The 123052-nt window shown below is 38.4% G+C and overlaps 3 protein-coding genes across 3 annotated transcripts; 2 read left to right on the top strand and 1 right to left on the bottom strand.

The window, feature by feature from the left end:
* Nucleotides 1–7393: 7393 nt before the first annotated feature.
* Nucleotides 7394–41190, top strand: LOC145773697 (G-protein coupled receptor 84-like). Its single transcript, XM_082584835.1, has 8 exons — nt 7394–7497; nt 13178–13378; nt 18575–18697; nt 28688–28886; nt 29556–29687; nt 33230–33327; nt 39534–39719; nt 40285–41190. Exons 1-8 carry the CDS (start codon nt 7448–7450, stop codon nt 40451–40453), a joined length of 1158 nt encoding a protein of 385 aa, XP_082440961.1. The 5' UTR covers nt 7394–7447; the 3' UTR covers nt 40454–41190.
* Nucleotides 41191–56440: 15250 nt separating this feature from the next.
* LOC145771141 (small ribosomal subunit protein uS4) lies at nt 56441–90577 on the top strand. The gene is made up of 6 exons (XM_082582882.1): nt 56441–56475; nt 57442–57571; nt 74815–74908; nt 75406–75592; nt 90169–90272; nt 90464–90577. Exons 2-6 carry the CDS (start codon nt 57446–57448, stop codon nt 90538–90540), a joined length of 588 nt encoding a protein of 195 aa, XP_082439008.1. The 5' UTR covers nt 56441–56475; nt 57442–57445; the 3' UTR covers nt 90541–90577.
* A 4430-nt stretch (nt 90578–95007) lies between these two features.
* On the bottom strand, nt 95008–118064 carry LOC145784424 (vacuolar protein sorting-associated protein 4B-like). The gene is made up of 13 exons (XM_082596242.1): nt 117927–118064; nt 106829–106940; nt 106569–106722; nt 103580–103638; nt 103081–103200; nt 102731–102768; nt 98467–98585; nt 97996–98144; nt 97343–97424; nt 97019–97150; nt 96687–96774; nt 96247–96387; nt 95008–95912 (listed from the first exon to the last, which is right to left on the bottom strand). Exons 1-13 carry the CDS (start codon nt 117948–117950, stop codon nt 95811–95813), a joined length of 1320 nt encoding a protein of 439 aa, XP_082452368.1. The 5' UTR covers nt 117951–118064; the 3' UTR covers nt 95008–95810.
* Nucleotides 118065–123052: the final 4988 nt, after the last annotated feature.

Below are 123052 nucleotides of genomic sequence, written 5' to 3'. Positions count from 1 at the left end.
AGAGGGGCACTAAAAAAAGTGATACTTTTTAGAATAGAGCTACTTCCCATCCTTGGAGAAAACTGCTTGAATTTAATATGTCGTGCAATAAGCAACGTAGCCTATCTGCATCCAAAAGGCAAAGTGACATTGGCCACGGGACAATTTTTGTCAGATAGGTAATGAAGGAGAACAAGCGTTTTCTCTTTTACTGTTTAGAACGTGTTATTCACATTTGTTTGTTGATTGTCCCCTTCAAAATATTGTACATTTGTGAAACTCCAAAATAAGCAAAGTTTTATCTTAAACTTTTGTCATAATTTAGAGCTGAAACTACGCTCTAAATGCACCAAATCAAATGAATTTTTTCAAAAATTTTTAGAGGGATATCTCCCAGACACCCGGCTATTGTACAGTATTTGCTTTCGGCGAACATGCGGCCGGGATTCGCTCGTCCGCAGCACCTCTGCTATTTCTAGAACTCACCAGCCGCCACTGGACGTTACTAAATGATATTTTACTCTTAACTATTTTCATTCGGATGGAAATAGATATCTGGAACTGGAAAAGCATCTACAATCTAGGCTACATCTTCTCGACATCGACTGACGAACGCTCAAGGTCATCAGATAAGCAGAGATCGGTTATATTTGTTGCTAACCCATGCATACTTACGCATACACCGACTTTTTTTCTTTGCGTTCTCGCAGACTTCATGGAAATGACTTGGGTAGTGTGTATACAGCAAAACGATAGTTTAAGCTATCGCAAAGGCTGAACAGAAACATTGTTTGTTGTTAAACGTGAATTTGAAAATGAGGTGGCTGTGTTGATTAAGTTTCGCATCTCAGTTAAACTAACTTGTGCAACAATCATGCGGTGACTGCAACAGCGAATAGACTACGCCAGCTTGAAAGGTCTGAACCTTAAATAAGTTTTTGTAAGATATTGGAAATTTGCATTTAAGTGAGTAGCCTAAGTGCAGATTCTATCTAACTTACTTCTAAGATTTAACATAAGCCTAACTTAGTAGTGACTGAAATGTTTCTACAAAATTTAGCTTACGGTTTTAAATGTTTGTGCTGAACTTAGCATAGCCTAGTAGTTATTTTAAAACATCCTGAAAAAATGATTAAGAATGCGATAGCTTACGAATTTCTTTTCTGTAAAAAAAAGCAAAATAACTTTCGTTGATTCTTTTCGTATGTTCATTGTTTATTCTTGAATGCTCGTGTTGTTGATTTTTCTTTTTTATATTGGTTGTAAGGTTCAGTCGTCCCCGCATGGTTTCATCAACTGGCACACCTCCAGTTACTTTAGGTATGTGGAGCCAACTGGTTCTTCCAACTAATTCATCTACTTTAAACTGTTAGGTTTGGTGGCCGTGCTTAATTTACTTTCGTGTACGTAACCTTTAAATTTGCATCGCATGCACGTTTTAAACTTTTGTAGTTTTGCCACCTTTTCCTTTTGTTGGTTTTGTTCCCGTTCACTATTTGTAACTTTATCATTGCTGTTGTTTTCCGACAAAGAAAAATAAATTGAATTGAATTGATTCAATGTAAAGCTTTTCACACAATTGAAAAGTCAGCACGTGTAGACCTATATAGATCTACGTCGTTCTACGTTGGACATGAAACAAAGTGATTTTTAAGCTTAGGCCTATTTAGTACGCAGCCTATCATACTGGATTACTGGTGTCGTATTTGTGATGTAAAGTTTTCGTTAGGCTTGGCCTATGTCCGTTCGAACTTGTGTGCTTGAGTAAAAGAGTCTGGCCTTGGTTTCAAAAATGTCTTTGTTGCTGTCTAATAAAAATTCAGATTGCCTGATCTTTTCCTTCATAGAATAGAATCTTTACCTATGTGCTTTAGCTTTTATGCTTTAGATTAGGATACCCACTTTTAGGCTACAAGTTTGTTAATTAAGGTAGGCTATTTTATCTTCAAGAAAGCAATTGCTATAAACTTACGTCTAAAAGTGTCAATGATTGGCAATGCAAAGCCTGTCTATTTTTTTTAACTCTTGAACGTGATGTCAATTTAAGAATCCAGACGAGTTTCAAATGAGTGCACAAACCTTGGCGTTTAAAAGTGTAGTTAGGCTATCAATGGAAAGTACTGTAACAGCTTTTGTTTCCTGCCAATGTGGCGCTAAACGGCAGGTTAGCCTACATCACCAACGATTGTATCATCTTCTGTCTAAGTAAAAAGGTTGGGTGGCTTTAAGGATGAGATCCAAGAACTGGTTGCTGTTCACTCAGGGCATACTTGGACGTGCTTGGACAACTAGAATTTTGTAGTCTTTCGAAATTAGATTAGAATTATTATAGTTAGAGTAATTTAAGCTTATACAAATTAGACTAGGATTAGCATTAGAACTACCGCACCCAAGTTTTCACAAATTAGAGTAGAATTTAAACTAGATTAGAATTAGTTGAACGCAGTTGTCACATACCTTTTTTTGGTTGGATGAAAACGCCAATGTGGCAACTCGGGATCAAAGTGTCATTCCGCCATCACAGTGCCAAAACCACTTACGTCATAACTCATAATATACATTGTAACGTCAGTGAATTGATAAATTAATCGAATTTTTCATGACTTTTCTGCTCAAGGGATGGAATGACACTTTGATCTTGATCGTTTTATTGCGTTTTTTTTGCATAACGTTGATACGAGCGCAGTATCCTTCGATTTGCCAAAAAATACTGTTTGATTTTTCTCATCCTGTCTTTTTTGCTTAAAAAACAAGAATTTTTACTCGAAAAAAATGGGAAATTGAAAAACCAGAAAATCACAATTCACAGGAATTGCCGAAACCGAGATCTCGGTTTTCAAACTCTAGTCGTACTACTGTCCCGGTTCTAGACGTGTCATGTTAATTCGTAAAACGCAATAGATCCACGATATCTGATTGGTTTGCTCAAATAGAGCACTTTAAAGTTAGCATGTCCATTCTGCCCCGATTTTCCCAAACTAAAAAAAAAGTAAAAAAGCAAAAGAAAAAAGCAAGAATTAGCTTTTTAATAGTAATAAAAGGTTTCTACAGACTCTTAACCTCAGTTCTGGCTTCTTGGTGTTTTGGGAATTGCTAATCATAAATAATTGTAGGATCCATGTAGAGCAGGGGTGACGAACCTTTTGGCGGTCGCGGGCCACTTTGTCAATTACACATGAGATATCGGGCCACACAACGTTTTAATCGTAACCAACTATGAAATGTTTTAGAAGCGACTTAACATATTATTCATGAAAAGTCGTCCTCGTTGTGTGAGCGTCTGGGGCCGAGGGTCTATCCTTTTACCACCCCACAGGGCCGGATTAAGGGTTTATGGGGCCCTGGGCTGAGCTAAAAGTGGGGACCCTTATCAAGTGACATTTTTCGCTAAAAAAGTAATCGATCAATGACGCTAAAAGCATTTCTCAGCAGCTGGGGGCTCCGCCTCCAAACCCCGAGTTGTGTGTATTGTGTAGTTGGTACTGTGCTTTTGCTGCGATTGGAATCGAAAAAAAGCGATTAAACAGGAACATCATTTTTAGAACAACAAAATGACATAATTCGTTTAGGCTAATGCTGACTTTATTAGAGGGGCGCAGACTCACAAACTTACCCGAGCGACGCCACTATTCTCTTGGTACGCCACTGTTCTCTAGTTGTCTTTTTGAAAGCAAAACCAATCATTTTAGAGCAGATCAACAAACGTATCCGTTTGTGAGATAGGTTACCACTGTTCAAAGTGAACTCGGTCCTTTCTCAACAATTTTTAGTGGCAACACTTTCAATACAAATTGCTTATAAGCGATTATTGATATGCTGTACGATAACATGTTCATTTTGTGCAATAGGTACTTTAGGCTACTGTTCAAAACAATTTTGCCCCAAGAAAATTGTGAAGAAAAACCTGATTAATTTTCAACAGTATTTCTTCGGAAAAGATTCGTTTTCTGGTTGAAAAGCCAATATAGCAATGACAATAAACTTTTAGTGCTTGGTGTGAATGGTGTCGAATACTTAAACACAAAACTGTTGAGATACAGAGCGATCAAAGCACGGGATCAAAGTATGCTTAATCGTTTCACAAGAAAACTAAACGTTTGTTTTTGGCCGCAACTTTATGTATAAACTGTGAATTGTTTGTCAGCTTCACACGATAAAAACAGAATCATATTCATAGGAGTAGGCTATAGGCCATTAATTAAAAATGAAATTGCAAACTAGTACGCGGTACCGGTAGTCATTTTGTTTGCTGCCCTAGAAAATTGTTCATATCAACCCAAAATTGACGCTTTTTTTCTTTTCTCGTGACAAACTCGCTCATCAATATTCTTCAAGATTCAATGAATCCAAAATATCGTGTTCAGTGCTTAGAAGCGTAAGATTTGAAACTCGCTCTTGCCTCGAAGAATTTCGAACTTCGTTTTTGATTCTCTTCAATTTTGAAAAAGATCTTTCTCCACTGCAGTTGGAGACCATTATACACAAATATATTCGCAGAGCAACGAAGACATTGCTGCAGGCGAAGGGAGGCTAGGTCTATCATTGGCTACTGGCACATCTGATAAAGCCTACCCCGCTGCCGAGTGGCGTAGCCAGGAATTTAGAAAGGTTTTTTTTGACAGCGTGTTTGCCTAAGAGGACAACCAGCGGCGGGGGGTCTGGGGGGCCTCCCCAGAAAATTTTGAAAAGTTACTTTGAATTTGGTGCATTCTGAGAGCATTTTCAACAAAAATGAGGGTATGAATATTCCTGTAAAATGGTGCTGTCCGGTGGCATAGAAAAAGGATAAGATCATGTTTTCTTTGGCATTTTTTGGAAATAAAGCTAAGTCTTTATGTTTTCTTGTTGCTAATTCCTGGCCGAGATATTTGAATGTGTGGTATTGGCAAAACTCGTTCTTTTAATGCAGTTTCGTTTAAAATTAGGCAAACTTTGTTTTAGAGACATAAAAAGACCAGCATCATTTTCAATATCGTGACGTCACACGCTTGCCAAAGGGGGGATTGAAACCCCCAAAAACCCTCCTTGGCTACGCCACTGCAGCTGCCTAGCCTACCAACTGACGCGACGGCGAAATGAAAAACAGCGCAAGCCGTGTTTTCATAATTGAAATTTTTTTTCAAAAAAAAATCTGTACCATTTCTGGATAAGAAAGTAGCAAATAAATATGCTTTTTGTTATAAAAAAAAAATTGAATAACTGGAGCGGGGCAGGGGTGCTGCAGCACCGCAGCACCTATGGCCGAGCCCCTGTTTGTTGTTTGAGATACGAATTAAAGCAGAATTCTCCAGCTGTGCAACTAAAAAAGTTAATAGATTTTTTCTTTGAGGTGGGGGCCCCCAAAAGCGGGGGCCCTGGGCTTCAGCCCAGTCCGCCCCCCCCCCCCCCTTAATCCGGCACTGCCACCCCAGATTCACGATGTTCCCGGACTACACTGGAAGGCTACTAGAGAGCACCCAGTCTTTGGTTTCATCATCCATGACACGCAGACCTTCCACTCCGTTAGGTGGCTTAAAGATGGAGCAGTCATTGATGATGTGGTCTGCGGTCTGTTCCTCGGCACCACATTCACAGGAGGAGGAAGAGGCCATTCCCCATTGGTGCATGGTTGAGCGGAAAAGCCTGACGCCCGTACGAAGACGGTTGAGGCGCACCCATGCCTGTCTTGGTAGTGCTAGACCGATGGGGCGTGTTTCGGCGTCGGGGATGAAAGAATAGAGTCTGGTGGCGGTTGACTTCCATTCAGAACTCCATTTATGGTCCGCCCAAGCAGCCGCAGAGATGTCTTGTACATCAGCTTCGCAGAAGTTGAGCGGCTGGCACGAATGGGTGTCTTGATTTCAGTCGACGGGGGGTGCTCGTTTGGAAGAGCAGAGATCTTGTGGTGGAGAAGTTAGTTAGGCTCCAGTGCCCGTCGACCGAGGGCTTCTTCGCGACGAAGCTCAGCGGGTTGGATGCCAGCGAGATGGAGAGATTGTCCAATGGTGTGGGACGCAGGCATCCGGTCACTGTTTATGGCTTTAGCAGAGTACTGTGCACCTGTTTGGTGCCGCAGTGCTCACTGCTGCTATAATATCGACACTGCCATGAAAAGTAACAAACGGCAAATGAAAGTAATAAAACCCACACAGTTGAAATTATCTTACGCAGAATCAAAACATACAACAGTAAAAATAAAAACAAATCAACTTGAGCAAAAAGGATAGAGCAACGGTACTTGCACTGAAAACAGTTTAATTTTCTAAGTTTAATTTTCCAGTTTAAGCGTTTGCTTTCATATGAGTATGATTTCTTCTTTTTTTGGCTCTATCCTTTTTGCTCAAGTTGACGAAATGTTTCGACCAATATGCTCCGAAACAACAAATCAGTTAATGAAATTTATTTTTCAAACAACAAACAAAACCCATGCGAATCATACAGCTGAAGCTATCTAATGCAGCATTGAAGCATAAAATATTAAAAAATAACATTAAAGCATTGAATTTTTTTGCTTAGTGGGATTTTTAGAAAGTAGGCTATTTTGCTTGATTAAGCAACAAGCGTTCAATATTAGGTCGAACAAACGTTGTGGCAACTCTCAACTGAACACTAAGATTTTCATCTGTCAGCCTCGACCTGTAGCAAAGGAAATGTGCACCAGTGAAGGCATAAAACAGCTTTGAGATGCATTTTGTCTTTAATGCATGAGGAGCGATTGTCAGCTGTTTTGCGGGCCGCACAAAATTTTTTGACGGGCCGCAGGTTCGTCACCTCTGATGTAGAGGGATTCAACCAAACGTATAATAATCAATAAAAAATCAACCAGGTTTGGTAACTACAAAAATTTATTGGTAGAGCTTTCGCCGCCGTAAAGGCGGCTTCATCAGTACTCTTAATCCAATTTGAATAAGAGTGCTGATGAAGCCGCCTTGACGGCGGCGAAAGCTCTACCAATAAATTTTTGTAGTTACCAAACCTGGTTGATTTTTTATTGTTTAGCTTTTTAAGTTCGGTTTATAAAACAAGCTCTACTGTCTTTTATTCATTTCATCGGTAGGTTGAATACTTTACCGATTATGTCGTTAACTGGTATTTGAGATAGGCCCAGCCATCGTATCACGCACTTTCCACCAGCCTTACGCATTCCAAACCAGCAGCTAAACATGCAACACAGTAATAAGGTAGGCCTATAGGTCTTACTGTTGTGTTGCATGAATCATACGTTTGTTGCGGCATTCTTTTGATTACTTGACCACATAACAGTGGAAAATCTATTAACTAACCTTATTTATTACCACGCAGTTATATAGAAGAAAGCACAGAATCACCGAATCTAACTTAAGGCTTCTTTATTGGCTCGTTGCTATAAGAGTTGTTTAAGAAATCTCGTTGAATATTTTTTACAATGCTGTAGTATTTGCCTGAAGGTAAGCAAGGTAAAGGTCTCGACTCGATTCTCTGAGACGTAACACCACAAGTCCACAAGACGATGTTACCAAACACAACCGTCAACCACACCGAAACCATTGCTACATTTCGGTGAGCTGATCGTCTTTTTGAATGTTGTTGTTATCTCTTCTCCTGTTGCTTTTGTGCTTTCACTTAATGTTAACTTACACGAAGAGACAATTTGTTTAATCTGAAATAGTGATAAAATAAAACAGTTTGCAGCTTATGGTTGGCATTTTCCGCACTTTGGCTTCACTAAACCGTATTTGTGGAATCGGAAGTGTCCTCCTTTTGTGCTTTCAATCCATATAAAACAAAAACTTTGAAAGATAGCAAACTGGCCAGAAGTCTTCAATCCAAATATTCAAGAAGGTCGTTAAGAAAATCATTAGTCTAAATGTAAATGGGCCCCAAAAGCTACTGCAAAAAACTAGTAACTAAATGTTGAGTCACACAACAAAACAGCAGTTGAGAACTACCTGTCTACAGACAAATAAATAAATGACAAAGGCGAGATCTCCTACTGCAAATAGAGCAGTGTTTCTCAACCTTTTTTGCCCCAACGCCCCTTCATCAACTGGAAAAATGTTACCGCCCCCCAACAAAAACGATTAATTGCGAAAAGTAAATATAAAAGAATAAATAGTATTAATACTACACAAGTGCTCAATGCCATGCAAAAAGCCAAGCAGAGCGAAATGCATCAAATACAGGCTAGTTACCAGTCTCTAAAACCAAACCCTTACAACCTGTTTTGCCTTAAAAGGGGGATCATCAGAAGGTCCTTATTCAAATAAAATTCTATTTCTATTAGAATAAGGACCTTTTGCTGATCCCCCTTTTAGGGTGAAACAGGCTGTAAGGACTAAGGGTTTTAGAGACTAGTAACTATATTTGATAAAAAGCAAATATATATTTGCGAGCATGAAAACAGTATAGGCCTGCTGGTAGTCAGTGTGAACCTTGGACTTGGTGAGAAAGTGCCAGTTTCTTCACATCTGGTGTAAAGTCAGTGAGAAACATTCGAAGATCACCTCTTATGGATATGTCAAGTGGGTTTCGCAGTTTGGTATGTAGCATAGTAGCAGAACAACACAGCTGAATCTCTTTTCTACCAGGTTTGAGGTAGGAAATGCTATCACGAAGATAGAAGCTCTTTGATGAAATCGTTATGCTTGGCGGTAGATGGGTTCGACCAGAATGCCACCTAACAATCAAACCCCCCCCCCCCCCCCCTTAAGCCGACGTAATCATACCGCCCCCCTACAAAGTCAAAACGCCCCCTGGGGGGCGGTACCGCCACCGTTGAGAACCACTGAAATAGAGAATACCGTACTTAATGTGTGATCATAATTTGAAGTAGCAATTCAAAAAAAGCTTCTCTACGCTTTTATCGTTTTTTTTTTGGACCAATGCTTGGTGAAGTCGGTTTTTATTAAGAACGTCCATAAATTTGCTTCTGTTCGCCCCACTCGTTACCGACAGCGAGGAGTTATTTTACTGAATTTGACGTATTCTGATTATGTTTTGCGAATAATGAAACGCTGTTTATTACAAATTCATCAACAAACATCAGATATCTGGAAGCTATTGCGTATTCATCGGTTTATAGCGCACAGATGGTGTTCAAACTCGCATTATAACTTTGGTGATATGTTGCCATCCATAGCCGTAGGAGAATAAAGCTTTTTTCGGGGGGGGTAAACAAATTTGCCCAAATTTTGTCTTTGCAAATATATTTTTAAAAATGCAACATTACTCACAATCTCTGAGGGGTGTATACTATAGTCTAATACAGGGGTCGGGAGCCTTTTTAGGTAAGAGAGCCATGAAAGCCACGTTTTTGGAAATGTATTTCCGTGAGAGCCATATAATGCTTTAACACTTAATACAACTAACATGTAGTGGCAGATCATGAGTTGTAACACTGGGGCCATATGTTTGTTGAAGATGAGAAAAACAGCGAAAGTCTTGGGAACCCCTAATAAATTTTGAGAAATGCATTTAAATTAGTGCATTCTAAGCGTATTTTCATCTTTAAACTGTAATGAAAAGTTGAAATAAAACTTTCTGTGAGTCAAATGCCGTCACGAAGAGAGATTATATTTTCAAATTAAATTAAATTCGAAGATTTTTATATTTCACACGAGCCATGGGTTTCCGACTCCTGGTTTAATAACTCCACAGTCATCAACTTGGCAGTGTACGAAGTTGAAAATACAAGCAACAGAACGTTCAAATTGGGTTAACAAGGTTAACTTAACTTTAATCTGCATTCATAGATATGTCTGTGTTCCAATTACCGTAAATAAACCAACAAACAATGTCTTAATATCACGGTAAGATTGATTTGCCCAAATAACTGGATAGTTTTGCCCAAATTAGGGACGTTTTTTTTCAGTAGGGAGGCGACCGTTTCCAACTTCATTTTACTTTAACTTAACGCTTTTCATTCTTCATGCTATACATTAAGTAGGCAACACAGTCGACAGGAGTCGAAGCATCGCTTTTTACGACAACTCAGTTTGCACGTTCTGTGTTGAATTGCAATCGTGGTCAAGTTACTGCGTCTTTGAATATACTACCACAGCCAGGGCCGGATTAACCATTAGGCTAATAAGGCTATAGCCTTAGGCCCTGGAAAAATTCAGCCCTCAATTTTTGTAAGGCTGATAGTGATACAGATAGATCCGATAACACTAGCAGTACAGCTTTTGCTTGAAACGAATGACTGAGTTGAGTCAATACATATGAAAAGCCCATTCCCAAAACCACGTAGGGGCCATTTTTACCGAAATTGAGTTTAGAGCAGAGGTCGGCAACCTGCGGCTCCGGAGCCACATGCGGCTCTTTCAGCCCTCTGCTCTGGCTCCCGTGATTACACTGCGAGCTTGGGCAATACAAAAAAAATTTTGTTGTAAATTAATAACTGCTCTAGGCTATAGTTTAAACTAGTTTTGTTGAAAATTATGACTTACAAATCCGTTTAATATGTTTTTTTTCACCAAGATTTAATGCTTTTATCTTGCTAAGGAAAAAAACCATTTAGGACTGTTAGGAATAATGGTGGCTCCTCAAGGCTTACAATGCATGTATTGTATGGGGACAGATTCTGATTTTCCCGGATGTTAGGGCATCTAATTTCCGAAGCTTGAGAGCTGACCTTGAAGATCTTGCTCGCCAGAAGGCCACGCTTCGTCACAACCACAAATGGAGTGACCTTGAAAAGCTTCAAAAACCAGACAAGCTCGTGTTCGATACGTGGAATACCATACCTGACTCTTACATGAACATGAAAAAATATGCATTTGGAGTTCTGTCGATATTTGGATCAAAATATTTATCCGAACAAAGTTTTTCGGTCATGAATTACTTAAAAAATGAACAACGCTCACGCCTAACAGATGAGAGCTTGCAGTCCCAGATGAAACTCAAAGTGTCATCTTATCAAGCTAATGTAGATGTGCTGTGCAGTGACATTCAGGAGCAAATATCGCATTAGCTGGGTGAAATAAATGATTATTTGAAAATGTATGTTTTTACCCAATACTGTGCCCGTAGGTAGCCTACTAAAAAGTGTTGTGTTTAATAGTCAGGCTTTGTTTGTTGAAATTCTGGAATATTCGCATGTACAAAGCAAAAATTGAAAGAAATTCTACATGAAGTGTAGGCTATAATTACCTTTGGTTTTAGTGGCCAACTCGACAGTTACATGTTATGGCTCCGAATATGTCTTAATTTGAATAAACTTGGGAACATTGGCTCTTTTAATGCTAAAGGTTGCCGACCTCTGGTTTAGAGCTTTTCAACTTTTAGGGCTTTTCAACCTGGGGGTCGCGAGCCGTTTTTCGGAGGTTCGCGAGGCGCTTGAAATTCCAGTGTATTGTTTTCAATTCTTTTTTCTAGAAAAGATTAAAAACTGTTTTTTTTTCGCAATCGCCCATTCCTCTACTTGAGGTTATTATATCGTGCTTTCAGACGTTGCAAAGGCATTAACTGTAGGAAAGCATTCGATATTTTTCACCAAGTTCTTGTACATTGTTTTGCGCAGACTAAAGTTAACCAGTAACAACGCTATGGTAAAAAAGCAAAATTATGTAGAATCCTATGCAAAATATAGATTTCTTAGTATCGTTTTCAATGGTAGGCCTATTGAAAAAAATTAGTGTCGGCTATTTTGTTTGAAAGTTCTTTCAGCAACAGGTGCACGCATTGACAAACGTAATAGTTAAAAATATGCAGTACCAAACCATCTCACTGAAATTAATTTAAATAAATCCATAAAAGGTTGCAATAAATTCAACCAGTAAAAGTGAGAAAACGTAGATTATTCCCATTATTTTTTCTCCTATTATCTAGCTAAGCTTGATAGAAAATGGAAATAACAATCGGAGGAAATGTATAATAAAAGCCGTAATAACATCGCAAAAAAACGTTTTTTGTTTCGGAAGTTCACGTTGGAACAGCAATACTAAACATAACTGAATGTCGGCATGAATCAAATTTGGTTAAATTTTGCATTAAATTTGCTTTTGTTGAATACTTTTACGGGGGGGGGGGGGGGGGGGGGTGAGACTACATTGATTGCTCTGAGGAGGTCGCGGTGGAAAAAAGGTTGAAAACCCTTGGTTTAGAGTGTCGTTAGGTAAAGTATTACCATAGGTACCTACTATCCATTTCTTTCTTTCCAAAATCTTTTACATCTGCTTCAAATTTGACAATAAACATTTTTCTGTTATGTAAGTTATATGTTATTTTGCAGTAAATAATTTCAATTTTTTATGTAGCCTATATATTTTTATTACTTTTTGTAGCTTGGTTTGCAAAAATAGGCCCTTCTCTAGTAAACAGCCTTAGGCCTACAGTACCCTTAATCCGGCCCTGACCACAGCTATAACTTGGGATATCATAAAGGTTAAAACAACAAGTTCGTTTTGAACAAGAAAGACTTCGCAAGAGTAATGTTTGCCTTTTTCTTTTTTAATTAATTTTCGACAACACAAAAATTTACTTTCAAAAGCGACTGTGGAGTAACGCGTTTTGTCATCTCCCTCTCGTAAAAAAGCAAGCCTGAACAGAACTGGAAAATCTGAACAAAACTATTTAAGCAGGGTTTCTATTAAATCGGAAGCCCATACAAAACCACTGAAAAGGTCGCCTAATGTCAAATCGGCAATTTACTCCGTCAACTGAAAACGTATGCAACAGAACTTCTGATTACCGAAACTGCTTAAAGCATGAACCAATCAGAAGCTGCGTTGGCTGTGACGTTATTATGTAAATGGGTGTTGGAGGTAGAACAAAAATAAATAAATAAACAGTTCTGATAGAAAGTAAATTAAGTGAGCGTTCCTCCGTAGCCAGCGTGTTCTAGAAGGTTAGGGTTGGGGAATAAGTTTCGCTGACATGGGTTCGATTACCACCCCTATCATAACTGTGTTTTCTTCTGTAATTACCAAACTATGTTCAAAGCACTGATCAACTCTATGGCTGAGTAGCCTGAGTGCTAGAAAGGTCACAATTGGACGGTAGCCACTTAAACGCAGTGTCTAATTGGTTCATGCCTTGCAAGCTCTTACAAAACTTCATCTGTTCAACAAGTAGCTAACCCGGTTGTCCAACCACCCATCAGTTTTTTGTTTGTTTGTATTGTTGTTGTTTTATTGCCACAACAACATGTTGTTTGCTGTTAACACTGATCTTATGCTTCATGATATTGACATGTTGTTGAGATAATATAATGATGGAATACTTAACACTATCTGCGCAGATATCTTGGTATCAGCATCGGTGTCGTCGACATCATCCTTGGAACATTAGGAAATCTTCTCACTATAGTAGCAGTGTTGAGGAACAAGGTCATGTGCAAACAACCCTTCAACATGTTCATTGTTAATCTCAGCATTATTGATCTACTTACGTCATTGCTTATGATGCCGTTCAACGTCACAGGTTACGTCATGATGAAATGGTGAGTGATCCAAAACAAATGACATCAGGTCTAATTTTTATTTTAAGCGGAAGCCCACTGAAAATAAAACAGAAACAATTTAGATTTTCTAAATAAAATAACGCTTTAATTCTGTTTTATTTTGTGTTGTCCGACCTTCTTTTATTTTACTCTAGGAGAAGTTTAAATCCATCCCCAGAGCAAACCAGCGGATAACACAGGCTCTGAGTTTTGTCCGTGCTCGCAAGAGGACACGCGTCACTTCGTTCCTTGAGCAATGAGGCTCACAAAAATATTTCTACTTTTCAAATGATACCTTAGCATTACGACCGTAGTAGAGGTTTGCGAAAGGCAAAGTTTGGTTTCTGAGACAAATAGACTCGCGCTTGTGGTGGGTGAAAGATAATGCGGTTATTGATTCTGTACTGCACAGCATACCTTTCAGTAACATGTTTGCATGAAGAACTGGCCACTATTATTCACGTAACACAAAGTGAGATCATAAATTTTCCAGGAAAACATTGACTGAGCGCTATTTTGTAAACATCGATTTTATCTTCAGCGGAGACAAGTAATTTCCTGTCACCAGCGAATTTATTTCACAGTCTTCGCTTTCACAAAGGCAGCAATTTTCTATATAACTTTTATGGCTATAAAACCTTCAACTCACAAGTTTTCGATAAATGAGACTGCTTGATTAATTATATTAAAACTTAAAACCGCTCAGCTGCATCCTTAATGATTGTAGGGTATAACTTCACAGTGGTGTACGTCAAGAGGGAAGGGAACAAAGAATATACCGTTTGTTATGGCCTGTTTCAAAAATGTGTCGTAGGAGAGCAAAACATTTTTTTGTGGAGGGGGAGGCGAACAAAATTTTGCCCAATTTTTTTCTTTGCAAACATAGCCTACAATTATGTTATATTATGTTATTAAGCTATGTTGTATACAACCTACAATTATTTTACATTCATTGGAAAATATCAATGTATTTCATAAATTATAACAATTATGTAAAGTTTGTAAACTGGTGAGATGTCGAAACATCATGGTAAGATTGATTTGCCCCAATAACTGGACATTTTTGCCTAAACTTGCGACGTTTTTTTTCAGCAGGGGAGCAACCGCCTCCCTAACCCTATCTCCTACCGGTATTGTGCATCATCATCACGCTATTGTGCTTTGCCACAACTTATATGATCACTTAATTTATGCATAATTTAACTAGCTATAACTCTTCTAAAAAATTTAAAACTGTGTATTTTGCATTCAGTTGTATAAAATTTACAATTGGTGAAAGAATTTTACCATAGATTCGTATACTTAAGGCAGGGGTTCTTAACCTTTTTTGTCTCGTTTACCCCTTGCCGAATGAAAAAAGTAAAATTTACCCCCACCGTTTTGGTGACCCCTTGTGATGTCATCGTGTTCAGTCAACCATGCGAAGAAATGCAAAACATCTTTTTTGTCTGGATTTACCTTGGCAAATATCAAAAACAAGCTGTTAATTTGCCGAAGACACGACTGTTCTTGAAGGGGTCCTGTGAAAAATAATGTCTGCTCAAACGTCCTAAATAACTATGATAACAGCACACAAGAATGTTTAAGTTTTTTTCTTTTATTAATGACTGAAACGCAATTTCAACAGTCAATCAGTGAGACTTTTTTGCTTGCTTTCCACGAACAATTTTGGAGATTCTTGGAACAGTCTTTAAAAGAGCTCCTCGCATGTCGTGTTTGGGAACTAAACGAGATCGATGTTTTGTTTTAATAGTCAACAATGAAGAGAACCCTACTTCACACAGATAAATAGTTGGAAAAGGTGTAATAATTTCAAATGCACGCTTAGTCAGCGTAGGAAACTCTTCGACTAATCCACACCAAACTTGGAAAAGTAAAAAGTCACCATTGCATGATAAAAATTTGGAACAAAGAGTTGTTGAACATTGAAGATCAATCAATTCATCTTTGCAAAGATCATCGTCAGCAATACTTTCTAACTTGGCTTCGAAGGGATGAGTTATTCAAAGAGCAGTAGGCTACTGTTAAAACTTTCACCTTCGACGTAACCGCCAAAGTTATTTTTTAAGGCGGCAAGGTGCTGGTATATTTCGATTTTGCGGTCAGAAATCTAGTTGCGACTTCTACTGACTTTCCAAACATCAAATGTCGGAAAATTTGTGTAAACTTCTTTTTGAACTCTTTTACTCCACAGATCTAATTTTGTCTGAAAGCCCTGAATTTTATCATGTAGGCCTTCATCTATAATGGTAACACTTTTTCCTTGCATTTGCATATTGAACTGGTACAGTAAAAATGTAGCACATATACGCTGCTGCAATGAAACTGGTAATCTACTTGCGTGGAGATAAAAGAAAAAGACGAGAACTTACATTAAGCATAAATTTGAATCAAAATCGAGTGCAACACTACCAGTTTTTTACTAACTGAAAAAATGAAGTTTGCTTTAATTTATGATTCAGTAAATTTATCCCCTCGGTAGGTGAAATTTACCCCCAGGGGGTAAATTTGCCCCGGTTAAGAACCCCTGACTTAAGGTATTGATTGAAAAATTTTCATGATGAAAAAAGCAATTGAAGGAACTGTGGAATTGGAAGGCTAGCATTACGCTTTATAACAAAAATGCAAAACAAGGAAACGCAGCTTGCTGGTACTGAAATTTGTGTTAGTGGTTGAAGGCAATTTTGACTTTAGCCTATCCTTTGCAGAAGATTTGAAGATACTTTCATTTCCACATTTCATTTTTTTTTTTTTTTCTGAACAGGATTTGAGCATTTATCATATAACTTATTTTTCCTTCTTTAATAGATTTTTAGATTCCTCAGGAACCTTTAGATTACATATTTTTTAAATGTTTGTTTGAAATAAGGTGTTTCACGGTCGTGCGTGCATTGTAGGCTACCAAGTACCCATGCAATGTAGCCTGTTATTGATTACTGTGAAACTTCAGCAGCCTGTTTCGTTTTTCTGCTCCGGGGCAAAGGTGCTGCACTATTTTTGTTCAAACAAATTATATCCGTCAGTCAACGTTAAAACTTCGTGATTAGTTCAGGAACACAAGAAGTGAGTGCATTTTAGAAAGTGTAATCGATAGTCAAAATACAACGTCATGTTTCATCACATTAGGCAATACTGTGAGAAATTGAGCTTTAAACTCGTTTAGAAGTTCGACATAATTTTTAAGAAATTATTCTTGTATCAAATTTCCAATGAGAAATAATAACTTACTTGTCAAGCATAAAAAGCCGCTGTTGCTGTAAAAATATATTTATTGATAAAATATGCTGAACTTATTGTTTACTTTCAGATAGCTTTTTAAGTATTGAATTTCCACAGACGCATAAAGCTGTGCATTTTTCTGTGGCTCAGTTGGCTTCTTCAAACATGGCTAATCACTTTAATTAAACGAATTAAAAGGCTTGCAAGTAAAGGAAAAAAAAAGGTTATCCGTGATAAGCTGCAATTTGGTGATGAAAATCGATAGATGAAGAGCTAGATTCAATCATACGAGACCAGAAACTTTTTCTGGCCAACTAGCCAAAACCGTCTGCTTTTAAATAGAATCAACGTCTGCACACAATTTTACTAGTTAGGTGATCGTATAGGCTGTATACGTAAAAGATTACTTTGATAGGCCCATTCTGTCAGAATCCCTTAATCATGATAATGGGCTACTACTGGCGTATCCTGGTTGGTTGAGCAAAAGAAGCAATAAAACTCGTGGGGGATTAGAGCATGCCGAAGGCACGTGTTTTCTAGGGGGGTCCGGGGACATGCCCCACCGGGAAAAATTTGCAAAGTTACACTCAAATAATGGATTATAATGCTTTCTGGAAACACTATTAGGGTAATATTTGTATGAAATTTATTATCAGATAAACAGCTATTAACTTATTAAAGGTAGCTCTTACACATGAATGGGCAAAAAATACTGCTACAATTAGAGAACACCAAAAACTCACCAAAACAAAGAAAATATTAGACAAAAAACCCAAATGGATATATTTACCTGTTTCTATTAAAAATAATAAAATGTAATATATTTTATGACTTATAGCGGATTTTAATAAATTGTAGCAAAAATAATTCTGAAAATAGCTCGAAAAATAGCAAGTAAGTTTATAAAAGAATTGTAGCAGAAGAGTTTTAATCCGCCACATTACGAGTATTAAACAAGCATAGAGCATGTATTGAACAATGGTGAATATGGTTTCATCTGGTAAGGTTGCGATATTTGAGAAATATTGATTATTATGCATTTTGAAGAGTTAATTTAAAAAAAGCCTATTTCGAGAAATTTGGCCAATCTGGCAACTCTGCGATCGAGGAAGCAATTTAAAATTTGCTTCCACAGATGAGTTAAGAGAAACGTAAATCGTGCAAACTTTGCGCTGCTTTTTTTCTTTCTCTCTCACTTGTTTCTTCTGATAGCAAAAACGAGAGCAAGGGAAGCGATACGAATCTTTGCTTCCGTAAGCTTCCAACTTTAAAAAAATTAACACCGAGCTGAAATCATACGGGGACATGAGTTAGAAACTGTTCTAATTTGTATTCAGGTAAAGAAATTACGAAATCATTTTACTGAAATATATCATCTTCTCTTTTTTCAAGTTTGACAGGGGAAGCAATGCTTTCCTTGAGGATACGCCACTGGCCTACCAGTTTTTTTAGCCAGCGTATGCCACTAAGACAAGAAGTATTTTGAGAGGATCGGCAGTACAGCTACATTGCTAGGCCTACAACAATGAATTATTAAATGTAGGCTATGTTGGAAGGAAAGAGGTGCAGAGGAAGAAGGAGACGAACAAGCATTGGAAAAGAAAAAAGTGTAGCAGAATAACTTGACATGTGGAAACAAATGACAGCCAACTTTCGACCCGGAGACGAGCATGAGGGCCACAATACGTAAAGCAGGTATAAGAAATAAAACGCTCAAGAAAGTTGCTTTACAGGCAGATACCTGGAACGGTGCTAAGCAAATAGGTCTACAATCATGAAGTTTGTAACCACGACTAGCCTATATGTACCGCTCCAAATTGACAAATTTTCTGCACCAATGCAGAAACTAGTAAGCGGCGACACAAAACTAACAGTTTACGTCAATGGATCGCCTAATAACTAACGTTTACTAAACGATATCTTAAATGCTTGAAACATATCGACTACAGAGCAACGATATTGTGCGTTGTGTTGCAGGCCATACTCAGCTGAAACGTGCATACTTCAAGGGTATTTTTACTTCTCTTGCGGGTATTCCTCCATGGTTTGTCTGATCACCATCACGATCAATAGGCTTCTTGGCACTGTGGCCCCGACAAGGTTGGTACTGTTTTTCTAAAAACTTGTCACTCACCGTAGACTGAGATGCGAATTGCCTTGTTATCACTGAGTAATTTTTGTTGTGACTTATATTATGATTTTATTTTGATTAAACATTGTTGGACCAATACTTCCATGTTGCCGATTCAATTAGCATTCTTATGTAAAGATAGAATGCATTTATAGACTTTTAAATTAGAGACAAAAGACTAAAAACAGTTTTTTTTCGCCAGGCCCCACATTCCAATACTGTGGCCACAACTCTTTTTCACCAATTCATTCTGTTGTCTCTTATTCACACAACTCCTGCTATACCCATAGGCTAGACTGCAGGGGTGGGCAAACTTTTTATCTCGAGGGCCGCATTCAGAATCTGAATTTGTTCGAGGGCCGCAGTATGTATTAAGATTATAATCCCAAAACATAAAGTCCAAAATAGTCAAACCACAAGCTTTTATTTGTTTTTATAGTGACGAAAAAAACGGAGATTTTATATACAGTACACGTGTTGCATAAAAGATATAAAAAATGTTTGTCTCAATTATTTATTTGAATACAACCCGCATCAAGATAACACTTTGCCAGACACACTTTGAGCGATTTAAACAAAACACATCTGTGAGCGAATTAACATAATCAGAAAAACTGTCGCAATTGTCGCTTTTCTCTCTACCAACACCAAGAGTCTTGGCCTTGATCCAAGACTAAAACGAAAAAGGAAGTTTCATGATGCGACAGGCCGAAGTCAGAAATTTCGATTGTGACGTAATCGGCTGTTTAGCAATGGCTGCTTTGACACTAATAATAAACATGCATTCATGCAAGATCACAATGTGGCTGGGGAAACAAACTACTACAATGCGACAAAAAGACTACAATTTATCTCTATCAAGATGAAATAAGTATATGAAGAAAAGGTTTAGTTAAGTCTTTGTAGTAATTAAAAGTTTCAAGCGATTTTAGAATTATTTTTTCTATATAGTTGCTTCAGGCTTTCGCGGGCCGCACAAAAAGTTGTTTCGGGCCGCATGCGGCCCGCGGGCCGTAGTTTGCCCACCTCTGGGCTAGATGTTACTTTCTCTGTGGTCTTTAGCTATGCTGTAGCCTAAGCCAGATTACTGGTTAGACTCTTCATCGTTTTTCGTGAACTTTTCCAGTGTTGATCATTTTTTCAATCTAACCCAGCTCATCGCTTGTCCAAGAAACCTTCCGTTTCCAAAAGTCCAGAATATATCCGCAGGATCAATTTACTGCAACTCCTCTGGAGCAACCAGTCGCTTGTCATTTTTCTTTCCACGACTCTTCAAGCATTCTCAGATAACACCGCATCTCGAATGAGTCCACTTTGTCCTGTCAATCTTCAGCATAGTGAAAGACTTGCAGCCATATAGGGTACGGCAGTAAGTAATATAATCATGAAGAGCAGTCTAGTCTTGAATGACAGCACTATCTCTCTTCTTCGAATCTCTACTGTGCTTGAACCTTTGTTGGTGATAGTAGACAGTAGACACTAAGCACAATATATCTCCCGCCTTCTTGATTTCTTGTTTTTCTGCAACAAACATGTTGCAACCAACATTGGTCTTGTCTACAACTAAAATCTTTGATTTATTCACATTTAAACAAAGCCTATACGTAATCCTAAAGTTGTTTACTGTTTTTTTCACGGTTCTGTACGTAACAATCCTTGTTATCCTTCACAGCTCTCACGATGGGCTCAGACAAATTCACCAGATAGCCTACGGTTACAATAACATAACATTCTTACCTTACTTTTTATTACTTACCTCACTTTCGCATTCTTCGCTTACGCATTTTTACCTCACTTTTTAGATTACACATGTTGAACCAGTCTGTGTTTTGGATAGCCTATTAGCCTAGTCAGTGGTGCCGAAGTTACTTGAGGATTGGGGAGGATAAATCTACATTTTATCAAGTTTTTGACAATTTTAAACATTGGGAGGATGCATATTTTTATACACAATTTTAGTGGTACCGGTATTAAGTTTATTAAACAATCACTGGACCTCGGTAAATTAGCTGCTAACAGCATAATATACAGATAAGAAATCATAGAGATAAAACTGCTACCAGTGCTCTTGTGAATAACTGTTGCAAGATTAAGAAACAAGCAAAGAAAAATTGGTACCTCCAGCGGGATTCGAACTTATGACTTTCCAATGAATACTTAGTTTTTCCAAAAAAACAAAACAGAAGTTATAGTTTTCTTCTTGTCATCTCCTTCGCTAGAATCCCCACGGCCACACTTAGTGCACTATAGGACAAAGTCACTAGTCAGGTCAGGTGACTGAAAACAATCGAAGCTACAGAAGAACATCTGCAAATTTATGACAAAACTAATAACTTTCAAACACATTACAAGAACTTGTTACAACCGAATATATTGTGCGGTAGTGCGCATTGAAAACTCATTAGCAATGTCATTTATGCTGATGTAATTAAGAATATTTTGGTGAATGTTGCAACAATGCTAGTAGTCCAGGAGTTATACGAGTTTATTACATTTTCATTAGGAAATTTAAGGAAGAACTTTTTAAATGTATTTTTGGGCGTAGAATCCAAAAATCGAGTGCTTACACGCCGAAAACTGAACAGTTTTGAGATATTAGCAATTTTTAATGTTTGTGGGCTACTTCCGTTTTTTTTAGTTTCTAATTTTTTCCTTTACCAATGTCATAGAATTAAGACAGCTTCTTAGTTCAAAAAGTAAAATTGGTCAAATTCTGCCAAGACAAAAGGTTATCTGTCATGGTTTTTGAGTAACTGTAACAGTTTTTGTGTTTTTCAAATATGAAACTGTAAAAAAAATACAATCTGAAATACAAGATTTAGTTAGATAATATTAAAATTATCGTTCTGACTTTCACTGTCATCTGAATCGTCAGATAAATTCGAATCCACGTAGTCACTGTCATTGTTATGTTGGTCTATTTCCAGAGAATCTGGCAGCTGAAAGCCTTCAAACCCATTTGGCACTATCTTGCCGCTATTATCCTCTTTCCACCCATGGTCTAAGGGTGACTCTGTCACAGGCTTGAATTCATTTGCAAGTTTCCACATCCTTGCAATAAAATTTGCTCAGAGCTAACATTGATGGAACTGCCTAAATCTGCCAGTGCTTGAAGGAATTGAGGGTACTTTAATGCAATTAAGAGTGGTCTAGTTTTCCCTTTGCCAAAGAAACAGGAATTGTAATCACACTCTGTGATGGCATGGTCCTGGCAAAGCTGTACAGAATAAGCCATTAATTTCACCGAGCTCCTCCATCATGCTTCTGATGTTAACAATACGCCGAGTATTGTTGTAAGCATGACTCATTTATAATAAAACCTCTGTTTGCAGGTCCACATCGCTGCATTAATGCAAGAGAATGATCATTACATCTGTGTCATTACAACACACATTCACCCTCAGAGGATTGTTACTACTTTTGTAGAGCTGAAAGATGTGATGCACCATCCTTGTGTCCGCTTCACTGTGTTCGCAGTCATATAAATAGCAGTCCTGTCTTATTACAAGATTGTTACTTTGCACACTAAATTCATAGCACTTTTTTCCCTTTGCCACAATTACTTTCTTGTTCCCGATTACTTCAGCATAGGCATTTGACTGCCACTCGTAAAACAAGAAAGCAAGGAAAGAATCTTTGAACTGTGATGAGGATAGGCACTTTGAAAAGCCTTTAGGTCTTTTTTGGCTAGGACCAGTAATGCTGATGACAGTGTCGGTGTCCCCCCGAATTTCATGAGCCAAATTTTTGGTTGTGTTCTAAATATAATCGTCACATACAAAGTGCACTTCTTCGCTAGTAGCTTTATAAATCATAGTTAAGAGAGCTTTGGCAATTCCACCATAAGTAGAAGGAAGGTTCGTAATCATTCTGATCAAGAACATGCCATCAAAAATAGTCACATCGCTTCCCGTATTCAACGGTTCATTAGCTGCCGTCGCAAGTGACTCAAGATGATTAGCCAATTTGGACTTGTTGGTTGTGGTCATACTTCCATCTACATTGCATAGACTAAGGGGAACTAGGCTACTGACAGTGGGTGAGACAAGACTTTTCTTAAGTCAAGCTTTTTTTGGCAGGACAAGTAAAGAAGTCTGCCAAACATGTCTTTGGAACATTTCAGCTCTACCACTTTCTTATCTTTTGTGGTGATGAAAACCTTTGCTGCATTGCTAGCGAAATTTCTAACTTTCCTTCTCTTGATGGGCTTTTCAGTTCGCGCTGGATCTTCTTTATTTCATCAAGGAACTCTTGTTGCCATTCAAAACCTTTGCTAATTGTGTTTAAGAGATCATTTCTGATCTCATCTGGAGCTGGCTTTCTACACGATAGCTTGATCAAGTGATTGCTTTGTTCAACATGTTGAAATGGATTCATGGTCGAATCGATAGTTTCACCAATCTTCATGAAATCAGCATGGTCTATTTTTATTCTGTAGGGTTTTGATTCCTGGTAAACAGTTTCATAATGTTTCATACCAGCCTTCTCCATCGCATAATTTATCACTTGACTCCTTACATACCCTGTGACATTCCATCTTCGTTGGGCAGGAAAACTCTGCGTGAACGCACTTATGCCAATCATCCTGGATGCAGCATCCACATTCACAGTCATCTCCACTGCTTGATCAACAGGTAATCTGGAGAAGGAATGTCCAGACAACCTCACAGAGATGGCTCCTTTCTCCAGCTGATCACGTATGCCAGGGTGTGTGTAGTCCATGTTCAACAGTTTCAGAAAGTACAGTAGCATATGTCTGGAATAGTTGGGCTTGTTGCAGGCAAAAAACACAGGGATTATTGTTTTCAGAGCATGAGTAATGAGCTCAATATCATTCGTCTTTACAGCTCTATTCATAAGTAAAAATCGCTGTACAAGATTGATGTAAGTTGTAAAGAAACCAGAACTGGGCTGTACCGCCATGGTTCCTGTTCCGTGTGTCGTTACAGAACTTCTCATAATCATTCATAAGACCTTTAAAGGCATCTGATTTCTCTACATCTTCAATATGTATACTGTTTCGAAGCATTGCTGTGATGATAGCATGTCTATTAACATTGTCCTTCATCTGCTCTAAGAACGACTCCACTTGTTTTTTCCTGAACGCAGTGGAAAGTAAAACATGCAATCGCTTACACCTGTTGTAATGCTTTCCTGATTAGCAGCCGCTAATTGACCCAGGAGCTAGTACTTCCGATTGAGTATGGATGTATGGACCTCCAGAATCCTCTACCATACATATATTTGTAGAACTGCACAAGGTCTTCAGATGAAAATCTTTGCTGATGAAAATCTCACATGTGATAACGGAAACTACGAGATTTCAACAAGTAACCTAAATAGGCTACAGCATAAAAAGCCTTAGGTGATGTCACTGGCTACAGACAAACATTAATTTGCAGGCTAACCAGTCTTGTGACGTTTCAAGTGCAAAAGCTATCTGTCTTGCTTTCAGAACTGCTTTATAAACTCCACAGCTTTCAATATCATTTTACCACGCACACAAAGCAACGTGGTTTTCAGCACTGTTGCCAGATGTTTTAAAATTTCCAGCCCAAATTTATAGGAAAACTAGCCTAAAATTAGCCCAATCGTTACACGTAATGAAACAAGTACAAACATAACCCAACTTATTGTGCAAAGTGAAGTCATCAAAACTGAAAATTGTAAAGTAACAATAATATTTATTCTATTAAAGTAGGTTCGAATTGAAACGAAACAACCAGACCACAACCCATCACAGTTAAAATTTTGCCGCGACCAAGAAACAAAACTACCCGAATTCCGAGGGAAAACAGTGGAACTAGCGACTTTGGTTTTGAGCCATGTATTCAAATTCAGCCGCTATCCAACGACCGCGAAGTCCTCCTGAGCTCCCAAGCAATAACGTCATTCTCTTGCTAGCCCAAAAAATGCAAATATCTCAAAAATGTCCAGTTTTCGGCTTGTAAGCACTCGATTTTTGGATTCTACGTCCAAAAATACATCTAAAAGAGTCATCGTTGAAATTCCTAATGAAAATGTAATTAAAGCCATGTAACTCCTGCTCTACTAGCATTCAATCTTTTTTGTCCTAAAATATTTCTCAGCCAGGTTTTCAATCTACGAAGATTAGAAAACGACCTCTCAGGCTTTCACAAGCAGCAGAGCTTACCGGGCAAACTAAGAGGATCTTTATCAGCTGGAGTATTTGAGAATAGAGAGGTTTTTCCAACTCGGACAATGCCTGGTAAGCTCTTTCAGCATCGTACAGAGATTTTGCTCCTGTTGCCTTTCTGTCTGAATCAATTTGATAACTCATCGATTGTTATTCAGCTCTGGATAATTCCAACAAAAAAAAAACTTTTTTCCGAGTGCCGAAGATATTTTAACGGTTTCTGGGCGACTTTTGGCCACTGAATCCAAAAATAACATCGGTTTCTTTAAATTGGCTTTAATTTTTGAGATATTTTATGGTTTTGCTTTGAAAAGTTGGTCATTCCATATCAAAACAGCTAATATGAAGATATCTTGTATATGGTACCTCTCAGATTTTGCTGAAAAGTTATCATACTATGCCTTAGGCTACCTAACGAAAGAATATCAAGTTTTAGATCAATATCTTAAACGGCTTTTCCATGGCGGCCATTTGAATTTCGGGCGCTACCCTCGTTTTTGACTTGGGGGGGGGGGGGTAGCGAATAGCAATTTCAGCCATTTTCTGAGCCCCATATCTTTTATTGTAATTGTGGTAGAAGACTAAAAATTGCTGTGCTAGTTCATTATAAACTATACTACACAATTCAATAGTAAAAAACAACATCTCGTGATGCATAAGTGTTAGGTGGGTCATCAAAATCCTGTTTTTGTTGGCCCGTATAAATGTTTTTTTTTTCAGTTTTCAAATGCTTCTACCAGGAACCAATCAAAATATTTTTCTAAAACCTACGGACTCAGTGCTCGAAAATACAAACTTAACCAAAAAGATTACGAAAATGTTCTGACACTGCTTTCACAGTTTCTTAGTCAATAGAATAGATGATAGATAAGCTGATTTGAGCTATGTATTTTACATAATGCAGAATTATAGTGCAAACTGAAAACAATTTAGTTTTTGAACACGACTTGATCATTTTCCTACAATTTTATCTCCACACCATAGCTCATTGATTGCAGGTGAGTTCTTTTTCATGGGTGAGTTCAGTTCAGTTTATTGTTTTGCTGGCGATAAACAAACAAAAAGTACATACAAATTGACTGTCTATATCAGCACAACAGGATGGCAACGAAAGACCTGTAAGGTCATCTGAGATAAAGAGGTGAAAGCACCATTTTGAAAATAAATTAATGGTCAACAGTGTCAGCATTCCAATGTTTATGATCACTAAGCATAGTACCTACTTACTTTCACTGTATTAATGATAAGTCATTGTTGAATTTTCTTTGACCTACATTAAGGACTTGAGGTTATTTGCTAAAAATTACCAAAATGTTACATTTTAAAGACATAAAATTTATAGTGAAGGAGTTTGATCAACAAAGATTTTATTTCATGAAATGAAAGAATAAACGTGTGTGTTTGTATGGTATAAATTTCAGCATGACCATAAAATGCCCACGCGGTCATTTGGGGCTCTAAACATAGGAGTAAAAATGGGCAATTTCTGCCTGATAGGGTTTTCAGACCCCATAAAATTTCTCTGTTAATGGCACCACAACTTTCAAATTCAAGTTGGCAGAAGAAAGTTTCCAAATATTACAAATAATTAGGTTTTAGAGAGATATTTTGGTTGGTTTGGGCGGTAGAAGCATTTAAAAACTGAAAAAAACACTTATACGGACCAACAAAAACAGGATTTTGATGACCCACCTAACACCTATGCATCACGAAATGTTGTTTTTTATTATTGAATTGTGTAGTATAGTTTATAATAAACTAGCACAGCAATTTTTAGTCTTCTACCACAATCACAATAAAAGTTATGAGGCTCTGAAAATGGCTGAAATTGCTATTCGCTCCCCCCCCCCAAGTCAAAAACGAGGGTAGCGCCCGAAATTCAAATGGCCCCTTAAAAAAGCCGTTTAAGATATTGATCTAAAACTTAGGATTCTTTCGTTTGGCAGCTTAAGGCATAGTATGACAACTTTTTAGCAAAATCTGAGAGGTACCATATTATATTTGCTGTTTTGATATGGAATGACCACTTGTTTGGAACAAAACCATGAAATATCTCAAAAATTAGAGCCAATTCGTAAAAACCAAGGTCATTTTTGGATTCAGCGGCATTAAAATACCCCAAAACCGTTAAAACTTTCTTGGCACCAAAATGTGTGTTGACCAGTGTAATTTTTTACTATTTCAGGAACTAAGCCGGCCTTGAAAATTCGTGCAAGTTCTTTCTACTTTGCCGAATCGGAATTCAGGCTACTTTTAAACCGTTCGGTTGGTTCAAAGATAACTCTGTCCATGAACTGATTGTAAAGTATTTTATAATGCAGTTGAGTGTCTGCAGTAGCTGCCATCGAGCCTCCACCCAATCTTTCAGGGACTCTTCTTTGCGGGGTGCTTGCAAAGGCGTGATAAAATTAGGCGCAAATTTTTTCGGAAGTGAAACTGCATTTTTGTAATTGTTCTCAAACTCCGAATCACGATATTTCTTCAGAGTGATTTTCAAGGTCTGAAACAGCTCTTGAGTTAGGTTTTATGGATGCCCCCTTGCCCTCAATTTTTCTGTGGATGGGGGGCAGAGAGGACAATGGTGCCCTTTTAAGGTTATGTAAGCTACTGCATATTTTGCAATATAACAATTTCTGCTACCGGTAGGCTATTCGCTTTTAGCTTAATTATAATCTTTTCTTTTTGCCTTTAAGAATATTTACGACACAAAATTCTGCATCACAGTAGGTTACATCATTATGACATAGTTTGATGCCCTTCCATGCCATTATTTTTGTTTTTGTTTGTTTGTTTATCTTTATCCTGCATTGCGGGAAAGCGGACTTGAGCGCTATGCATCGGTGTACGCTTTCCGACGTACACCTGACCCACGCTGCAGCCGACGGCAATGTCTGTTTCCGGTTGTCTACTTTACTTATGACTTAAATTTGGTACTACCCATTACTCGAAATCGATCACTGGGTAGAGGCAATTATCGTAAAGTTTCTTGCCTAGAGAAACAACAGCAAGTGCGGGTGGCTGGAGTCGAACATGCAGGCTTTCAACTGTGAGCCCAACTCTTTGTATAGCCTACCGGACACTTGTATCATCACTCTATAATGAGCTGATAGATGAGCATTATAGCTATATCTTATCTTAAAACTTAAAAAAAGGCCTTTCAGCAATAAAAGTGCCCTTTTTTCATAATCTTGCCCCCCAGTCAAAAGTCCATCCGGCGCCCCTGACCAGAAGCAACAATTTCTGACAATAACATGATAGTTGACCACCATTGACTGTATCGGTGTCACCCTCCACGTTGCACAACCATCTCGTTGGGCACAATGGCCGTAGTTTGCTTCAATGAAGATCATTCACTGTCTAGCGTCAAATCCAAGACAGTTTAGAACTGTGATCAAATTTCAATAAAAGAAAGACAACAGAAATTTAAGATGCTTGCAAACAACTAAACCTAAGTACAACTTCATAGCAAATATTTTTTTCTAAATTATTGGGGAGGATGCTGCCAAAATATTGGGGGGATATATCCCCCACTACTTCGGCACCACTGAGCCTAATTGTGGCGCTATAATGGCTAATAATGGGTGTTACATTCATTTGCAGCATAGGCTAACTTGAGCAGGTCGATGTAAATTATGCCTAATTCAGTTAGGCTATGCAATGATAAAGTGCAATGTCAATTCCCATAAAATATTAAACTGATGCATAGGAAGTTACAATAAAGTTATTTAGACTAGTAAAAATTGATTTGTTACACAGTTTGTTCATTATATCTTATATGCTTAGCTTACTATGGTCGCCACAGGTATCGTTCAATCTCTCCGAAAATGCTGACCGCAGCGATATTTTTGTGTTGGGTCATTGCTCCCTTGTTTCTTCTGCCATTTCTCGTGGAATCTTTGCGCTTAAACACCACAGGCAAAGCCGCCATTACTGGGTGGAGAGCTGATCAGCTTCTTTGTACGTTTGTATACCTCAGTGACGGTTGGATGAAATACATGAAAGTGAGTTTCTGGATCGTCAGGTTTATCACTTTAACCGCTACTGTGTCTTCATAGGTTAATACTCTTGAATCCGTTTGGCTGTGGCTAGATTTCAAAGTTTATACAGTAGTTCTTTCTCAGTTCAATTCAAAATGTTTTGTAAGTGGGAAAAAAAATTATTTAAGAATAAAAAGTAGGCTGCGCGAAAAAAAATTTCATGGAGATTCTATCATATGCTTGCAACCTTAGTAAGCTTTCTCACAGACACGAATGTATGTCGAAAAAGTATGCAAAACTATTTAAGTTTTGTGGATGTAATTAAAAGGAAATTGAGAAAAACGATGCACAATAAAAAAAATATTGCTAAGAAACGTCGCATTGTGTATGTTTCATGGAATATATATCAAGCCTATGAAAGCTTGTCGCCACTTTCAACATAGCCCTTGTTTAGAGCACACGTTTACCCTTTTGAGGTTGTTATTTTTGTATTCTCTGATCGGGGGCACAGCCGACTATTGACCATATATCAGAGAATTCTTCATAATGTAAACTATTTTAGTTAGAGTAGTGTAGCCAGATAAATATTTTTACAAAAGCGAGAATATTTTTCTTGTGGGAAATAGTTTTTATGGTTGACACAAGTGTAGGCTACCAATGAAAGTTGTCTTTGCAAAATTGTTTCGATTTCAGTTCATTAGATTCATCTTCCAATTGTTTCCGATCTTAATCATGGTGATCAGTTATTGCACGATCTTTGCTTGTGTGCGAAGGAGCAACACCAGGAGAAAGGCGAATGCAATAAGTGGATACTACCAGTATCCGGTAAGCAACAGTAGGGTCGTACTTCAATAATAGGCCTACAGCTGATAGTATTTAATTATTTTGTCTAGTAGAATTTTTTGTTGAAATGACTTACTTATTTTTTGCATGAAGATAATTATAGCCTATGACGAGACATGTTGGGTTGTTGGCCTACCTTTTGGGGTGACCTATGCTATAGCACAGTGGTTCTTAACCTTTTTTTCCCCAGCGCCCCTTTTCAGAGATTTCCATAGTCTGGCGCCCACCATAATATAAGGGCTGTAGCCTACTAATGACATTTTCTTCCAAGACTATAAGGCTAACCTACAGCCAGTAGTAATTAGTTATTAGTTAGTAAGAAAAAACCAGTTTAAGCCGATGTTAGTTTTAATACTAAAAAATCAGCACAGATGCGCCTTAAGGCTCTTAACTTAAAAGTCTTAAGGCACATCTCTGCTGATTTTTTAGTAGTTAGTAAGAGTTACACTAATAACCATTATTGACTGACTCAGGCCCGCAACCAGCAAATATTTTCGGGGGGGGCATTTAATTTTTATCAAAGAACAAACATTAAAATGATGCATTGTGACATTTTTATGTTAATGTCCACGCCCATTGATAGGGTGTGTGGCACTACCATGCTACGGTTCAGTGGTCATAACTTATGTCAATCACGTTTTTGTTTAGTACAGCATTAAAGGAAATTAGCCTTTGTAACCTTTTCTCATTTAGCTATGACTACCCAAGGAAGAAAATTACGATATCACAGTAATGTGTTCAGTCGGTTACAAATAAAATACAACATCTGTAGGCTACGAACTGCATTGGCACGACTGGAGTCATAAATTAATCAATAACATATATTTACATCAACATAAACAAACAGATACATATGAATAAACTCAACAGTAATTACAAATTACAATCCTGAAACATTTTGTTGGCTCAACAAGTTTTTATGTTTGTAGGCCCAAAGAAGTTGACTTTGCAAATGCAAAATGACATTTTAATTTAGAGCATAATGTCTAACTTTCTACTTGATTTGGCAAGTTCGTTTAACACCAATTCCGCGCTTGGAATTTGAGTACGATGGATTTGCATGAGAGCTAGTCCAGAAAGTCTGTCCTGCCCCATTATGCTTCTAAGGTAACTTTTCAAGCGTCGTAAACAGCTAAATGTTCTTTCTGCAGAAGCAATTGTGACTGGAAGTGTAGCCAAAATTATCAAGAGTTTGTAAATGTTTGGATAAAACTCTTTTTGGGATTCTATTGCTGACACCGCATCAATCGCACTTGCTGTCCTTTCACTTTCAAGAATTCATTTAAAATCAGATTTACAAATGCCTAAGCCCAACTGAGTAGCTTATTCACCACGCTATCGCAGCTGCTTTTGATCTCGAATTATTTAGTTGTTTTTAAACGCTTTTTATGGTGATGATGGATGCTGACATTATGTATACGCTAACGAAACAGATAATGAGGATGCCAGCCTAATTTATCGAACAAAATTGTTAGCATAGCTTCCAACCAGCGTAGCCTACTTTCGGTTTCGATAGTCTACACTCTACAGTGCGTGCACGGACATTTTGCTGAAAGGACATTTTGCCGAAAGACATTTTGCCGAAAGGACATTTTGCCGAAACTCATTTTGCCGACAGGACTAATTACCGAATTCTATAATTTCGCCAATTTGTCTAATCGGCATTTAGTCCTTTCGGCAATTAGTCTTTCGGCAAAATGAGTTTCGAAAAAATGTCTATTCGGCAAAATGTCTTTCGGCAAAATGTCCTTTCGGCAAAATGTTTTTTCGACAAAATGTCCGGGTACACTACAGTATGGCTGAACGTGTACGACGTATAGTAGGGCCTACATTTCATACTGCATAAAACGCTTAAAAAAATTTCAAAAAACTTCGGGGGGGGCAAATGCCCCCAATGCCCCCCCCTGGTTGCGGGCTTGGACTGACTATTATTATGACCAGTCCTTATGGTTTGCTTGCACTGCCTGCCCGCTGTCCCTGCCAAAAGCTGACCACAAAATTCCATTTACTTACTACAAGGAAAGGGAAACAATGCCCATTATCAACAACAAAGGCCATGCACAACACCATCCGACGTCCACGCTTGTCGGATGGTGTTGTGCATTGTGCTGTATAGGCCAACATAGAATGCTCTGAGAGAGAATCACTACTTCCCTTGTTAAACACAATCTCTATACTGTATATAGCTCCTCATCCTCGGTGGATTCTCGTACCCCCAGCAGAACTACTAAAGCAAATTTGCAGTGAGGAAAATATCGTTACACCTTCTGAATGTAGCGCCCCCTATAACGCCCCCTGAATATTTCCGCCCCTCTAAAAGTTAACAGCGCCCACTAGGGGGCGGTAGCGCCCAGGTTAAGAACCACTGCTATAGCAGAAGCATTGTAATCACTATTCATAGTCTACAAAAGTCTAGTGGCACAAAAGTAGCCTAATCCAAAATCACTCAAAATATATAGGCTACAAAGACAATAGTTTTCAAACTGGCCACTATTCAAGACTAAGTCATAGCCTACTGACGATTTTGACTGTTATCAAGCGTGCCAACAGTTAATCAGCTTCCAGTAATATTTGCAGCTTGCACATTGGTATGGCCTGTGTAGATAAGTCACCACTCACCAAGGATAGGCTACAATGCTTCGAAACTATTGAGCAACAAAATTTTATTTCGCCGCAATGATTTCATTTCGAAGTAGTTAGCTCAGTGGGTACGCGCCTGGCTCAAGATCACACGGCGCTGGTTCGACTCTCAATTCAATTTATTTTTCTTTGTCAGAATACAAAAGAAATGATATTGTAAAAAAGAAATAGCCTACAGTAACAAAACCAGCAAAAGAAAAAGGTGACAAAACCATAATGGTTTAAGACGTGTATGAAAGGATCTAATATTGCAGTATCATCATCATCATCATCAGCCGGTCATGCCACTGCTGGCAGATAGCCTCCACATACGTTTCCACACCATTCTGTCTTTTGCTGTTCTCAATATTGCAGTATATGCATCGATAAATATACTTAAGCACGGCCACCAAACCTGATACTTTAAAACAAGTAGATGAATTAGTTAAGAATCAGTCGCCTCCTCGTTCTTGAAATAACTGGAACGCCAATTCTTAAAGCAATGAGAACACGACTGAACCCAACAACATCACAAAAACAAACTAATACACACACACACATTATCTCGGGGTGTGCGTTTGAGCAGCGCATTTCAGGACTCTCTCCATGCAGCGGCACCTAATGAATGAAATAATTCCCCAGCAACAAGACTTCAACAATCGGAAAACTTCACTCTGCCAATCTCGGTAACCGGCCCTGTGTCAAGAGTATGGGAAACTACCAGGTATAACCTATCAAGGCTTTGTCAGTCCGAGGATAAAGATTCAAAACCAACCAAACCAAGTACGGTAGAATAATTTCTCGGGAAAGAATTTCGTACAAACTTTGTTTTATCCAAACAAACTTCCTTTCGAACACTTTTAGATGTTAGTTTGTATTTGCTACTAACGTTTTTTCTTTTAAAGAAACGAATTGAAGCGGCAAGGTTAAATAAACGATTGGATAATCTTGAAACACCCGAAACAGAAAATGAAGAAACAAAATTCAAAACTACTGGCTTGAAGTAAGTCAGACGATCCTCAACAAGTTAAAATTAGCTGTTTGCATTTGTTTTCTAGCCACTCAGTTTAATAACAGTTTCAGTCCACAAATTTGTTTAGGTTTTTTTGTTTGTTTGTTTGTTTATCTTTATCCTGCATTGCGGGAAAGCGGACTTGAGCGCTATGCATCGGTGTACGCCTTCCGACATACACCTGACCCACGCTGCAGCCGACGGCAATGTCTGTTTTCCGGTTGTCTACTTTACTTATGACTTAAATTTGGTAGCCTACTACCCATTACTCGAAATCGATCACTAGGTAGAGGCAATTATCGTTAAGTTTCTTGCCCAGAGAAACAACAGCAAGTGCGGGTGGTTGGAGTCGAACATGCAGGCTCTCGACTGCGAGCCCAACGCGCTAACCACTCGGCCACGGCTGCCGAGTGGTTAGCGCGTTTATTGGAATCTGTTTATTAGCAGCTCTTTGCATTCCAATGTCAAAACAAGGTGATTTTTTTTGTGTTAACATTAGACTTTTTAGCAAAGTGCAAAAGATTCAATTCTAGTCGATGCTGCAACAAATTTGTTGTTTAAAATGGAAATCTTTTCAAGAATTTGGTTTTGCATCAGGCTAACCCCTGAGCTTTGTTGAAAAGTTGTTTAGATTGTAACCACTATACTTGAGACATTTCAAGTTGAGGAAGGGACTTACCGTAATGACATTGATTCCATCTTTAACTATGTGAGACAATCGTGGGCTAGCCCACTGGCTAAAATTTTTTGCCTGTAGTGTTGGGCTTGGCTTGTATATTTTAGTCGTTTCATCCAATTTATACAACTTGGGTCCGAACAAAGTTGATATGAATTGTGATGAGATGAGGTATATAGCCTCTAACCGATACCGACCGCCGATTGTGCACTATTTCTGTTGATAGATGTGTTCTTTCTTTTTGATAACCGCTATGTATATGAGCTGCTATCCAACCTGTCTTCTTCCTAACTTTCGACTCAAGTTCCACATGTGTTGAGTGAAGATTGATGGTATATTGTTAACAAGAGACGGGTTCAATTGTGATGTGGAATAGTCACTTCACACTCTTAATTACGTCCGTCCGTTAGATTCACACATCGTAAAAGGAAGACGAAGCACGTTTGGAAAACACAAGTTAGAAAATTAGAAAAAGAATGACGAGAGATTGTCGCTCAAGCGTGACAGTGCATCGCAATGATGACGTCACGATTGCGCGACAATCCATGTCACAATACGGAGACAGATAACTTGGCCATAATTTCGTGAACATAGCAGCCTCCAAGATGAATATTACAATATCCATCTTCCAGAAGATTATTTTTGCCTAAACGAAATTACTCATCATTGGCCATACCTAACACGCATTAAACATAATAGCAATACCGCATAAAATTGTCGTATAAATAACATACATACGACATAGTCATGTAGATGAACCTGTAGTCCCGCACTGCTGTCTGAAGGTATTTAAAACGGACCATGCTCACACGACATTACAGTACTAACACACCATACACCTAAAGTTATACAAAACAAAGTTGTCATAAGAAGATACTAAATTAAATGTGAAAGAAGGAATAAGATGCTCAGCTTAGTCACAGGTATCACAAGCAAATTTGCTGTAAGCGATATTGGCGTAACTCAAAGTGACAATATGTACTTGATAAATACATACGGTTCCAGCCAGACTGTATCTATTTAATTTGTAAACAGCCAACATAAGCATCATACATCACACAAGTCATAAACAATTAAACATTAATAAAAAAGTGAACACATTTTCTATGAGTGACGTCCCTTAACGTCCATCTGGGGGGCCCGAACCAACTGGAGCGAGCACAGCAGTGCGTGCCCGCGCGCCCTCTACCGGAGCAACGCAAGAAATATCACGAAGCACGGTTTCAACGTGCGACTTCTTTGTGTTAGTGTCCCATGTTACCACAGCCACCCTCACCCTTCTCACAAACTCTTTACCCTTTCGATGCTGCGGTAAAATTTCAACCACTCTGCCGACTCGGTAGTCCCCTCGTTTGGATCGGTCGTTCATATCCCATACGAGGACCAAGTCTCCGGGTTCTAAATTGCGACAGATGTCTCTCCATTTTCTTCGACCCCGCAACTTAGGTAGGTAGAAATCTGTCCAGTGACCCCAAAACTTATCAGCGAGTGACATGCTACGCCGCGAATCTGCCAGCGTGGCCTCTTTTAACTCCTGCCTTAATTCATCCGCAATGCAGTCGCGCGTCAAATTTTTACGTTTTAACCAGTTCACGTTCTCAAGATTATCGCGAACCTGCACTTTCCTGACTGTGACACGACTGTCCGAACAGAGAGGAGACCGCCCTCCACCGGCTAGCCATCCCAACGGTGTATTGATCGCGTGCGGCTCATACAACGTTTTACCAACTCGCTCTTCAAGCACAGTTAACAAGAATGGACAGTCATCGCCTATCAAAATGTCCACAGTCTGACGATTTTCTAATTCAAACACACTAATGTCATCAAAATGTCTGTAGCCACTCAATTCTTGCTTATGGGGCAAGGTTTCAATGTCATCGCTCCATGGCGTCGAACAAACAACATTATCTATATTAAAACTCTCACCAGTCGACAACGATTTTACCACAAATTTGACCAAACCAGCATCAACTTTCGTCTCACCGTTTAATGTTTTCATGGTAAAGGAAATGTTTTCATAGGGCTGTAACCCCAACTCTGCACACAAAGATTTTGATACCAGCGTTATCTGGGATCCATAATCAAGCTGACAGTACACCAACTTTTCTAACCCAGTTGCCGGGTTTATGACCTTCACAGCAACTGTTCGGTTTAAAACTTTACAAGGTGTCACTTTCACATTTCTCAAAGAGACTGATTTTTCTCTACCTTGAACTCCAGTTTTATTAACCGCAGACTTGTCAACTTTGTCCACAGCGGACTCGCGTACCTTCTTTGGAACTGGTTTGTTTGCTGGCCTATCATTAACGACCCATTCATGCAACATAGCGAAATGCTTCGGTGTTTTATAGTTAGCATCCTGACACTGATCACAGTTCATGGCACAGCGACAATCTCTAGCCCGATGCTTTCCTCCACAATTATAACAGAGCCAATGTTTGTAGAAAAACTCTTCACGCTTTGCCACAGTCATACCCTGCAAACGATGACATACCTCCAAACCATGATCCACATTCACACCAAACGAAAGGCAACACTCACACAACGAGACACTCGTTTTTGACGTTGCGGAATTTATATTACCATAGCCGTCAACCTTGGCCGCCGTATGTTTCACTTGCAATGCACCCGCGTCCCTTTTACTCTCCGACTTACCAAAAGAATGGTTATTGCTCGACTTATGGTCCTCACTCATTAACCAAACGCCAAAGTCGGTTGATTTCGCATTTTCTTCCGCAATAACAAACTGCAACAAACTATCAAAGGAAGGGTCCGCCGTACAACCAAATTTATCACCTAAGAAATCAATGAAGCGTTGACGCGCATAAACGGGCAAACGTTTAGCTAGATCACAGACAAATTTCCCTTCAAGGTAGTCCAACCGCTTGTATGCTGCCGCATATATTTGGCAATCTAGTAATTCTGCCCGAAACTTGCGCCAACCAGTAATGTCAGCCCCCGACACACGCGGCCCAAATCGGATACTTTTAACACAAGCCTCAGAATTAAAACCGCCGCGAACAGAAAATCTTAAAGACAAACGCTCCAATGCCATATTAGCACGCATTGCTTCGTTGTAACCTGGGGTGCTACTGATCACCAAGCTTATGTCTTGAGCAGCAGTTTTAATACATGCTGCTCTAATCAAGCTCAGTCTCATATCCTCATATGGGCATTTTTCTAACAAAGCATTTATCTCGTTTTTAAAAACAATAAAGGGCATAGAAAACCCGTCATATTTTATGAGCGAGGCCATGTCAAGATAGTCCTTCCTTGACGCCTTTTCGCACGCTCCGTCGTAGGCTAGGGGCGGTTGCTGTTCTCTCCTTGCCATCACGTCACTTTCATGCAGGGGTAAGCCATAATACCCATCATGGACTGCACTACCCTTAGGGATATACCTAGTAGTATCAGTAAATCCTGGCGGAGGTCTAATAGGTCTCTCATAAACAGGTACATTTAAGCTAGGGGCCATTAACTTGTCTGCTTTGTTAGCAGCCTCCATATGGGCACAGAATTTAGACAACACTGAGTGAGGGGCTTTTTTTGGTTTCTCGCTTTCCTTGAGATGGGGACCATCTTTCACCTGGGCGCTCGTCTTGGAATCCCGCGTGCGATAACTCCTCAAGCTATGTGTCTTCTCTGTATAGCATTCCGACATGGCCATCTGCTTCTGCAAGCTTGCACGTACTTGTAACTCCCTAAGCTCTCTGGCCAGCTTACGCTCTTCTCGGGCTTCCTGTTCCCGGGCCTCCTTAAGCTCTCTGGCCAGCTTACGCTCTTCTCGGGCTTCCTGTTCTCGGGCCTCCTTCAATTTCCTTGTCTCTCGCGCCTCATCTAAGCGGTTCTCAATTTGAATCTGTTCTAATTGAGTTTCCAGATCAATCTGAGCTAAAATATGCGCAGACCTTCTGCTTTTCCCTGCAGATGAGGGAGGGACCCCAATGGTTATGTTTGGCAGGGAAGCTGAATTTACTGGGGGCGAGTCTGTTAGCTCCTCCCATCGTTCTTTACATCTCCTCACCAACATTTCAAACTCGGGGGCGACTCGAGGTTCGGAGTCCTTTTTCTGCGTAATGGCACAAAAGTCTCTAACCCTCCAATCTAGAGCCTTGACATGCTGTGATTCAAATTCTATCACTTCGTCTCTGCTTCTTAGTTCCCCAAGCTGTCTCGTGGCCGCACTGATGTCACTAAGTAGCTGACGCCTTCGTTGACGGGCTTCCCTGTCATTCTGTAGCCCTAACACTTCCTGGTGAACCTCCTCTCTACCGACCTCTGAGGGCAGTTGTGACTGTACTACTGGTCCACTCACCGGAAGCCGCGCTACGGTGGCCCCACTCTCCGCGACAGATCCACCTCGCCCCACCAAAGAGCGGCGGACCGGCTCCTGTACACTCCCCAGCCCGCCCGAGACCCACAGACAGTCCTCAAGGGAAGCGGCACTCATAGTTATTTCAGTAACTTATTAAATGGAATATGTATGGTAATCAACAAATTAACTTTTACTACTAAATTGCAGTAGGCTACACAAATTTGCTATAAAAGCTCGATAACCTACACATTCAAATAAGTAACACACTGACCAGAGGCAGGAAATAGTCCTCGCACCACTGCCCTTACAAGAAGCGTCGCACTCTTTGTCCACGTGATCCAGTTTCAAAATGGCGTCGCGCGCTTCGTCTTGTGGTCGGTGGAATAACACAGTTTCTTGCTCTCCTCGGACAGTTCGATCGTCGACGGATTGTTGGTCTGGTGACCGTTCCCCAGCCGCTTCAGGCAGTATAAAGTAACCGTGCTTATACTGCCCCACAGTAGAATTAGTGACTTCTCTAGCTGGAGATCTGGTTTCGCTTTTTCGATTGCTGTTCTTTGGCCGCTTCGGTTGGCCAGCAATATGCGTTTTACAGCACCAGCAAAAAACAATTCTTGTAGCTTCACGATTGAAGTGACCAGAGCCACACAATTGAAGATGTTCTTTCTTTTTGATAACCGCTATGTATATGAGCTGCTATCCAACCTGTCTTCTTCCTAACTTTCGACTCAAGTTCCACATGTGTTGAGTGAAGATTGATGGTATATTGTTAACAAGAGACGGGTTCAATTGTGATGTGGAATAGTCACTTCACACTCTTAATTACGTCCGTCCGTTAGATTCACACATCGTAAAAGGAAGACGAAGCACGTTTGGAAAACACAAGTTAGAAAATTAGAAAAAGAATGACGAGAGATTGTCGCTCAAGCGTGACAGTGCATCGCAATGATGACGTCACGATTGCGCGACAATCCATGTCACAATACGGAGACAGATAACTTGGCCATAATTTCGTGAACAAGATGTGTCATCAGACATGGAGAAATCTCAGGTAAGTAAGAATATGAAACCCAAATAAGAATATGAAACGCCGCTTGCCAGATGCTTGCTTGACCGAAGTCTATTGATTATTGGTAGCTATTTTATAAAACAACATTAAACATGTATTTTCCGTTCATTCAAGATAACTATTACTGTTTGATTTAGCTATTATCGCAATCCACATCCTTCTACCGTGCAGCAACGCGGTGTTGGTGTCACTAGATGCAGGTCATCCAGTCATCAATTACGAAGAGGAAAAGAAGTCCACCTATTGTATGTTAGTGTCATCGTGTGTGTGACGTTGACATTTCTCTTTCTTCCGAGTTTCGTGATCAACATCATCCCAGGAAAGTAAGTGATATTCATGGTAGGTCTCGGATCGACCTCATGTAGACTACATTTTGACGTCAATTTACTTTAAAGTCAATCGATCTTATAAGCTAGATCCTGATTGAAACGCTTCCTGTTTTCCATGATTAGCTTGGGCTGATATTTACAAACCTAATGAAAATTACACTTGATAAAAGCATTTCAGCATTTGTTTTCTTTCACAACCTCTTGTCAATACTACTTGCCTTCTAGGTTTTGCCTCTTTTCCTTATTATTAGCGTATTGGTTATAGGGGTAGCCTACAGTAGTGTTAAGTTAGATTTATATTATTAAATTATGGCTTTCTGTGCCAAAAACAAAACATTTACAGTAAAAAGATGAACATTTCTTTTCAAACTAATGTAAAGTCTTAGACACTTTGCTGATGAAACAAAATGAATTCTTCTAATTGACTATTGCATTGAAAGAGAGCAGCATGAATGACGCTTTGCTGGAAAACTTTCAATTTTTCTCAGTTTTTAAACCCCTAAAATACCAAACGTCACACTCGCTAAAACCACTAAGAAATTAAAGTTTGTTTTTGCAGTGAAACCTTTGATTCTCGGATTCACATGGCTGCCTCCAATGTCACTTGGTTAAACAGCTGCGTCAACCCCATCATATACTTTGCGCTTTACCAAGGAATGAAGAAAGAATACAAGTCCAATTTAAAAGATTTTTGGTTTTGGATGAAAAAATGGTTCCCTAAAAGTTGAACAAATAACTGAGTGCCGGTAGTGAATGTGATGATAACACCTTTAGTTATGTCAATATCACCACTTTTAGTTGTCTTATTACTAGGGCGATTTTTTGTTACTAAAGTTACTTTTTTTTGGTTGTACCAATTAACAAAAGAAATGTAGAACCAAAATTTCATGGTTGTGGGGTCAATATTTAAGAAGTTATAAAGTTACCAAAAGTCACTTTTGTGTTTTTAGGTTACTTTTCATTTGTTAGGTCACTTTATTTTGCATACTTTTTTGCCTAATTCCCTTATTTATTTATCTTTCATTGCTACTGTAGAGATGAATTTACATTCTATGTAGGCCTAATGCCAAGACTTTTAATATATCTTCTACTATGGTACGGATTTTAGGTTTGCATGAGCCCATGCTTGTTCGTATCGCGTGTATTCCCGAAAACTCGTAAAGTAATTTTTTCGATGAAACAAATTGTGTTAACTATATTTAACCACTTGTTTTCCCGGCAACAGCTTAAGTGTTTGATTGACAGAAACTCTGTCAGAGAATGTAAAACATTAGGCTACATATCATGTGTAATTCAAATGTGCAACTATAATTTGAGCACAAATTGAAGCTAATTTAAATGCTTTTTATGTTGAATTGCTGCTTTTTCTTTCGCTTTCTTGTTTTCGTTGAAAAAAGTTACTTTTTGGTTACTTTTTTCCAAAAATAAACTAACTTTTTTGAATTTTTTAGGTTACAAAAAAATCGCCCTACTTATTACTATCAAGAGTTTAGAAACGACCCGTTAATCCAGTGGTCAGTAGCGTACCTAGGGTATTGCAGGCATGGCTCGAGCCATGTGCGCCACATTGATAGGGGCGCAAAAATCGGTTTGTAAAAATTGAAATTTGTGACTTACATTATCCTCAAAATCTAATTTGCGCCCAATACAATAATCCCTGACAAAGATCAAAAAGAGGTCTCTCTTTTACAGTAGCCATTGTTAAACAATGGAATTGTGACGTTGCAAAAGCAACATTGTAACTCTCCTGGCTCATTTTGGATTCAGTCAGCAACAATTGGAAGTTAAGTAAAATCGCTAAGCAGCGATTACTGTAGTTGAAGCTTAGAAGTAGCACCAGAACTTACTTTTTCATTTTTATAAGAATTTATAAATCTAATCTGTTGTGTGGTTGAGATTGGGAATGATTCGCTATCAGTTTCTTCAATTTGTAATTAGCAAACAACCCAACGGTCACAAAACCCACCGACACGCCAACAATAATGTCGGCGACAAACTAAATTAATTAATACGAGTTTTTGAAAAAATCTGCTGGACTTGGGTCGTTTTATTTTTATCCACAGTTATCCTACAAAAATAACTGTATCTAAACGACCAAGTTAACACTGATCTAAGTGAAGCAAAAAATTACACGTACGCAGAAGACGTAGGTCTCCTGCCTGTTGAAGAAATCAAGAGATGCATGTTATTGTTAGAAGCTATAGACCGGTTTCGAAGTGAAGCGGAAAAGTGTTTCAGCGATATGTGTTTGCTAGATAAAGTATTCGGCTTTTTAAATCCCCACTCCTTGTTGCGAACTGACAGTATCGAAATAGATACGGACAAGTTTGAGAAAATGTATACTGATGACGTAAATTTTACCGAGTTAAGACTAAAAATCTCTAGGTATAATCAACCAGAATCCAGTGGTTTTATATTTAAAAATGACGTTTCAGCGATGGACGTGCTGCAGTGGTTAAGCAAACATCGTTTATGTAAATCAAAACCATATTTATTTATGAGTCTCAAGCTTTACCTCACTGTTGCCGTTTCTATCGCAAGCGGTGAAAGAAGTTTTTCAAAAGTTAAGTTGATAAAATCTTACTTGAGATCGACTATGGTAGAAAGCAGGCTATCTGAGCTAGCATTAGACTGCTGTCCATTGAAAGTGATTGAGTCGCGACATTATCTTTTGACGATAGGCCAATAATTTCTAAATTTGCTTCATTGAAAGCTAAGCGTATTGCGTTTTGAACTTTTAATAAAATTAAACAAACACAACTTTAATTCTTCTGTTGTGTGGAATTTTAATCAGCTTTTACAACGGTGTTATGGGGAAGGGGCGGCCACAGGCGGCATTTCGAGCAACAATCCAAGGGCGATATATTGCGTTGCTACGTCACTGCCTATTCGTAAAAGACTATGAAAACATTTTGTCCAGTAGGGCCTATATATTATAATTAACCTATTTTCGATTATATCCAATAATTCACTTTGTGGTAGGCTATAGCACAGCACAGCGTCAGATGGAAAAGAAAGGGGAAAACGCGTTAGCTAGTTTTTATGTGGAAAATAACTTGGAAAGAAAGCACAAAGCGCAGCATTCTAGCAAATTGATTAGCTCTGCAGAGAGAACCAAACCTGCACGACGAAACAATCTCACGTGACTGCCTTTGAACATAATAAAACGGCAATAACACATTTAGTTTCTTCGTGATTTGTTCATAAAAGACTTGTATGCAATATTCAACTTGAATTGCTAAAAAGGGCGCACATTTAAACTTTGCCATGGGCGCCATTTTGCATAGGTACGCCACTGCCAGTGGTTCCCAACCTTTTTTATCGGTGAACCCTTTTAGTCGATATTCAAATTTAAATCCCCCCCTTATAAATTTAGTTTGTTAAAAATTCGTTTATATTAATATTGTAATCTAAGTCTTGGAAGATAAACTAAATTTTCACTGGTAATAAGCTTTTTAGCCTGTAATATTCCTTTTCATATTAAAATAATTTAATAAATGAAGAACGTTGCTGAAAAGTATTTTATTCAAAGAATACATTCAAAATATAAGAGTCAATGCACTTAACAGTCTGTGTGAAGCTTGTGATGTTTTGTTTCGACAACTGATGAATGCTGGAAGAGTAGCCTATTGGAAAGAGCACAACGAATAGCATTCTCCACTTCTAATCTGTTTTCTTTTCATTTGCAAAAGTTGAAAAACTTGATTCGTATAGATAAGTGGAAGCAAATGGAAGGATATTTTTTTGCCACTTTGGAATAGAAATTACACATTAATGGCCAAAATCCAGTGATTGATAAATCCGTTTTGAGTTCTAAAAATTCATCCTGCCATTCATCGGGAAGTTTTTTCAACAATGTGATTGAATTTCGTATTAAATCAAGATTATCGTCATGAATGTCAGGAAAATATTGAATGAATTCCAGTTCTAATGCTGTGAGATGTTGCAAAATCAATTCTTTTTCCAACTCTGGAAGAACTTGTTCTTTGCCGCCAACAAACAGCACCGATGATAATTCTTTAAACACAGTAACATGTTCAATAATTGTTCATTCTAACTTTTTTTCTTTCAATTTTCAAGCTTGCTGGTGAAAGTTTCCAAAGCATCTTTAAATAATGCTGAGCGGTACTGACATCTGCTCTTGGAAGGGCCACCCAAGCCAGGGTGGTCGAAAGGTAGAGGCCAAACAAAACGTAGTCTCCCCGCGACCAGGACAGATTGATTGAATGTTTATTCTCGGACTAGGAAAGCCTCGGACTGGAGAGCAATCCTTAACGTGCGTTGCTGAAGCGCACACCCCGAGAGTCGAACCAGCGCCGCTTGATCTTGAGCGCAAACCAACTGAGCAACTGAGCCTTCTAGTACCTTAAGACAATCTTCTAATGACAGTGACATAAATCAATCACTCTCTTCTAACCGGCCTTGAGCCTGAAGAAAACAGTAGCCTACAGTTTGAAAATTCCCATGGTATCAATATGTCAATGACTCATGGATACAGATAACCCATGTTGATGCGCAATCTGCTTTAAACGGAAATGGTGATTGAATATATACCGTATATTGGTGATTTTCCCTTGCATTTTCAGATTTAGTTTATTCAATGGACTAAACATATCAACCAAATAAGCAAGGAATCTAATCCATCTGTCATCATTCAGCAATAAAACAAATTCCAATTTTATTTAAAGGTCAAAATATAATTAAAGCTTGTCTCTAACCTCAAACACTCGCTTTGTTACGTTTTCTCATGAAAGCCATTGAGTATTTGAATGAAAAAGAAGTAGGCCTACGTGATGGTCTGCACTCTGCATCCATGTCAGCAGGGGTGCATTCCTAAATTTTTTTATGGGGGGGCTCTAACATTTAGCTGTGTTGTTATAGACAAAATATGTATAAGTAATCAGTGTAGGTTAGCCAACAATGTTCACCTTTTTTAAAAGGAAACACTGTTCAGCAGGGCCTCTGAGAGAAATTTTCACTAGGGGTACGAAGAGTCATTCCGGGCCCCCCTCTCACTCCGGGCCCCCTTTGTCTTGGGCAAAAAGTGTGATGTTTGCTTAGACGTATTGCACATTTGCACACCACACAACATTTTACTGCAGAATTGGACATCTGTGCGCAATAATAGTATCAGGTTGCAATAAAACTATTATTTTGTGTTGTCCAATCATGTGATCTGACCCTCGCCAATTAGTGTATCCTGCATTGAATTCGTGTGTCAGTTGTAGATGGTGCTGTACTGCTGTTGAGAGGTGTCGCTTATTGTACATTTTTAATGTAAAATTTGTAAATTCATTTTTTTATTTCTCTTAGATGTAGCTTATACAGTAGAATTCGCTTATAACGGCACCTCTAGGGGATTGCAAAAACTGACGTTATAGCCGAATTGACGTTATAGACGAACTACCGCAAACTATTCCAAAACTGTCTTTTGATTGAAGAAAGAGGTGTATAATCCAGTCAGGTTTACTGTGTACCACCAAACTGACAAAAGTCACGCAGAAAATACAATAAACAAAGAAACTGTTTAAAAAAAATAACCTACAGCGAAAGGTACAGGAAATTTGTGCAATATGGCTCGTTACATAGTTTATAATAGTTTGGTCAAAATGATCATGGAACTCATCCACAACAGGAGTTTTACCCTTACCACCGGAAGCGGAAAGCCAAGTAGACTGCGGCGACTCAAAAACGGTGTCCCACAGGGATCAGTCTTGGCTCCCCTCCTTTTCAATGTCTATATGCATGACCTACCATCAACAACATCTGACAAATATGCATATGCTGATGACTTGGCCATCTTGCACTCTGCGAAAGACTGGCAATCATTAGAAATGACGTTGAGCCAAGACATGACGACCATATCTGGATACCTTCACCAATGGAAACTGAAGCTCAGCGAAAGTAAAACTGTGACGGCAGTCTTCCATCTCAACAACAGGGAGGCAAAACGTGACCTGAAAGTGACCGTTAACGGCAAAATTTTGCCGCCCTGCCCAGAACCTACATACCTTGGGGTTACACTTGACAGGTCACTCACATACCGTCACCATTTACAGTCACTACACAAACAGCTGACATCTCGCGTCGCCCTGCTGAGACGTTTGGCAGGCACAACTTGGGGTGCAGGTGCTGACACCTTGCGCACTGCAACCCTGGCGTTGGTCCACTCCACTGCTGAATACTGCGCCCCTGCCTGGTGCCGCAGTGCCCACACCCGTCTCATCGACAGCTCAATCAACGACGCATTGCGAACTGTAACTGGATGCCTGCGCCCAACTCCAACAGAGTATTTACCAATCCTCGCAGGCATCCAACCTGCTGAGCTTCGCCGAAAGGGAGCCCTTATACACCTGGCTCGCCGGGCGGGAGATCCTAACCACTTGCTTCATGCAAAACTCAACATCCCACCTCAGGAATCTCCCCGGCAATTAAAGTCAAGACACCCCTTTGTGCCAGCTGCTGTTGAATTACTACATCCATTCAGCGATCATGCCATCAGCGCAGCACACTTCATGGAAGACAATTGGAATGCAGCGTGGTGTGCCACCGACACGAAACTACATCGTTTTATACCTCACCCGGTGGCGCGCCCCCCTGGTATGGACCTGCCTCGGCCGACTTGGGTCAAGCTCAACAGAATCCGAACCGGAGTCGGTCGATTCCATTCCAACATGCACAAGTGGGGTTTGGCTCCCTCACCGGCCTGCGAATGCGGCGCGGAGGAACAAACTGCTGACCATGTCGTTCTCGAATGTCCGATCTATAAGGCACCAAATGGAACGCATGGTATAGCAACGCTGGACGAAGCTACACTCACCTGGCTCTCCATCACCTGCCCTGAAATTTGATTTGATCTGGTCTCAAACGAAAGAAGAAGAAGAAGAAAAAGAAGACATAGTTTATACAGTTACTGAACGTACAACTGTTGCTTTGAGTTTAAAGGTCAGCTGCTGTAGAGCTGCTTTTTACACGTGATAGTTTTTCACGCGGGAAAAAAGTTAATTCAGTTAATTAAAGTCCTTGCTGCGAACGACGTAGCAAAATAAAGGGAAGACATTTTGCAAGCAGCACTGCAGCAGCGCTAACTGGATTAAAAGACTGACCGTTCGTGGTGAAGGTGATGGCTTGAAGTGACGTTATAAACAAACAAAAGACGTCTGGGGACCAATAAAGGATGCTGTTATATGCGAATTGACGTTATAGGCGATGCTGTTGTAGCCGAACTACAATGTACGTAAAAGATAGGAATTCTGCCGGGACCGAGCGAAATGTGACGTAATAGGCGAATTGACGTTATAAACGAAGCCGCTATAGGCGAATTCTACTGTAATTATTTCTGAAGAGGACACTGTGTGATGTCGAAAACGTTGGATTTAGTAGTTTTTTCATGTTTTTTTTGTGTGTTTAATGTTAAATCCGTTAACGTTATACTGAGTGTTAGGCCTTATATGTTTCTGGTACAAGCCAAGCTCTCTACCAAGGCTCAAACATAAAATCTTTTTAAAACATAATTATCTGACCAATCCTAACCTTTCTTCATTAACTTTTGCATTCACCACAGGCCCAGCACTAGCAGAGGTGAACGAGAGAAGTCACTTTTTTGACTCTGGCTCCGGTCCTGCTCAGAAAGTATTCTCTGGCTCCTGCTCTAACTCCGAAATTCATTTTGAAGTGAAATAAACGTGAAACTACCTTTGTCAAATAGTTTTTAAAAAACAAAAAAACATCCGAGCTTTTTGCCTGGGTTTTTCTCAAACCTGCTTTTGCTACACTATGCCCCTCCCCTCCAGGACAGGAGAATAACTAACTTTTATGATTTAATTTAGGGTGCTTTTAACAGAACATTTTTGCACGTCAAGCGTTAAATTACCACTTTGGGCACCTAATTTGCTCGCAAAGCACTCGATTACCTTTCTGGGCCCATTTGCTAGATTACGGGCCCTCCAGGACTAAAGAATAACAATTTTTATGCTTGAAATCAGTCGTTTAGGATGGCTTTAACCAAACATTTTTGCGCGTAAACTATAAAACCACAATTTCGGGCCCCCCAACAAACACAGGCTTGGGCCCTCAAGGGTACGCCGTACCCTCCGTACCCCCCTCTCATAGGCCCTGCTGTTCAGTATGTTTTTACTTCTAAACATCATGTCGAAAAACAACCCATGCTAAAACATAGCTTGAAGTACAGAAAAAGGTAGAAGCAACAAAACGTGAAAACGTGGTTGAATCCGATATAAAATTATAAAGTGAATAAAAAAATAACAGTTAACCTCTCAAGTACATGTAGCTCCACACAGAGTGAAATTTACATGCCTTTTGACTCTAATGTGTGGAGCTAAATGTACCACCTAAAAAGCTAAATTTCACTCTGTGTGGAGCTTCATGTACTTGAGAGGTTAACTGTTATTTTTTTATTCACTTGTTGATTCATTCATATCAGTTTGTATCCTCTGTGGATCCTTCTCTGGTATCATGGGCCAATCCTATAGATGTTTGCTGGTACACCCCTTCATTTTCTTTGAATAAAATTATAAGTTTGAAATTTGGCTTGGTTGCTACCCTGCAATCTCTTTTGCTTTTTTTTACTGCGTAGGCCTACACTTGAAACTCGATTTGCATGAGCTAATTTCAATCTCTTAACTCAATTGTAAACTTATTTGTATGAGCCAATCCTAAGCACACTTGCAAAACATTGACTGCAATAGGAAAGTAAGGAAATGCAATTCTTGAAATGAGCGCTTGTGGTTGCAGATTTGCTATATAAGAACCAATAAGCTGCCAATGTGACAGTTACACTAAAATCTCATTTAGTTATTAACTAACAGTTTAAAAAACTCCAATTACAGCAAAAACATATTCCAAGTTGGTGCAAACGAGATTACACAAAACAAATAGCCTGTCTGCCAGGTCTTTGGTTTTATGTGCTAAGTTAAAAGCACCACGACAGTCGTTGATTTTAGCCAGAAAACAGTTTTTGCAGAAATCTGAGTTCATTCAATGTGGGCAGCTTAGAATGCTTAACTTGAATATCCACAGCCGACCGATGAGTCTGCAACCACTTCTGAGTTGCCTCAGTGCCATTCCATAAATGAGGAGGTGGTCCATTGATACTGATGAACAACAATGCTGAAACAAGTGATATGGTCAGCCGTGATCGTAGCGGTGGGATGACCAAGTTCATTTGTGAAAATCCACGTTCGGCTTCAGCAGAACTTATAGCAATCATGTTTAGTACTACGTTCTTGAGCAACTTCATCGTATCTGGTATATGACAAGGATTGTCAACATACAATCGAAAATCGGAAATAGGAGTGATGACATGAAATCTCTCCTCTATTTTTCGTAATCTCTGCTCCCCTTCTTGCCATATGGAACTTCGACTGCAGCAGGCCATAACTCTGGTACAATAATTTTCAAGCTCTTCACAGAATTTTCATTGTTGGTGTCCACCATCCTGCTTCCAATGTTGTCAACCAAAGCTGGAATAAACCGATTACGATCAAAAGAAAGGTATAGTCTCTACGTCGAGCTTTGAACTGGTCCAATGTTGTGCCTTTAAAGGAGTAGTTTTTTGTACTTCCGGGACTCAAGTTAACAACTTCATCAAACGAATACTTTCCTTCTTGAATAGCTTTTTTTTATTTGAAGTAGAGAATTAACAGTCCATTTGACATGACGATTAGCTACTACGAAGTTGATATTCCCAGTCTGGAGAGTTTCTGACAAAAGTGATAATTGGCGATTGCTATCAACTTATGTTCGTGTTTTTTTGCAGTTCTGTTGTGAGAAAGCTGTTAAAGTGTTACTTGTTCAGTCGAGAAGTTGTTGTTCAGCCAGAAAAGCTGAAAAATGGAAGCTTGAACGAGCCCCACCTGAGCCCCCCCTACATCAAGCCTTTTCGTATTTCGGGGGGCTGAGCCCCCCCTAGCCCCCCCCCCCCAGGAATGCAACCCTGCATGTCAGTGAACAGTTGCTTAAATAATCGGGATTTAATCTAATAATAATTTCCTCTTTAACGCTCTAGTCTAGGCCAACTTACTAGGCTTAAATAGGTTTACAATCCTTAAACCAAATTCCCCCCTGAAAATTGCAAAATTCCCCCTAGTGGGGAATTCCCCCACGGTTGGAAACCACTGCGTTAATCAAGAGTTTAGTTTGCCCCGATAGCTCAGTTGGTTAGGCCGTGACTTCTGGATCGAAAAAGCATCAAGATCAAGCGGCGTTGGTTCGACTCTCGGGATGTCCGCTTGAGCAACGCACGCTAAGGACCGCTCTTCATTCAGCGGTATCTAATGGATGGAATAATTCCCCGGCAACGATCGGAAACTTCACTCTATCAATCTGGGTGACCGGGCCGCGAAATTTTTTTCCCACGAATTTTTTGTTACTTTGCATAGAGTTTGTATTTATACCGTGTGAATGCAAACATTTTTGTTGGCTTGTTTGGTTCAGTTATTTCGTCTGCTTCCTTATATTCGTGAGGACATCGGTTCGACGCCCATCGAAGTCAATTGTTTTTCTTTACATTAATTTTTGCAGTACACAAAAGCTTTTCAAATAAAGTAAGGTTAAGGTTAATGGGTTAGGGTTAGGGTTAATTCTTAATCAATTTGGAAAATCTTACTTTTAGACTAGATGATCAGAATCAATTTCTTTTCTCAACTTTTTTAAACATGACTAGACTAGGTGTGTCTCCAGGCTACGTTTTTTTTCAAGTTCAATCTTTAGATTTGGACCTGGAGGGCGAAAATCGGCTGCTGTGAGGGTGAAAATCTGTAAAAAGCGCGCTGCGCGGTAACCAGTAATGGCTACACGTACATAAGCCTACCATACTTTCATCGCCTAAAAAGAGGACACGTTTCGCCAGCGAGTAAAATACAACTAGAATAAGTTTCTCAGCAGCCGATTTGTAGCAAGAATTGAAGCGATAGACACATGTTTCGCCCATGAGGCTAGGCTCATCAGTATCGCACCGTATTCTTGCCACAAGGGTAATCGACCGAACGCCCCTTCTTCATATAGGACAAGCAGAATGTTACGTATGAAGAATTTTTTTTACATCCTTTTGGATAATTATAGAGTAGACGTATGCAGCAAAAGTTACAGCAAAAAAACAGATAAATTTGTTTGTTTCTCGAAAGCCGATTTGTTAGATTTGTGTGACAAAATAAAAATGTGATGTGATAATTGATTGATTGATTGATTGAATTTTTATCCTCGGACTGGAAAAGCTTCTTGCAGAGCTTAATCCTGGCAGTTTCGCATACTTGCAGAGGCTTTAAATCACTGACGCAGGCCCGGTCACCGAGATTGACAGAGTGAAGTTTCCGATTGTTGAAGTCTTGTTGCCGGGGAACTATTCCATCCATTAGATGCCGCTGAATGTGACAAATCAAGCAGTATCTGCAGGTAGCCAATAGCCATGCCTTAACTTTTTTTGGAAAAAAAGGATCAGCTTTAACGAAATCATAAAATTACTTGCACGAAATATAATTGAAGTTTTATAAAGCTGTTAATGAGATGCTAAGGACAGACTCAACTAAAAGGCTGTTTCTTTCCTTGTACCATTGTGGCTGCATCATAGATTAAAGTCATTCTACATTTGCACTCACATAAGTTGTAAGTATCCATGCCATACCATATCCATTTCCAGGCCACTCACATAAGTTGTAAGTATCCATTTTATTTTAAAATAGGCTATATGTGATGCATTGTGCACTTTAGATTATTTTTCGATTTGCTTTTCTTGACAAATTAGTCAAACTATTAAGTTGGTAATCAGCAAAGTTCACAAGGGCTGAATCAATACAAAATAGATCTGGGTAAAATAATAATTTATTGTAAAAGTGTGAGAACCTTAAAATGTAAATATATCAAACTCTTTTGCAAGTTTTTGTGTTTTTTAATGTTTTATTTCTTTGTGATTTACTCCATTTTTTAATTTTTTTTTTTAATTTGTCAAATTTTTCATTTTCATAAATTGGTTGGTCAGATCTCCTCAAATGAGAAAATTTCCTCACAAGTGGATTCGCAGTTCCGCTTGCACTCATCGCTGACTATTCTTCTTCATCGTGTGTCACCCGGCCGTAGCCCAGAGCATCACGCAGGCTCTTGCTCTATCGTTGAACTCGGCCAAATCCTGTGCAGAGCACCTTGCTTTTAGGTCAGGGCATTCGAGTAGATGTTGCATCGTTTGCTCCTGTTCGCATTTGCAACTTGTGCTCCCCATGGAATACCCCCAGTGTCTCGTCAAGGTTTTACACCTGCCAATACCAGTTCTTAAGCGGTTGAGGCATCGCCAATACTTCCACGGTTCACGTTTTCCTGGAGGAAGGCTCTCCATGGGTGTGAGCTCCATATTGGCCAATGTCGGTCCGGCTGCCAGTCCCTCCTACCATAGTTGAACCCGCACATTGGCGGCGACATCGTCTTGACCTAATGGGACAACTGAAGCAAGGAAACTTTTTCTTGACTTCAGACGCCTGTGTGCTGGAGTTTGGCCATACAGTGGGTGTCTCAAATCTATGTCCTGACAAAATCTTTCCTTTCGGCTGGTCACGCTTCTTCTGATGTTGGGGGTAGCAATTCCAGACAGAATGTGCAGCGACGCTGACTATTATTTGGCTTTTAAGACAATCGCAAAGCAATGTAGTAGGCTATGTTTCAATGAACGTCTAAGATTGTTTAGAACAGCAGATCAAATAGTACGTCAATGTTTTTTGAAAATTTATAAATCAGAATGTTGCATTGCTACAGAAATGGTTGGAAATTGCGAAAAAGTCACATAACAGTAAAATCCTGTTGAAAATATGAGCAAGAAAACTGAAAATGTAAAAAAAGAGGACATTTGAGCATTTTTGGGTGTCCTCGGAGGACAATTTATTTTTCTTCAAAAAAGAGAACAAATCCTCTTAAAAGAAGACATATGGTAGTCTTACACTTACAGAAATATGCAAATGAGACAAAAAGTTCATTGGAAAAAAATTTCGCGACCGGGCCTGCGTCAGTGATTCAAAGCCTCTACAACAGTGGTTCCCAACCTTTTTGTTGTCACGGACTCTTTTAGACAAATTATTAAATTCTGTGGACCCCTACCTAAATTTTGCATGAAACTCAATTAACATACTATTGACTATTGTAATAATTATGCTACTCAATTACTGTACTGTGTCATATTGCATTGCCGCTATGACTCCTGCATCAAATATCAGATGAGCCTAAACAGTTGCTCAAATAAGAAAATGAATGAATTGTTCAAGAAATGTCAGCAGTCTTTGAACATTAAGGTGACCCAAACTATAGGTACTATGCCGTAAGCAAATTTATTGAGAGAAATGAAAGTAAAAAGATCGCTTTTCGTTTTTTTTCTTCTAAATTCATCAAAGTAATCACGGACTCCCACATGCTTTGTCAAGGTCACGGACCCCAGGTTGGGAACCACTGCTCTACAAGTAGCCTATGCCAAACTGCCAGGATTAGGCTCTGTAAGAAGCTTTCCCAGTCCGAGGATAAAGATTCAATCAATCAAAGTCGGTACTCATTTTGCTTGGTTTTGAATCTTTATCCTCAGACTAACAAAGCATTTGAAGGTTATTCCTGACAGTTTCGCATAGCCTACTTGTAGAGCAGTGGTTTTCAACCACGGTTCCGCGGAACCCAAAGGTTCCGCCAGTAAGTCTAGGCGTTCCGAAAGTTTACATTCCATTCCGAGAGTCTATTTTATTATTATATGCATATTGTTTAAATATAATCATCAAGCACAAGAGGCGAGCACAATTGCTGTCTGTGGAAGATGAACTTCGTGTCTGTCAAACACACAACCCAATATTAAACACTTGTGCAAGAAACACCAGGTTCAAGTTTCTCATTGAATTTTTTATCAGCAAACAAATATAATTTTTTACAGTTTGTGTTTTTATTGTAAATAAATAAATCTGAACATGGGTATTTTAATTTAATTTTATTAATCAAATGATGTTTTTTGCATAAGGCAATTAAATTATTGAACAGGGATTTCTCGAGCTTTTGGAATGTTTCATTGGGTTCCGTTCCACCAAAAAGGTTGAAAACCACTGTTGTAGAGGCTTTGAAGCACTGACGCATGGCCTGTTACCACGATTGGCAGAGGGAAGTTTCCGATAGTTGTTTAAAGTGTTCTTGTCTGAATTATTCCACCAACTAGGCGCCGATGAATGGAGGGCAGTCTTGAAATGCGTTGCTTAAGCGCACACCCTGACTGCCGAAACAGCGCCGCTTGATTTTTACTTAACAAAAGTTTCCTAACTTTCTTAACCAAACGTGTCATACAGTCTTTATCATTCGAAATTAATTGTTTAGCAGAAAGTGCAGACTTGTTAAGGTGTTTTTGCGTAGGCCTATACTGGCAGTGGAGAGGTCGTAGCCTACACGCAGTGCGGCGTTGCTTCCTATTCTATATTGTGGACATAGGCTATTTAAGGGAGGCAGAGTTGGAGGCTACACTTAGTTCTTTTGTTGTAATAATTGAAATAGTCAAGGAACATAAGCGTAACCAAGGTGGAAAGAGGCCATGTCCCCAAAATATTAACTGTCAATAATTGTAGCCTATTTCTAGCAGTTTATGAGCAGACCGTCGGTCATTATGCCGATCTTTATTAAGCCTGTTCCCAGTGTTACCGGTAACCTACATTGCAGACCACCTATGATCTTTCTATGGTTTTACTGTTCGTGTTCGTGTGCTCAACTATATGATTTCGCCATTGAAAAGCACTGTGTCGTGTTTGCAGTCAATTTTACCTAGGTCGAGATTTGCACTCCGCGATTTCGAGTTTTAAACGTTTAGGAGTTTATTATATTAGTTTTGCACTGGGTTTTCTATGAAGGCAACACCTAAATAAGCAAAATTGAATATTTTTTTCTACAGAAACTTAAGAATGGTTGGGAACCCGGAAAAGTTGCTGGTTACCACATGTGCTTGAATTCCATTAAGAATTAATTTATGGTTCAACCAATTAGCCGCGGAGATGTTCTAGAGCAGTGTACTGTTTGTAAATGAGACGAATCAAAGGCTATAGTAAAAAAGGCACCACTCCGCAATCGCCGGCGTGTGTTTCAGTGTCTTGCCAAAAACACAGCCACATGCTCTTGAACGGTGTCGAACTGGCAGCCTTTCGATCGTGGAACAGTAGCTTTCACCACTCTTCTATGTAGCCAGCAACATCTTCAGCTTATTTAAAGATAGCATTACTGGATGAGTCAAGTAATGAGTATAATATTTCTTATATTTGTAATTTAGTTATTTTTGAGTCGTTATTTCTACTGAGATAATTGGTTTAGATTTATCGGTTTTAGTTGGTCTACTTTTTCAGTATCCTGGCTTACATCTGATGAATAAGTAGTTGACAATAGATCATTTTAGAAATTGAAATAATTCATACAGTTGTTGCAAATTTTAGCGGAGGATTGTCTAGAAATCGTTTGTTAATTTTTGAGCTACTTGATTAAAAATGCCTTTTTGTTTGAAAATGTCCATAGAATTTGGCAACACTTTTGCATAACAGATCCGGTAGCCACTTTAACAAGTCGAAATTCTGCCACTACACTTGACTAGAATGAAACCGCCAACCAATCATAAGCTACGGTTTAAGTGACGTAAAAAATGGCGAAAAGAAGATTATAGAAAGCAAATTAAGTGATGGATTTTTTGTCAGTTGGTTGGCTTAGGGATTAGGGTTAGGGCTAGAAAGTAGTCATTTCATTGACGCCGGTTCGATTCCTACCACTGCTATTGCTCTTTTTCTTCTGCAATTACCAAATAAAGTTCAAAACAAGCATTAACTCTCTAGATGAGTGCTAGAAGGGTCACAATTGGACGGTAGCCTCTTATAATATGTTCTGATTGGTTGGCGGTTGCATTGTAGTCATTTGCAGTGGCAGAATTTCGACTTGTTAAAGTGGCTACCAACAGATCCTGCTCTGAAAACCAAGATGGCGTCAGTTGCGCTTCCCGACACGTTCTTGGTTTTCTTATTTAAAAAACGTGATAATTTTCATGCATCGTGTGTTGATAAATGCAGTAATCTGGCTTGTGTGGTCTTATAGATTTGTGTGGTCTTGTAGGTCTTATAGCGGTCTTATAGACTTCGCAGCAAGCGGATTTAAAGACTCCGGCTCCAACTCTAACTTTTCAGCCAGGAAAGTGAAGGCTCTTTCGCTATTAAAAACGCTTGGCCTTACAGTTCCAGCTCCCCAGCCCTCTTGCAACGCAGCTTTTTATGTTAATGAAATTCGAAAAAAAATACATGTGACTTGTACCGCTTTGCCAATAACCAAGTACTCCTCACCTAATTTAGTGATTTCTAAAGTAAATACCTAGCACTTAACCACATTAATTTTGAAGTACAAATGCCCAATTATAATAGTTGAACTTATATGAATAGTTATATAAGACCGGGCCAATTTTCTTTTAAATTAAATAGGCTACCTATTTTGGTTGCAAGCACGATATAACGTCCGCGTTTTGTCGCTTCTACTTTTTCTAATTCTTTGATATGTTGACATGTATTGTTTTATTGTGATGGTCAGCAGCAAAAACAACTGAACTGAACACCAAAAATACACATGAATTTTTTCAATCTAAAACAGTCCTGTAACCTCGTCCCTTTAAGTGTTTGTGCTTTTGGTCTCGGGTCAATAATTTATTTAAAATGGGTTTTTATGGTATCGTGGAAGTTGATTTCTTTTTTGATTGTGTAAGCGTGGTTTAAGGGTGAGTGGTTTGTTCAGAAGTTAAAATTTTCAATTTTATCATTTTAACTGCACGCACATTAATTTAGTTCTTGTACTTTCGTTGAAAATTTTGGGTGAAGGTATCACACGTTTTTGTTTTAAAATCCTATAGGCAAACTAAGTGCTACATAATGATTCAGCTTTTAACAGAGACAATGTAGTTGTATAGGCTAGTAATGCACATTTCCTCGATGTCATTAGGTTGCGTGCATAACTCAGTGGTTGTGTATGTCTGAATTTTGGTAACAATAGCTATTTCTTGTAAAAAAAGTTTTAGAATAATGTCTGCTTAAGGATGCAACCTAATTCGTACCCTGAACAATTCGTACCGTCAGTTCGTACCCTGAAAAGATCGAGAGAAAAAAGCCGAAATCGCTGATTGCAGTTTCCGCAAACATTTTAAAATTTTGTGCAAACAAACAAAATTTCTTAGAATCGTTACCAGAAATTTTAAAATGTTTGCGAAAACTTCGGTCAACCTTAACCCTTCTAAAATGTTTGCGGAAACTCTGATCAACCCTAACCTTTTAAAATGTTTGCGGAAACTGCAATCAGCGACTTCGGCAAACTCTTACGATCATTATTACCGAAAATTTTAAAATGTTTGCGGAAACTGTGGGAAAACAGAAACTGCGATCAGCAATGTTCTATTTTTTCTCTCCATCTTCTTAGTGTGTTTGTTTGCGGATATCGATACTCCAATACCCTAACCTTGCGGAAACTTCGATCAGCAACTTTGGCTTCTTTAATTTTTGCTCTCGATCTTTTCAAATTACGAACTAATAGTACGAATTGTTCATGGTACAAATTAGGTTGCACCCTCTGCTTAAGATTATAAAGACTAGGATCTTGTGCAATGCTGTGGAAAGTCTAAGCTTACAAGACCTTCAAACTATTAAATGCAGTAAAAACAAAATGTTGAATATTTGTATTTAACATTTTTTAGCAAAATGCCGCACGCCAGAAGTTTGGTTTGTAGCAAAACGTACATCACTCCTCGTAGACCATTTGAAAAAGCTCGATTAGACCAAGAGTTAAAGTTGATTGGTGAATATGGTTTACGTAACAAGCGTGAGGTAAGTTAAACTTGTTCAATGTATGCTACCTGCTGAATACCTAGCCAATAAGTCAGATTTGCTAAGTTACTATAGATGCTATCAATTCCTCTCGTATGCCGTAAAGTGGGGTGAGATTGTCCTTAGGCGTAAGATTGGTCCAGTTTTTTAAAACGTAAATAACTTAAAGGTTAATGAAGATTTCTAATTAACTTTTAGGTTTGAGTTTATGTCACTGCTAACCTGTTTACATGATACCTTCAAAAACAAATTTGTGCAATGTTGCTAAGAAAAATCATAAAAAAAGGCAGTGGCTATTTGACCGGCGCCGGTCTTTAAATTTGAAACACTATTTGACCGATCATGACGTAGGCATTTTTTTCTTTTTCTCTTTCAAAGCAAAAGACGAGAAGAGTGCCTATATAAGTTCTAAATACAACATCTATTTTTAACTGATTCGGTGGCGCGTAGGATACGTATCGGGCTGGTGCTCCAAAGGGAATGAGTTCAATACTACGCGGAAGCGTTTTTTTTTTTTTAATTTTTAACTAAATTTTGACCCGAAGTGACTCAATCGTTGGGCGTTTGCATTTTTGTGGTCATTATGTTGGTCATTTTTGTACTGACGAGCCCAGCCTCATGGGCGAAACATCGTGTCTATTGCTGTCAATTCTTGCTACAAATCGGCTGCCGAGAAACATACTGGGTCATTCCATGTCAACTCAACAGGGTGTGCAAGCTCGACCCTCTTAGATTTTCTTGAAATTCACACTTAAGTTTCATATTGATGTATAATGAACACAAAAAAAAAATTTCAGCTCATTATCTCAAGACGTTTAGAAATTACAGCCTTTCAAAGTCACCAAGGTCCCTCAAAATGCATTCGCATGTAAATTTTCCTCCATGTTTGGGTCTTCACAAGTTTTCATGTAAAGCATTTACAAATCTGAAATTTGGTATTCTGATTAAGAAGCAGCCCTAGTTTTCATATCTACCATCGAAATTGCTAATTTCAAATTAGTTTTAGATATAGAACCTTTCAAAAATTGAAATTTTTTACATTTGAAAAAATTACATCAATTTTTGATGTCCGCTATCTCCCAAACCAATAGTCCCAGAACTACCATTTTGCATATTATTATTCTATACTAGTTGGTAATTAACCCCCATGAGACTTACACTAAAAAAATGTGAAATTATTGAAGTTTGGAGGGTGCAAAGATGAAGCGCAAGCAAAAAAGCGCAAAATGCGCCATCTTGTGGTTAATATTTGACCCTGTGGACAGTCATTCAGGAAGTTGAAACTTTCAGAAAAAAATCTCCTTTGCCTAAGCTATAAACAGTTCAAGTTTCAAATATGTAACCCAACTCCTTCAATAGTAAATGCAGCTGTGAAATCATGAGTTTGACCATCACATGCAAAAGTCTTGGGGGTGTGAGGTAGTTACAGCTTACTTGGCAAACATGAAAATGTTTTGAATTTTGCTGAGGACACCCTTTTAAATTGTGAAGTTGTCAGAAAAAATAACTCCTTCAAAACATTTTTGAATTTGAAATTGATTTAGGGGTGGCCCTCTCCCCCTGAAGTTCTGCGCCCTCCCCCAAAATACCAAATCTTCATATATCAAAAACTGCTGGAGCTAGAGATACAGTTTTTGTGTCAAAAGATGCAGAAAACATGATTTCCTATCTGCTTTCTGAACAGTGATTGTGTCTATCTTGAGTAGAAAAGCAGTTATTTCAAAAAAAACTTGTTTTGGGTATTCTAGCACAAAACAGCTCTGAACAAGTATTGTGGTCCAAGCTATTCAATACACAAAGTTCATAAACTAACTTGTATATAACTGGTTAGTTTCAAGATAAACATGAAACTAAACAAACAAGCAAGCAAACAAAGAAAAAAAAGTCAAATGAATCAGTAATAGGTCACAACTCGCAGCTATAACTAAGTCAAAACAGGAGAGTTGTATTGTTTCATGTTTTTGTGAATCTCTGCTATTTACTGTTGACTTTTTAAGATCATAGCATGCATAACCATCACAACGGGTAGATGGCTTTTCCGTGTTTCAACATAATTATCTTTAAATGCCTTGCTCAATAGCACATTGAGCTGGTAACAGTAAAATAAAGCAGCACTAACACAACAAAGCAAGTATGGTACTGTAGTTAGCAAAGCACATTCAACAGTATGAGGCAAAGAATATTGCACAGCAAAATATTATAACTCCATAAGTGTACAGGATATATTTGTCACAGGACATCCCCGGCCAGGAATAAAAAAAACAAATTAACACTGAGATTTGCAAGTCAGAACATCTTACATAAGATTTAAACACTGGAAGTAAAGTAACGGACACAAAAGATTGTGGCAAGTCATTACAATTCATTTGCAGTGTGATGGCAAAATAATCATAATTCGATCATAGTCCATTGTGTTTAATCTGTACTGTCTGCCACCATGCCCTTGCAACTGTAGAGGACTTATTATACACAAAATATCCAGGAATGGAACCCAGTACTCATTCGTGAGTTGTGAGAGCATCTTCTGATGTGATGCTGCTACTACCTATTGCTGATTCATTTGTTTTTTTTTCTTTGTTTGCTTGCTTGTTTGTTTAGTTTCATTTTTACCTTGAAACTAACCAGCTATACAAGTTAGTTTATGAACTTTGTGCATTGAATAACTCGGACCAAAATACTTCTTCAGCGCTGCTTTGTGCTGGAATACCCGGAACAGGTTTTTTGAAATAACTGCTTTTCTACTCAAGATAGACACAATCACTGTTCAGAAAGCAGATAGGAAATCATGTTTTCTGCATCCTTTGACACAAAAACTGTATCTCTAGCTCCAGCAGTTTTTGAGATATGAAGATTTGGTATTTTGGGGGAGGGCGCAGAACTTCAGGGGGAGAGGGCCACCCCTAAATCAATTTCAAATTCAAAAATGTTTTGAAGGAGTTATTTTTTCTGACAACTTCACAATTTAAAAGGGTGTCCTCAGCAAAATTCAAAACATTTTTATGTTTGCCAAGTAAGCTGTAACTACCTCACACCCCCAAGACTTTTGCATGTGATGGTCAAACTCATGATTTCACAGCTGCATTTACTATTGAAGGAGTTGGGTTACATATTTGAAACTTGAACTGTTTATAGCTTAGGCAAAGGAGATTTTTTTCTGAAAGTTTCAACTTCCTGAATGACTGTCCACAGGGTCAAATATTAACCACAAGATGGCGCATTTTGCGCTTTTTTGCTCGCGCTTTATCTTTGCACCCTCCAAACTTCAATAATTTCACATTTTTTTAGTGTAAGTCTCATGGGGGTTAATTACCAACTAGTATAGAATAATAATATGCAAAATGGTAGTTCTGGGACTATTGGTTTGGGAGATAGCGGACATCAAAAATTGATGTAATTTTTTCAAATGTAAAAAATTTCAATTTTTGAAAGGTTCTATATCTAAAACTAATTTGAAATTAGCAATTTCGATGGTAGATATGAAAACTAGGGCTGCTTCTTAATCAGAATACCAAATTTCAGATTTGTAAATGCTTTACATGAAAACTTGTGAAGACCCAAACATGGAGGAAAATTTACATGCGAACGCATTTTGAGGGACCTTGGTGACTTTGAAGGGCTGTAATTTCTAAACGTCTTGAGATAATGAGCTGAAATTTTTTTTGTGTTCATTATACATCAATATGAAACTTAAGTGTGAATTTCAAGAAAATCTAAGAGGGTCGAGCTTGCACTTTTCCAAAAACCTGTTGAGTTGACATGGAATGACCCTACTGTAAGCTTGTTATACTTTACATTATTTCAATATGATCAAATTGTTTAGCTCAGTTCAGAGCAAGCTGCACTTTTAAAATCAAATCAATGCAACAACACACTTGCGAAGACATTAGGAATAACCAGTACTTCTAGGTCCTGTGGAAATCCAATTTATCATAATTCCTTTGAAACAGACCTGTTAATCAGTATTTGTTGTGGCTTGATCTTTCTTGCATGGCTCATGTAAAACAACTTTGTAGTAACATTACTCAAACGGTTAATGGGAAAGTTTACCTCATCATCATACAGATTTAGTTCGTCTTTCACCATTCTCAGTGCAACAATTGTGATTCCTTTAAGAGAACTTCTATGTGAATCAATCAAATGTTTAGTACAGTAATGGAGAAACCTCTTTCAGGACTGGCATTACCATGACTTAATGTTAGAAAACATTTTGCCAGACTAACTAGTTGCAGATATTTATTTATCCCAGCATCATCAAACAGGCCTCCAAGTTTTGTCTAATAATAGTCAATTCTCTTGTAGGAAGACACTTTTGGGGTGTTACTGTTAAACCATATTTGATTAGTGCTTGAGTCCAGTAAGAACATTGGGAATTGGTGTATTTGTTACTTTCGAGATCAGTCTTTTTGTAAAACTCATCTAGAATATCCTTGGATTGATACCACAACAACTGCAGTCTTGCCTTATCATAAAGCTCTTCTTTTGAAACAGATAAATCAATTGCAAAAGCATTTGCACGGCACTTTTTAATGCAATTGGAGACTGTCCAAGTTGGGTTGACGATAGAAGTTGTAGCTCCAACATCATTTCTTTTTTTCTGGGTGCAAAAATTGTGCCTGCTTAATAACAGATGAATGTAATGGCAAATGATGTAAAAGGTAACTTGTAGTAACCACAAAAAAGTTTAGACAATCAGATTTAAATTTCTTGTCAGCTTCAGTAAGGACTGCAATATGTTTTGCTCGTGTTCCGGACGTGCAATATGTTTTGCTCACTGACAAAAAGTTTTGCTCGTGTTCCAGCATCAATCAAGTTCAACGGCTTCTGAAGTTCTTAGTTTGTGACATCAAGCAAAAGATTTTCTGACTCTGTGGATGACATGTTGTTTTTTTTGATTAATTTACTAAGCAAAGCCGTGATCAGATAGCACATTGCTGAGTAAAAAATGTGAATCAGTGGCTCTTAACATTGGAATAGGACTAAAAACCGTTCAAAGTCACCAGAAGCAAATGAAATATAAGCTTCAATCACAAGATCCTTTAATGCTTCTGAAATCCTTTTGTATGTCTGAGAGGATGCAATGTTTGACTTGACATTTTTTTGCTTAGGCAAAACCTGCAAGAAGTAATGTCACAATGCCCATTGAAGATTTCAGGACATGTCCGCTTGAATTTCGCCTGAGTAACACATTGCTTGCAAATGGCCTCAATAGTTTCCTTGCCTAGCCCTACGCTTTTTCCCAAAACATTGCTGTCAAATTATCTTTTCACCATTCTCCCACAATAGCTGCAATGTCTTGAAATCTTGTCAGTGTCTACTTGTCTGTGTCTAATGACGTTTAAAAGTGCAATGAAAGTATCTAGCTACGCTCCTTTTCTAATTCCAGCTCCACAGGCAACACTGGACTTGATTACGCAACCACATGTTATCCAAAATCAATGCATTCAACACAATCGTTACACAAATAATTATGCTGTTATCATGGTTGGAACTGTTACACATTAGACTATATATATCAAGTTTTTGACTTTTACATGCTCCGTTCTCCATTACAACTAAATTTTATGATTGCGCAGGGTTCGATCTTAGCACTGGTCCTCTGGCCAATGTCTAGTGCAAGTTCCCCGCGGACCAGTATGTACGAATCGTTTTGCACTGGTCCGACTGTCCAGTGCGAAAATACCATCGTATTATGTCGTTTGATTGTTTAGAGTGCATGGTTCTCGTTTGCGCTTCTCTTTAAACAACAAAACACGTGATCCGTGTGTGTTAAACTGTAAGAAAAAGGCAATCGCAACATCACATGTTAAATCGTAAGAAAAAAGCAATCGTAACGTCACGTGACGGTGTTAAATCATAAGAAAAAGGGTAATCGCAACAACACTTGAGCTCTGGTAGCCTAGTACAGTACTCTTAAGAGATTTGATGCATAAAAATGTTAAGATTGTGCTAGAGAGCATGTGAGTGATGACTGATGAGGCATCAAATTAACTTAATACAAGGCCAGACAAACACACATCGGATTCCGATTATGACCCCGTCATCAGATTCCGATTATGACCCATCATCGGATTCAGAAATTGAAGAAGAGCCCCAAGTAGATTGAAGACTCAACGTAGATTGAATGTCTTGCCTAGATAAACTGTTGTTACTGTTATTGCCATTGTATATTTCCATGTTATTGCCACCATTCATTATTGTCGTTCAAAGGTGGTTTTCCCTGGGTTGGCCTCGTGCTTCCTACGACAATCTTGTTTTTATCAGTAAACGGGGACGGACCAGTGCGATCTCGTGCGGACCAGTGCAAATGGTTAGCCACTGGTCCGGTTGGCCAGTGCGAAAAAAAGTTAAGGTCGAACCCTGATTGCGTCTTAATTTTGTGCTATTTTATGATTTTTTCCAAATCAAGCAAAATTTTATGATTTTATGCCGAGTGGGACCCCTGTATCTGTCTAGAATCTGCAGAGAAAAGGAAAATGAGTAAGATGGTGCACAATTACCAGTAGTACAAAATAATTATAATGTACCACCAAATGGCAATTTCATTGATAAATTTTGATAAGGTACTGGTATATATACAAAACTGTTGTGATTTTTCAAGTCAAATATTTCGTTTCAAACAAAACTTACATCTACCAAGCTCAGTGAAATTATGGTGCAATAGTTGTTTTGTTCAATACAAAAAAAAAAATTTGTAACTTTTTGTCAACATCCTGAAAAATTTGTCCGAAGCGGGAAGAGAGAAAAAAAAAATTTTAAACTTAAATTTCTCACTCAAATCTTTGTTTTATTGCAAATTTAACTTCAAATATGAATTCCTTGGGTCCAAAAATGGTAAAATACTTACTTTCATTGTAAAAATCCTTCAAGATGAAAAGTTATTGTCAAAAAACTAACATGCAAAATGAAAAAATCAGTGCGTTTGCCTCCTAAAATCCTACTAGTGGCCAAAAATTCAAAGTGCTCTATCTCGGCCATCACTCAAGATATTTAGAAAAGATGTTTTGCTTTCTGCGTAATTGTACATTCTCTATCACACAAACAAAAATCAGCAAAACCCATTAGTAGTAGACCTCCCCAATCCCCGGACTTTCTTCTGTTTTCTTCTATATTGTGACTCTTCTGCATGGGTTTTCAATGCTGATTTCAAAAATATGCATAAAAATTTTTTTTCGATTAGCTTCTTGGAAGTTATTCGCTGTTGCTTAGCAACAACTTTTCATAAAAACTACAAAATTCTCCTTTAAAACCCCTTTACTTTTAGCCTAGTAGGCTGATATCTAGATTATCTGAAATCACTTCTTTAGCTGAAAAATTAAAAAAAATATTATTAAAATTGGACAATCAGTACCAGGGTTATGACCGTTTAAATACCCAGATTACGCAGTCACGCATGAGTGATTTTTGTTAATTTATTGCCAAATGATACTAGAAAAAGGGGGTAAGGAGTTCAAAAAATATATTAAAAAGTGTCTCAGAACAACAGAAAAAAAGTTATTAACCCTTTGAGTGCCCTTGACGTTTCTCGTACGTCATAAGAATGCATTATTTGTATGCCAAGGACGTATGTGATACGTCAAGATATGTAGTTAGTTGTATGCCAGGCTTTTTGTTTTTTTAAGATGGTTGGACGTTTCTGGTACGTCCAAAGCAAATTCGAAATACATTCTGAAGACAAATATGCACTGACAAGATACTTGATGAGGTTGAATTTTGCCTCCCAAGTGTATAACCATTAGTCATAGCAGTGCCACTCTTAGGGGGGTACCTCTAAATACCCATTGTCGGGTATTGTCAGGCATTGTCGGGCGTTGTCAGGCATTGTCGGGCATTGTCGGCTATTGGGGGGGTTGTGAAGCATTTCTAGGGGTTGTCGAGCATTTTCAGGGGTTGTCAGGCATTGTAGAGTACCGGTAGCTACTTTCAGGCATTGTCGATCATTATCAGTGGTTGACGGGTTTGTTAGGCATTATAGAACATTTTCAGGCATTGTCGAACATTTTCAGGGGTTGTCGAGCATTTTCAGGGGTTGTCAGGCATTGTAGAGTAGCTACTTTCAGGCATAGTCTAGGATTTCTAGGCATTGTCGATCATTATCAGTGGTTGACGGGTTTGTTAGGCATTATAGAACATTTTCAGGCATTGTCGAACATTTTCAGGGGTTTTCGAGCATTTTCAGGGGTTGTCAGGCATTGTAGAGTAGCTACTTTCAGGCATTGTCGGGAATTTCCAGGCATTGTCTAGGATTTCCAGGCATTGTCGATCAATATCAGTGGTTGACAGGTTTGTTAGTCATTATAGAACATATTCAGGCATTGTCGAACATTTTCAGGGGATGTCGAGCATTTTCAGGGGTTGTCAGGCATTGTCAGTTGTCAGGCCTAATCCTAGACAACGCCTGAAGATGTCCCACAATGCCTGCCAGAAAGAATCTAAAGTACTTTACAACGCCTGAGAACCCCTGACACCTGAAAATGCTCGACAACCCCTGAATATGTTCGACAATGCTTGAAAATTTCCGACAATGCCTAACAAGCCTGTCAACCATTGATAATGATTGACAATGCCTGGAAATCCTAGACAATGCCTGGAAATTCTAGACAATGCCTGAAAGTAGCTACTCTACAATGCCTGACAACCCCTGAAAATGCTCGAAAACCCCTGAAAATATTTGACAATGCCTGAAAATGTTCTATAATGACTAACAAACCCGCCAACCACTGATAATGATCGACAATGCCTGGAAATCCTAGACAATGCCTGGAAATTCCCAACAATGCCTGAAAGAAGCTACTCTACAATGCCTGACCACCCCTGAAAATGTTCCACAACCCCTGCATATGTTCGACAATGCCTGAAAATGTTCTATAATGCGTAACAAACCCGTCAACCACTGATAATGATCGACAATGCCTGGAAATCCTAGACAATGCCTGGAAATTCCCAACAATGCCTGAAAGAAGCTACTCTACAATGCCTGACCACCCCTGAAAATGTTCCACAACCCCTGCATATGTTCGACAATGCCTGAAAATGTTCTATAATGCGTAACAAACCCGTCAACCACTGATAATGATCGACAATGCCTGGAAATCATACACAATGCCTGAAAGTAGCTACTCTACAATGCCTGACAACCCCTGAAAATGCTCGACAACCCCTGAAAATGTTCGACAATGCCTGAATATGTTCTATAATGACTAACAAACCTGTCAACCACTGATAATGATCAACAATGCCTGGAAATTCCCAACAATGCCTGAAAGTAGGTACTCTACAATACCTGACAACCCCTGAAAATGCTCGACAACCCCTAGAAATGCTCCACAACTCCCCAAAAAGCCGACAATGCCCGACAACGCCCGACAATGCCTGACAATGGGTATTTAGAGGTACCGCTCTTGGGGCATTTTGGCCCCTGTGCAGAATATGCTTTGTGGGCCCCAATGACAATGATCCAATTCAGTAGCGTAGATAGGTATTTTGAAAGGGGAGGGGGGGTTTGACGGCCGGCGGGCAAAGCTTGACAGCTTGTTCGCTGAAGGCGCCACCCAGGGGTGGGGGGTCTGGGCCCCCCCCATCAATGATCATTTTTATGACGTCATAGAAACCATCGATGACGCAAAACGTAACCTTGACAGTTCCAAATCTATTTTGACAAAACAACCTAAATCAGCCTTTCAAAAACGCGCCGAAATTCGTTTTTCATAAAAAGTGTCAATTTTGGCAAAATACCCTTGGCACAGAGGTAAACCCAATTGAAATAAGCTGTGGCAGTCAAAGGGTTAAAAAATTGATACAAACAGTCATGCATGAATAATTTTGTCGCAGTCGCTTCATTCCTACAATGAGATGTATTCCTTAGGCACCACAAACGTTAAATGCCTGGAGTCATACAGTATAATGTGGAACCGATCATCTCAATATAGCTAACATCTGGGTATCCATTGCACTTGATGTTAGAACACGCGCTTCATTGCTCGGACTTTTGAAACTCACACTTTCGTGCAAGAAGCCTGGAAAAAAAATCACTTCAAAAATATAACCTAAATCAATACTATTTGGACATGCATTTTAATCTTTTTTACTTCAAGTTCAAAGATAAAAATGCGTTTATAATGTCATCTGCATTCTTAAGCGTGAATTTCGTCACGTGTCCACCAGTTATTCCCCAATTTACATGGCAACGCTTGCTCCATGTCAACATTTTCAATGTTATGTCTGGGGTATTTCCATAGTCGGCTGCTTTGAGGTTGCACTCTATGCAAATGTTCAACTTCTACCACCATATTTCTTTTGTTGGAATGTACATACCCAATAAACCATAGGTCCGTCTGCCATTTCCCACACTGTAACGCATATGCTGTTTGCCTCCAAATTGTTTTCTTTGCAAATATCCGGAACAGGGTGAACTCCAGTTTCGGTATAATGCATCGCATAAAGGACATCTTGATCACTCGGCAAGTCCATGATTGTTACAGTACTGGAGACTAATGGATCAGTATCACTCAACAAAATGCACAGATTTTCGACACCTTCCTCATGGGAAATATTGTTCAGTTTGAATAATCCGGGCATTCGAATTACATCCACTTTGTGTGCATGACGGTAATATGCCAATTCTGCTCTCACAATTTTTTCCTGCTTGTCATATTTTGATGCCAGGATCGATCCAAGTTCTGTTGTGGATGTGCAATAGGGTGGTCCTTAAAAATTTTTTTTTTGAAAATTGAATGGGCTACCCCTGATTATTGTTACATATGATGAAAAAACACCTACAAAAAAATTTCATCAGAATCGGAAAAAATTTAGAACATGCTACCGCACATTAAAAATCTGGAAAATTCAAGAAATTTTGCAATTTTCATGATTTTTTTAGAAAATATTTTAATGCCGCTAATGGATAATATATGCTCAAACACAACTTTATATGACAGATGAAAGGTCTTAAACACTATTTAAACCTATTTGGGATCACTGGGTAATGATATGAGCTTGCTGGCGGACTTTGAAAATCGTGAAAAATTCAAGGAATTTAGCGATTTTTAAGAATTTTTAGAAGTTTTTTTAATGGCACAAGCTAACAGCAATAGGCTCAAATGCAAATTTATGTGATATGAATTTTATTATTTCTCCAGGAAAAGGTGTACTTTAAGCATTAGCATTGTATTGAATTCTTCAAATTTATGACTTCAAAGACAGTTGGTCGTCATCAAGATGAGATATGGCTTGTAGGCAACTACAAACGTTGTCTCACTGGAGCGAAGCTGCTATCAAAAAAAGAAGTTCTGCTAGTTTATTTCTACTTGCATTGTGTGGAAAAAAAGAAGGTTAGAGAGAGTTCCTCTGCACTATCTGACATGATATTAGATTTCTGGATAAGAGCGAAAATTCCTTGCAAATTGAAAAAAAAATTGATTGTTACTATTGAAAAACTTGTGAACAACTGGCAGAAACTGAAGAAAAATAAAGAAAACAAAGCAAAACGTTCAAATACCGCAAAAAACAAGAAAACTAAATTTTCTGAAGACTTAGACAGATTGTTTGATATAGAACATCCAAATGCCTTGGAATTAATGCAAATTCAAGAAGACTGTGAGTTTTTAATTACTCAAAGAGAGAAAGGGCGAAGAGATACCATGGCTGAAAAAGATATGACTTTGGCCCGTAAAGAAGATCGAGTAAGCGCAGAGACGCAGAATCAAATAGGACATTTAGAGAATCAGAGACGAGTGGGTGAGGCTTATCAGTGAGTATCATCACGGCTTCTAGTGAATATGTACCTGAAAATGATACAACTTTTACTCTTAATTCACTGAAATTGGATCATCTGTCCTCACCAAAACAAAAAAGAGCACGAATGTCTTTTGTAACCCCGACAATGGTTGCTACTTTAGATCGCACAAAAGTGAGTGACCGCTCTGCTACATATGTCTTTGCTGAAACAGCAAAGAGCCTTGGATATGAAATAGACAACTTCACCATCAACAAGTCTTCAATACGGCGAGACAGAATACAATGCAGGGAGAGTATGGCAAGTAGCATAAAAAAAAAAGTTTTCTCATGTGCCATTGACAATCCATTGGGATGGAAAACTTCTGTGCAATATCACAGGTAAAGATACTGTGGACAGACTGCCAGCATTTGTTCAGTATTTAATCCCGTTACAACAATTGGCAGTCTGTCCACAGTGTTTTTACCTGTGATATTGCATAGAAGTTTTCCATCCCAATGGATTGTCAATGGCACATGAGGAGAAAACTTTTCATACTCTCCCTCCATTGTATTCTGTCTTGCCGTATTGAAGACTTGTTGATGGTGAAGTTGTCTATTTCATATCCAAGGCTCTTTGCTGTTTCAGCAAGGAAATATGTAGCAGAGATCACACATTTTTGTGCGATCTAAAGTAGCAGCCATTGTCGGGGTTACAGGAGACATTCGTCCTCTCTTTTGTTTTGGTGAGGACAGATGATCCAATTTCAGTGAATTAGGAGTAAAAGTTGTATCATTTTCAGGTACATATTCACTAGAAGCCGTGATGATACTCACTGATAAGCCTCACCCGCTCGTCTCTGATTCTCTAAATGTCCTATTTGATTCTGCGTCTCTGCGCTTACTCGATCTTCTTTACGGGCCAAAGTCATATCTTTTTCAGCCATGGTATCTCTTCGCCCTTTCTCTCTTTGAGTAATTAAAAACTCACAGTCTTCTTGAATTTGCATTAATTCCAAGGCATTTGGATGTGCTATATCAAACAATCTGTCTAAGTCTTCAGAAAATTTAGTTTCCTTGTTTTTTGCAGTATTTGAACGTTTTGCTTTGTTTTCTTTATTTTTCAGTTTCTGCCAGTTGTTCACAAGTTTTTCAATAGTAACAATCAATTTTTTTTTCAATTTGCAAGGAATTTTCGCTCTTTTCCAGAAATCTAATACCATGTCAGATAGTGCAGAGGAACTCTCTCTAACCTTCTTTTTTTTTCAACACAATGCAAGTAGAAATAAACTTGCAGAACTGCTCTTTTTGATGGCAGCTTCGCTCCAGTGAGACAACGTTTGTAGTTGCCTACAAGCCATATCTCATCTTGATGACGACCAACTGTCTTTGAAGTCATAAATTTGAAGAATTCAATACAATGCTAATGCTTAAAGTACACCTTTTCCTGGAGAAGTAATAAAATTTATATCACATAAATTTGCATTTGAGCCTATTGCTGTTAGCTTGTGCCATTAAAAAAAATTCATAAAAATCGCCAAATTCCTTGAATTTTCCACGATTTTTAAAGACCGCCAGCAAGCTTATATCATTACCCAGTGATCTCAAAATAGGTTTAAATAGTGTTTAAGACCTTTCATCTGTCATATAAAGTTGTGTTTGAGCATTTATTATCCATTAGCGGCATTAAAATATTTTCTAAAAAAATCATGAAAATTGCAAAATTTCTTGAATTTTCCAGATTTTTAATGTGCGGTAGCACGTTCTAAATTTTTTCCGATTTGGATGAAATTTTTTTGTAGGTGTTTTTTCATCATATGTAAAAATAATCAGGGGTAGCCCGTTCAATTTTCAAAAAAAAAATTTTTAATAACCACCCTAATGTGCAAGGACCATTCCATGTTTGGTACAATTCTAATAATTTCATTGCATAACCCTTTTCTTGTCGTTTCATTAATTTTGCCTTAATTTTTTCGCGGGATACATCCTTTTGTTCATGCGTCCAATTAGTTTCTCTTCAAGATTTTCATGACTTGTTTTGATATATTGTCGACTCTTCCTTGATTGCTTTGGTATAAGGTCATGTCGGTGCGTATGCCTCTTGCAGTGAACTTATTATTGCGATATTTTGCTACCACTGACAGTGGCTTAACTTGCCCAGGTCACGCTCACAATCGAGGTTGTTAATTGGTAAGTTTTGAAGATCCTGAACTGAAAGTTTGTCCAATATTGTGGCATGACATTTTTGGTTTTCTTGAGCAAAACCATATTCTCGACCACATTGTAACTGTATGGCTGCTGCAGAATCATAGCACATATTCTGTAAGATTTTAGATTTCAAGACTGTATCTGGTTGGTCTATATATTGGTACATGTTTATAGCGCACAACAAAATTACCCAAAGTATCCATTTTGCCATTCTTAAGATCTTTAAATATAGGGTCATCAATAATAATTAACGTTACAAGAGATGCAATTCAAAAACTGGCAAAGGAGGCAAACGTGGCCTATGGAACCATGTTCACAGTTCTCAAGAAGGATTTGAAGATGATCTCATGCAAACACATGAAGAAACAGTTGCTAAATGCCAATACCATTGAGAAACGCCTCTCAAGAGTCAGATTTCTGCTCTCACACATTGAAGGAGAAGGCATGCTGCCAAACCTTGTGTTCAGCGATGAGAAGAAATTTGATGTCCAGCATCATTTTAACAGTCAGAATGATCGTGTTTGGTCAAGAGATGGTGACTTGGAACCCCGAGTAGTCATTCGAAGACAAGGGGTGGCATCAGTGATGGTGTGGGCGCAGTCAACGAATCAGGAAGAAGTCCATTGATTTTTGTGGGTCAAGGAGTGAAATTGAACTAAGAAAACTACCGAAATGACATTCTTGAGGGTTCATTGTTGCCTTGGGCAAAGAAACACTTCAAAAAACATAATTGGTCATTCCAATAAGATTCTGCTCCTTCACATGGAGCTAAGAGAATGCAAAACTGGCTATGTGCCGTTCTTCATTTCCAAAGAAGAATGGCCCCCTTTATCCCCTAGACTTTGGCATCTGGTCTTACCTTGAGAGCAAGGTTTCGACAAAACACCACCACAGTTTGGAAGCACTGAAGGCTAATCTGAAAAAAGAATGGGCCAAAATACCTCAAAGAGTTATTTGTGTCTTAACAGTATGGCTTTTGCAAAGCAAATGATATGGTCGATGATCAGATGACAATGCAATTGCAACATGCTCTTCTACCTGCAAGTTCTTTCTTGCTGCATCAGTCATTAGACTATCTGTTTTGTCCCATAATTACTTGGCTGTGACAACAGAAGATGTAGTCAGTGAGGCTACTGTAGCCAATCTCTCGTAGGTTTCAACTATTAACTCGTAATATTCTTCCTGTCTTTATACAAGAAAATTGTTCAAATTTTTACTATTCTAAAGTTCACAAAACGAAAGGTCAAGCCTCTGCTCTTGGGGTCAACTGAGGTCAAAATAAAATTAAGGATGTGCGGAAAAATAAAGCGGGTCAAATGGAACGTACCTAGCATACATGCATGTAGAGGACCTACACTCTTTATTATGAATTCATCAAAACATGCCGAAAACCGAATATTTACATTTTTCTCACAAATATGGTCAAAATTTTAAAAATTGTTGTCTACTGATAAAAAATAAATATTTTTCAAATATTTTTGCATATTGTTAATAGTTATCACAAATACTTTCCAAAAAATGTGGACAGAGCAAAATCTGAGAAGGTCACACTTTATCCCCTACCTCTAGTCTAATCAACAGTTATGCAGTTTGTTTTGAGAATTTCATTTCCTTTGTTTATAATAATAAGCCTAATGGCTATTCTTTTACCATGAGTCGTAAATGTAGCATTTTGGTCAATTTCACGATACTTAATGCAGTCAACTGTTTCGGCAACTCCGATCAGCGTTTTTGACACTTCTGTGTTTTTTCTCTTTCTCTTTTCAAATGGAAAATTTTAAGATGTTTGCGGCAACTCAGTGACTTTGGCTCTGTTGTGTTTTTTACATATTGCATTATATATTGCCATGTTTTTTACATATTGCATTTTATCTTTAGATGAAATAGGTTGCACCGTTACGGCCTGTATTTACTTATGAGCAGGATATATATTACCACTAAACTTACTTTTTTTTCTGACATAGTTTGTAAGCTCGTGTGTTGTCTGTATAATTGAGATTTCAAAGGGTATCAGTTTGACACAGTTTGGGAGTGGTTTTCTTTTCAAGGTTGATTCAACTTAAAAGTGACTATTGATGTTACCGTACTGCTTTTTATTGCTCATTTTTAATTTAGGCACTATGTGGTATGAGCATTGAGCATGCACAATTGCACACATTCATTGGTATTTGACAGTTGAACATTTTTAACAATAGAATAGAGTTAGTCTTGAAGTTCAATTGTTACTACTTTATGTCAACTTCTGATAAATGTACGGTACATAGTTTTTTATTTTGTGTCACATTGCAAATTTGGTTGCTGCCAAAAATCAAAACAAACTTGGTTTAATGCAATATGTAAGTCCTAAAAATTTACACTGTGTGGCTTTGGAATTTAGGAAGTGACTATATCTCTGGTGTTGTCCATATAACTGTTCCATGCAAATGTTTTTAAAGCAAGAACAAGTTAACGAGAAATATTAATATTGATAAACTAAACACCCAAACTTTTCATTATGCAATAGGAAATGATTTGCTATTTTTTACTGTGACCAGGGCTGCAATTTTTTCTTATCCAGCGACCAAAACTTTTGCATTTGTTTGTCGAATAGTAATATGACATCACAAGAGTCAGATAAGTGTTTGGCCGCGAATTACCGGACAAGTTGTGTGGGTGTACGTCAGAGTCACTTAAGTTTTTAATTGCACACTGGTTGAGTGATTGCAAAGGAGTGTCAAGTACTTAGTAATGTACTTTGCGTGAAGGGTTGTTTTTAGGCCTTGCCTTGAAGTAGTACCTGGCGCAAGAAAATTTACGTAAGTTGACACGCTTATAATTGCATCACCTGATGCTCCCCCCCCCCAAATGTTCCTCGACTTGACATCTTCTCTCAGCTTTTTTTCCCCCGTAAGACATGCCGCTTGTCGAATAGTGACGGCGTGTGTAGAACGGCATTGCCACCGAAAAAGGCAAAAATCGCAGCCCTGACTGTAACATTAAGAGTTTTGCAGTGATTTGAAATTTAGTGATCGCACTTTGGCAATTGGCAATCACTTCAAAGTGATATGTAAATTTACTTTAGCTTGGGGTGCAAAATTGAAATAACATCAATCTCCAGATAACACTTTGGCAAGGCCTGTGTGTATATGACCAAAGTATTATAGCCTAGTACCTTGATAAAACAGTCATCTTTTTAAAACATTTGTGGAATAAGTGCTTCAATCTACATTTTGGGCTCCTTATTATTGACCATTTTCTATATTATATATATGGCAAGTGTTTTAAAGAGAACGTGAGAAGGTAATGATTTCTGTGAGAAGCTTTATTTATTAAGTGTTTTATGCTAGGTATGGAGAGTAAAATATACTCTAGCCAAAATTCGAAAAGCTGCCAGAGAATTGCTTACCCTAGATGAAAAAGACACAAAACGTCTTTTTGAAGGTAAGTGTGATCTGTTTCGTGTGAACAGTGTTTAGTTGACCGGATGAGGAAAAAGCTTATTCGTGATGCACTGAAACCAACATTTTGGCCAGATGTTCTGGTTAGAGCATTGCAACTCTGGCTGAAGCTTCTGCCTTAGGCAATGCAGGTAAAATCCTGCTGTAATAATTTTGGCTGTTGTGAGTTGTGACATTTCGGTATTGTAACATTGTTTCAAGTGTCGCTATAGGCTAGTTCTACTGTATCTATGGTTTATACTGTATATATTGTTAATGTTTCAAGTTTTTAAATGCAGCAAAACACCGAAGTGGTTTTGAGGAAAATAGCACTACTTTTCAAAAACTACTGATTTATTTTTTTTAAATATTTATAAAATTAAAAAATATGGCAACACTGAAGTCGGACCTGGTCAGCTATAAATCGAGGCGTTGGAGTAATGTATTTTTCGCTTAACTTTATAGCCTGGTGGAATTGCAATGCACATTACACTTTTGCAGGTAATGCCTTGCTGAGACGGTTGGTCAGGATTGGTGTGTTAGATGAATCTAAGATGAAACTCGATTACGTGCTTGGATTAAAAATTGAAGATTTCTTGGAACGTCGTTTGCAGACTCAAGTCTTCAAGCTTGGTCTTGCCAAGTCAATCCACCATGCCCGTGTACTCATCCGACAACGACATATCAGGTGGATAGAGTTTTTCTAGCCATATTTTTACTCAGATTACACTGAAAGACCACTAAGCTTAAAACTGCTGTTGCAAATAATTAATTGGTCGGTGCAGATCCCAATTGCAAACGTCACCTGGAATCCAAACGAATGCCAGCCTATATGTATTAAAATTAGTCGTTTTTGCAAAGACGTATCATTTTCTTACACTGGTCAACAGAATTTCACTTTATTATTTAAACGAGAACGTGAGTTATATTTTTCTGATACTGAATCTGCCTTTATTTTTTCTAATCGTAAAATTGAACAAATCAGACAAACTCTATTGTAACTTGAACATCTTTCCCACAATCAAATTGTGGAAAGACATGTCAAACTTTTAACTGGCCCATCCAGTTCAGTGGCAACACATCAGGTTTCGTTCTCCCATCCCTCCTTCATGTCTTTGATAGAAACTTTGTGTTGCTGCTTTGTTTGACCTTTTTACTTTGGAGAATTGCTTTCGACTTGTTGTCATTACTTGATTAGAAGAATCAACTACCAGGCAGCTAAGAGGTTGACAACTTGCCTTACTCCTCCAGCATAAGTAGTATCAAGATATAGCAGTTTGATCTTTTGGGCTGAGTGTTACGGCTGTTAGAAGGGCCCATTCCCAAAAAATTTGAGAAATGATTTCCAGTTCCATTTGGCACGTTTCAAGAACACCTTTTTCCATATAAAAAAAGTGTTCTTCAGCCCACCCTACTTCTTGTTCAAACAACATCTGTACATTAGGGTGTCCCACTTTTAGGCGACTTTTCAGGAAAATTAGGTTCGGGTCAAATTCTGACTGGATTTTCATCACTGATTTCAAAAATGACGTTATTTTTTCATTATGACGTCATCTTGATGCGCCAGCTAGCGGATTTTTGCTATTTGGCGTTATCACGAATATGGCAAGAGCTAGAGAGCTGGAACTTGTGCCAAAATGACCGGAAGGGACGATTTCCTATTTATTGTCAATACAATATGAAACGCTAACTGCAACAGAAAAGGAGTTATTTTGAAAAAACATGTTTTTGCTCATTTTTGGACAAAAAAAAAGAGAAACACGGCAATTTTGCTACAGTGACGCTTTATTTCGATTGTTAAGTTGCTGTGCTGCGCCACATTGTTTAACAAATAAGTGCAGTGGTAGTAGTCTAGCATAGTGTATTTACAGTTGAAGCCCTTAGTGTAAAAAGGTGATACGTCAAAAAAGTTGTTTTCGAGAAAAAGCCTTTTGAAGTTTCATAACTTTGCAAAGTTACCCTGTTCACGCATCTGCCCAATTCCTTATATTTTTCTAATCTTTTGATAGCTGGTGATGATTAGAACTATCTTTCACATCGATATGACATCTTGGTTAAATTACTGTTTGTTTATTTGAACATAAATTGACATATCACCTTTATCCACAGTGTTTCACAAACTTTGAAAAAAGTGTTGTTTATTGAAAAACGTGATTTGTTTAAAAAACACTGCGTGATACAGCAAAAGCAATCGAAGTAATATAACAGAAACTGCTTAGCAATCTTCACGATCCTCATGGCTGTCACGCTCCACCAAGCGTTCGTAGAACCAGCGGTGTTGTTCTGAGATATAAGGCATTTGTTTTTGTATATCTGCTAATTTTTTCGCAGCAATCCGATATGAGAAATCTTGTTTCTTTTTAAGAGCTGCCATGTCAATGGTGTCCAAGAGATTCTGGCTTTTTCGTTTGTGTTGGATATTTACCGTTTTCCAAGTGGTTTCGTTGAAGCTGTATTTCTAATTAATCTTGCCAAATTCTAAAATGCGCAAAGCGCAAACCTTCTGAATAGAGAAATCCTCCTTCTCCTCATTTTTCTTTCGCCGCACCAACCCAAGGCGTGAAGGAAGATCTTTGAAGCGGTAGAAGTTGTTTGACATAATCATAAACAATGTACTTGTTTCTGTGCTTCGTGTCACGAATAATTTCCTTGTACTGGGATGGTAAATAAACAGTCTGGTGTCGTCGAAGTTGCTTCTCTATCGATCCAAAATCTCAATCGCAGTCCATGTATGTATGTCCCACAACAGGGAATTTGTGATAAATCTCCTTGAATCTTCCAGAAAGGAGCAATTTTTGCCAGAAAGTGATGGTAAAAAACTTTTATTCTGCCCTCCACACGAATCAGACCACGCTAAAAGTTTATCACGTCTAATATCAGCTTCTAAAAAGAAGGCATGCAACGATGACAATCTTTCATCAGGCCTCCGTACACCTTCATTCTCCACCCAGGAAAACATGAAACCATTTTCCTCCACATCACCATCATCTTTCATTTGAACCATATGTATTCCCAGGTTATAAAATCAGACTTGTCGCAAATAAAAGGCAATGGACGTAGATAACTTGGGCAAAGACATGGTTTGCTGCAGGTCAAAACACATAAAAGTCGTTCCTTTTCTGCTCCTAGCTTCTTCCCGGTCAGCTTTCATTTCAATGCCTGCTTGTTTCACATCTTCGAGATGGCTCGTTATGTTATCAATCATGTCACAGACACTACATGTGTCAGACTTTGGTGAACCAAAACCCAAGTTGAAGTCCTCGAAGAACACCTTGTTATAATACTCTTGCTTTACAAACATCGGATCTTTTTCTTTTTGCGGCAAGCTATTGACGTATTCTCGGTACATTTTAGCAAAGCTAAGCGTTGGTGACAAGTATTCACGATACGGGTTGTGGCTACGGCTGTAGTGTGATTGTACCCTAGGAAATTGTATGAGTTTTAATGTTCTCTTTTAGTGAATCATCAATTTTGTTTGGTCTGTTAGCGTGCTTTCCTCTTCCATCGTCCTTTGGTGTAACATTGCCTTCCTTCACCTGAGCATTGATGAGATCAATTCGTTTTCTTTTTGCTTGAAAAATATTCATAAGGGCACTTTTACAGATATAAACTTCCTCAGCTATGACAGTAGTTTCTTCACACCTTGCTGTGGAAACTTTCACCCTGTACCTGAAAGACATGGCATGATGTTTCTCAGCACTTTTTCTTTTTTGAACTAGAGTAAATCCTTCGATACCACCGAATAGAATTTGTTGCTGTTGATCATAAGTTTTGGAGTAAAAATCTGTGAACAGGCGCTGCCGCACATCCATGCTTATTTTTGATGAGCATTGCATTGTCTTCTGCAATTTTCGGCGCATAACTGGCCATCACAAACTGCCTTTCCTTCTCCAGTAACACGCTTCTGCTTTCTTATGTTTCTTGGCCATGCCCATGCTGATTGGTTACTCTTTCGCTTTCTTGATTTTTTCTTCATTGTGACATCACTGCTTTCATGCATTTCACCATAACCAATACCTAAATAATTCAAAAGATCCACTTATTGAAAATAGAAGAGAAATAAATCAGAAACATGAATACCATACATACCATTACTTTCTATGCCTGATTCAGCCGTTTTAATTGAGCAGAACTAACTTGAGACGAATCTTCTGTATCACCAACCTCTGGAAGTAATAACCTTTTAAATGAAACTAAAAACACCATTTAAAAAGGTGATAAAAGGAAGACTCTTACCAACTTCCTGATTAATTTCCGTAAGCTCATCAGAATCACTATCTTCTCTGTTCGCGTTTTCATCTAACTGATATGATGGGTCTGCAATATCATCATCACACACAGAATCATCATCACTCTCTGCGAGAGCATTGCCTATCTGTTCAAGCTTACAATCAAGCTCTGGAAGTTTCAGCCTGGTTTCATGCTGACACGTGTTTAGCCTGCTTGACATGCTAGATCAGACAGTGGAAAACTGGACATGCATCACTGATTATCTCAACTGCGTTTCCATTCGTGTGACCACAAAAGTTCTCGATTTCCATGCATTTTAAAATGAGCGGCAATTTGATTGAACAGCAAATTAAAAAAATGAACAGTTTTAAAATGAACAGCAAATTTGATTGATTGGAAATCCTTAAGGAGTTATGTCAAACCAAATGAAGCATGGTTGTTTATCCGTTTAGCATGCAAAAAGGTGGTATGTCAGGACATATCGCCTTTTTGCTTGCCAACTTAAAAAAATGTTGTGACAAATCTCCTTTTGACTGCTCCTACTTTCTTTTATCGCCGTAGTTAACATATCATCTTTTTCCACAAAAAGGATGACCTAATGGAAGTGCCAAAAATTGAGAAATCTCAATTTTCCAAAAAAGTGACATATCACCTTTTTACACTAAGGGCTTCAGTTGATTCGGCCCTATATACCTCAGCATTGCTTTTTACATGCCTGTTGCAACTACTAATACTAGCTAACTTTAAACCCTTGGTCATTTAGTTCAAAGATCCATCAAACAAAACCACAATTCAACAACACAACACAGTTCAATGGGATTATGTATCACACCATACTGTGTAAAGCAGCACAAATGCGCAAGTCTGTTTTGGCCAAATCATCCTGGTCATCTCGAATCAAGCCGTTCACAACGCCTTAATGAAGCGCTTGTTGTTGATCATACGCCAGAACACTGATGGAGATGAAAAACATGCAATGCATGGAGCCATCTTACTTTCTTCGGAGAAAAAAAATCACGTAAGTTGCCACGCTTCAAAAGCGTCTGCTCGATATCAACGTTTCTTGGAAAACTTTTCTGTCTTGCCGCACCAGCAGCAAAAGGCGGAGCATCAGCGTGGGAACTTGAAGCAATGTTTTTAGGGCTTAACCTTAACATCTATTCCCCTCCCAATGGAATAACAGGCCTCCGTACACTAGATGACTTGACGAAAAGTTGGCTCCAAGTCCTTCCATTCGGCTGACCACAAACTTTCTGCTTCATACGAACGACGACGAGGGCTTAACCATTGGGGTGGATTCTTAACGAAATGTTTCAGAACAGCGTTGAATACTGGTTCATCAACAGATTTATATGCAAGTAATAAATCTCTTGTAAACAATACAATTAAGGGACCTTCAGCAGCGGAAGGTTTAAGATGGATGACTAAAAATGCTGGCAAATAAACACAAACAATGAAAGAAACCATACGTCAGTTTAGGGATATCCTGAGGCCCAACAGGGCCAACACAATACCCAAAAATCAGCATTCTTAAGTAACCACTCGCTGTTGTTATCCAACGCGCATGGGACACGTTTTCTTGACGATAAAAAAGTAGGGGGTTTCAAATTTCCTGGAACATCCATCAATAAATCAGCTGCCAGAGCAAGAAGACACACATGGTCACTCCGAAAAGATGAATCTTTAGCTTCTTTTTAGTGCTCAGAAAACCATAAGATCTTAGCTTTTAAATGATTGCACTTGCAGCTATAGCTGTGATGGAAACTTAACAATCTTGTCGGATTTTCAGATGTTGGGGCTTAAGTTTTGGTATTTTCTTAATTCTGTTTATGAAACCATCATCTTCGTATGCATTAGGCCTAGGGCGTTTCACTTTGTCTTCCAAAAAGCTTTTTGAATGTGTAAGATAAACCTAATTTACATGGAAGAGACATTCAATAGTGTGTACCACTACTACACTAGCTACTACCACTGTACTTGATTGTTAAACAAGGTGGTGCAGCTTAACAATCGAAATAAAAACATCACTGTAGCAAACCCAAGCAAAATTGCCGTGTTTTTCTTTTTTTTGTCAAAAAGTTAGCAAAAACATGTTTTTTCAAAATATTTTTTTTTCTGTTGCAGTTACCGTTTCATATTGTATTGACAACAAATAGGAAATCGTCCCTTCCGGTCATTTTGGCACAAGTCCCAACTCTCTAGCTCTTGCCATATTCGTGATAAGGCCAAAATAGCAAAAATTTGCTAGCTGGCACATCAAGATGACTTCATAATGAAAAAATAACGTCATTTTTGAAATCAGTGACGAAAATCCAGTCAGAATTTGACCCGAACCTAATTTTCCTGAAAAGTCGCCTAAAAGTGGGAGACCCTACTGTACATACTCCACAGGGTCTGCTACTATTCGGTGAGTCCGATTCGGTGAGTCCGATTCGGTGAGTCCGATTCGGTGAGTCCGATTCGGTGAGTTTCTAACCTCTAACCCCTAACCCTAAAACGGCAATGATAATTAGGCTACGGTACCCGATAATTAAAAAAAAAATCGAAAAAATCTCCCGTTAAGGGATCAGACTCACCGAAACGGGCCATTCCGACTCCACAAGTAGGTATTGCTTCAGGGCCAACTGCTTAATATATCACTTGTTTTGTTTGGAAAAAGACCCTCTTTATACTGTCCTTATCAACGATATCAGTCACAGATAAAATGCTTCATATATTTTTACGTCACTTGCAATGTACAATTGTACATTGTACAGTCTTACTCTGCCTATAATCAAAATGTAAAATTTAAAACGCAAATATCTCGAAAACCAGATGTGCTTGAAAACAATAAGGACATTTTTGGAATCAGTCAAAAACACTTCAAGAATCACCTAATCGGATTCCCGTTTAAAAACTTTTGTTGATCAGTGTTATTGGTCTACAGCAGTTGTTTTTAAACAAAGGGGTGCGCGTTCCAGGGTTGAGAAAAACCCGGGTTTTTTGGGTTTTATTGGTTTTTTCTTTTAAAAAAGATGCAAAAAAAGGTAGGTTCATGCTTATTTCACCTCAAAACCACTTTTTACGAATGAAGTGCCTTTCACTCACAGTACATGCCTGCATAACTCAATAAAATAATGCATTGGGGCTGTTGTTGCTTGAATGTTGCATCATCCATTAATTTCAAGATCAAGTTTGATGTTGCATCATCCACTGATTTCTATACCAAGTTGATGCTACCGTGGTAGAAATCACATTATTGCATCATTTGTTTTAGATTTGAAGGCAAGGAGCATTTATGCCATCATGTTTAAATATTTTTTATCATTTATATATATATATATTATATTTATTAATGTATGAGCAATTGAGCGATTGCGTGGCCAATGGCCATTTAGGCAAATGCTCTGAAACAGCCATGCCTCAGAATCCAGAATCTGTAATTGGTAAATAGCCTCCTAAATTGCATTTCACATCATATATACAGACTACAGTAGAGCAGTACTTTCACCAATTTAATTATAAGGCCTTCTTACATAAATGAGTTTTAGTGTAGTATACACAAAGTGGCATTACTTGATTTTTGTGTACTGTACAATAGGGTGCGGCTGACGCCCCGTAAAATTTAAAACTTGATTGTAGCAACCCTAACTTTTTTTTGGAAGTGAGGCTTGGTGTACAAAGCTTAAATATGAAGTTTCAGCAAAATTGAATAAGGTCTAGGGGGTCCAGATTGCAATCCAACTTTTATAGGATTATCGATCTTCACAAATTTCAATTTTGAGATTAAACTGAGTGATTTAAGCTTAAAAAAATTTGAGTGATTTTTATATGTTCATGTGATACCAGCTAATTTTTGTAAATCATTGCAAGTTATAGTTTTTATGCTGTGAACAGCAACTTAGGTTTCACTTAGAACCAGTGTGTCAATTTAGGGGTAATTTTGCATACTTTTTGCAACGGAATTTCTGAAATTTTTGCAGAATTAGGGCAAACAAACAAATTTCAAAAATGGTGTCTTCGGATTGCAAATTTTTTGAAGGAATACCCTGTTCAGAACAAACCATAACTGACACTAGAAAATCAGTGTTTTATACTTTTAATGCCATTTACCACAGCGCTGTGTAGGCTTTAGCCATAATAGATTTATAAGCACTCCTTTGTTGCTTTTTAGGTAAAATTTAGATATTACGAAGTGACATTCTAACATTTTTGTTTTAGTAGGCTACTCTATGATACATACGGTAATTACATATCATTTCACCACAGGTTTTCACCTTAAAAAGAATTGCTTCACCCACATGGTGCCTACACGCAGCCTAAAGTAAGGGCGACCTATGTCTTCTTGAAGTTGTATACAAGCACCAGTTTTATGCCCTGTATTACAGGTTGTTGTGTCAAAAACAAGAGATGTAACAAAATCTTTGCAATGCCAATCTTTAAGCAACTGCATAGTAACTTTGGACACAAGTGCTCCAGCTGTTTCTGTTGAATGGGTTGGGATTATTGGAACACCCAACAATTTAATGCCACCGATGCCAGATATCAAAACTCGGATCCTTTCATCTTGCTTGTTAAAGTCTCCAGAAGTTTTCCATCCCAATGTAAAGCACCAACAGCAGGTGGTGACCACATGGAGAGAATTTTTTCTGAAATATGTTGTGCTGTTTCAACTCTGTATCTGACGATCTGTGTGACTGAGATAGGTGAAGATTCAGCTTTGAAGCATCTCCAGAACAGGCTTGAACCACAGAATGGAGAGTAACAGATAAGGCAGTTGGTGTAATGCTGTTTCTGATTGCTGCAGAGACTAATCCTGAAAATTTCATTATGTCATGAGGAATGAAGATGGCTGTTCCTGTATTTGATGTTCTTTCATGAGAACGTTTTTCCTCTATCTCACAAATCATTGAAGATGTGCATGGCTCGTTGTCCACATTGAAGATGTGCATGGCTCGATGACGCTCGTTGTCCATCATCCTCAGCTTCCAAATCAATAGCATTATTTATATCATTCACTCGGGCCTCCTCCTTTGCTACTCGTCTATCTTGCTGTTATCGCCTGGTACTGATCTTTTTAACTTTTGCTTCTAACACTATTATTTCCAGCCATACTTGTTTCCTGGTTGCTTATATACTGATAACTTGTGATAAGGAATAGCATGTCTTCTTCATTGCTATTTTTTACCATGACATTGCGTGGCCAGAAAAGAAAGGTTTCGCTAAGCTTTTTCTGAAATTCCTGTATATTTTTAGTGGTTTGCCTTTGTCTCTCTTGATCTTCATTTGAAATTCTTGCTTGTAAAAAGAAATTATTTTTTCTGACATTTTTTGCTTTGCTACTGAAGAAATGTTAGCTCACAAGTAAAATGTAAAAACTTGCTCAACTGTACTGTAATTACTAATTACCTGCCTTCCTGATAACCTTGTTTGAACTAATTTGAAAATCACTTGCTTGTATGTTGGTAACTTGCTACGTTTTATATCTTGATCTGCTTTTGTGGGAACCGTAGTGAGTAGAACATACCGAGGGTCATGTTGTGCATGAGACGACATAGCCTAGCAAACTATTTTTCAATTAAATAGCCTACCAACTGAATACAAACTACACGTATTGATTCTAATTTGTAATTGATCAATACGATTCTATGGGTGTTTCACCACATAGCATACTAAATGTCTAAGGTAATTCACCATTCTTAAGTTGTCACAATTAAAATGGTTAGGAGCCTTGTCTTGATATAGGAGAAGTGGTCTGTAACGACTCCTTATATTTACCCTTATTCTGAACCTGGGAATAATGCCTTAGAAATGATCTGCACTTACGAGACTGAAACTGGAGGTATTTGACTGAGCTAAATAGTGGTAAGTCATTTTGAAGGTATTATGACATCACGGAGGCATGTTTTCACTTTTAGCGATTCACAAGGTAAAGCTGACAAGTAGTGACCAGGAAGATTTCAGTCACTCACATTTAATAAAAGTTGTGTTTTGTACTGGTTAATACACAGACTATGTTCTACTGCTAAATACTAGCATTTTCCAGCAATTGCATCAAGTATATTTTGCAATAGGTTACATTACTTCTCAAAATAGTTGTCTGCTTGCAAAACCCCACTTGTTAAAAAATAGTATGGAACATAGTAATACTGTGTCAAACATTGCAACTGTGGAGCCTAGATGACCTTAAATACAGAATTTGCCATGATAAATGAAGGACTATGTAGCACTGTAAAACTACCCGATTATGGCGATTAAGCACTAAATTTCTTAATTTTCAATTCAAATCTGGACCTCCTAAACCAGTGGTTCTTAACCTATGGGTAATTACCCACATGTGGGTAATTTCAGGATAGCAGGTGGGTAATTAGCTGAACCAGAATATTTAGAATTATAGATGTAACAAACAATGTCACAGCTGTAAGTGGTAAAGTTGCTTTATTACTTATGCTTTTTTTATTATTTGAGTCCGTTCAAAACAACCAAACAAGCACAGTGATATTTTATCATTTTTAGAATTGTTTCGTCATAGTGATTTATTTTTCGCATCATTTTTGTTGCCGGTTTTATGTAAGCTAAAACCTCAATTGCTAAGGTAACAGGGATCAGTAAGTCAGTAGATGTAACAGAAAATATATTTCGCACTTGTTAGTGCATCGTCAGTTCTGATAAAGGGCAGTTAAGTTGTTATTTAAAACATTACTTGTAGGTTTTAACTGCCCTTTATCGGAACTGACGACGCACTAACAAATGCGAAATATATTTTCTGTTACATCTACTGACTACTGATCCTTGTTACCTTAGCAATTGAGGTTTTAGCTTTCTAGATATGGAACAGGGATCGTTTTAGAACAAGACTAGGTCAGAAAGCGAGGCAGACTCCGACTCAGCTCAGCAGCAGCCTAGAGCAGTTAGCTACGGTTTTATGTATTTCATTTTTGCGACATAATAGTAAGATTTTTCTTGTATAATCAGTTCAGTTACAGTTGTTTTATAAGCAAGCTTGATGGCTGCGTTGCTGTTAGCAGTTGTTTGAAGTAGTTTATATAGCTAAGTGTACATTTAGACTAGAGTTAGTGTTGAGACGAGCGAGCTATATTCTTTTGAAGATGAAAACTTGGGAAAATGATGGGAAAAGCATATCCAAAAGTTGTGCAAAACCACTAACATTGTTGACTATGTTCCCTTCCACTTACCTCTGTGAATCAGCATTTTCAAGTGTTGTTGCTTTGAAGTCAAAATTTCGAAACAAGCTGTTAGATCTGAAGTCAGATTTGCTTTGTGCAGTATCCAAAATCGCACCCAATATTGCATCGATTGTACACAAAAAAAAGCGCAAATGTCTCACTGAAACTATTGATGCCGTTCTTTACGTTAAATGTTGTTTTTGTTGAATAACGCTGTTTTATATTTTTAATATGGTAAAATAGATAAAATTAGATTTTGGGTAATGGGACTTTGATCTGGACAGAAATGGGTAATAAGGGAAAAAAGGTTAAGAACCCCTGTCCTAAACATTAATAGATTGATCTTAAACTTCATAAATATTGTTTTTGTACCCAGTGTCACCTATAAAAAAAAGTTAGGGTGTTTTGCTTCAGGTCGGGGCATCAGCCGCACCCTACTGTACAATATCCATTGCGTTTTCAGTTTATTCTTGGAAATTTACTTCACAATCACATCCTTAAGTCCTAATTTAAAGTTTGTTTTAAGTGCCTTGTAGTGTTTTTGTTCATTTTTTTAATTTTCTAATAAAAACTAGACAAATATAAAGCTCTGGGGTTTTTTTTGTTTTTTTTTAAGTGGGCCCGTCGGGTAAAATACCGACAACCCTGGCGCGTTCCCTTGGCGTGAAAATTATCCAAGGGATTGCACTCTTAAAGGTGCTTTGTGGTAATGCTTAGGATCTTTTTAAAGAGTCCATTTAGCAGCGAATATTTTGGTTATTTTTCAATTTGGCAATGTTTTCTGTCCACCCGAGGTAGTGTTTTAAAATCTAAATAAAAAATGCCACTGGACGCATGTAAAAGTGCTTCCACAGAAATAAACCGCTTCGTTAACCCTTTGAGTAGTTGTGGTCAGTAGCACTAACCACCTCGTTCCAAGCGAATAATTCTTTAGTGTGGCAGTGTGCGTCAAAACTGACCACTTAATTTCACGCTCTAGTGATTATCCTTTGCTTTTCCACGTGCTTGCGACAGTTTCGCGGGTTTTCTTGTTCATAATCACAAAGATCGTTGCAAGGTAAGTTGTGTTTTTTTGTACTTTCTTCATTCTTAATTATTTAATTATGCATTGAGCATATTTTCATTTCAATGTGATTTCGTTGGAGATAAAGTGTATACGGAACTTAACTATCGTTTCATAATCTGCAGCTGCAGTATTTTTTGTGTTTTTGAACAAAATCTGGTGGTCAGTTGTGCTGACCACTGCGACATAACCCAGTTTTAAAATATATAACATCTATACTTTGTATGAGCTTTTTTGTGAAAAATAGGTTGCTGTTTTACCTTCCTAGTAGACTACGGTAATACTTTTTGAGGTAATTATTCTTGCAATAAAAAGCAAACTAACCCAGCTAGCAAAACTGGTCCTTTTTACATTGATTCAACGTCTGCAGACGTTGAATCAATGTAAAAAGGACCAGTTTTGCTGGCTTGGAAATAGTTTCCTACACACCTGCTAGGTCTAACATGGTATAATCTAAACAATACAATTTCCCTGGAATGACCAATAGGCTAAGGGTGAGTACTGATATAAATACATTTTATTCATTTTTGAGATGAATGGAATTCCGATCAATGATGCCGACCAATTATTCGCTCTGTTCGAAGAAGTTATTGTGGACTTTCCAGTTGTATCAGAAGATGAGGAAGAAATAGTTGCTGGTGAAGATGAAGAAGATTTAATAATCAACACTAACGATCAGCCGTCAGATGGTAATATTCCCAAATTTATGTTATAGCTATTATCTGACTTTGCTCTCAACTTACTGTAATCTACCATTTACTTTGAATACTGCAACAAGGTTACCATACGGTATCTAATTGTTGTCTATACGTGTTTCAGATACTCCTCAGACTACGGCTGGCCAAAGTGCAGCTCATCAGTTAGCTCTTGATGAAGAAGAACCTGATATCGATGAAGTAGGAGCTGCTTCAGTTTTTGTGCCAAAGTGGAGAAAAAAGCAAGAAACTGTCACTAATTACCCATTTTCCGAAGAGATAGGACCATGTATCGAAACTACTGGCCAGGAAGATCTGTCAGAGAGTGATATTTTCAACACCTTGCTAGGAGAGGATATGTACGAACACATTGTGTTTCAAACAAATTTGTATGCTACCCAAAGGCAAAGACCGTTTTCTCCTACAACTGTCAATGAAATGAAAATCTTCTTTGCGATTAACTTTTTGATGGGGCTGAAGCAACAGTCGTCATACAAAGATTATTGGTCTTCTGATCCTATGATAAGAGACCACTATATTGCAAACACGATGCCTCTCAAGCGATTTCAGTGGCTACTTTCCAATTTCCATTTGAATGACAATAGCCGAATGCCCTCAAGAGAACATGAAGATTTTGCTAAATTGTACAAAGTGCGACCTTTTTTGGATGGATTGAATGACCAATTTTCTAAGTGCTACAAACCGTGTGAATACCAATCTGTGGATGAATCGATAATCAAGTTTAAATGCAGGTGCAGCTTCAAGCAATATATTCCAAAGAAACCAATCAAAAGAGGGTACAAAGTTTGAGTAAGAGCTGATTCTAACGGATATGTGTGTCAATTCGATTTATACACTGGGAAAGGAAAGAACAAGAAATTAAATCTAGGTGAAAGCGTGGTAGAAAATTTATGTCAACCATTGAATGGAAAACATTTCAAAATTTTTGCAGATAACTTCTTGAGTATTCCTTTGGCTTTATCTTTAAAACAAAAAAACATTGGATTTTGTGGAACCATCAAGTCTTCCAGAAAACATGTTCCAGAGATGAAAAGCGACAAAAGTATGAAGAAAGGAGATATTGACTGGAGGATGGATGAGAGTGGTTTGTCAATTACGAAGTGGATGGACAGCAAGCCTGTTCATTTTCTTTCCAATATGCATGATCCTACTTCATCTGAACAAATATCCAGAAAAAACAAAGATGGAATTGAATTGGTTATTGGAGGAAACCAAGTCAACAAAGACTACAACAATATTATGGGCTACGTCGACAGAGCTGACATGTTGAAGACTTTGTATGCGTTGGATAGGAAGAGCAAAAAATGGTGGCACCGCATTGCTTTTCATTTTTTAGAAGTTGTAATGGTTAATTCGTATGTATTGTTCCAAATTATTCGTGATGAAAAAGTTCCTCTAAAAATTTTCAAAAAAAATTTAGTCCATGGCATGTTAGGTGCCACATCACTGAGGCAATCAAAGAGCAAGAGGAGCTCAGCAGCAAGCGCAGATCCCCCAGTTGATGTCAAAAGACATAAAACCATTATATCTCTTGCCATACGATTGGATGGATCAGATCATTTGCCCGTCATGACAGAAAACTGGAGGAGATGCAACCTGTGCAGCACCAAGAAAGAGCCTCATCGCACAAAATGGCTGTGCACCATCTGTCAAGTTCCTCTTTGCAATAACAGAAATGAGTGCTTCAAAAAATTTCACTCCAAATGAGCAAACCTTTTTCTTGTGAACTTTTGTAGTTTTCTAAACAATGAGAAATAAAAAAAAAATGCTTTACTTTGCTGTCATGTGAAAGTAGTTTTAGGTCTATAAAGTAGCAGTGGTCAGTGGTACTAACCACCTTCGTAATCCCCTCCCCAAAATTGGGGGGATAAATTTTTTTTTTTGTTAAACAAACAAGATTTGTTGTATATAACACAAAAAAGTAATGTTTTTCAAAGGGATTCACATTAAGTTACTCAAAGGGTTAACTGAATTTTGGACATCAAGTAGATTAGACCTTTTCTTTGAAAACTCTTTTTGTGTACATTGTTTTCTTAACCCCCAAAAATTGTTACGAACAGCCACAGAATAAACTTGATGTTTATTGCAGGGTGCGTAAGCAACTTGTCAATATCCCTTCCTTCATTGTGCGACTTGACTCGCAGAAACACATCGACTTTTCCCTCCGCTCTCCATACGGTGGTGGCCGTCCAGGTACCTTTGTTTTGTTTTTCGGTGTTATTCTTTGCAAGCGTCTGTTTGCAACTGGACACAAAACTTGCTCCGTGAAAAACCAAGTAATTGTCAACCTTAAGATTTTGACTTAGCTAGTGCTGCAGATAGCATCGTTGCTTTGTGTCTTGAATTGTGTGCAAACTTTGCAAAAGGTCTTCATTTTTTCCAAGGTCGAGTAAAGCGACGAAACTTGAAGAGAGCTAAAGCAAAAGCTAGCGGCGGAGATGGCGATGACGAAGAAGATTAACCTTTAAAATTTTCAATAAATAATTTTCTCGTCACGATATTTTGGTAGTGGATGTCGTCACTTGTGTTTGTGTAGCCACACAGATTTAGAAAAATATTGAACATAGTTGCGCGTAAAAAGTAAGAGAAATACCGGTAAGGGAACGTTCAAATATTACGTAACGCTTTTTTTCCGAATTTTTTACCCCCCCCTCCCCCATGTAACGCCAACGTAACGCTTTTTTCAATCCCCCCTCCCCCATGTAACGCTTTTTCACTACGAATTCAGCACAAAAAACTACCATTCCGTACTCGAAAGCGTTATGTAACGTTTTGCTTGAACCCCCTCCCCCCCGATGTGACGCTAACGTAACGCTTTGCATAAACCCCACCTCCCCCTCGAAGGCGTTACGTAATATTTGAACGTTCCCTAGTGGTACGTCGACCGACAATTTTTGGCAAATGCAACAACCAACATTTGGTCCCAAAAGATCACCTATTCGTGCACGAATGCAAATAAACTGCAAACTACAAAGTCAGGGTGTGTAACCTTTTACACTGCTGAGCCAATTACGCGTATCCGGGTTAAACCGCTGGCCAAGCTTGCCATCTACTATTCCCACCACGAAAAAAACAAGTTTGTTTTAAACAACGTAAATGTTTTACAATCGATTTACTGTGAGCTTTGTAGCTGACTTACAACAAGTGCAGAGATTACTTCCATGTAAGCTTACTTTGTCTTCACATCAGTTCTCGCTTGGAGGTCAATCGGTCTCACTGTCTCCCAGAGTTTAAAAATGGGTAAGAATGTAAGATTCCCTTTTGCATGTGAGCTTTTCAAAATCTTCTGAAGCCCTTTTTATGTGCGTACGCATACATGTGTGTATGCCCGGCTGCGAAAGACGATTTCGTCTTTTCTCGACTAATTTGAAACGGCATAGTTGGAATAGAATAGACCAGGGGTGTGCGGGCCAAATGTGGCCCGCTAAGAAAAATTGTGCGGCCCGCAAAGATGTGCCAATTTTGAATTGTGTGCGGCCCGCGAAACGTGTTTATAATTTAGTTTTGTCTGGTGCATGTGAACAATTCATTGTGGAGTGGATTATTGTAATTTCGCACCTTCTGTTAACCATTTTAGAAATTTCCAACCGGCCACCGCTAATCCATTGTATTTAATTATTTGGAACGTCAGCAAATTAGAGGCGGAGCCCTGCTCCCGTCTCTGGCTTTATCGCCTTTTTGTATGATCTCTTAAGACCTTTTGTAGAGCCGTCTTGCGTCAAATTTAGCAGTTGCCTAATGTAGGCCTAGCCTACAAGCAGTTGGATTAAAACAACTTCAGCCTAGCGGCCCATTCCTTGCTAAATTTGTTGGACCAGTTAAAATAGCAAATTTGTTAAAATTAGAAGTAAAGAAGTAGAGGTACGGAAAGAAAAAAAAAACTGAAGGGCAAAAAAAAACAATTGAATGAACTCCATACAAGACTACAGCATGCGAATGAAATGTATGGTCACATAAAAGACTTTATGAACAAATTACGTCTTTGGAAAGCCACATGGCCTACAAACAGGAGATCGTTTCCACTTTCCAACTTTGAGAAAATATGGAATGCATCCTAAGAAAACTGAATTTGCAGACTAACTTGAAAAGTTGTTGTATGAATTTTTGGCTCGTTTCAAGGACTTTAAATCTCATAAACATTTTTTTGGTATATTCTCTTCGCCATTCAACACAGACATTGACAAAGCACCAGGTGATATCCAGCCTGAATTGATTGACCTTCAAGAGAAAACAGATTTGAAAGCATTATTTTAGATTAAGAAATGAATCTTGGCGATTTTTACCGAAAACATCTCAACCAAGATGACTTTCCACATTTGAAAAAATTCATGGCTTCAAAAATGGCTCTTTTTAGCTCAACGTATAATTTTTTTCTAAAATAGCATCATAAAATCTCCCTATCGATCGGTTCTGACAGACAAACACTTGGAAAATGGACTTCGAATTGCGAGCGCTTCCATTAAAGTAAATTTGGAAAAAGCCGTGGGGAAAAGAAGCCAGCTGCAAACTTCTCACTGAACTCTTTTAAAGACTGTGTGTGTGACAATAGAATTGAATAGCAGTTTTCTTCAGAAATTTATATGTCTTAACTTATTATTTCTGCAAGGAGATCTCTTAATAATACCATGTGAATAACAAAAAACTACTTTTTTGTGCCTGCAACTACCGTACTAGAAATCATATGTTAAATAAACATGCGGCCCGCGGTTTCACCCAGTTATTTATATCTGGCCCTCCTGTAGAAAAGGTTGCACACCCCTGGATTAGACCAACAGCTGCCACAGAAAAAAATTGTTCATTGCTATCAGTCTGAAAGTCAAACAAAATTTAACTCGTTGGGAAACGGGATTTTCTATAAAAACGAAAAATGACGCATAGCGCGTGACCCTGAAAATCGGCAGAATAGTTGACGGCGCTATCACTTTCGTCAACTAAAAAATAAATTGACAGCCTCAGCGTCAACATAGCCTACAACACTGCCAAAATGTATTTTATGTTCTCCATTCGCAGAATTGCTTACGGTTACAAGTGTAAATTATATTTGGAAACACCGCGTGTAGGCTACACGGAATATTTTGCCGCTTGTTTTCTTGAATTGCCAATACCGTACAAAAGAATAGCAAAACTTTATGCTGTGTTCAGACAGCACAGTTGAGCAGAATGCTATTCCTAGTGGAAGCCAGTGTTACGCTGTAAACTTTAGGTATTACGAAATAAATCAATTACGGTAGTACTGTAGTTTGTATTTTCGCTGATTTGCATTACGTTAACAGAAGAACGCAAATAGGAAGGCACAGGAAAAACTGATACTCTTTAGAATAAGTCTGCTTCCCATCCTTGGTGAAAACTGCTTGAATTTAGTATGTCATGCAATAAGCAACGTATCTGCATCCAAACTGTAAAGTGACATAGGCCACGAAAGAACTTTTTGTCGAGTAGGTAATGAAGAAAAATAGCGTTTTCTCTCAGCATTTAGAACGTGTTACGGTATTCACATTTGTTTGTTGATCGACCCTTTCAAAACATGACACATTTGCAAAACTCTTATATAAGCCAAGTTTTATCTCAAACTTTATCACAATTTTGAGCTGAAAATACGCTCAGAATGCACCAAACCAAATGTAATTTTTTTAATTTTCTGGGGGAGGCCACCAATACTTCCGCTGTTTTATTCTCATTTGGCGAACACGCGCCCGGGCTTTGCCCGTCCGCAGCACCTCCATTTCTAGAACTCACCAGCCGCCACTGATCATCGGCCCTTTGCAAAATTTAGTTTACAAGATCTTGGTTTGTCTATGTTGAAAGATTTCCAAACGTGGACACTCCCGGTGCCCCTGACCAGGAAGTCGCCCCATCATTGCCGAATGTTCGATTCCGCGTTTGCGGTAGACAAGCTCGATAAAGGTCATTTGCCTTTTTTGATAACTGTGATGAGGACGCCAGGGGTACACCCAGAGCGTCTCCACACTTCTTCGTTAGTGATCTTATCCATCCAGTTAATTCCCATCATTCTCCGTATGAACCAAATTTCAGCACTGTTCATCTTCATTTCTATCTGTGGGCATGGTTTGGTTTTTGAATCTTTATCCTCGGACTGACAAAGCCTTGATAGGTTATTCCTGGTACTTGTTCGCATACTTGTAGAGGCTCTTGACGCAGGGCCGGTTACCGAGATTGGCAGAGTGAAGTTTTCCGATTGTTGAAGTGTTGTTGCCGAGAAATTATTCCATTCACTAGGCATATAGTCCAGGATTCACAGCCATATAGCAGAACTGACCAAACGTACTCAATGCACAAATGTAGCAGAACTACACAAGTGCACATGTGAAATTCTCATTCTAGTGTTTAGAGAGATTGAGTTAGACTTCAGTATTTAGGCCATTTTGATGAAGGCTTGTTTGGATTTTGCAATTTTACATTGCTCCAGCGTCGCCCGTTCGAAGTAACTAAGAACCCAGGTCCCAGATAGTTGAAACTATTTACTTGTGCGGCTGGTGTATTCTGTAGCCTAATTAAGTAATTGTTAACTGATATATTTTTAAAGCACGCGACCTCTTGAAATTACTGCTGATGCCGTTAGTTTCATTTGACGTGCCACAATCGGGCTCTTGGAATTATAAATTTGGGCCAAATGGTTATTGACGATGACGCAGAAAACTTTCACGTAATTATTTGCTTTGAAAGGGGATATAAACCAAGCTGCAAAACTATCTGAGGTTCAAAAACGAAACTGAAAGGATTATTCCAAACTTTGCCAACAATGAGCCCAGGACAAAGCGGACCTGGAAATATACCAAAATGTCCTGCCAGCACAATAACCCGACAAGCACTGTAAGACCAAAAAAAAAAAAAACTGCAATTGTAGCTTCGGCCAAGCTGTGAAATAACTTCCCATACAAGACCGTTACTCTTCTTACAAACCGAAGTGTCGCTGCTTAGTTACGTTTTGTAATGTACATTATTTACATGACGCAATCATGCGGTACAAACAGGTGCGTAACGTGAAATAAGAAATTAATTTCCGACATTGAGAGATTCCCAGAATCGCACACAGAACGAGCTGGACAAGCATGGGATGTGATAGTAAAAGATGCTGATAGGCTATATCAAACATCTCTGATGATCACTACGAAAGGTTTTATGTCGACAACTTGTTAAAGTATTGGTGCAGTTTATAAGTGACATCTTTTGAATTCGTCTATGCAGGATCTCTTAAAAACTAGTAACATACTGTAATCACCACTTGGTGGCCATAGACAATACTCAGCAGTCAGCAACCTTCATTCACGTCAACACGTGGAATGGATGACATTAATAAGGTCACATCACCGCCATCAAGAGGAAGCAAAGATTACTGCTTAAATAACCTACTACGGTACTTCTAGCAGCATGATTCGAGCTGCAAGGAAGCCATGCAATCAAAGTGTTGAGATCCAGTTTGTAATGTGATGAGCCGAGAAGTGGCCAGAATGTCAGCGTGAAGAAGTAAGCTAATATGTGCGCTTTGTTACACAGGGTACAGATAGGGTCGGTATAGTACTCCAGGTAATCAGCGAAACAGGACGGCTAACAATAATGTTTCCTATTGATGACAAACAGAATAATCTCAGCGCGAGAAAGATAACAGTCCCGGATGTTTTATCACAGATCAAATTATTATCCGTTTCGATTCGCTGAATATATGGGGCAGCAGCTTGTAAGTGCGTGTACGCCATCCAGGGAGCGGTAGTATCACCCTTCCATGCCGAAGTCTTTGGTAAAAGTTTCAAACAACCCCAAATCTTTCTCGTTGACAGTTGGTCGCGTGTTTTCTTTTGCCCGCAGCATGTCATTCTGGCAACAAGACGGAGTGTGACCAATCACAATTATGATGAAAAGGGTTTATGGCTAACAAATGATACTCGTCGTAGTTAGGTTGAGGTTGAAAGACCCATTTTTATAACTCGTTAATCACTATGGTAATTAAGTAATACATCATCATTCATTTTGCTTCAAAGAAGTAATTAAATAATACGTACATGAAAATGCATTGGAAGAATGGTACATGCATTATGCACTATGGAAGAAAAAACTAACCTTCCTAGTTAAAAAGCACGGACCGTCAATCAAAACATCTGACGTAAAATTGAGGTCTGGCGACGAAAAATTAACATCAATTCCCACTCACCATACAAACCGGGGGTTCCAACAATTTATCACTGGGCACATCCAACCAAGGCATTTCCATCGCATTGGGGTCACCGGGGGAGCACGGGGTCAAGAGGTCATCTATTATTACGTTTGGATCGTCTCGGGACGGACCCCGAACCTGCAAACGAAAGGAAGTTACTCGGATATGGACTACGAGTGACTGTGTGGTTATCGGTATAAAACAAGAAATCAAACACACAAACGTGTACACCAGCTACTCCGCCTTGTGTCAACTGCATTAAAGTTGATTAAAACAATTTTTCCATCTTGCCGACCAAATGTCATCCGAAACCAGATCACTCAGCATGCACCGTTATAATGTCTCCACATGATCATTGACGATACCAATGAAGTATTTAAAGCGTTAGATCAGCCGCACTCGTCGAAAGTGATATTCTTTCAATTAGAAAATCTCACCCGCTTGAAGTGTGTGGCTCTCTGAACCTTCCTGACCGGCTCCATCAACGCGTCACGCACAACAATCCCAATATCAGCACCGGAGTACCTGCGATGATGTCATGTAAGCAATGAGTTGTTTCACCGTCGGCAGTGGTTATGCGGATACCAACTCACGCCAATGTCATCTCGACATGCTGAGACACCTTCAAGTTAGCACTAAGAAAAACCAAACATAGCGTAGGCCCTCATAGAGCAATACTAGAAGAAGCAGATATAACAATAAACTAAGAATTTTACAACTATGGCAACACCACATTGATTCAACGTAAACAGATAAAAAGAACACCTACCCATCCGTCATCCTTCCGAGAGTTTTAATCTCGTTTTCCGTGAGACTCGTTTTTGTATCGCCGAGGTGAAGCTTGAACATGACCGTGCGAGCAGTTTCCTCTGGGAGGGGAATGTAAATACGACGTTCAAATCTAAACCATAGATCAACGATCGTAAAAGATCATATTACACATACTGTCAACTATCAAGTATCACATTTTTCACAACTTAGCCGCTAAATTAGTCCATATATCAATGTGAAAAAGGCTTGAAGGGCTGATATTGGCTAGGAGCGTTCGCAAACTTTTTGTTGCAAGTTTCGATCTACAGCAGAGGAAGCCCACCTTCTCCTAATAGCTGAGTCCAACTGCCAGGGAATGTTGGTGGCACCGAGGACCAGGACATTGTTGTTATCGACACCGACACCTTTGAACAAAAAAACGATTCATCATTTCATTAAATCTAACGAAGTCTCCGTTACCACATCATGTGGTCGTAGTTGCCAAGTTGTTACCATCAGAAAAATCGCAAAGATGCTGATGCAAAGTACACAAACTTCCATAACAAGCAATGAACGAATCAACGTGTGACAAGTAGTCTCATGGTAAAGGTACTCAAGTACTGAATGTTTATGACCGAAGTGGTAATCGTCCTTTCATTTGGAAGATAAACTGATATCGTTCTTTATCCCACCAAGGCCATGGGAACTATGTAGTGCAAGCATAAGTTCCTATGTCACACCAGAGTTGTGTGATTATATGTGACCTCATAAACTTTATCACCTCCAGGTCTCGATATGACAACTCACAATTTCGTAAGGTTTAGCAAAATGCTAATGAATATTTCCAAAACAAAACTTCGTTCCTAAATTTTTCATCAAAGTTTCCTGTAATTCAACATTATCCACTGGGATGCGCGGTGTGACAAAACATTTTAAATAAAGTAAACAATATCACACCAAATCAGAAGAACCAATTTATTAAAAAATATTTCCAACCTTGCATTTGTACAAGAAATTCCGTTTTTACTCTTCTGGAAGCTTCGCTTTCATTATCGCTTCGAGACCCGCAGAGGGAGTCGACTTCATCGATAAATATGATTGAGGGGCGCTGTTCACGAGCCATTTGGAAGAGAGTCTTCACCATTCTAAAGAAACAAGTTAAGTGGTATCATCACATTCGATAAAATAAAAACCTAACCAAGATAATACGCAAGCTTCCAAAAGTTCAAAATAGAAATTTTGTGAATGACTGTATCTTGACATCCCATCTTAAAATACCACGGCCACATACATCATGGCTGTCAACATAAGCAATTGTAGTAGGGCATCATTGTACACAATGCATATCAGCACACCAATTTCGGGAGTTACGAATGGGGTATGCTGATACAGGTGCTAATCGTGATGTCAGAAAAAGCATTGAATCAATCGATTTGGCACATGTACAATGCACAGCAGTCGACATACTTTTCACTTTCGCCGAGCCATTTCGAGACTAGATCGGAGGAGGAAACTGATAGAAACGTTGAGTTGTTAGCTTCTGTGGCGACTGCTTTAGCAAGATACGACTTCCCTGTGCCTGGTGGCTGTAAAATAAAATGTTGAAATATTTCAACCTCACTTATGTGAGAAAAAGGGGGAATCAGATTAAACGAGCTTCCGACAACCTGGTAAAGGTTCTACAACTACATGCAATTGTTCATTTGATATCAATCAGTTGCTCATGATCGAGAACAATGGCGCATTGTATCCAACCCTCAATACGAAGAAGGAACATGATAGTGATGGTGATATAAAGCATCATGGATGAGAAAACAAGGTACTAGCCACCCCCAAGAGTAGTGTGGCAAGTCTCTCCATATCATCCACCCTTCCTTTACAAACTACGCCCAGCCAGTTTACTACACGCTGGGTTGAAGTAAGCGGTAACTTTTAAGGAACGAGGACCGCACAATTAAAAAGTCGAACGCCATCATCCGCTGTTCCGTGCAACCGCTAGATAACGCCGTATTTAGTGGTAACTAGTCTCTTTCCTCAATAACCTCAAGGATCATCTAACAGTCAAATACCGGGATAAAGGAAAATAGCTATACAAGAACGCCTATGCCTGAAACAAGCATGGTACATACTACAGGGTTTCCCAAACTGTGGTCCGCGGACCATTGGTGGTCCGCGACGACTGCACAAGTGGTCCATGGCGATATGACAAGAAAATGAAAAGTCACACATATACGTTGTACAGTACGTACCCTGTCAAAGATAATTGCCGCAAACAAACAAAATAACAGCATTCATAAAGAAACTCAACACACCGGTATGGAAAACAAGGATAAATGATAATATTGTGCATATTATGTTTCCTGTTCTGTGTGACCACATTACCAACAAACCCTCAATTAATACAGAGTTGATTTTCTCTGACGTTATACAACATTTGGAATTGCTTTCTGAACATTTCAAGAAGTACTCTTTAAAAGAGACATATGAGAATTTTGACTGGATTTTAAACCCTTTTGTTGTTACAAAGACTGATCTGTCAGGACGCGAAGAAGAAGAATTAGCCGAATTATCATCTGATCGAACTTTAATACTCAGTTTCAATCAAACAGCTGTTGCATCTTTCTGGTTGAGTGTTGTGGAGGAATACCCATTGCTATCGCTAAAGGCAACTAAGATTTTATTGCCTTTTGCCACGACCTACATGCATAGCCGTACGAGCCAGCTGCCCCCCCTGTTGTTTCAAAACGTCGCGAATTCGGGCAAAATTTTGCAATTATTAGGGCAAAAATTGCTATATGAAAAGCTTTAAAATTGCATGAATTAAGAAAAACTACAAATTAATATATTTTACCTATCAAACTAAGTACGGTACAGCCTCTTATTTGCACAAGAAATATGCCGCAAAATTTTCATTTGGCACACCCGTACTGATGTATTGTATGGTGATCAAACTGTACTACGAAATGCATTTAACCAACTGCATCATGCCAATTTGGGCAGCCACCAAAATATGTCTCTAATACTTTTATGAATCTGCCCAAATCAAAAAAAAACACAAAATTTGCTATATAGCTAATTTTATTAATTTTCACAAAATTAATGCATCGTGTTGATTTGGGCAGCTAAAAACATGACATTATCTGATTAGTCTGTTTATGCAAATGCCCAAATTAGCGTGAGGCAGTTTCCCCAAAATGAACAAATTCATTAATTTTTCCCATTTACATAACTGTATCGTTTAGATTTGGGCAACAAAAAAATATGAAATTATCTGATCATAGTCTATTTATAAAACTGCCCAAATTGGCATGATGCAGTTGCCTCGGCATCACAATTTACAAAGTCTTTAATTTTTTTCATAGACCTAATATCCATAATTGCATCATCTTGATTTGGGCAACTACAAAATATGAATTTATATAAATCTGGTGAATACTTTTATAAAACAATTTGGGTGGAGAGGTTACAGTACTTTTTCAACCATAAACGGACAGTCCGACATAGCTGAGCAACACCACAACATTTAACGAAAAAATGTTATAAGTTACTGTATCTGTTAAATGTAATGTTAATGTTATGGTGTTACTTAGCTTTGTTTGATTACTTTTATGAAACTACCCAAATTAAAATGATGCAGTTGCGCCCCCAAAATAAATGTTTAGTTTGTATATGCAACTGTGTCATGTTAATTTCACCAACATTTAAAATGCTACTGCTGAAGTATATAATACTCCTAAATGTTACTCCTACCTACCATGCCAAAGTGCAGAAGCATCGAGCAATGAACAAGCAAGGTATATTCAAAGATGAATTCAATTGTTCTATCTTGATTACTTGGGTAAGAAATTCTAGCTACAGTAGCTGGTGATCTTGTTGTGTTAGTTTTTCACTGTTATCATGCACCACATACATTATATTTGGGCAATTTCTATAAAAGCGTGCAGATTTGGGCAAATATACATTCTGCCCCCTCAAAATGGTTTGGTCTCGTACGGCTATGCCTACATGTGTGAGATAGCATTTTCAGCTCTTACCAACATGAAGACAAAGTACAGGTCCAGACTTTCCGTGGACCCTGACTTACGAGTTCGTCTTTCACAAATAACTCCGAGAATTGATGACTTATGCATTATGCAATAAGAAGCAATCCCATCCGTCCCATTGATGTTGTCAGTTTTTTAAATAAACAAAATTCGGTTTTATTTATTTTTACCTTTGTATTGGGGGTCCGCGAATAAACAGATTTACAAATAGTGGTCCGTGGCCCAAAAAAGTTTGGGAAACCCTGACATACTACATATAGACGAAGAAGTGTTGCTATATTAATTGCAATTTAACACTTGCAGTTCTAAGTTAAATTATTTCCCATAAGATATTTTTATTGAAAAATCATCGAATTAACTCGATTAATTGAACAAAATCGCGTAACAGTGGTTCTCAAACTTTTTGTCTTGGCGGACCCCTTTTGGTGCCTTCCAAGTGGTCGTGGACCCGTAGCAAAAATTTTATCTGAAATTTTAGTATACCGCGTCTCCTAATGAAACCAAATGTTGCATAAGCTTCGAAGCGAAACATCTAGATTCTAGAAGAATTAGCTGAACTCGCGATGCACTTATGACGATTGATGACATTGAAGAAATTATGTTATGAGCTACATGTCGGCATACAGGATCAAAAATCCGTAATCCATAAACTGATTTAATGTTTTTTTACAAATTTTATAAAAAGTTAATATAAGTTTGTGACCGATACAAAAAATGTCTCCATGGTTTTATTTGTAATCAATATTTCGTTGTAATCACAGTCCTGGCAAAACTGTGACTGCTGATAAACCGCTGACTAACGTTAAGCATTGATCAACGATCCACTGTCTCAAAAGAATTTAAGTTGAACATAGCCAATATAGCCTTAGATTTAACTCATTTATATGATTGTTTTTACTTAGGAAACAAAATCTTTGTGCGATGACCTTTAAAATTTCAAACGACGCACCAGTGCGTTGCGTCGTACAGTTTGAGAATCGCAATAATACACAAATAAAGCATAACCATTTTATAAACTTCGTAATTTATCGATTATTTATGCTGCAAACTTGCAACTTCACGGACCCTTGAAATTTCCTCAAGGAGCCCTTGGGGTCCGCAACCCCCCGGTTGAGAACTACTGCTCTAGAAACTGTAGCAGCCCATCCAAGTTTGAATTCTTGAAACTCGATTCAGATTTCAGATCAAACCTTTTCATTGTTGATTAAAAGTGACTCAAAGCGGTAACAATCTCAAAGTTGAGCTGAGGCAAGAATACTTCATTAGCAGCCATATAGCCCACTGCTTGATCCAAGTATACAAGCGGAGAGTTGTTGCTACTATCAATGTATGGTGATGCAGAAACAAGATGAACTAAAACAGGGATGGCCAGACCTGCTTCATGCTCGAGTCGCAGGTTGTAAAATCTCGGTTTAAAGAACCTCAACACAAATATAAGAATTTATGCACTTTGCAAATCTTTGGTTTTCTACAACGAGATTTTTCTTGGCAAAACTTTTATACACCCCAACTCTGCAATGGCGTCATTTTGTTTGAAAAACTGCAAATGACGCGATTTGACAATACTGTTGTGTTGCCAATACAGTAATTGCAAAGAAAGAATTCATGTAGCGTTTTGTGAGTTTTGCAGTAAGCCTACTATACAAACTGCTTAAGAACAGCAACAGTTTTATGAAAATACTACTTACCCCGTACAGGAGTATCCCTCTCCAGGGGGTTCTCTTGCCTGGAACACAAACATTACATTTACACTCAAGTACACACTGGAACCTTCGATGCCATGCCATAACTTTATAACATGAGGCAATGATTTTACATCGAAATGAGGTTCTTCTACCCGATTCACTACTTAGTCGGAAAACATGTTTATGTTCCATAGTAATCGACAAGCACATTTCATGAGCAATGAAGACAAGTAACACACAAACAAAAATAAATTTGGACGCAAAAAAAAATTGTGCTTTCGAAATCTTTATTTGATGGTTGCCACGTTTAATTGAGGTAATAAAGAAAATAAATCAAAAAGCCGAAGGGTCACCTGTAAACAAATGAGGAAACTTGATGGGCAGTATCACAGCTTCTTTTAACGATTCCTTGGCGTCATGTAGTCCGGCGACGTCGGTCCATTTTACGTTTGGCGTTTCGACAACAATTGCTCCTGAGAAACAAGAACATTAGTGGGGTCCACAGCCAATTAATTTGGAGAAAGTATTTAGGAAATTGCGTTGAATGTGCCTCACAAATGAAACTGACATGACATAATGAAGCTAACACATCACACAAAGTCTTGGGCGAACAAACGAATACATATGTTGTGTAAAGTATAATACATATATTATAGAGTTAAAACAACGACCTAGGCGAGAATTTCCATTGTTGACCAATTCGCTCTTTAAGTCGTGCCTAGCATGCCCTCTCACAATATGCTACTTAAACATAAGGACTTGTGCAAGCTATGTGTTATCGGTCAGCACCAAAAATCTTGCAACCATTCGTTACTGACATGGAAAAAGTTAAGCCATCACAAAGGAACAAACCTGACAACTGGTTCCTGAATTTTTTCTTTTCGGGATCATCTTCATCCTCATCGTCATCTCTGTAATATGAAGATACATCATAGTCTTAGTTGCGATAACTTCGACACAAGTCGATTTGGGTGCTCCAGGTGGGGCACTCCAGAATAAGGGGCACTCAAAGTTGGTCCAAAATATGTAACAACAATATCATAAGGTACACAGTTGGAACATGTGCCATTGTGCCATCAGTTGGGGCATGTTCCACTGGGTTTAAAAGAACTTTTTGTATGACCCGAAGGTGGGGCTTAACTTAATTTTAGGGGGTATAACTCCCAAAATTTACAAAGTTAATATCATAAGGTATATACAAGAACAAAACCTTCATTAAATTTTATGCCTTTACTTGAAGACTTCGAAACACGTCGACTTAGGTGCCCTAAATGGGGCATTCTCGAATAAGGGGGCAACCAAAGTTGGCCCAAAATACGATAAGGTTCAAATATAGAAATTGTATTATCAGTTAGGGCATTTTCCACTGAGTTCGAAACAACTTTTTTATGGTCCCAGGTGGGGCTTAACCTCATTTTGGGGGTATAACCAGGTATGTATATTGGGTATAACAAGTTCCCCAAATCACAATATCAACAACATCATAATTTTGAAAAAAAAAACTTTAAAATTACACAGTCTGAGAGTACTTTCAGCCTAAATTAATAGTAAAACTTTGGTAATGATGCTGTGAACATAGTGTGAAATTTTTCTTGATAATATTTCGTGGGGGGAGATAATTGCCTCCTTTGCCCCTCCTGACTACACCCTTACAGGATGGATATTTTAGGGAGGAGCAGATCAGCCAACGGAGAATTCGAGAAATTTCCAGGTTGGTCAGTCAGGCGGTCACTGTCCTGTATTATGTAACAAAATTGTTATTTGAAATACAGTAGTCGTTACTCTATAGATATCGTTTTTCTCGAAGCTTGCTACAAGCCCACAATATTCTATTTTACATGCCATATTACCAGTGAAAGATTTTTTCTGAAAAGAGTAAGTAGTTTGTGTAATTGACTAATAAAACTTTTATGTTTTTGTAAACCAACCCAGCAAACTGTCCACTTGAAGCGGTTAACTGCCTCGTATCAATACTCAATAGTATAGTTTTTGTTATTCAAGCAAGTCCTCTCGCATGTTTAAGTGAAACCACGTAGTGTGATTTGTTTCTGTTCAGTATTCAGTCTTAGAAAAACAATAAATCTAACGTAGCTTACGTACAACATCCATCTTCAATCTTCATAAAGATGTATTTTAACATACATACAATGTTATACTACGTAGATATTGCAGCCTATAATATGCTTGTTGACAGAATATTTGTGGTAGCCTATATCAATTAACAACAGATTATAAATTAACAAAAAGCTGAGCCAGAGATGTCATTTAGATGAAATTTAGGACCAGGTTTAAGCCTTTGTGCTAGGATAAATTGCCCGCTGACACGAACAAATTTTGACGTTTCACAATGCCACCTACAGTCCTAACCTACACTTGGTTTCATCCTTGGAAGTAATGTTTTTAAACTAATGCTGCTTTAGTGAATTTGGAGTTCATAAGTCACCTAAAAACGAGGGAAACCTACCTGGGGTTGGGGGCCATAAGAAAAGTTGTTTCAAACTCAGTGAAACATGCCCCAACTAAAGACACATGCTCTATTTTTGTGGGTTTGCTACTATTCGGTGAGTCCGAGTTCCTAACCTCTAACCCTAACCCTAAAAGGGCAATGATAATTAGCCTACAGTACCCGATAATTAAAAAAAAAATTGAAAAAATCCCCCGTTAAGGGATCGGACTCACCGAAACGGGCCATTCCGATTTTTGTAGCCTACCTTATGACGTCATTTTACAAAATTCACCAAAATTTGGGTCTTATTAGGGAATTCCGCACCTGGCATGACCAAATTTTGATGTTCTGAAATCTGTAAGTGAAGTACTATCACCAACACTTGATTTCATCAATGTAACTTATGATGTTCATTTTGTGGAGTTATACCCCAAAATGAGATTAAGTCCCACCGTAGAGCCATACAAAAAAATGTTTTGGACTCAGTGGGACATGCCCCAACTGATGATACAATTTCTATCTTTGTACCTTATGATGTTATTTTTATGTATTTTAAGCCAACTTTAGGTGCCCTTTATTCGTGAATATCCCACTTGGGACAGCCAGATCAACTTGTTCCTAAGTCTACAATTGAAGGCATAAAATTTGGTGATGGTTTTGTTCTTGTACCTTAGAGTTAACTTTGTGAATTTGGGAAGTTATATATAACCCCCAAAATAAGGCTATAAAAAATCTTCGGGCCATAAAAAAGTTGTTTCGAACTAAGTGTATTATCTTTGTACCCTATGATGTTATTTTTAAGTATTTTGGGCCAACTGGGTCCCCTCAATAGGGAAAGCCCCTCCTGTGGCACTCGAATCGAATTGCTTCAAAGTCTTTACATAGTAAAGGCATAAAATCAGGCGAAGGGTTTGTTGTTGGATTTGGGTTTCTGAACATCACACTGTGGAGTAAGTTTGATAAACCACTCAAACCTTTTGTACCTGATGTTTCTATAAATATGTCACAGGCTCTCTGACTATATATATAGGTGTTTAATTTCAAAAGAAAGCCTTGGGTTGTTTTATACAGAAAACTGCCTTTCGGAATATCGTAATAAACTTTCTGACAAATGGTTGAAACTATAATGTGACATTTTTCAACAAAACAGTATCATACAACATTTTCATTTGCAGCTATTTGTTTAAAAAAACAAATTCAACGAAACTTGAGTTAAACATCGTTGGGAGGGGGTGAAAATATTCTTCTACAAACCGGAATTATGTAAATTAATGTTGTATGATCAAACAGAACCAGTTTTAGTTTGGGTGATTTTAAATATTATACTCTCTGATATGATGACCATAACTATACAAGTAATGTATAATTCATATTAAAAATATTCATAAAACGTACGATCCTTCGGCTTTCACTTCTTTCTTTTTTCCCTTTCCAGATCCTCCAGTCTTCTTGCCTTCCAGATGCTTCTTCAACTGTTCAGCTCTATCTAGATATCCTACACATTTTTGGCGGATGCTGTTTTTAATTGCCGCATTGTCTTTTGCTTCATCTGAAATACAAATTGCATAATAATAAAAGAAAATCTAAGATGATCATGAGCCAACACGATTATTTACTGAATCGTGTCACATTCTGCATATATACAGTAGATTTACATTTTATTGCATGAAGGAAGTGTTCCACCGCTCCTTCATAAAGTCTCAAGGCTTCTTGATAGTTTCCATTCTTGTCCTCTTCAGCTGCTTGCTTCACAATATCAATTGCTTTCTGTGCACAATGTTGTGGTAATTAATTGATATTATCATGAACAAGGGTGATGTGGAGTCAATGATTGCGAACTAGAGATGTGGCAGGCTTTGCCACATTTTGCTAATAATAATATCATTGAAACTTTCTAAAAAATCAAACTTCATTTATTTCTCACTGCCTGCCCGAAGGGACACAATATATTATAAATAATATCTCTGTGCAGTGCAAAGGACATTCTGTCACATCGACTTGACATGAGACAGTTGACAGAAGCGATGCACCTGAGGCAACATTTTTTCCATGAAGCAATAACTACGGAATGGCCCGTTTTGTCAAATCCAATACGGAGAAATCCAATGTCGGAGACAGGCTTTTACGGAGAAAACCGATTTGGAGAATTTTTGAAAATTTGTAGGGATTATTTAGGTAGGCGGTATTTGAGTTTACCTTTCCATACCCATTACCCATGCTAATACGCTGCCAGTGCTATGCTTGATCAAAATTAGTATTGTTTTTGGACGAAATGGCCCGTTTCGGTGAGTCCGATCCCTATTCAGTGATTTTTTTCAATTTTTTTTTTTAAATTATTGGGTACTGTAGCCTAATTATCAATGCCGTTTTAGGGTTAGGGGTTAGAGGTTAGGAACTCACCAAATCGAACTCACCGAATCAGACTCACCGAATAGTAGCAGACCCGTTTTTGGAAGCTTTCAAGTTACTGTATTGTTGTTATTAGAATAGCAGGCAAGAATGACTGCAAGAAATATGAGTGCTAGACCACGTAGCTCAAGACGAGGTTAGTTGAACATCGAAATAAATTTTTGCTTCATACACCATATCATACATATTTCATACGCAGAGAGTAGTAAAGCTGTCCACCACTCCACCAGCCCGGAATGGCCCGTTTCGGTGAGTCCGATTCGGTGAGTCCGATTCGGTTAGTCCGATTCGGTGAGTCCGATCCCTTAACGGGGGATTTTTTCAATTTTTTTTTTAAATTATCGGGTACCGTAGCCTAATTATCATTGCCGTTTTAGGGTTAGGGGTTAGGAGTTAAGGTTAGGGGTTAGAAGTTAGGAACTCACCGAATCAGACTCACCAAATCGGACTCACCGAATCGGACTCACCGAATAGTAGCAGACCCCCACCAGCCACAAGCTTGCATGGGCTAATAAAGTAAGTTTATTATGTTTTAAGGAAGCGATTACCAGATGCGCTGAGCACTGATATGTTGACCATAGTAATGATTCATGCATAACAAATATGATATGGATGGGCCATTTGGAATTGGATTTTTGCATGCATGTCTTAAACCATTACAACTATCACATTTCCTTTTGTTGGTTATAACTTATGACACTGTATTCTATTTCCACATCGTTTCTTCCGACAAAGAAAAATAAATATATTATACACACTTACACAGTGTACAACTGTACAAGTGCACAAGTGCAAAAAAATGTATGTGTTAATGGGGACGCTACAATCTGTTGTCACAAACAAAACATTGACTTTATTTTGCATTTGCTTCATTTCCTATACCGGAAATATATCGAATCGGATTCGATGTAGGGCTGTAGGCATCACTCTGAGGCTACTCTAGCAGGTCCCTAAGCTGGTATAATTTTTCCGACCAAAAGCTGCTTCCCGGTGGCCGAATTGTCGCGCCCGCAGCTAAAACAAAAAATCTGTTAAAAAATTATGTTTAAAAAATCCATTAATTGTCATCAGGTAAAAACATATTTGCAGTTGTATTTAAATGCACTGCTTCCCACGTAGGTGTAAAGCTAGTCTTCGAGGTTTTACAGCGATGCTCATATTTTGCCTTGTTAGTGAAAAAATATTGCGAATGTGAGTGAAGAGAAAAACATTTTGAATACCAACGGAAAAGAGAAATGTTGGTTTGTGAAAGCCGCCTAACATGGCCTACCAGCATGACAGTTTCAAAGGCCATTTAACGTTTTATAACTGTTTATTTTTTCTTGTTGAGACTTTTTCGCTGACACTTTACTTACCGTACTTACTGTTTGACCACGGCTTTTTTTGGCTTGGGGGTTTATTTAATTAACCTCTATCGTTAATCATGAAACGCCGTTTGATAACAGTTTTTTATGTTTGGTTGAAACTTTTTCACTGACACTTTACTTGGTTAACCTCTGTTATAAGCTAATCCCTTTGAATGAACAGATGCCGCTGTGAAATTTTAGAATTCTCCAAAAAAAAAGGCTTTCTCTGAACTGGGATTTTTCCAAATCGGCTTCTCTAAAATGGACTCTCCGAATAGTAGCAGACCGAGATGACCAGGCACTCTTAAAGAAGGTGCTTTATGGCAATGATAACAATTCTTGAAGAGTCCATAGCGAATAGTAATTTCAGCCATTTTCAGAGCCCAATAACTTTTCTTGTAATTGTGGTAGAAGACTAAAAGTTGCTGTGCTAGTTCATTATCAACTATACTACACAATTCAATAGTAACAAACAACATCTCTTGATGCATAAGTGTTAGGTGGGTCATCAAAATCCTGTTTTTTTGCCCCGTATAAGTGATTTTTTCAATTTTCAAATGCTTCTACCACCCAAACCAATCAAAATATTTCTCTAAAACCTAAATTTGTAATATTTGGAAACTTTTCTTCTGCCAACTTGAATTTGGGAGTTGTGGTGCCATTAACAGAGATCCTATAGGTGTCTGAAAACCCTATCAGGCAGAAATGGCCCTTTTTTACCCCTATGTTTAGAGCCCCAAATGACCGCGTGGGCAATGGGCATTTTATGGTTATTCTGAAATTTATACCAGACAAACACATCCATTTATTCTTTCATTTCATGAAATAAAATCTTTGAGTATCAAACTCCTTCACTATAAATTTTATGTTTTTAAAATGTAACATTTTGGTCATTTTTGGCAAAATAATCTCAAGTCCTTAAAGTAGGTCAGAGAAAATTCAACAATGATTTATCATGAAAACAGAGAAAATAAGTAGGTACTATGCTTAGTGATCATAAACATTGGAATGCTGACATTGTTGACCATTAATTTATGTTCAAAATGATGCTTTTACCTCTTCTCACCTATGAAAATGTACCCACCTGCAATCAATAATCTATTATGTAGAGATAAAATTGTAGGAAAATGATCTATCCGTTTTCAAAAAATAAATTGTTTTCAGCTTGCAGTTTGCACTATAATTCTGCATTATGTAAAATGCTTCGGAATGGCCCGTTTTGGCTAGTCTGATTCGGCTAGTTCCCTATTCGGGTACATTCTTTCTCGGCTAGTTCCCTATCCGCCAAATTTTTTGAAAATTCAACCATAATCCTTCTGTAATCCAACAAAATCCTTCCGTAAATCTAACAAACCAGTCAAAAAAGACTGCAGCCAAATCGGACTAGCCGAATAGTAGCAGACCTAAAATGCTTAGCTCAAATCAATATTCCAATTGTGCGGTTGTTGGTACACCACTCTCACCAAGCAGTGCACAATGCTTAGGGATCTGTAGATGGGTCCTTTTAGGAGTATTTTTTAGGTAGATTTCCAATTTGGCAAAATTTTCTATTCACCTGATTTTGTATTGTTTTTAAGATATTTATGATTTTTGATTTGTCATACTTGATCCAATGTTACAAGCTACAGCACAAAATGAAAGGGAATGCAGGATCCATCTTTGTGACTCACTCTTGTTACCTCATCTAAAACAGTTTATCCCAAATCTGCACAAAGTAATCTATTTTAGCATTAGTGCAGCTTCACAATATAAAAATTATAAGAACTTCACCAACCTGTGCTATCACAAACATGACTTTGGTATTTCTGCTGAATGGCACTTTTTTGCCACTTTGCAAGGAAAAAGCCCATGTAACGGAATTGGAGGCACTGTCAAGCGTCTTACAGCACGTGCAAGTCTTCAGGCCCCCAATGCAAACCATATTTTGACACCATTACAGATGTTTGAATGGGCAACAACAAACATCAAAAACATTCAGTTATTCTTCATTAGTGCAGACAACGTTAAAAAAAAATAAAGAAGAGTATCGTCGTTGTTGTGTGAGCCTCTGGGGCCGAGGGTCTATCATTTTACCCCCCAGATTCACGATGTTACCGTACTACACTGGAAGGCTACTAGAGAGCAGCCAGTCTTTGGTTTCATCATCCATGACACGCAGACTTTCCACTCTGTTAGGTGACTTGAAGATGGAGCAGTCATTGATGATGTGGTCTGCGGTCTGTTCCTCAGCACCACATTCACAGGAGGAAGAAGAGGCCATTTCCCATTGGTGCATGGTTGAGAAAAGTATGAATAGGAGAGACGTTATGCCTCGACAAAAACTATTAGGGGAACACATTCACACTATTGCTTTATTCCAATTTCCATCAATATAGTATAGACATCAATATAGACAACAAGGGCAAGATTGGGCTGGGCAAAGTTCAGGGAATGTGGGGAAATGTTGTATGGCAGAAAATTTTCACTAAGGATGAAAGGAAAAGTATATCGGAGCTGTGTGCAGCCTGCAATGCTATATGGTAGCGAGACATGGGTATTGAGAGAGAGTGAGCTGGCAATCCTGAGAAGAACGGAAAGGTCAATGGTGAGAGCAATGTGTGGGGTGAAAACGAGAAGGGAAAAGAGGACTGAAGAATTGTTGGATATGCTAGAGATGAGAGAGACCATAGACCAAATGGCAAGGGCAAATGGAGTAAGATGGTATGGACATGTGATCACTGGCGCCGACTTACGGGATGGCCAGCCACGCCACCCCATAACCTCTATGGCATGATGGCAGCCACCCCGTTTAGGGTACATTACTTACTGCAAATAAATGTAATTTGAACGGACGTTTAAATCTTTTTTTGATCATTGGTTTTCGCTTCAAGTCAAGTAAAGCAAGAGGTGAACCAATATAGTATTGCGAAGAAAATGATTGTTTTTGTCACAAGCATGATACTCGCGTAACATCAAGCAAGCTACGTGAAGATTACGCAACACGTGGCTGCGATTTTTTTCCTTGTTGTTGTTGCGATCGTTTTATTTGTTACTTTTCATAAGTCATTGTTACATTTGTTAGGTTTACAATGGGATTTATTAATCAATAAAATACGACCTTTCCATTGCCTCTCCCAAAAATCTTTTTTGAAAAATTTTAAACTGCTCAATATCGCTATAAATTATGACAGCTATAAAATACTCGGAAATAAAATTATCTCGATGATTGATAGCTCCACTCCCTAAATGAATATCTTTTTTCAAATTAAAAAAATGCAATTTTCGAATGCTTAGTAAAAATCAAACAAAAACATGCAGTTTGAAAGTTTATAGGTTGCCATATTGTGCTATCTGCCACCCCGTGCAAAAATAAAAGTCGGCACCTATGCATGTGATAAGGAGGGAGGAAGGAAGTTTTCTTAGAAAGGCACTAGATCTAAAGGTGGATGGGAAGAGGAAACGCGGTCGTCCAAGAAGAACGTGGAAACAACAAGTGAAGGATGAATTTAAAAAAACCGGACTGAAGGAGGAAGATGCAAGGGACAGGGTGAAATGGAGAAAAGGGATTAAAACAATTGCTGCGCGGAAACAATCGGCCACCCCCCACTAGTGGGGAACAAACCGACGATGGATTATGATGATAGTACGAATGAAAAGAATGTCACATAATTCAATATTCACAGACATCAGTGCAGAACAAATCTGTGATGCAAAACATTTGGATGAAGAACGCTTGCTTTCAGATCAATCAAAAATCTCAACTCTGTTCCAACCAGGAATTTACATTGCTTGTATCTATGATGATGATTTGGTTCACTGGAAATATTATTGAACGTTCAGATAAACATGGTGATGGTGATGTTTTCGTAAAATTCATGAAGCGTGTAAACAACATTTTGATGTGGCTGCCAGACCAAAGACAAATGCCTTGTTGGGTGCTATTCCAACATATATTTGTTGTGTCGGTGTACTAGAAACCTAGACACAGTGCTCGAAAATACAAACTTTACCAAAAAGATTGTGAAAATGTTCTGACACTACTTCCACAGTTTCTTAGACAATAGATGATATTCAAACTCAACTGAGCTGATTTGAGCTATGCATTTTACATAATGAGAATTATAGTGCAAACTGAAAACAATTTAATTTTTGAACACGACTTGATCATTTTCCTACAATTTTATCTCCAAATAATAGCTTATTGATTGCAGAATGCAGGTGGGCACTTTTTCATGGGTGAGAAGAGGTGAAAGCATCATTTTGATCATAAATTAATGGTCAACAATGTCAGCATTCCAATGTTTATGATCACTAAGCATAGTACCTACTTATTTTCACTGTTTTTATGATAAATCATTGTTGAATTTTCTCTGACCTACATTAAGGACTTGAGATTATTTTGCCAAAAATGACCAAAATGTTATAGGTAAACCGACAAATGCGTGTAACAGCTAAAACACCATCGAATGCGCGCAGGTGTAAATTATAATAAACAAACAAAAATATTGTAGGTTCCAACTGGTTAATTTTGTAGCACTAGCACCATTCTTGCAATGATAGAAAATGTAACATCTTACCTTTTTGTTTTCGTAGAAAAATTTCTCTTCAAATCTAACTACATCTATCTTTTTAATTTTACTGCAATAACAACTTTGCCGTTAGGGAAATCGACTTTGCCATTGCTGGCTCATCCGAAATCCTATTAACGCCATTTTTTTCTTGATTTGCAGCGAAGAGCAGATACTGTCGTCATATCAAAAGAAACAAACCAATTCTCTCTAGTTTTCTTTTTTCAGACGAACCACGCAATCAAAGATTCAATTACGTCACTTGTTTATATGAGCGGTCGTGTGCTAGGGTTGCCAGATTGGACTTTTTAATGCCAGATTCCACAGATTTTATTTTTTTTTAGATTCTGTTGGCTTTAAAAATTATACATTTGGCCTTTTTCTAGATTGAGAGTTGAAGTTAGAAATTATACAATTTATAGAAATTATATTACAAAATTATAGAAATTAGAAATTATTCTATTAGACCCTTTTCTTGATTGAGAGTTGAAGTTATTGAATACGAGTTGATGAAAGTTTGCGCTATTATATATAAGTTGTGATCGAAATTAGAGTTATATCATATGAGACAATTTATGCAAAAAAATAAAATAAGGCCACAGAAGTAAAACAGTTTTAATGATAAGAAATACGATACAAAAAGATCTGGCAGCACTACTTTTTTTTACAAAACAAGGAAGGTCCAGTTGCCAGCTTGGAAATCGACTGCTGCTTGAAGATGCAGCCAAAGGAGGAAGGTGTCCACGAATGCATCCCTCCTCACCTTCAAAAAGACATCAAAGTTTTTCCATGCTCCGACATCATATCAAAAGCGGAGGTAGAAGCACTGCGTGAGGATCGTTGGTCGATTTTATCCATTCCCACTCTTCTGCTTATGTGTGCTTGTTCATTTTGTGTTTCGCCTAGTCTTGTTGATTTATCAAGTGTTCTTATTCTTTCATTGTGATGTGATTCTCACGTAGCCTACCGGTACCAATATTTTTTGAGCAACAATTTTTTAAGAGTTAAGTGAGGCTTCCCGTGACGCACCGAGTATTGAACGCGGGCCGGTAGAGTGAGGCACCACTCCACTGACCGCTACGCCACTCAATACGCTTGAGCAACGCACGTTAAGGACTGCTCTCCATTCAGCGGCATCTAATGGATGGAATTTGGAATAGTTCCCCGGCAACAAGACTTCAACAATCGGAAACTTCACTCTGTCAATCTCGGTGACCGGGCCTGCGTCAGTGATTCAAAGCCTCTACAAGTATGCGAAACTGCCAGGATTAAGCTCTGCAAGAAGCTTTCGCAGTCCTAAGATAAAGATTCAATCAAATCAGATCAAGCGGCGCTGGTTCGACTCTTATGGTTGGTTTAAAACCATCCAATAAGTAAATGTTTTTATTTGCGCCGATTGCGATATCATGCAATATATACAGTGCAATCACAAATGCGATACAACAGACGATAGGAAGCGGCGAAAAGGAACCAACTAATCTTCATAGTAGCCTGCCAGTAGGCTATGCAACTTGCGTAGGCTACTTGATGTCTGCCTGCTGATTCACTGAAGTAGCCAGTCTGTAAGGAAAAAGAATTGTTTGTTTGTTTATCTTTATCCTGCATTGCGGGAAAGCGGACTTGAGCGCTATGCATCGGTGTACGCCTTCCGACATACACCTGACCCACGCTGCAGCCGACGGCAATGTCTGTTTTCCGGTTGTCTACTTTACTTATGACTTCAATTTGATACTACCCATTACTCGAAATCGATCACTAGGTAGAGGCAATTATCGTTAAGTTTCTTGCCCAGAGAAACAACAGCAAGTGCGGGTGGTTGGAGTCGAACATGCAGGCTCTCGACTGCGAGCCCAACGCGCTAACCACTCGGCCACGGCTGCCGAAGAATGACGTAAAATGTTCAGGAGAGCAATTTTCCTTTATCCATTTAATGAAATACCAATTCAACAAGGAGTATTAATTCAATGAAATACCAATGCCCTGGTCTGGGGGAAGTGCCTGTCTTTGGGGTGTGCAAACCGTGCGATTGTACAGGGCCCGTAATTTACTCAGAAAATGCAGAAAACATAGAGATAGTTAGACAGTTTCATACCCAAATTTTTGTTGAACATGCTTTTAAAATGCACCAAATTCAAAGTAATTTTTCAAATTTTTTTTTTTGCGGGAGGCCCCCAAGACCCCCTGCCACTGGGGGTCGCCTTTGGCAAACACGCCGTCAGGCTTCGCCCGCCGGCCCTCAAACCTCCCTCCCCTTTCAAAATACCCAGCTACGCTACTGAATTGGATAATTTGGATAATTGTCATTGGGGCCCGCAAAGCATATTCCGCACAGGGCCCGAAATACCCTAAGACCGGCACTGCTGGGGTCACAGGAAGAGAGTTCCGACGTCCCTAAGCCCTGTGAGCCGTTATTCATTCATTCGATTGTGCAATAGGTGATGTAAACCTATTTATTTAAGTGGTTTCCACGCAATGATATTCCGCGTGCGCATATCCCTAATAGGCGTCACGCATTCATATTTTTAAGTGAAAATGAGGGTAGTGTGTCTTTAATTACCTGCTTAAAAACGCGAACCGGAAATGACGTAATTTTTTGGGAGTACGTACCCAAGATGTTAGGCTAGCTACAGGATAAAAATTAATTGAAATGTGCAAGAACTATTTAAGCTACATTAAAGTTTCTTCAAAACCTCCGCGCATTTGTCGGTTTACCTATACATTTTAAAAACATAAAATTTATAGTGAAGGAGTTTGATACTCAAAGATTTTATTTCATGAAATGAAAGAATAAATGGATGTGTTTGTCTGGTATAAATTTCAGAATGACCATAAAATGCCCACGCGGTCATTTGGGGCTCTAAACATAGGGGTAAAAAAGGGCCATTTCTGCCTGATAGGGTTTTCAGACACCTATAAGATCTCTGTTAATGGCACCACAACTCCCAAATTTAAGTTGGCAGAAGAAAAGTTTCCAAATATTACAAATAATTAGGTTTTAGAGAAATAGGTTGATTGGTTTGGGTGGTAGAAGCATTTGAAAATTGAAAAAATCACTTATACGGGGCAAAAAAACAGGATTTTGATGACCCACCTAACACTTATGCATCAAGAGATGTTGTTTGTTACTATTGAATTGTGTAGTATAGTTGATAATGAACTAGCACAGCAACTTTTAGTCTTCTACCACAATTACAAGAAAAGTTATTGGGCTCTGAAAATGGCTGAAATTGCTATTCGCTACCCCCCCCCCAAGTCAAAAACGAGGGTAGCGCCTGAAATTCAAATGGCCGCTATGGGAAAACCGTTTGAGATATTTATCTAAAACTTAGCATTCTTTTGTTTGGTAGCCTAAAGCATAGTATGACAACTTTTCAGCAAAATCTGAGAGGTACCATATACAAGATATCTTCACATTGGCTGTTTTGATATGGAATGACCCTTTAGCAATGTTCAAGGGATCTAAGATATATTACATATGGCGATATGTATCGTCTAAATACGTCTGGCCAAAATTGGCCATTTGAAATGTCTCACGTCAGATTGGCTACATCAAAATGTTGTGTACCTTAGAATGTTGTGTAGTGTGTACCTTAGATGTTCGATTACAGTATATATAACACAACAAATTTTCAAAAGTTATCAAACCACATGATGCCACCTTTTGCTCATTTCTTAATATCTTATTTTCCATCAAGTTTGGAAGTTCTTGCTAAACTAAATCAAAAAACATTAAAATCAAACAAGCAGTTGTTGGTATATCAGCTTACGAAATTTGTTTTATTTGTTGTCCTACAAATCAGACAAAAAGTCTGCACATCCTATAGAAAACTTTTAATATACTTTGGACAAATATTAACCTCATGGGACAGTAAATTGATACACTTTTCAGGACAGATGTTCCAACACAAAAAGCAAGATTGAAAAAAGACACTAGCTTTCAACGAAATACTAGTGTCACTTTTTAAGTACGGTACAGTATGATATCTAAAGTTGTTAAAATTTTCCCTAGTAGTTATATTAGTGAAAGGGAAAGCGCATTGTTGTTTTGGAATAAAACATATCAGGCCTCGAAATTACCGTATTTTACGGACCATAAGGCGCACTTTAAATTCTTTTTTTTCTTCATAAATTGAACGTGCGCCTTATGGTCCGGTGCGCCTTATGTATGGATCAAGTGCGGTAGTGCTTTATTGCCTACACTCAAAACCAGTACCGATACTACTATTATATATGGTCCGGTGCGCCTTATGGTCCGGTGCGCCTTATAGTCCGGTGCGCCTTATGTATGAACAAAAAACTAATCAAAGCAATTTATTGACAGTGCGCCTTATAGTCCGGTGCGCCTTATGGTCCGTAAAATACGGTATGTCAAAAGATAAGCAATAAGCATCATAATGATATGATACATTATCAATTGTTTTGCTGCAAACGAGTACAAAAGAACTACTCACCTCCAAAATTGAACCACCTGACATTTCTTAAATTAATCTTTTCTTTCTTCTTTAAAAGACTCAGTGTGATTCAAACAGAACTTTAAGAGTTAACAATTGACCAATGTCATCTATAATAGCTACTAAATACTGTTTAAAAAATAACTAAAAAAATACAACAGAAGCCAGTGTTTAACCCAGTGTTAAGCCAGTGTTTAACCGTTGATAGTAAGGAGTTGCAAAGACCAGCGTAAATGCACTACTAATCATTATTTCAGGGTGATAGATAAATAATACATTTCAAATTCTTATGGTTTAAGTTTAAATATGTAATTAACAATGCTGTTACCCCATCCACTTGACATTTTAACATATATGATATGGCACCATACATGCTACTAAGTAGGCTACTATTCCATTTAAATTTTTTATATGTACAGTTCAACGTATTTCAAAACGTTGATTTTTTAAGGTCCCTTTAAATATCCAATGTCAGGCATTGTCAAACTTGTCAAGGTTGCCAGTTTTAATCAAACTTGTTTTACAAATTTGGATGAGGGTTAAGGTTCAAAATGACAACAATCTAAGAGACATACTATTACCAGCACCTTACATTTAAATTCTGAAGTGATCTTGATCTTGTTGATTCTTAAGGTCAAGATTGCAAAACTCAAATGCAACCTATTTAATTATTATTTTGTCTCCTGAAATCGGGGTATGAAGTGTTCTGGGGACGAAATAGGTTGAATCCTTGGCTTAAACATTTCTAATCCTGATGTCATTGCACAGCATGAACAATTGTTGCGAGAATATAATTTCCAGCGTATTCTAGCGTGCATCTAGAAAATGTTAATACTGTACTGTATCCCTTAGCTTCCATTTAAGAAGAAAAGCTTTGGAATTTTATGTTGCTTCAACGATTGATGACATTGAATCAGCGTAACAAAAGTGAATTCTTTGCTAAGAATGGACGGGAGTACCTACTTCTACAATCTACAGTCTACACTAATCAGCGCAATTTAGTTCAAGTCTTACATCATAATGTCTGGCTTTGATCTCCGAGTAATATTGATGAGGCAAGGTTGGTTACAAAATTTGATTATACGAGACAGGCTAAGTTTTGGTATTACAGTAAGAAAGAAAAGGCCCAGGGGAAATTCTATAAGTGAGAATAAATATGATGATTGAACCTACTTGCTCTTCATCACTTTTGCTCACATGGCACGCAAAAACAAACCTAAGGAAAAAAGCCTCGTGAAACGTTTGACTTTCCAAGCGCAGGTCATTGGTCTGATGAAAGTCATTCAGAGTGGATACAACCTAGTTCGTACCATGAACAGTTCGGACCGTCAGTTCGTACCTTGAAAAGATCGAGAAAAAAAGTTAAAAAAAGCCGAAGTCGCTGATCGCAGTTTCTGCAATCATTTTAAAATTTTCCGCCTGAAAAGATCGAGAAAAAATAGCTCAAAACCGAAGTCTGCTGATTGCAGTTTTTGCAAACATTTTTCCGCAATTTCCGCTAACTCTAACCATAGAGTAATCTACGCTCTAACCCTCGCTGATTGCTGTTTCGGCAAAAATTTTTTCGCAGTTTCCGTTAACCTTTACCCTAATTCTAACCATAGAGTAATCTTTCTGCAGTTTCCGCTAACCTTTACCCTAACCATAAATAATCTATGCTCTAACCTTTGCTGATCGCAGTTTCCGCAAACACTTTTCCGCAGTTTCCGCTTACCCTAACTCTAACCATAGAGTAATCTATGCTCTAACCCTAACCCTCGCTGATCGCAGTTTCCGCAAACATTTTTCCGCAGTTTCCGCTAACCCTAATCCTCGAGTTTGTTTCAAATTGTTTGGGGAAAACTCAGTTCAGCGACTTCGGCTTTGTAAACTGCGATCAGCGACTTCGGCTTTTTTTAATTTTTTCTCTTGATTGTTTCAGGGTACGAACTGACTGTACGAATGGTTCAAGGTACGAACTAGGTTGCACCCTTTCAGAGTGACTTCGCTGAAATTTTTAAAAGTCTTCTAAACCGTAGATATAGCTCAAGATGAAGTAATTAAGCATGACGACTAGGGTGGCTCTTATTTGGCAAAAAATGAAAAAAATTTGAATTTTGTGTGGGACACCCTTTTAAAAGGTGAGGTTGTCAGAAAAAATAACTCCTGTAAAAAATTTGTGAATTTCAAATTGATTTAGAGGTGGCCCTCCCCCCTAAAGTTTTGCGCCCTCCTCCAAAATACCAAACCTGCATATCTCAAAAACTGCTTGAGCTAGAGATACGGTTTTTGTGTCAAAAGATGCAGAAAGCATGATTTCCTATCTGCTTTCTGAACTGTGATTGCGTCTATCTTGAGTAGAAAAGCAGTTATTTAGAAAAAAACCTGTTTTCGGTATTCTAGCACAAAACAGTGCTAAACAAGTATTGTGGCCCAAACTATTCAATAAACAAAGTTCATAAACTAACCTGTAAAACTGGTAAAGCAATAAACGAAATAAGTATTCCTAAACTGTTATGCATTCATGCATAGCTAAAATGCCCGTTTTTTTATCATATTCCTTGGAAAAACTCCTGAGCGTGGAATCCGCTTTCAAGCTTCAGGTGCTATGCATCGCACTTGTTGGATGGCGAAGGCGATTTATGCAAAAAGCTTGGTCTGCATTTATGGTATCTGTCCGAAGAAATGGTTGGACTAGCCTTGTTTGACTCTCGTTTGTCTGTGGAAAGTAAAAAGCTAATGATGGCAACCATGTTAGATGAAACAGGAGAACGTCCACCAAGGAGACCAAGCATCAAAGTAGATGCGTTTCTTAGCAATAAGGGTCTAGAACAGTATTGCACTCTGATTCAAAATGGTTTCTTCAGCTGTTGGGTGAAGATGAAGCAATAATTATACTTTCAAAGGATCCTGCTCATTGGACTGAAGAATTCAAGATGGTGCATTTATTCAAGCTTTACACATGGCGAAGGGACTTTCAGTAGTGAATGACAGAGCAGAGAGAGGAGTTGCTCTAAGTCTAATCCAGGATTTTAACAAAATCTTAACTGAAGATGAGTACCAACTTCAGTTTCTTTTGCAAGTTGTTACTGAACACAGGAAACTGTTTCCAAATTCCAACAAGAACAATATTGTCGATTCTTCTTCCTTTAAACCTTCTTTGTTACTCCAGGGGTCAAGGGCTCTGTCTTTTACCACTCTTGGGCAGTGGCGATGCGGTTTAGATGCTTGAGCAGGTGTCGAGCAGCAATCCTTTGATTCGTCCATTGATTCATCATCCAGTTCAAGCAGACCACGCACACCATTTGGCGCAGTTACAGATGGTGTGGTCTGTGGTTTGTTCCTCTTTGCCACACTCACAGATTGCGGATGGAGCCATCCTCCATTTGTGCATGTTAGAGCAGAATAGTCTGACTCTAGTAGGCTAGCCCAGTGCGCAGGCGGTTGAGCCGCACCCAGGCCTTCCTTGGCAAATTATGCATTCCGGTTGGATGGGGGCTGGTGTCGGAGATACAACTTTAGAGTCTTGAGGAGTTCTTCTTCCACTCTGAGCTCCATTTGTTGTCCTCCCAGGTAGCCGCGCTGATGGATTGGTCTTCAGCGGTTTTCATCAGGAGTTGTGCGTCACATACAAATGGATGTCTCAATTTCAGTTGCCGAGGATGCTCGATTGCTCGCTCACAGACTCGTAGAGACTTGAGTGGAGCAAGTGGTTGTGGTTCGTAGTGCGGCGAGAAAGAGACAGGATGGCTTCTTCGCGACGAAACTCAGTGGTTGGTTGCCTGCAAGGACAGGGAAATTGTCCGATGGTGCAGGTCGCAGACATCCTGTCACGATATGCAAGACAATATGTAAAATATTGTCGATATTATCGCTTCTTCCAGTACTGACCAGAATTACATTTTGAAATGAATATCGCTACCAGTGTTTCCTCTAAGGTGCAAAAATTAAGACAAAAAAACGAAATTTTGTAGACGGTTTTGTGGTCACAAAAAAGGTTGTAAAATCAAGATTTGGTCAAATGCGTTTTTTCTAAATAACTGCTTTTCTACTCAAGATAGATGCATTCAATGTTCAGAAAGCAGATAGAAAACCATGTTTTCTGCATCTTTTAACACAAAAACTGTATCTCTAGCTCAAGTGGTTTTCGAGATACGCAAATTTGGTATTTTGAGGGAGGGCACAGAACTTTAGGGGGGAGGGCCACCTCTAAATCAACTTCAAATTAAAAAAAAAATTGCAAGAGTTATTTTTTCTAACAACCTCACCATTTGAAAGGGTGTCCCAAGCAAAATTCAAAAACTCAATTTTAAGAGCCACCCTAATGACGACCGACGTTAAAACTGGTGTGTCCGCCGTGAAACTTAATTTGTACGCCGAGATAGCTGCTTAGACCGGACACATTTGTCCGCTGTCAACAAAATCGAATTTCGAGGCCTGAACCTATTTCGTCCCCTGAAATGATCGAGAGAAATTTTGAAATGTTTACTGAAGCTCCGATCAGCGATTTCGGTTCTGTTGCATTTTTTTCTCGATCTTTTCAGGGTACGAAGTGTTCAAGGGACGAAATAGATTGCACCCGCAAAACTCATCATAATATGCATTATGCAATATATATTTATCTCAAGCTTTTTTGAGTGATATTGCCTATGATATGTTTATTAACTTAAGGCAAAATGACAGCATTTTTTTATAGCAATAGTTGCAGGAAATTTAATATCTTAAATTGACACTTGCGAAGATGGTTATGTAGACACGTTTTCCCCTTTATACCCTTTTAATTTAATTTATCTCAACTTATTGTACAATGTACACTGGAACTTATTGTATGATATGACTTATATCTTGTATGTAGGTCATAAGCTGCCTAGCTACGCAACAAAAATTCTCTTCATTCTATGTTGTCATCTTTCTCACAAAGGTTGAGTGGCACAAACCAAACTGTGGTGACTTTTATACACAGGTCATACCAACATACACGCTTCAAATTGGACTGGAGGCCGATCTGCTATGCTTGACAGTAGTTAAAATCGCTACTATAAATGGAGTTTGATCAGTATTGATTAGTCTATGTGCATTTTTGCAACTATTTTTTTAAGGACCTCTGAAAATCGTATTTGTTAACTTAAATAGTTGGATGCAACCTA

This window comes from Aplidium turbinatum, chromosome 1 (assembly GCF_918807975.1).
Source record: "Aplidium turbinatum chromosome 1, kaAplTurb1.1, whole genome shotgun sequence".
NCBI classification, from domain to species: Eukaryota; Metazoa; Chordata; class Ascidiacea; order Aplousobranchia; family Polyclinidae; genus Aplidium; species Aplidium turbinatum.
The sequence above is the reverse complement of the archived record's forward strand: the minus strand, read 5'-3'. Positions and strand labels throughout refer to the sequence as shown.

Excerpts from the sequence above, each read along its gene's own strand:
- LOC145773697 (XM_082584835.1), top strand. The coding sequence starts at position 7,448 with ATGTTACCAAACACAACCGTCAACCACACCGAAACCATTGCTACATTT. Across the intron at positions 7,498-13,177 it reads GAAACCATTGCTACATTTCG|ATATCTTGGTATCAGCATCG; the intron begins GTGAGCTGATCG and ends CTATCTGCGCAG. Across the intron at positions 33,328-39,533 it reads TTCAAAACTACTGGCTTGAA|CTATTATCGCAATCCACATC; the intron begins GTAAGTCAGACG and ends TGTTTGATTTAG.
- LOC145784424 (XM_082596242.1), bottom strand. The coding sequence starts at position 117,950 with ATGTCAGGTGGTTCAATTTTGGAG. Across the intron at positions 103,639-106,568 it reads GAAGTGAAAGCCGAAGGATC|AGATGACGATGAGGATGAAG; the intron begins GTACGTTTTATG and ends TTCATATTACAG. Across the intron at positions 96,775-97,018 it reads CTCGGAAGGATGACGGATGG|GTACTCCGGTGCTGATATTG; the intron begins GTAGGTGTTCTT and ends ACATCATCGCAG.
- LOC145771141 (XM_082582882.1), top strand. The coding sequence starts at position 57,446 with ATGCCGCACGCCAGAAGTTTGGTTTGTAGCAAAACGTACATCACTCCT. Across the intron at positions 57,572-74,814 it reads GTTTACGTAACAAGCGTGAG|GTATGGAGAGTAAAATATAC; the intron begins GTAAGTTAAACT and ends GTTTTATGCTAG. Across the intron at positions 75,593-90,168 it reads ATCCGACAACGACATATCAG|GGTGCGTAAGCAACTTGTCA; the intron begins GTGGATAGAGTT and ends TGTTTATTGCAG.